The sequence below is a fragment of the Bufo gargarizans genome, chromosome 4, assembly GCF_014858855.1.
Source record: "Bufo gargarizans isolate SCDJY-AF-19 chromosome 4, ASM1485885v1, whole genome shotgun sequence".
NCBI lineage: Eukaryota > Metazoa > Chordata > Amphibia > Anura > Bufonidae > Bufo > Bufo gargarizans.
The window spans coordinates 289,645,815-289,789,993 of NC_058083.1; the positions used below are offsets into that span (position 1 = coordinate 289,645,815).

Consider the following 144,179-nt stretch of genomic DNA (forward strand, 5'->3'; position numbering starts at 1 on the left):
GCAACATTTTTCAAAAATTTTGCTGCAATTTGTGTAAAATCACTGCAAAATACTGTGGTTTGCCCCAATTTTTATTTTTTAAACTTGCTGGCGTGCCTGTCTGTGGATCCTGCAGCAGAAGAGCTGTGCAGCCCGTTCAGCAAGAAGCCAGGAAAACGGCTCTACCTGCTGGTCACTGAGAATGGTGCTCAGGCTGCACAGGTTGCATATGACTAACAGAAGCCATGATAGCCAGTCACAATAATCAGTCAGTAAATGGTTTGGGTAGATGCTCCTTATGTGGAACTAGCTTCTTTATTGATACAGAGGTTTCTTCGGTCTTTTGATTTTAGCATTCCATGGATTCATCTTCTGTTTATGGATCCTATGTATCTTGCTCAACAGGATTGTGTATTATGATTGACCTCCATACAGTGGAACACATGTTGTAGGTCTATGTACCGACACTACAGCCTCCGTTGTGTTAATGAGGCATGACTGCTTGTGATTTCTAGATACCTGGCTTTTGTCCAGCCCTACAGTAGATAACTACAATACTTTACTGACCAAATCTAGTACACCAAACACTGCTGATCAATAACCACAGAAACCTCATAAATACTTAACCAACACAATCCAGCTGTGTTATTGTATTAGTCAGAGCCTGGCCTCAGTGCACACATAATCCTCTGATATTGAAAAATGCTTGCTATACACAGATTTGTATACATTTTCTACAACTATCATTGAAGAACTTTGGGATGATTGCTTCTAAGTATGCTCATATGCTGTGTGTTCCAGCTGCAGGATTTCCATTTGGTTCAGCACTAATTGCCAGGCTGTAAAGGGTGCATTACACCTGCCGATAATGTTTTATTTTTTTGGGGGCAGATGATCGCTAACAAGTAACAATTTGTAGTAATACTGCCGCCAATTCCGTGATGAATGAGCAAATGCTCGTTCATCAGGCTATCCAAATCTTTTGATAGGTTAAAAAAAAAAAAAAAAAAATGTTTTCCGGTGGCAATGATTTAGTATAGGGAAGAGCGATGGTATAATGATGGTTCCTCTCTATACTGAGGAGGAGATTGCTGCATGTAATAGCAGTGGTCTCCTCCGCTAGCAAGCAGGCGATTGAGGGAAGGAACTCTTCCTTCCCGACAATCGCCTGTTAATCGGGCTGTGTAATACAGCCTTAAGACCTCTTTCAGACAGGCGTCACAAATTTGCTCTGGATGTGTCCCAGGAGCATTACGGGAAACCGATGCGAGTGCACACACAATTTCAGTCAGTTTTGATTGCGTTGCGTTGTTCAGTTTTTATCGCACGGGTGCAATGTGTGTTGCACGCGCGTGATAAAAAAAACTTTAATGTGGTACCCGAACCCAGACTTCTTCACTGAAGTTCGGGTTAGATGTTTCTGTAGATTTTATTATTTTCCCTTTATAACATGGTTATAAGGGAAAATAATAGCATTCTGTATTAAGAATGCTTACTAAAATGTTGATTGAGGGGTTAAAAAAATTAAATAAATTAACTCGCCTTATCCACTTGATCGTGCAGCCGGCATCATCATCTTTCAGGACCTGCAAAAGGAAGGATGTTTTGATGACGTAAGATTCTATCTTCATTCAGCAGAACCAGCGCTGACGTCCTTTTGCAGGTCCATGAAAGAAGACTATGCCGGCTGCGCAATCAAGTGGACAATGTGAGTTATTTTTATTTTCTTAAGCCCTCAATCGACATTTTACTAAGCATTCTGTATTAAGAATGCTATTATTCTCCCTTATAACAATGTTAGAAGGAAAAATACAGTGAATTTAATAGGGTCTGGGGTTGATCATCCCTAGCAACCATACGTGAAAATCACACCACATCTGCACTTGCTTGCGGATGCTTGCGATTTTACACGCAGCCTCATTCATTTCTATGGGGCCTGTGTTGCATGAAAAATGCAGAATATAGAACATTCTGCTATTTTCAGGCAACGCACAAGTCATTCAGTGCGGGTGCAATGCGTTCACCTCACGCATTGCACCCGTGTGAAAGGAGCCTAACTATACTTGACTTTGTTTCAAATGGTGGTACAGTCTGGCAATTAGCAGTAATCCGCATGTACATCCCATGGCCTTACCATACTGTGTATGGGCACCCTGACAGTGTAATAAAGTAGTATGAAGGAAAACGGAAGTAATGCTTACCTATAACACTATAGACAAAAAAAATAGCATTTTCCACCACTATGGCCACAATGAGATTGACCCTTGACCTCTGTAGGGGCAGGAACACACAGAGTTTAAAGAAGAAAGGAAAGAAGATCCCATTCTATTACAGGATCTCCGGCTGCCCTCCCTCGGCAGGGGATTAGGCTGGGCAGAAGCATCTGACTTATGCAGGGGCCTGCGGTTCTTCTCATACAGCAGACCTCCTTCCTCTGGGGGAAGCAGTCAGCTGCGCCAGACTCCTGTTCTAACAGGTGACCGGCGGGGGGAGCAGGTGTGGAGCATGAACGAGCCGACAGCCCGAGGCGCAGTCTGATTACGTAAGATGCTGGAATTTGAAAAAATCGCGGGACTTCACTCAGCACTTGCCTGCAGTTCACCGTGATGTCTGAGACAGCTACTCCCTGTCAGGAGGTCCCGGACCCCTCTCCAAGCGCCAGTACTGTGAGTCCCCTGCGGGGGGTTTTGAATGCTAGACTTCACTTTTCTGTAGACAAGCGTTCTAGCTCTATTAGCTAACTGGTTGTATACTTGATTGTGCCTTTGTTTCCAGGGCCCAAAAGACTCTAGATCAAAGTTAAAGATACTAAAATGTAATGCCTGCTCCAAGAAGCTCCCTGAAAATTATAAGAAAAGACTGTGCAAGTCTTGTCTCTTCTGAGATATGGAAGGAGGAACAACCAAATATTTTTTCTGAGATTAAATCCTTTATTCGGGATGAAATATAAATCCTCCTTAGCCTCTATATACGCTCCCAGTGGTCCCCTTCATCCACTAAAAAAACAAAAGATTTCTGTCCAGTCCTCCTCTGTCGCAGATGAGGCGGAGGAAATTTCGGTTTCCTCTAAACAGGTAATGGAAGAAGATCTTTTATGAGGGAGAGATCATAGAGGAGGATAAGAAGTATTTTTTTTCTCATCTGAACAAATGGAGGAACTATTACGATCCGTCAGATCCACTATGGGATTCGAGGACACACCTAAACCACGCACAGTACAGGACGAGCTGTTCGGGGGATTTGGATCAAAAAAAATCTATTGTTTTCCAGATAAATGATAAAATAAGAGAGATTATCTTGGAAGAGTGGCTAGACCCAGAGAGGAGACTGGGTGTCTCTAAGGAATTTAGAAACTGACTTTATTTTGACCAGTCTGAGTGTAAAATCTTTAATGAGACACCCAAGGTAGATATTCAGGTAGAGAAGGTAGTTAAAAGAACAGCGCTACCATTTTAGAACTCCTCCCAACTAAGTGACCCCATGGACCGTAAAGCTGACTGGTTATTAAAAAAAAGGCCTGGGAATCATCTATGTTCAGCGTAAAGGCTAACCTAGCTGCAACATCCATAACTAGGGCTATGTACATCTGGTTAAGGGAACTGGATGAACATTAAAAAAAAAAAAACTCAAGAGAAGAGATCAGAGATTCTATCCCTCTACTTAGATCCGCTACATCCTTTTTAGCGGACGCCTCCGCGGAAACTATTTGTTTCTCTGCTAAAGAGGGCGCGCTATCAAATGCCACCTGTAGGGCATTATGGATGAAAGACTGGTCAGGCAACAAAGCTTCAAAGGCTAAGTTGTGTTCTATCCTCTTCTCAGTAAGGTTTGTTTTTAGCCCTACATTAGACAAAATATTGGAGAAGGTTGCGGATAAGAAAAAAGGTTTTCCGGAGGATAGGGATCAAAAGAAGAAGCCCTTTCGGCAATTTCAGCCCCATCAGCGATCATATAGGGGAAAAGGTAAAGGGGGCAGATGGAGCTACCCCAAAAGGGGTAAGAGGTAGGGGTTTCATCCTTAACCCTCAAAACAGACAGTCTAGTAAACAATGACGCCAAAGTGGGAGGCAGACTGTTAGGTTTTCTATCTTCATGGAAGCAGATCACAACAAATCCCTGGGCGCTAAACATTATTGCACAGTGATACAGGATAGTATTCTCTTCAGTTCCCCCCAGAAGATTCCTAACCTAGTCTCAAGGCAGGTCTGATTTACCCAAGTTATGGAAAGGGGTTCAGGAACTTTTAAGCTCAGGCGTAATCCAAAGAGTCTCAGATCCAGAAAAAGGGGACTGTTTCTATTCAAACCTTTTCCTAGTAAAAAAGCCAGACCAGTCCTTTCGTACCATTATAAATCTAAAACTGCTAAACAGATCCATTCTGTACAGAAGATTCAAGATTGAATCCATCAGATACACAATCCGGCTCATTCCGAAAGGGGCATTCATGTCCTCAATAGATCTCAAAGATGCCTATTATCACATTCCCATCCATCATCTCTCACAGAAATTTCTACGTTTTACAATAAAAGATCCAAGAGGTACCCTACATCACTTCCAGTACATTGCACTTCCTTTCGGCATCTCTTCCGCTCCCAGAGTATTCACAAAACTAGTGGTTGAAATGGTCGCTTACCTTCGCAAGGAAAGTTTAATCATTATCCCCTACCTGGACAACTTCCTGATTATCGCCCAGTTTAAAACAACTAGCCCTGGAGGATCCGTGCGAAATTCCTTTCCAGAGGGATATGCTTGTCCAGGTCCCTCTAATTCAGAGGTCCCCAACCACCGGGCCCTGGAAGATTGTTTGCCGGGGCGTGGCCATACAGAGGAGGGGAGACGCCAGGGCAGGGGGGGAGGGCCCGTGGCCCCGCAAGTGCTTTTTTTCAGTGCGGCGGGCGGGCGGGCCCTCCCTATATTTTGAGTGTGCCTGCGCTGCATAACCTGTTGTAATCCCGTGACCTCCTGCGGCGGGTCTCGCGTCGCGGGATCACTGCTGGAATGACACGGCGGTGCGCCGCAGGCAGAGCCACGGGATCGCGCATCGAACTGAAGCCCGCCACAGCCTGCAAGTACGGGGGCAGATGGTCAGTGGCACTAATGTTTGAATTTAGAAAGTGGTGAGCCCGCACCGGCCATATGAGGGGAGGGCAGGGCAGGGCCAGCAAATAATGAGGGGCAAAAACTGAAATTATAGATAGATAGATAGAGAGAGAGAGAGAATGGGGGCTAAATGAAATATAGGTAGAGAGGGGCCTCTGACAAAACATTGGCAATTATAACTGGGTTATTATTGCCAAGGTTTTGTCAGTGGCCCCTCTACCTATATTTCATTTAGCCCCCATTCTCTATATATTTCCTTTTCATATTGCTCCCTCATTATTTGCTGCCCCTGCCCTAATATCATATCACATTATAATAACCGGCACTAATGTCTGAATTCGGAAAGGGGGGCCCACGCCGGCCATATGAGGGCAGGGGCAGCAAATAATGAGGGGGCAAAATGAAAATGAAATATATACAGAGAGGGGCAAAAAATGAAATATATAGGAGTGGGGGCAAAATGAAATATAGTGAGAAAGGGGGCGACCTGACAAAACCTTGGCAATAATAACCACGTCGGCCACATAAGGGGCACGGTGGTGCTCATGGTTATTATTGCCACAGGGGGGGGCAAATTTAAAGGTTGCCCTGGGGCCCATATTAATTCTAGTTACGCCACTGCGCCAGACGCATGCGTGCCCGACGCGCATATCACACACAGCGTGCGGCCGTACAACGGGTCGGAAAAAGAGTGTTCGTTCCTTCCAATTGTGATGCCGGCCAGCCACTGCCACCAATATGAAAGCTGAAAAGGGCTAGTGAGGGATGGTTAGCTCAGTGCAGCAGAGACCCTAGTCAGTTTTGAGCCACATTTTAATAATAAATGTAATAGTTATCTATTTTAACATGAACCTTGTGCTTTGTTATGCGCGTGAATCAGTCAGCGCCGACCATCACCCACTAAGCCCCACCCACCCCCGAAGCCCCGCCCAAGACCTAAGCCCGCACCCTGGGAAAATTGTCTGACATGAAACTGGTCCTTGGTGCAAAAAAGGTTGGGGACCACTGCTCTAATTCATCCAGATGTTCAAGTAAGGCCTCATGCACAGGACTGTTTGTCTCCTTGTCCGTTCCACCGATATTAGCGTTTTAGATGCGGACCCATTCATTTCTATGGAGTCGTTGAAAAAATGCGGATAGTACACTGTTTGCCACCCGCATCTGTGGTTCCAGTCCGTCAAAAAAAAAAAAAACTGTCTTATTCTTGTCCGTGGAAAACGGTTTGCAGACCCATTCAAGTCAATGGGACCGCTAAAAAAACGCAAAGGCACACAAGATTGTCGTCCGCGTCCATTTTATTCCTATCATTTGCATGGCAAACTTGTCTTAGACTTTTTTTTTTTTACCTTCCTTTATGTCTGGTGGTCCTCCAAAAATAAAGTTAGACACACGGAAACGGAACAACGGAACACCAACGAAACACAACGGTCGTGTGCATGAGGCCTTAGCGGTATGGATCCTGAAAGCAAAACATTAAGAAAGGGCCTTTCTGAAAAAGTGATCCTTACACTAAAGGCTAGTAGGAAGGTGTGAAAGTTTTGTTCCTGGCTCGGAGATAAGATGCCTTTATTGTCACTGTACAATACAATGTACAATACAATGAAATGTTGTTTGGAGCAATCCTAGATGCATGGACAGAGGAACAAGAACTGACATTTAAACTAAAGCATTACACTAGAAAAAAAACTAAAAACATTGCACTAGAAGGCATTACTATTCACAGTTCACAGCATAGATATAGCAAAAGCAAATTAGGAAGTGCTTATGAGTGTGTATATATATATATACACACACTGATTCAGACACCACTGCAGACAAGAGGTCATCATGGGTTCATGAATGCAGCAGTCACTTTCAGTCTGTGGTAGTTTCTATCCTAGGATGGGGCAATAATCTCTGAGCATTTAGGAGACTGATTGCTTTGGGGTAAAAGCTGTTCTTCAGCCTAGTGGTGCGGGCATGTAGGGCTCTAAGACGCCTACCAGAGGGTAGGGGAATGAAAAGGCTGTGGCCGGGGTGAGTTGGATCCCCGCAGATAATTTTTGCCCTGTTGCTGCATCGAGCAGTGAAGATGTCATCCAATGATGGTAACTGAGTACCAGTAATTCTGCCAGCCATTCTGATGATGCGCTTGTCCTCAGAAGGGCAGCCGGAGTACCACACTGTAATGCAGTAAGTGATAACAGATTCTATGGTACACCTGTAAAAATTGACTAGCAGCTGTTTTGGGAGTTGTGCTTTCTTCTGACTCCTCAAAAAATAAAGCCTCTGAAGGCCTTTTTTGGTAATTTCTGTTGTGTTTTTTATCCATGACAAGTGCTGACTAATATGAACTCTCAAGAATCTGAAACTTTGAACTATCTCCACGTTTCCACCATTAATGCTAATGGGATGGTATCCATTTTGTTTCTTCTTCCTAAAATCCAGAATTAGCTCCTTTGTTTTCTTGGTATTGAGTATGAGGTTCCATCTCTCTAGGTTCTCAACCTCTTTCCTATAGGCTGTTTCATCATTGTTGTAGATTAGGCCTATCACGGTCGTGTCATCTGCAAATTTTATAATGGTATTGTGAATAGGTTTACAGTCATTTGTGAAGAGGGAGTAAAGGAGAGGGCTCAACACACAGCCTTGCGGTACCCCAGTGTTTAGTGTTAAGGATGAAGAAAAGTGCTTACCCATGCGTACGATTTGTGGTCTTTTTGTAAGAAAATCCAGTATCCAGTTGCACAGGTGTGAGCTGAGACCCAAGTTGTTCAGTTTCGTTGCCAACTTGTTGGGAGGGATGGTGTTAAAGACCGAGCTGTAATCAATGAACAGCATCCGCACATAGCTGTTTCTCTGCTCCAGGTGTGACAGCACAGTGTGAAGGGTAAGTGAGACAGCATCCTCAGTTGACCTATGTGCTCTGTAACCATATTCGTCTCATATTAGATCCAGGTTTCTTGCTAAAGGTGGTCTCTTCCTTCCACTGAGACCAGGAGATATTCTTGCCTTCCATTCCCATTCACCAGGATGGGGAGATGGAAGACCAGATGAGTCTCTTAGATGTTAGAGAGATGGTTAGGCCTCCTGCACACGACAGTTTTTTTTCACGGTCCGCAAAAACGGGGTCCGTGATCCGTGACCGTTTTTTCGTCCGTGGGTCTTCCTTGATTTTTGGAGGATCCACGGACATGAAAAAAAAGTCGTTTTGGTGTCCGCCTGGCCGTGCGGAGCCAAACGGATCCGTCCTGAATTACAATGCAAGTCACGGGGACGGATCCGTTTGATGTTGACACAATATGGTGCCATTTCAAACGGATCCGTCCCCATTGACTTTCAATGTAAAGTCTGGAGTTCTTTTATACCATCGGATTGGAGTTTTCTCCAATCCGATGGTATATTTTAACTTGAAGCGTCCCCATCACCATGGGAACGCCTCTATGTTAGAATATACTGTCGGATATGAGCTACTTCGTGAACCTCAGATCCGACAGTATATTCTAACACAGAGGCGTTCCCATGGTGATGGGGACGCTTCAGGTTAGAATACACTGCAAACTTTGTACAAGACTGCCCCCTGCTGCCTGGCAGCACCCGATCTCTTACAGGGGGATATGATAGCACAATTAACCCCTTCAGGTGCGGCACCTAAAGGGGTTAATTGTACTATCATATTCCCCTGTAAGAGATCAGGGCTGCCAGCCAGCAGGGGGCAGACCCCCCCCCTCCCCAGTTTGAATATCGTTGGTGGCACAGTGTGCGCCCACCATCGCCCCCCCTCCCTCCCTCTATTGTAATAAATCGTTGGTGGCACAGTGTGCCCCCACCATCGCCCCCCCCCCTCCCTCTATTGTATTAAATCGTTGGTGGCACAGTGTGCCAACCACCATCGGCCCCCCTCCCTCTATTGTATTAAATCGTTGGTGGCACAGTGTGCCAACCACCATCGCCCCCCCCTCCCTCTATAGCAGTAACATTGGTGGCAGTGTGCGGTCTCCCATTCCCCCCCCCCCCCCCCATCATTGGTGGCAGCGGAGTTCCGATCGGAGTCCCAGTTTAATCGCTGGGGCTCCGATCGGTAACCATGGCAACCAGGACGCTACTGCAGCCCTGGTTGCCATGGTTACTTAGCAATAGTACAACAGTAGAAGATTCATACTTACCTGCTTGCTGCTGCGATGTCTGTGTCCGGCCGGGAGCTCCTCCTACTGGTAAGTGAAAGGTCTGTGCGGCGCATTGCTAAAGAACTGTCACTTACCAGTAGGAGGAGCTCCCGGCCGTTCACAGACATCGCAGCAGCAAGCAGGTAAGTATGAATCTTCTACTGTTGTACTATTGCTAAGTAACCATGGCAACCAGGGCTGCAGTAGCTTCCTGGTTGCCATGGTTACCGATCGGAGCCCCAGCGATTAAACTGGGACTCCGATCGGAACTCCGCTGCCACCAATGATGGGTGGGGGGGGGGGAATGGGAGACCGCACACTGCCACCAATGTTACTGCTATAGAGGGAGGGGGGGGCGATGGTGGTTGGCACACTGTGCCACCAACGATTTAATACAATAGAGGGAGGGAGGGGGGCCGATGGTGGTTGGCACACTGTGCCACCAACGATTTAATACAATAGAGGGAGGGAGGGGGGGGCGATGGTGGGGGCACACTGTGCCACCAACGATTTATTACAATAGAGGGAGGGAGGGGGGGCGATGGTGGGCGCACACTGTGCCACCAACGATATTCAAACTGGGGAGGGGGGGGCTGCCCCCTGCTGCCTGGCAGCCCTGATCTCTTACAGGGGAATATGATAGTACAATTAACCCCTTTAGGTGCCGCACAGAAAAAGCTTTTATGCAGACGGATCTTCGGATCCGTCTGTATGAAAGCAACCTACGGCCACGGATCACGGATGCCAATCTTGTGTGCATCCGTGTTCTTTCACGGACCCATTGACTTGAATGGGTCCGTGAACCGTTGTCCGTCAAAAAAATAGGACAGGTCATATTTTTTTGACGGACAGGATACACGGATCACGGCCTCGGCTGCAAAACGGTGCATTTTCCGATTTTTCCACGGACCCATTGAAAGTCAATGGGTCCGCGAAAAAAAACGTCACAACGGCCACGGGTGCACACAACGGTCGTGTGCAGGAGGCCTTATTCAGTATCTGGAGGTCAGCAGAGAATTCAGGAAGGATAATAACTTGCTGGTCCAATACTCAGGTAGGAATAAGGGGAAGAAACTTACTAAGTCATCCTTAGCCAGAAGGATTAGATCCACTATTGAATGCTGTTATTCCATCCCAAAAAAGTCCTGTCTGGGGGTAGTTAGAGTTCATTCTACTAGAGCCGCCTCCTCCTCTTGGGCAGAAAAAGGTGGAGTTCCCCTAGTTCAGATCTGTAGGGCTGCAACTTGGTCTAGTGTAAACTTCATTTGACACTATCGCCTTAGTTTGCCTGATTCTGCAGAAATCCAGTTTGGCCGGAAGGTTCTACAGGCGATATCCCACCCAGGTTAGTTATTTGATAGTTCTCATTGTGGCCATCATGGTGGATGAGGTAGAAAAAATGCAATTAGTCTTACCGATAATTCAGTTTCCTTGAATCCACCATGACGGCCCATACTAACCCCATCCCAAAAAAATTATAATAATCTATATAAAAAAATAAAAAAAAAAGAGAGGAAGAGGGTAATGGAAGAACCCTTTTATTCGGGGGTATGAAGTAATATCCTATTTTTCTGTTCACCTACCTTGGTAATTTCTTAAACACTGAGGAGGTGGAGGAGTGGGGGGAATTTAAACTCTGTGTGTTCCTGCCCCTACAGAGGTCAAGGGTCAATCTCATTGTGGCTGTCATGGTGGATTCAAGGAAACAGAATTACCGGTAAGAATAATTACGGTTTTTTAGAATGTCACCAGTAAGGCTAAGCACACACCTGATTTTATATCTTGCATGAGACGAATATATCTCTGTCCTAAAAATATATACTGTGATGTACCCATAGACTTCTAATGTGCAGACTTATTTCAAAAATTTCTTCTTTTGGCAGGTTTACTTTTTTGTCTGCTGAAAAGCTTAGGCTGATATATGTTGTTATGAAACCAAACTGTTAAAAAGGGAATCTGTCATATTGAACTGTGGGCATGTTATAGAGCAGGAGAGTTGCACAAACTGATATATAGTTTTGTAGAAAAAGACTAAGGATTGTATTCTATTCATTTAAATCTCTGCTCTTTCTATACTTGGGCGTCCAGTGGGTAGTCCTATCAGTGATTGACAGATTTCTGTATGAGCCATCAATCACTGATAATCTTCCCCATTGGACTCCTAATCATAGACTTGAGCGGGCAATTTAATCAATGGCAAGTTATGCAAAGTCGTTTTATACCAAACTATACATTGGGAAAGTCTTCAGTTCCTTTCACTTTAAAAAAAAATTTTTTTTAACATAGTGGCTTTGTGCTAAAATATAAAAAATGTAAAGTTTTTCCCCCCATCATTCTACACTCAATAACCCATAATGAGAAAGTGAAAACATAATGTTCAAAATCTTTGCTAATTTATCAGAAAGGAAAAACTAACCTATTGCATTGGCGTAAGTATTCAGACCCTTTACTTTTATAAGCACCTTAGGCAGGTTCAAGTCCGGGCCACTAAAACACATTCAAAGTTGTCCCTAAGGCTACTTTCACACTAGTGTTTCTATTTTCCGGTATTGAGATCCATCATAGGGTTTCAATACCGGAAAAAAAGCTTCTGTTTTGTCAATGGGGACAAAACGTAACTGAACAGAATGGAATGCTCCAAAAAAGCCTTCCGTTCTCATACCGGACGGAGAGAAAACCGCAGCATGCTGCGGTTTTCTTTCAGTCATGGGATGCGGAGTAATGTGGATCAGTCATGACCCACCATGCAAGTCAGCAGGGACGGATTAGTTTAATTCTCACACAATAGAAAACGGATCAGTCCTCCATTTACTTTCAATGGAGTTCATGACTGATTAGTGTTGGGTATGTTAAAGATAATATAACGGATGCAGATGGTTGTATTATCAGTAATGGAAGTGTTTTTGCTGAGCCCTGCCAGATCCAGCAAAAACACTAGTGTGAAAGTAGCCTCAGGGCCCTTTCACACCTGCGTTATAGTCTTCCGGCATAGAGTTCCGTCGTCGGGGCTCTATGCCGGAAGAATACTGATCAGGATTATCCTAATGCATTCTGAATGGACAGTCCGTCCTTCAGGATGTCTTCCGTTCCGGAACGGAACGTTTTTTGGCCGCAGCAAATAGCGCAGCATGCTGCGCTTTTTGCCCCGGCCAAAAATCCGGAACACTTGCCGCAAGGCCGGATCCGGAATGAATGCCCATTGAAAGGCATTGATCCGGATCCGGCCTTAAGCTAAACGTCGTTTCGGCGCATTGCCGGATGCGACGTTTAGCTTTTTCTCAATGGTTACCATGGCTGCCGGGACGCTAAAGTCCTGGCAGCCATGGTAAACTGTAGTGGGGAGCAGCATACTTACCATCCGTGCGGCTCCCGGGGCGCTCCAGAGTGACGTCAGGGCGCCCCAGGCGCATGGATGACGTGATCGCATGGATCACATGATCCATGCGCATGGGGCGCTCTGACGTCATTCTGGAGCGCCCCGGGAGCCGCACGGACGGTAAGTATGCTGCTCCCCGCTCCCCACTACTACTATGGCAACCAGGACTTTAATAGCGTCCTGGCTGCCATAGTAACACTGAAAGCATTTTGAAGACGGTTCCGTCTTCAAATGCTTTCAGTACACTTGCGTTTTTCCGGATCCGGCGTGTAATTCCGGCAAGCGGAGTACACGCCGGATCCGGACAACGCAAGTGTGAAAGAGGCCTTAGGGTACTTTCAAACTAACATTTTCTTTTCCGGCATAGAGTTCCATCCTAGGGGCTCAATACCGGGATAAAAACTGATCAGTTTTATCCTAATGCATTCTGAATGGAGAGCAATCTGTTCAGTATGCATCAGGATGTCTTCAGTTCAGTCACTGTACGGTTTTTGGACGGAGAAAATACCACAGCATGCTGCATTTTCTCCGTCCAAAATTCCAGAACACTTGCCGGAATGCTGGATTTGGCATTATTTTACATTGAAATGCATCGAGGCCGGATCCAGCCCTAAGTGTTTTGGGAAAATGGATCCTGTTTTGCGGTCGGTGCATGCGCAGACCTTTAAAAATTTGAAAAAGATAAATACCGTATCTGTTTTTCTGGAGGACAATCGGAGAGACGTATCCGGTATTGCAATACATTTGTGATCCGGATCGGTCTACAAATGGTATCCGTTTGAATACTGCCTGCAGGAATCCAGCGACGCTAGTGTGAAAGTACCCTAAGCCACATCTGTGTTTTCTTGGCTTTGTGCTTAGGGTCACCATCCACATTCTTGTTTAAAATTGAACTTTCAGCCTAGTCCAAGGTCCAGAGCACTCTGCATCAGGTTTTCATTCAAAATATCTCTGTACTTTGCTCCATTGAGATTTCCCTCAACCCTGACCATTCTCCCTGTCTAGACTGGCTTTCATTTGTCTTTTACCGAGTAGAGGCTTCTTTTGGGTCACTCTGCCGTAAAGCCCAGATTGGTGGAAACTTCTGAAGTTTCTCCCATCTGCACACAGGATCTTTGGAGCTCAGCCAGTGTCATCAATTGGTTCTTGGTCACCTCTCTTGCCAAGACTTCTCCCCTGGTTGGTTGGTTGGTTAGTTTGGTGGGGAAGCCAGCTCTAGGAAAAGTCCTGGTTGTTCCAAACCTCTTCCATTTAAGAATTATGGAGGCCACTATATTCTTAGGAAATTTTAGTGCATAATATAGTGTTTTGTTCCCTTCTCCAATGTCTCTCAGCTCTACTGGCAGTTCTTTCCTCCTATGAGCTTGGTTTTTGCTCTGCATTGTAAGCTGTGAGACCTCATGGAGACAGGGCTAAGTCTTCCTAAATCACGTCCAATCAGATGTGACTGCCAGGTGGACTCAATCAAGGTGTAGAAACATCTCAAAGATGGTGAAGAGAAACAGGAGGCCCCAGAGTTAAATGTCATTGCATTATTACAGCAAAGGGTCTGAATGTTTATGTCCTTTTTAATAAATATAAAAAAATCTAAAATTGTTTTCACTTTCTCATTTAATTTTAGCACAAGGCATCGACATTAAATGTGGATGCCTAAAAAAGGAAGGGTCTGAAAACTTTGAGTGCATTGTATATCAATCTTTAACTTGCACTGTAACATGCCTGCAGATTTATTTCACTGCATTTTCAGTGTGATAGGTTCTCTTTAAGTCCAAAGACGTACTAATTGTATTTGTTTGCATCCCTTTACGGAGGGTAAAAAAAAATATAAAAAAATTGGTATAATCTAAGAGTATTTCCAAAAATGTAGAACATAATTCTGTAAAATACATAAATATTTTAAACAACTGAAATTGGATTTGCTGTTAAAGACTACACAAATTATTGATTTCATTTCTCCTTCGGGTCCATATTTATACAGGTTGTTTAAAATTGCATTGAACAGACTGAATTAAATTGTGTAAGGTACTATTTTTATAGAGCCTGCAGGGGGCAGCACAGATCTAACCGAGGCATTAGCTAGAAGCAGAGAACATTGAATGTGCTTTCATTATCTATGGTGATATTCTGTTAGATTAACCAATGTTCTTGAGAATGCAGTAACCAGTGCTACAAATGACATTTCAGTGGTTCTCTATTTTATACCATTTTGTTGGAAGAATCCATACAAATTATACAGACTACAAAGTGTCCCGTCTCCAAGAATACCAGTGAGATCAGCTGCAGTCTGTGGCCAAAAACAACAGCAAGTTCGGATGTGCTAGATCAGGGATCAGCAATCTTTGGCACTCCAGCTGCTGTGAAACTACAACTCCCAGCATGCACACCTATTCAGCTGTCCTTGTAACTCTCATAGAAGTGAAAAGAGGATTCTGGGAGTTGTAGTTTCAGAACAGCTGGAGTGCCAGACGTTGATGATCCCTGTGTTAGATCCTCGATTGGTGAGGGACTTTGAAAAGCTCTACTAATTTGCCCTATCGATTTGGGATTTCCCTCTATGGGCTGTCTTAGGTCTCTTTCAGACGGGCGTTGCGGGAACATGCACGATTTTTCCGCACAAGTGCAAAATAATGTAATGCTTTTTGCACTCGCGTGAGAAAAATCGGCATGTTTGGTACCCAAACCAGAACTTCTTCACAGAAGTTCGGGCTTGGGATCGGTGTTCTGTAGATTGTATTATTTTCCCTTATAGCATGGTTAAAAGGGAAAATAATAGCATTCTGAATACAGAATGCATAGTAAAATAGCGCTGGAGGGGTTAAATTTTTTTTAAATTTAACTTACCTTAATCCACTTGATCGCGCAGCCGGCATCTCTTCTGGCTTCTCTCTTTGCTTTGTGCAGGAACAGGACCTGTGGTGATGTCACTCCGGTCATCACATGGTCCATCACCATGGTAAAAGATCATGTGATGGCCCATACGATGACCAGAGTGACGTCACCACAGGTCCTGTTCCTGCACAAAGCAAAGAAAGAAGCCAGAGGAGATGCCGGCTGCGCGATCAAGTGGATTAAGGTGAGTTAAATTATTATTATTATTTTTTTAACCCCTCCAGCGCTATTTTACTATGCATTCAGAATGCTATTATTTTCCCTTATAACCATGTTATAAGTGAAAATAATAACGATCGGATCTCCATCCCGATCGTCTCCTAGCAACCGGTGTGAAAATCGCACCGCATCCGCACTTGCTTGCGATTTTCACGCAACCCCATTCATTTCTATGGGGCCTGCGTTACATGAAAAACGCACACAATATAGAGCATGCTGCGATTTTCACGCAAAGCACAAGTGATGCGTGAAAATCACTGCTCATGTGAACAGCCCCATAGAAATGAATGGGTCCGGATTCAGTGCGGGTGCAATGTGTTCAACTCACGTATTGCATCTGTGCGGAATACTCGCCTGTGTGAAAGGGGCCTTAGAGTCTGCAATTTTGGCAGACTTGCATTACAGGTATATCAATTCATGTGAATGGTTGTCTTGTAAAATCAGCCACTTTCTGGGCAGGTTATCTTCTTTCTGATGACAAAACCCCTTTAAGGATGGTGTCGCACACAATGTTTTGTGGCAGTTTTGATACAGTTGTTTTTTTTTAAAATCAAAGTGGGTTTGAAAGGAATGAGGAATGTTGGAACAAATTCTGGCTTCGACTCAAGCAACTGCTTAAAAACTTGCCACAAAAATGTTTTTGCAGAACAGAATGGCCGGCCCCTAATAGAACATTCCTAGCCTTGTCGGCCGTTCCGCAAAAATGACAATGTGAACATGGAATGCAGACAGTCATTTCAGTTTTTTTGCGGCTCCAAAAAAATATATAAAACGGAATGGACACGGAAGAAAAATACATTTGTGTGCATTAGCCCTTAAATACAGGATTTCTTATTAAGGCATTTTAAAATCCATTCTCTAAAGCAGAACACTGATTTTTAAAATTAAGATTTGGAAACCTTGGCATTTATGTTTTGTCTACCTTTTAAATTATTTTTTTTAATCGACAGCTACTAGCTAAAAGCAAAATATTTTTATAAAATATACTATTCAGAGAGATTTGAAATTCTACATCTGCCAAAACCTGGAGCATCATTTTACCAGCAGGAAGAGTTTTAAAATTCTTCATTTAAAATAGCCAATTCTCTGGCAAATACAAGTTAGCTGATGAGCATTATCGAGAACATTGTGCAGCGTAGACGTTGCTCATTTCACAAAATGCAAGTCCTTATGCCTCACTTCCTTCATCAAGAGTCATATTGAGAACAAGTTTAATTCTGTGCAGGTCCGATATCTTTGTGTCATGTCCACCTGGTATTTACCCAGCTCAGTATATAGCAACTGCTTGCATTGAAAATCTCTTTTTTAAGGAACATTTGCGGTTTAGAGACGTCCTTGTATGTATGAAAAAGTCTAAAGTTCTTGTACTCAAGCTCTTTGAATAAGCTATACCAGTATCTGACAACACTGCTGTCATTTCCACCGACTTCAAACCCAGGCCAGTGGAGATGGATCTCCAAAACAAGTTGTCCGATCTGCTCAACAATGCCCTCTAGGATAATATTTTCCAAGATCTTCCACTCTGCGCTTTCCATGTCTGCTTTAAGGACATCAATCTGAAAGTAAATGTACAATAGGAAGGTAAGTCAATTTGAGTATACCTGCAATCATAGCTAATAGAACACAAGGCATATAGTAAAATAAATGAAATCTAGTTTTATTCTAAACATAGATTTTTTTTTATATTTCTTTTGTTCAAGAATGGTGGGGGGCAAATAAGGTATCAGCCAGCTCTATTTTGTCTGACATGACCTGATAGAGACTTTGTTATAATCAATTGGCCATGTCTGGTGATCAAACAATATCTGCATTGCATTTTCCTTTATAGAGAAGGGGTGGCAAAACACCTAAAAACAGCAAGAGCTTCAGAATGTTGCATTTGTGAAAAGCAGCAAGAAAGATTAAAAAACATAAAAACACCTAATTAACAAAAATGGAGCTAAAAAGTGTTCTATGGTTCATATTTCCCAAATACCTTTTGCTAACATTTGGAGATTTTACTGCTAAAAACACTGAAAAAAATGCAGATGTATCTATCTACTTATGGCATAGCCACAGATCAGATTGAATCAAGAGGTAAATATGCTGCACATTTTAAGCACATGGATTTGCTGGAGGAAAAACCACAGCATATTACTGTACCAGCATGGCAAAATCTCATCCATGCACTGCAGAACAAATCTGCATTTGGAAACTGATTTGCGCTGTGGATCTTAATTCTGCAGCATGTCAATTCATGCTGCCGATTTCCACTTCGGAATTCACCCCTTGCAATTAAGGCGGTAAAATCTGCAGCAAAATACAAAACAAATCCACATGTAAGTCATGCAGATTTTACAGTGGATACACGGCTGAAATTTCCATCTGGCATGTGAGATGGTTTCACAGCGAGATATGTGGTGACAGATTCCATTTAAGGAATGGAATCTGTCACCACGTAGCTCGCTGTGAAACCATCTCACATGCCAGATGAGCACTTGTCAATACATTTTAGTCCTATTTCTATCGGTAGCCCTACTAATTAGCCCGTGGGTGCAACATGGGTGGTGCCATTGCACCTTGCTGCACCCGAAGGTTCAGCTCCTTTTCCTTCCTGGCCACGCCACCACCATTTTGAGTGACAGGCCCAGGCAGAGTAGATGTACTCATGTCTGGCCCTGAAGTCTCCCAGTCTTGCGATTGCACATTTGCAACTGTTAGGCGCAGTATGGAATCCATCAGATGCCGAGCAGCTGTGCTGTACTGCGTGTGTGCAGAACATTGAAGCCAACGAGCAATCGGGAGACTTCAGGACCATCACATATCTGGTCACTGCTGTACCGTACCACATGAGAAAATCACACTGTGTGAATAAAGCCTTAGGCTACTTTCACACTGGCGTTTCTGGGTCCGCTTGTGAGATCCGTTTCAGGGCTCTCACAAGCGGCCCAAAACGGATCAGTGTAACCCCAATGCATTCTGAATGGATAAGGATCCGTTCAGAATGCATCAGTTTGCCTCCGTTCAGCCTCCATTCCGCTCTGGAGGCGGACACCAAAACGCTGCTTGCAGCATTTTGGTGTCCGCCTGGTGATGCAGAGCCAAACGGATCCATCCTGACTTACAATGTAAGTCAATGGGGACGGATCCGTTTTCACTGACACAATATGGTGCAATTGAAAACGGATCCGCCTCCCATTGACTTTCAGTGCAAGTCAAAACGGATCCGTTTGCATTATCATTTTTTTTTTTTTTTGTTCATGGTAATGCAAATGGATCCGTTCTGAACGGATACAATCGTTTGCATTATAGGTGCGGATCAGTCTGTGCAGATACCAGACGGATCCGCACCTAACGCAGGTGTGAAAGTAGCCTTACACTGTACATAATTAGAGTAAGTTATTTAGGTGTGGACCTACACTTTGTTAGGTTTCAGGCTGTCTTTATGCCAAGTAATGGCTATGTTATGATTAATTTGACTCAATGGATGCTGGCAATTTTTTTTGTTTTAGAAATAATAGTGGAACATGCTGCTCAGTATCATGTTATATAATAATGTAAATAGACTTGCTGCACCCCGAATATGATTAATTACAGGCAGTCGCCATTTTTTATTTTTTTTATCTACCATATAAATGTATAGTATATGAATACTTATAATTTATTCTTAGCCAGATATGCCAAATATTATTTTTTAAATGTGTTCTTAACATGCTTTTTAAGTAAACGTTATAGGAAAAATGTATTTTTCAATTTAGTTTCTATTGTGCACTTTGGTCAAGCTATTCAATTTCAGGTTTATAATTTGTTCTGAGGATATATGGACAATGCTTTATGAACTCCTGCCTCACCACACTTTACATGTCAAGGTAAGAATCCGATAACTATAGCTTAAAGGTTTCGCCCTGTGGGCAGGGCTGATGCGTAAAGTCTACAAATAGCTGTATAGATTCACAATTGTAAGACAAAGCTAAATACAAACCAAGTAATCAAACTTTTCTAGGACTTCAGTTGCACAGTCGCAGCCTGAGGCAGGTCATGTATACAGCATGATATGGCTGCTGTGCAACTTTTTCCTGCTTGAGTTGCACATCTATAGAAAATTATAGTAAAAGTCCCTTAAAGAGGACCTTTCATGGAATTTTTTTTGTTTAAGTACCTTTACTTGGGGGATACCCTCCACTGATGCTGCTGTTCTTGTTCTTCTTTTCAAATACCTCTCGAGTGCCTTGATGTAGCCCCCTGCAGTTTTTGCACCCAGTATGTTAATACTGAACATCGGTACATGGAGGAGACGCCAGGGTCTCCTTTTCCCTGGGTGTGCTCCGATGCTCTCCCTTGCCCTGCGCTGTAGTATCACACAGGACAAAGGCTTTTTTGTTTACATTTTTATACTGCTAGGCGGAGGATTCCACCCGGCAGTGTTCCTGGTGACATCACCGGCGCGGATAGGCGGGCTTTAGTGCTGCCTTAGCCGCTTTACAGGCTAGGGCCGCGCTAAAGCCCGCCCATTAGTGCCAGTGACGTCACCAGATCTCTCTCTAGAAAAAGCTCTTGCCCAAGGGAGAGCATTGGAACATGAAATGCTCCAATGCACATGTCAGAGGGGCTGACTGGGGAAGATGGGGATATATCCGGGTTCACCTTTAAGTGCCAAGGATGCAACACCTTTATATCTTTATGTAACAGATAGACACAAACATCTGGTGTAAACCAGAGCCCTGCTGAACTAATGAGCAGCAAAAACCCAAAAATAGTGCTACAGTTGGGTGTCTCTGGTTTGGCCGATATTGGACAATGGCTTTTTTACCGGAATACTTGGTAATATGATGATATTGATGAACTTTATGTTCTGTGATAACGAATTAATATGCGATTCATACATGCCATTATATGCTAAATGGAAACTAGTACACACACTGCTTGAAAATGGCTCTAGACTGGGAGCTGAAATGTCGCTCTGTGACATGAATGGGTGAAAGGGGGTTTTCCAGGCTCCTGATATTGACTACCTATCCTCAGCATAAGTCAATAATATCCAATCAGTGAGAGTCCCGCACCCCTACCAATCATCTGTTCCATGCAGCTCCCGGCGCTGGAACTAGCACTGTGAATGGAATAGGAAACACAGCTCTATTTAAAGTCTAGTGGCCTTCCTAGGTTTCTGCAATTTTAACTTTTTAAGCCAGAAGAAAAATAATTATGGTTTAAGTTTGAACAAAAGTATAACGCTGCAATGCTGTGCACTATTCTTGCAGGCTTCAGCACGAGCGTGACCATAGCCGTAGTCTCTCTGGTTGTATTTCTCTGATTGCTCCATGTCTGACGTGTCAGATCTTTTGTTTCTGTAACCTGAATTGTATCACTCCAAACTTTCAATGTGATAAAGAGAATTTATTATTCTATATATGCTCTGCAGTTATTATCAGCAGATGGTATTAATTACCTACATCTTCTGCAGATTCCAGTTTGGCTCCTGAAACTCATTACTCCTGATAGACAGTAAACTCTGGCCAATTGCACAATCTTAATTGAAACCGGCACTGTTAATTCTGCAAACTTAGTATTAATTACCATACTGTGTAATAAAAACAAACGTCATACACCCTCTATAAAACGTGAAAGTACAATCTTAGCCCTGGGTTACAGTGTAATAAGAGTTCTCATTTCTAAGTACGACATACAATTACTCTAATGAAAAGGGTTCTCTTAGCCGTTTTGCATGGTCAAAACTGCTAACAGGGCTAGGAAGCAGATGAGCAGAACAAACTTCCAAACAACATTTATTCTGCCAGGCGCTGCCCCTGTTTGTGCCCAGGAGGTGGAGCTTCACTCTGAAGTGCTTTCTGCATTGCGCTACTTTACAGCCCCTTCTCTCTGCGGACTGACAGCTGTAGAATCCAACCAGAGAAGAGCACAGCAGAATAAAAGTAAATATTCACACTACTCCTGACAAAAAGCTCCATAAAATATTGTCTTGCTCTCAATATACCCTACCTTGTGCTGTCAGCAGGTTTGCATGGTCAAAACTGCTGACCTTTAAAAAAACAAAAAAAAAAACGCAGCAGCAAGTATTAATTTAGAAAAAAGTAAAAATACATTCAGAATTTTATGTTATATTTAGCCACACAAATAATTAAATTCTGTTCTTAACTATGTTATGTGCCTCCAATTATTAAAGGGACTGATCCTCTTATAATATTAATTTAATCTGTCTGGCAAAACAGAACACGTTTTAAATTGTACTTGTACATACTTGTTATGGTGTCCCGAGTGTTATTTTGAATCCCTCACAGAACATCGGCCTGCTATGTCCATTGCTGGTGGTAGTCTTGAGCGAATCGAGCTTCGGATCATAGATCCAAAGTCGATTCATTCAAAAACTTCGGTTTTAATGCTGTGTCCATACAGCATTAAAATGTATTGGTTCCTTGGAGTCAAACACCTTCTCGGCCGAAGTGGTGCGAGACTTCGATGAATGAGTATGGTATTCCTATCTGTATATTGAATAAAATTTTAAAATAAGAATCCGAAGTGGGCTTTGGTACAGAGGTACCAGACAATACCAAAGCCGACTTCGGATTCCTATTTTAAGATGTTTTTCAATACGCAGATAGGAATACAGTAGGAATTCACCGAAGTCTCGCGCAGAGACAAAGTTTAGCTCCATGGAGCCAATACATTTTAATGCTGTACAAAAACGGCATTAAAACCTAAGATTCGCTGAAGACTAGCTGGTGGTCACACATGTTCAACAGCTTGATATGCTGGGTGTACAGGGCGCCATAACCACGTTCGGTGTAGACATCCATTGTTCACTGCAGACACAGTCTCAACAGGGCCTTAAAGAGGACCTGTCTCCACTCCTGACGTGTGTTTAGGTAAATAATTGTATTCCACATAGAAGGACAATTCTGGAGCATCTATTCTTTTAACTGTATTTTCTTCTCTTATTGCTGCTAGAAGTTAACAGATAAGGTACAAGATGTTACTAGATGGGGTTGTGTTCCTGCATAGTCTCACATTGTCAATTGACAGCTGGCAGTGGCAGACTGTGCAGGGACACCACCTCAACTGTTTACTCCCATCTGTACCTTTATCCACAAACGTCTAGCAGGAATAAGAGAAGAATGGCACAAAATAAAGTCATAAGAATGCTCTGGAATGGTTGTTACAGGATAAATGCAGCTGGTTAGTTACCCAAACAGACATGTCAGGAGAGTTGACAGGTCCTCTTTAAGGCCTTTTAAATAAGACCTCTGTTAAAGGGTTTTCCTAGACTTGTATACCGTATCTGACCGGTGGGGATCCAACACCCAGGAACCCAGCTGATCATCTTCACACCTACTCACTTACACCTCCTTCAATTCATTCATTCCATCGCCATCCCCATCCACTTTTCCTTTCCCTTCATTCATCTCCTTTTTCCCCCCATGCCTAGTTCCCACAGTCCCTCCATCACGAGCGGCCTCATTGTCGTCCCCACCTAGGTAAACCAGCTGCAGCTCCCGGCCACTTAGCGCATAGACAGCGCGCACACACACAGCATTAGGCAATGACAGCTCTGACTCAGGCCCCGCCCCCGCTATAGAAGGCGCGCTCCCACACACACATGGGAAGCCGCGCCACCTGCAGCAGCATGGATCCCACAGGTATGTAATAATGTATCTTTTTAGTTTCCATCACCACAATATAGTATGTTATACAATCATCCACTCCTCCCACATTATTATATTATTACATTATTGATTTCCCATTAGCAGCTCTACATAACCTCATTGTTCTGTCATTCCAAAATATGTTTTGTCATGCTGCCTGCTTTTAATTGCTCCACAGCTCTGTGATCAGCCACAATATCTACACCAGCTCGGACCCCAAAGGTAATAACATTCCCTGTTCTACCTTCTTTCTTCTTGCCTACCCCCTCATCCTCAATCTAGGATACCGGCACACTATACCTACTACACAGTTACGAGTATGCTCCATTCCTATATTACCCCACTATATCGAATTCGCCTCCCTAACCCCCATCTCAGTTGGTGTGTCTTATAAATCACAGCCCGGACCATCTCTAACCTCCCATCTACAGTGGTCCTCCCTTTGACCTTACAAATAGTTCACGTCAACCTCTTTTCCATTTCACATATATTCTAAACGCAAGCCTATATGATCAGTTATTCCACATTCCAAATGCATAAATTATCCCTTTCCTCCCACCATTCCCCTATGTGCTTTCAACCATGTATTATTATGACTACCATCTTATTATTATTAATATTATTATAATATTTTATTTTTATAATTTTTTTTATTTATTTTGCTACTTGAATCATTTTTCGCCCCTCTAATCAAACATCTGAAATACTGAAATTACTTTCCTGTGTGACTACAATCATGTATCACTATTATAATTATCATGTATCACTATTACTACTATTATCATCATCATTAAAACTATTATCATTTTCGCCACTTAAATTATGTCGTTCCTTTTTACTCCCACCATTTTTCTGTGTGTTTTTACTCATGTATTATTATTTCTTATTTTTCGCCCTATAAGACGTACCTAGGTTCTTGAGGAGGAAAATAAGAAAAAAAAAAATTTGAACCAAAAGGTGTGCTTTTGTTGGGTATTGAACTAATAGTGGTCTATGGGTGGCACTGTTATGGGGGAATCTGTGGGTGGCACTGTTATGGGGGATCATTGTGGGGGCATCTGTGGATGACACATATATAGCATCTCATCTTATGTGGCATCCACAGATCCCCCATAACAGTGTCCCTGTGTAGTGGATGGGGGCCGGCATCTGTTTCTGTAATGGCAGCGGGGCCCGGTGCCTGCTTCATTCATAAAGTGGTCGGAGCAGGCGCGTGATTTAGTGAGCTACGCTACGAGCGCCCACCCGACTGCCAAGAAGTTAGTAGTAAGTAGTACAGCGCTAGATTTAAGATGATTGGAATACTTTAACAATACCCACAAGTTAGATATGATTACTGTATACTACAGTGAGCGGGGCCCGGTGTAGTAGAATACAGTGACTGCTCCGGACCCCGCTGCCATTACAGAAACAGATGCCGGACCACAGCCCCTCCTCCCTCTCAGCCTATTCACTGGACGGTCGCAGCATTCGCCCCCATAAGACGCACTGCTCTTTTTCCCCCACTTTTGCGAAAAATACGGTACTTCTCTACTGTAAGAATAAAGGTCAATGCATGCAGTGCGTCACGTTACCGCAAAACGAACACGTTAAGTGACCATGAAGAAGCATGCTTTTCACATGCTTCACTATATGGCACGCAACGCACAGTTAAGTAGCGGCAATACTTATACTTTCCATTGTGTTGTGTTCCGCTGTTACAGGGAACGCAACGCCCATGGTTAACCTAGCCTCTCACTGATAACTGATTAAGTAAATATGTTTTTTGCAGGACTAGAGACACTTGTATAACTGAAGGCAATGGGTAGTCAATAGTTCAAGACTGAAGCTGTTAACCATTTGAAAAACTGCTATCATTCAGCTAAGGCTATAAAAACTTGTAAACTCAGATTGTTAGCTTAAACTTTAAACATGACTATGGGATTCTACTAGGGAAATCATGTTTTACAATAAATGTCCCTTCCTGGATCCTCCCACTGCCCTATCTTCAGCAGAAGATCAGCACACAAAGCAGAAGGCAGCAGCTTCTGCCCAACTACCTCTCTCTGCTAGAAGAGCTTTGAACATTGTGTTTGTCTTTTGTGTAAACTGTTCAATACAGTAGACTGTTGGCTTTCTAGCCAGTAGTTCTGTGGTAATGACATGTATGTTGCCTTGCTTTCCTTCAAGGAATGTATAAAATACATTTGCATATTAAATACAGAGGAGTCGGGGAGTCGGAGTCGGAAGTACCAAAAACTAAGGAGTTGGAGTCGGACCATTTATCTACCGACTCCACAGCCCTGGTTTATATAGCTTAGTACATCAATTCTGTATACACAGATATTATTGTATGAAACTGAAAGCTGTATACTTTGAATTGTCAAATTTTCACTGTATGTAGAGTAGATGAACAGTGCAGAACTGGCAGAGAAGGCATTGACAATACCGCATTTTCATTTCCGTTAGTACCTTGGCTAATTAAATAGCTTCAGGCAACTCAGTTTCTGTGCAAACAAAACCAGTCCCTAAAATGTTTTTGACCACCTATGAATCATTCTGTTCTTTGTTAAACCTTGAAATTCCTGACATCTTCGGTTTTGGGATGGGTTAATTGCCCAATTACCAAACAGTCTTGTGCATGAATTGGTAATGTTTGTACATGTAACCACTCACTGCAGATGTAACAAAGAATGACTAAACTTACAAACTAATAAGAGGCGACTGCTCCAGCAGTGCCACAGGCTGAATGCCCCCATGCCATGAGGCATTACGGCAATAATTCAGGCAAAAGGAGACCCGACCAAGTTTTGAGTGCATATACTGTACATACTTTTCAGTAGGCCAACATCTCTGTATTCAAAATGATTTTTATGTGGTCTTATCAAATTATAATTTCCTGAGATAATGACTTTTGGGATTTCATTAGCTATAAGCCATAATCATCAACATTAAAAGAACTAAACGCTTAAAATAGACCATTCTGTGTGTAAAGAATATATAGTTCACTTTTTGAACTGAATTACTGAAATTAACTTTTTGATGATATTCTAATTTATTAAGATGTAACTGTACATTTCTTTGTTTGCCATGGCTGCTTTTCAGTAACAGTCCAGACTATAGCGGTGGCGGAGTTTCGGCTGCAGCGCACTGCGAGAGACAGCCGGACTAAAAGTACTACACTTTTAGTCCGGCTGCCTCTCGCCGTACGCTACCATGCAGCCTCTGGAACTCCTCCCCACCCCCATTTTAGTCAATGGGGACGAAGTGGCATTCCGGGGGCACACGTGAACTAGCGGCAGGACGGATCTGACAGGCTGTTCACCCGCCAGAACAGCCTGCCGGACTCCCCTGCTGCTAGTGTGAAACTAGCCTTAATTATATATTTTAGATGCCTGAAAACAGACAGATTTCATAATTAGTATACGTGAACCCATATTAACAATCCCAGGAAGATGACAATGTGTTTTGTTAAAAAGGTTCAGTATAATCGGATATTTATTCATTTAACTCTCTTATGCTTAGGAGTTCAGTGGGCAGTCCTATTCAGCGGTTGACAGCTTTCCCTGTATGTACTGTACACTGACATGGAGAAGGTTATCAACCGGACCGCTCCACTGGACTGCTAAGCCCAGAATGAGCAGGGATTTAAAAAAAAAACGATCCCCCCCCCCCCCCCCATAAAACTATTTATCAATCTGCTCAGCTCATGCTCTAAAACATGCTGTCTGCAGGTTGCACTACAAGTAACAGATTAGCTTTAGGCTACCTGCACATGGGTGTGGGCTGCCTTGCAGAAATTATGCACAAGTTTCAGAATTTGCAGATTTCTGTGAGTTCTGCATCAGAAACCACATGTGTTACTTGCTGTTTTGGGTGCAGATTTGATGCGGTTTTGGCACAGATCTCTCTCCCTTGCATTTCGAAGAGTGAAATCCGCACAAAGAATTGACATGCTGTGGATTTCCCATGGAACAAAATCTACGTGGAAAAAAATGGCGTAATCCACATCATGTGCAGGTAGCCTCAAGGTGTCTATGGATGTGCATGGAGAAAACACAACCTATAAATCAGAATGAATGAAAACAACATTTCTTCAACTTCTTAGGTTGTAAACTGTGATATGTTATTACACCAAGTTATGTTTTAAATGTTTCAATAAATCTGATTCATAAAAGGAAGAGTAATAATCAATATGTGTGCCTTACCTTCCAATGTCCAAACTCATTCAGAATGGCCTTCAGCTTCTTAGTATTACTATGTAATCTATGTGGAGCTATGGCTGGTTTGGGATCTCTCCAATCAACAGACAGACGATGATGCCTGAACCGCTCTGCTTCACGGATGTAAGCAGATGGGATGCTTGGATCAAACCGATGGACTTCACACCCTCCAGAAGCCATGTTAAATTCAAATATGTTGTCATCTTTACCTAATCTGAAAATAGTTCAGATTATTGTATCATTATTACTACTGAAACACAATACACATACTGAAATATTACAGTGCAAATCTTTCCTCTGTGGTAAAATGGCAACATTTCCATGAAACCAGTGTGTGAGCGTAGCATAAAACACCCAGCCTGTATTATTTAAAGCATTTCTTCAGTTCCATATTTAAAATAAACCTTAAAGGGGCTGTCCACGTTTTACCAACCCCCTCCCCTATCCCATCTGAGGCAGTAGTATATGATGAAAAATCCATTGTTACCTGCTCACAGCTGCCCAATGCTCCTATGCTTTCTTCACTTCTCTTACTGCTTTATACCACTTCATACACATGTTTTGTCTGGTGTTTTTAGCACCCTTAAGGAGATGTCAAAATTCACAAAAAACAAAAACAAAACAAAAAAAACACTGCAAAAGCTTCAAGATGCTGCATTTTTGCTACAGACCCAAGAAAGAGCACCTAATTAACAAAAACAAGTAGCAAAAAATGTTGTGTGTCCTGTGTTTCATATTTTCCATAGGATTTCAGGTTACATCTGGAGCTGGCGTTTCTACCAGAAAAAAAACGCAACAAAGAATGTGCAAAAAATGCCACCAAAAATGCAAAACTGCAGAAAGGACCATTTTTGTGAGGAAGGATAAACACAGCAATTCTGGGATTTTTTTGTTTTGTTACAGTGTTCATCATATGGGTTAAATAATGTGATAACTTTATGGTTCAGGTCTTTACTAATGTGGCAATACCAGTTATTTGCAGTTTTTTTAAACAGTTTATCTTTAACATAATAAAGCAGGAAAGGAGTATTTTTAATATTTTATTAAACAGTTTTTTTTAAATTTCTTTAGTCTCATGCTTGATTGCTTCTATATACAGCAATACTTCTGCACTGCAGTATGATATACCTGTCAGGATAAGGCCTCATGCAGACGACTGTGGTGTGCATCCGCGGCCGTTGTTCTGTTTTTTTCCGCGGACCCATTGACTTTTAATGGGTCCGTGGAAAAATAGGAAAATGCTACGTTTGGCATCCGTGTCTGTGATCAGTGTTTCCAGTCCGTGAAAAAAATAGGACCTGCCCTATTTTTTTCACTGACAACAGTTCACGGACCCATTCAAGTGAATGGGTCCGTGAAAAATCACAGCTGCACACAAGATTGTCATCCGTGTCCGTTTTTTCCTATCATTTCAAAGGCAAACTTGACTTAGATTTGTTTTTCATTTTTTATGTCTGTGGATCCTCCAAAAATCAAGGAAGACCCACGGAAGTAAAAACGGACACGGATCACGGAACAACGGAAACAGTTTTTGCGGACCGCAAAAAAAAACGTCCGTGTGCATGAGGCCTAAGGATGACAGGCATCTTATTCTATTAATTTTATTGCGTGTGTGTGTTGGGGTGGGTTTGATACGGTGAGAGAGTACCCTCCCTCTCTAAACCACGTGCATGCCACAATCAACTGTTGAGCGATGATACCAGTAGTACAACATGTGACTGTTGATTGATTGCATTTTTTAAACAAAGACCAGGGAGATCGCAGTAAAGGGCTGTGTTGGTCTGGTTGGAAATTTGGATTGAAGAGGCAAGTCCTTTTTTTTTTTATAACACTTGCTGTTTTTCCCAATGGTCAGATAACCCTTTACATAAAGACACTAGATACACGGGAAGTATATGGGTTTTGAAATCAGTCAGTCTGTTCTGGTGGAAGAACAGACTGCTGGAGTTCACTGTATCTGGCGTACACTGCCGGATTCCCATTCACTGTAAGGCCTCTTTCACACGGGCATTGTGGGAAAAAGGTGCGGGTGCGTTGCAGGAACATGCGCGATTTTTCTGGTGCGAGTGCAAAACATTGCAATGCGTTTTGCACGTGCGTGAGAAAAATCGGCATGTTTGGTACCCAAACCCGAACTTCTTCACGGACGTTCAGGTTTGGGATCGGGGTTCTGTAGATTGTATTATTTTCCCTTATAACATGGCTATAAGGGAAAATAATAGCATTCTGAATACAGAATGCATAGTACAATAGCGCTGGAGGAGATTAAAAAAAATATATATATATTTTTTTTAACTCACCTTAATCCACTTGCTCGTGCAGCCGGCATCTCTTCTGTCTCTTTCTTTGCTGATTGCAGTCAAAGGACCTGTGGTGAAGGCACTCCTGTCATCACATGGTCCATCACATGATCTTTTACCATGGTGATGGATCATGTGATAACCGGAGTGACGTCACCACAGGTCCTTTGACTGCAATCAGCAAAGAAAGAGACAGAAGAGATGCCGGCTGCGCGAGTAAGTGGATTAAGGCGAGTTTAAAAAAAAATTAATTAATTTTTATTTATTTTTTAACCCCTCCAGCGCTATTGTACTATGCATTCTGTATTCAGAATTCTATTATTTACCCTTATAACGATGTTATAAGGGAAAATAATAAAATGATCGGGTCTCCATCCCGATAGTCTCCTAGCAACCGTGCGTGAAAATCGCACCGCATCTGCACTTGCTTGCGGATGCTTGCGATTTTCACGCAGCCCAATTCAATTCTATGGGGCCTGCGTTGCGTGGAAAACGCACAATACAGAACATGCTGCGACTTTCACGCAACGCACAAGTGATGAGTGAAAATCACCGCTGGTGTGCACAGCCCCATAGAAATGAATGGGTCCAGATTCAGTGCGGGTGCAATGCGTTCACATCATGCATTGCACCCGCGAGGAATACTCGCCCGTGTGAAAGGGGCCTAATGGGATCCGGCTGCTAGTCGGCATATATCCCGGCTTTTGGCCAGAAAAAAAGATGCTGCGTGTATGCTGGATACAGTGAATTCCAGCAGTCTCTTCTTCCGCCGGAACAAACTGCCAGAGTTCAAAGTGCAATTGTGAACCCAGCCTAACATACAAGGAGCATAGCTATCAAACAGCTATTTATCTAGTGCAGATTAGGAAGCAAGAGAGTTATACAAAGCTCTAATAACACGTTTCCAATAATCTGAGAAATGTGAAGTGTAAACTGTGACTGGAGTTGCTATGGAGTGGAGCCAAGTGACACAACATCTCTCGTCTGTGCATTACCCCTTCAGATAACCCATGTCATGCACAGAAACATTTTCAGTACTTGGTTCTATTGTCATGGTGCCTTTTTTTCAAACTGTTCCCTTAAATACTGAGATTTCTTTTGAAAGCCATGGACCATTAGTGGTCAGAAGAGCCGTGAATCTCAACAGAGAATAATGACTGTGCTCTAGGGAGAAAACATTACTCACAATCTAATTACCCTATCTTACACAATATGGATAATATAATGTGTTAGTATGTTTAAAAGTGACGTAAGAAACAAGAGGAGAACTTACAAACTCCATGTGAATGGTGACCTTACCGAGGAGCCCAGTATTGCAAGGTAAGGATCAGTTCAACAAAAAACAAAACTGGGGTCATTTTAGGGGGGGGGGGGGGGGGCTTACACAAAGATTTTGGCCGCAACTGGGGTCATGCAACCAAGGATTGCTGTGTAGCACTGCAGCCATTGAACTGAATGGGTGCTGTGTCACTGCTGCTTCGCTGCTACCCCCACTCTTTTTTGCAACACCCTACCCCCCAAAAAAATATATTAAAAAAACCTGTTAATTTTTTTAATATATATTTATGGCATTGTAGATGCTGTTGTGTATCTATTGACACAGCTTTATGGGGGGATTATAAGGCCAAAACAGCACACAGTTAGGGAGTAAAGGTGGCCATATATAGTCTTAAGTTGACCAAAACAGACAATTTCAACCAAAACAAATGTTCACAGGAGTAGGCCGTGTTTAACATTTTCGTCTGTCAGAAGAACGACCTTTCTTTGAAAGAACGTTCCTAGAAAGATGTTTCATCCTTCACCCAATTTTACTGAACATATACGGAACGTTTGAATAACTGTAAGGCCAGTATGGACTAAAATATGTATGGCCGGGTCTGCGAAAAGAAAGTTCACCAGATAATTGTTAATGGCATTGTGTTCTAATGTGCGTGGCAACCTTTAAAGTGTAACGGTCATATTATTTTATTTGCTAGTTTATTAGAGCTAGGCATGTGTACATGATTTAGTCTGTCAAGGATTGCCAAAAGATCTGTAATTATCTTATAACAACAGCTTTCATCAATTACTCCTGTACCTTTCCACTGGACCATTAAAAGAACATTTCTATGGCTTGTCTGTCTTCCCTTTAGTATGAACAGAAGACCGTGAGGAGGCATGTCTCTCAGTATTCCAATCTGACTGGCTGCCAGGAAGCTGCTGGCTACAGCAAGTGTGTATGGGAAGTGAGGGAAGGCAGTTTTGCTCTTCAGAGAACTGACAGAGGAGCCAAGAACTGACAAAGGAGCCATCTTGAGAAGATCCTCATATTCTAGGGTTCAAAACAGCTGTAACTAAAAGGAAAAGAGCTCAAGGAAAACCGTGGTATGTGAAGAAACTAAAGATTGCTTTATGCATAATGCTGCAGCAGCAGTAACATATGAGACAATAGATTTTTTTTTATATATGAAAACATGACAGTTACACTTTAAGCTAAGGATAGTAACCCCGGGACATAGCCTTTACTTCGAGACTCCGTTTCAGTTGTGTTTTCCACCCTGCTCACAGCTTGCTGCCGCAGTTAACAATTTGGTCTATTATTATTATTAATCTATGGCCAGTTTTATGTGGCTACAGATACATTTAGGCTGCGTTCCCACATTCAGATCTGTGACCTCACACTGTGCGCGTCGGATCACAGCACAGCCGCAGCAGGAAGAAGACAGAGCGCGCAGGAGTTGAGGAGCGGCGGCGTCCAGGAGCAGGAGAGGTAAGTTTTTTTTGTTTGTTTTTTTGGAGGCTCATAAATGGCACTGGGGCTCATAATGGAGGTTCACAAATGGCATGGGGGCTCATAATGGGGGTTCATAATGGGGGCTGAAAATGGCATTGGGGGGCTGATCTGAGGTATGGGAGGCTGATCTGAGGTCTGATTAAGGGTCTTATTAACATTGGGGGTCTGATTGGGGCTGTCAGATGAGGTCCGATTAACATTGGGTGTCTGATTGCTGGTCTGATCTGAGATCTAATGAAAAAAAAATATCTTATTGTCCTCCTCTAAAACGTAGGTGCGTCTTATTGCGAAAAATACGGAATCTGCCCATTATATTCTCTCTCCCTTTATGACTGACTCCCCTTCAAAAACGTTTCAGTTGTGTTTTCCACCCTGCTCACAGCTTGCTGCCGCAGTTAACAATTTGGTCTATTATTATTATTAATCTATGGCCAGTTTTATGTGGCTACAGATACATTTAGGCTGCGTTCCCACATTCAGATCTGTGACCTCACACTGTGCGCGTCGGATCACAGCACAGCCGCAGCAGGAAGAAGACAGAGCGCGCAGGAGTTGAGGAGCGGCGGCGTCCAGGAGCAGGAGAGGTAAGTTTTTTTTGTTTGTTTTTTTGGAGGCTCATAAATGGCACTGGGGCTCATAATGGAGGTTCACAAATGGCATGGGGGCTCATAATGGGGGTTCATAATGGGGGCTGAAAATGGCATTGGGGGGCTGATCTGAGGTATGGGAGGCTGATCTGAGGTCTGATTAAGGGTCTTATTAACATTGGGGGTCTGATTGGGGCTGTCAGATGAGGTCCGATTAACATTGGGTGTCTGATTGCTGGTCTGATCTGAGATCTAATGAAAAAAAAATATCTTATTGTCCTCCTCTAAAACGTAGGTGCGTCTTATTGCGAAAAATACGGAATCTGCCCATTATATTCTCTCTCCCTTTATGACTGACTCCCCTTCAAAAACTGCATAAGAAAACCTTGAACTTGGAAACCAAGGCTTACCATCTATTTGTAGTCGATAATTTATGTTTAGTCAATATTTTGTACTTAGTAAATTGAGTGTGAGCAATAGCAATAGGCAGAATAAATATATATTTTTGGCCTGATACATCTTTACAAAAAGATTATGCCAAATCTTAGACTGCCAACAGTGCTGCCAAACGTCTAGAAGGATAAGATGCAGCCCACAGGGAGTTAAAAGGTCACAGAACTGCAAGTCTGAAGAAACATAGCATCAACATTCCCCGTCTTCTGCTGCTTGAAGGATTCCTGAGTCTGCCCTTTAGTTCACAGACATAGTAATGGCTCCACACATAGCACACTCATTATCAAGAGGGGCATGCAATGTCAGAATTCTCTAACACTGTGTGCTATAGGAGAACATTACAAAGATTATATGGGAACACACGGCACATCTGAAATTCAATACACTACAAGTCTAATAGACTTTCAGGCACCAAGGAGAGAAGACATACATGGATTTTCGCTCTTCTCTATTTTTCCATACACACCTCTATGCCCGCAGTGTAGAATACAGATAACAGCAATGCAAGTGACATGTGACTGATCAGGAGGTGACAACAGGCTGCTGCTGGGGCTATCTGGATCCGACACAGCCCTGTCAATGACAATATCCCCAGTATATCAAAAGGCAGTTTGCAAAGACAAATGCAGAAAGGTTACCTACTGAAAAGAAAGATAATTGCTGAGACTGCAGCAAAAATTTAGGACGGTATTTGGCTTTCACAATCAAAAGGAAATTGACATCCTGAATATAATGTACCATATGTGATATACTGTATATTCCTGCATATAAAAGACTACTTTTTAACACATGAAAATCTTCTCAAAAGTCGGGGGTCGTCTTATACGCCGGGTGTCGTCTCATATGCCGGTATACAGCGTGCTGAAACTTACTTCCTAGCAAGACTGGAGAAGCTGTCCTTCTCCAGCTTCAGGGACAGGCGCCCTCTAGCTGAGCCACCGTGTGCTGCATCCCGGCCAGCCGCTCCTGAAGCAGCCCCTCTTCCTGCTCTCAGTGGTTTTCTCATGCCGGCAGTATCACATTGCGTACTACCGCTCAGATCGTCTTGAAGACAGGGAGGGCTGGGCAGGCAGGGAGAGCCCATGTAGTGGGGAAGTGTCCATTTTTGCATTTATGAGGTGTGTATAGACAGCCGATATGAGACCCCTGGGACCCTGTGTGGACAATACTCCAATCAATGGATATTTGGATATCTGTCTAGTGCCCCTTCCAAACTGTGCAGAAAGGGCATGTCTAATTTGGAGATACCTAAAGAACATGTGTCTTGGGATCGCAAATTTATCCTGGAGTTGAGAAAAGGACCTCAAAGATCCCCCCTCATAGATGTCCCCCAGGGTCGGGACCCCATGGTCCCTCCACACCGCTACTCCATGTCGCTCCAGGTGCTGAAACATAGGGTTCTCCCACAAGAGTATTGCATCCGGCAGGTCCCTATAGGCTTTGAGTTTAGCTGCTTCCCAGACCTGATGGGCTAATTTATGTAATTGGAGGGTCCTGCCAGGGAACAAACCAATATTCTCCAGCACCGGCCACAACAAGTGGATCTGTAAAAAATCTGTAACCTTTACCCCTGAGGAAGCCGTATTGCTCCGGCGATACGCGTTGGGTGCTTTCTCATCTTTTCAGGTCCACTGAACCAGCTGCTCATGTAGTTTTGGCTCTTTTATTGTGACCCCATTTAGGTCTGTCTGCATGCTTAGAGGTCTTACCCTATGTTATATTTGCTTTGTACTCCACATTGAATCTTTATATGCTGGTGTATAACACTTTTGCCTATGGTGGGACAACTCAGTGGACCTGTATGTGCTGGTTACATATTATTTACTGCATACCGCACTTTGTTCTAAATTGTATACAATTTTTTAATGTGTCTGTTGGTGTGTCTAATAAACTTTATATATTTTTGATACTGATTTATTGTCGGATGTGCATTTATAGGGTGGTTCTGGTGACACTCTCTTGGGTCAATATTGTTTTAGGGCTCAGTGTTCAAGGTACAGTACAGACCAAAAGTGTGGACACACCTTCTCATTCAAAGAGTTTTCTTTATTTTCATGACTATGAAAATTGTAGATTCACACTGAAGGCATCAAAACTATGAATTAGCACATGTGGAATTATATACATAACAAAAATGTGTGAAACAACTGAAAATATGTCATATTCTAGGTTCTTCAAAGTAGCCACCCTTTGCTTTGATTACTGCTTTGCACACTCTTGGCATTCTCTTGATGAGCTTTAAGAGGTAGTCACCTGAAATGGTCTTCCAACAGTCTTGAAGGAGTTCCCAGAGATGCTTAGCACTTGTTGGCCCTTCACTCTGCGGTCCAGCTCACCCCAAACCATTTCGATTGGGTTCAGGTCCGGTGACTGTGGAGGCCAGGTCATCTGGCGCAGCACCCCATCACTCTCCTTCATGGTCAAATAGCCCTTACACAGCCTGGAGGTGTGTTTGGGGTCATTGTCCTGTTGAAAAATAAAGTTGGATGGTCCAACTAGACGCAAACCGGATAAAATAGCATGCCGCTGCAAGATGCTGTGGTAGCCATGCTGGTTCAGTATGCCTTCAATTTTGAATAAATCCCCAACAGTGTCACCAGCAAAGCACCATCACACCTCCTCCTCCATGCTTCACGGTGGGAACCAGGCATGTAGAGTCCATCCGTTCACCTTTTCTGCGTCGCACAAAGACACGGTGGTTGGAACCAAAGATCTCAAATTTGGACTCATCAGACCAAAGCAAAGATTTCCACTGGTCTAAGGTCCATTCCTTGTGTTCTTTAGCCCAAACAAGTCTCTTCTGCTTGTTGCCGGTCCTTAGCAGTGGTTTCCTAGCAGATATTCTACCATGAAGGGCTGATTCACACAGTCTCCTCTTAACAGTTGCTCTAGAGATGTGTCTGCTGCTAGAACTCTGTGTGGCATTGACCTGGTCTCTAATCTGAGCTGCTGTTAACCTGCAATTTCTGAGGCTGGTGACTCGGATGAACTTATCCTCCGCAGCAGAGGTGACTCTTGGTCTTCCTTTCCTGGGGCGGTCCGCATATGAGCCAGTTTCTTTGTAGCGCTTGATGGTTTTTGCGACTGCACTTTGGGACACTTTCAAAGTTTTCCCAATTTTTCGGACTGACTGACCTTCATTTCTTAAAGTTATGATGGCCACTCGTTTTTCTTTACTTTTGCTTTTTTCTTGCCATAATACAAATTCTAACAGTCTATTTAGTAGGACTATCAGCTGTGTATCCACCTGACTTCTCCACAACACAACTGATGGTCCCAACCCCATTTATAAGGCAAGAAATCCCACTTATTAAACCTGACAGGGCACACCTGTGAAGTAAAAACCATTTCAGGTGACTACCTCTTGAAGCTCATCAAGAGAATGCCAATAGTGTGCAAAGCTGTCATGGATGGTGTACAGGAAACAAGACAAGGCAAAATGAATATATGACTCACTGGATCCAAAACTAAGGAACAAAAGGGAGATCCCTGCATAAGACCTGGCACTCTCCCTGACTGCTCAGCCTATGCGAAAATCCCAATGGTGGATGATCGCATATCCTCGTACCTCGACTATATACCACCTGAACACCCTACAATAGTGAGGGGACACGACCACCGGCTCCCTACACTAGACACGGAGGGAGTCAGGGTCACCTGGGATCCAGCAAACAGAAAATCACAAATAAATGTACAGCACTTATCTTATAGAAGACTGGAAAATAGGATCAGCATGCACGCACACTCCAGGAAGTTGTATAAGCCGCACACTAATGCATTATGGGGAGGAATTTAAAGGGATGCAATCAGTCCAACTACATGACAGCTGAGAGAGGCTAACGAGATGAGGAACTGAAATTCAAAACAAAGAAAACTCAAGGAGGAGGTTCTGAAAGGCTTCTGTCAGAGCTTCTCAGCTGTCTGGTTGTGACAAAAGCAGTAATCAAAGCAAAAAGGTGGCTACTTTGAAGAACCTAGAATATCACAAATTTTCAGTTGTTTCACACTTTTTTGTTATGTTATATAATTCCACATGTGTTAATTCATAGTTTTGATGCCTTCAGTGTGAATCTACAATTTCCATAGTCATGAAAAAAAAGAAAACTCTTTGAATGAGAAGGTGTGTCCAAACTTTTGGTCTGTACTGTATATGCCAAGGAAGGATCTCTGGTTATCACGATACCAAGATATTTAAACCGGTCTACAACTGGGAGGTTACAGTATATCGTGGGCCAATCCGCTGGTTTAAGGGGCATCAGAGATGACTTGGACCAGTTAATATGTAGTCCGGAAAAACGGCCAAAGGTTTCCATTAGCTCAATTGCTCTGGGCAGCAATTGATCTACCCTATCTATAAAAACTATCAGGTCATCGGCATATAAGCCGACCCTGTCCTCCCTACCTCCTAAGGATACTCCCCTATAGACCTCATCCCGCCTCAGTCTAAGGGCTAAGTGCTCTATTGCCAGTGCAAATAGGAGGGGCGACAGGGGACATGTCTGGTTCCCCTGCCGAGGTTAAACTGACCTGAATGAGAACCATTCACTAGAATATTCGCCCTAGGTTGCCTATAAAGCATCTGTACCCATTGGGCAAATACTGTGCCAAAGCCAAAGCAGTTTAATACTTCCAATAAATATGGCCACTCTACTGAGTCGAAGGCTTTGGCCGTATCTAAGGAGGCCAAGCCCCACGGCTTGTCCAGGGCTCCACCTACCTGCGTAATAACCTGCGCTCTCCTAATGTTAGTGGAAGTAGACCTCCCCGGTATAAATCCAGACTGATCCGGGTGTACAACAGACGCTATGACCTTATTCAATATATTGGCGATTATTTTCGTGAGCACTTTATAGTCAACGTTCAACAGAGAGATGGGTCTGTACGACCCACACTCCAAGGGATCCTTATCTGGTTTTAGTATCACCACTATGGTGGCATCATAGAAAGAGTCTGGCAATCTCTGCTGTACTTTTGCCGATTGTAGCATTTTTTCCATTCTAGGGGCCAGGATGTCAATGTATCTGGTGTACACCTCAATCGGAATACCGTCAGGGCCGGGTGCCTTTCCAGCCGTGAGTCCTCTCATAGCTACCTGAATTTCTTCTAATGTGAAGTCACTCTCTAACATTGCCCTATCTTCATCGCTCAGACGGGGATATGTCACCTCCTGCAGGTACGACCTCAGCTCTTGGGTAGAATAGTGTACCACTGAACTATACAGTTCCTGGTAGAATTCCTGGAATCTAGATAGGATGCCCGGCAATGTCTCTATTATCCCTTCATCCGTCTCTCTAATACGTATAACCGGGGGCACCGAGGCGTTGTTTCGGGCAATATGGGTGAGTAACTTGCCTGCCTGTCCTCCCATCTCAAAGGATTGCTGCTTGAGGAAAAATAGTTTGCGATCACTCTTCTCCTGTAAGTAATTCATATACTGCCTACCCCTAAGGAGCCATTCCAACCTGTTGGGTTCAGTGAGATCTCTAGTGAAGTTACTCTCAGCTTCTCTACATGAGTTTTGGAGCGCCTCTTCTCTACAGTGGGCCTCTCTTTTGATAAATGCTATGGATGATTTAATGCATCCCCTCAGGTAGGCTTTTAGCATTTCCCATAGTAACAGCTCGTCTGTTGTGTCACCCTGGATCTCATAAAACATACGTAATTGATCCGGGATCCGATCATTGGGCTCCATGAGGGTAAGCCAAAAGGGATGTATACGCATTTTGTTTCCTCTTGCTCCCTCCCCCAGCACAGGTCTGGAGCAGGTAAGTGAGGGCAAGTCCAGGTGTCCGGACAAAACAATAGAGATGATTCAGCGTCCTGGTCTGCTCACTATCCATTCATCAGCCTCTCGCTGGTCACTGAAGAATATGGATTTCCCGCCGTCCATCACCCGGAGTCGAGCAGGATATGCCATCGAGTACTGGTTGTTTAGCTCTCAGAGCTTCCTCTTGACGGCAACAAAGGTGGATCTCTTCTTCTGTAATTCCGCTGAGAAGTTGGGGAAGAGTGATATCCTCGAATTGTTATATGATATGCCCAGTGCGGATCTGGCCAGGTTTAGTAGCAAATCCCTATCTTTCCAGTTTAAAAGTCTGGAAAGAAGGGGTCTGGGAGGGGCACCTGGTGGTGGAGGTCTCGACGGCACTCTGTGCGCCCTTTCCATGGCGTATGTCGCCGAAAACGTGGCCTCTGGGAACGTGGTCTTGAACCATTTTTCCAGGAAGGTCGCTGGATCTGAGCCTTCCGTCCACTCTGGAAAGCCTAGGATTCGCACATTGTTGCATCTGGACCTGTTTTCCAGATCGTCACATTTCTGCTGCCACAGTTGCACCTTCTTTTCCAGGTCTGACAATTTGAACTGCATTTTCTATATTTGATAAGGTATACCCCATTGTTTGCCAAGTCTTCTGTGCTGCTCACACAGAGGTCATGTCCATAAAATGGCTGCTGATGGGGTAGGGAAGGGGGGTCATGTGACCAGGCAAATCACCTCCATGTGATGAAATATACTTAATCTTCCATCTGTAGTTGTACTGTTGGGAGTTTACTGCAGCGTGTTTGACTTGAGGAGTGCTAAGTGATGTGTCTGTCACAATACCCTCCATCAGCCGCTCCATCTTATGTCTGATGCCAAAATAGTTGCAGGGAGAGAGCTACCACAGAAAAGACAGCCCCTCTGAGCTGTGAAAGTGAGAAAGATATGGCAGAAAGGACACACACCCCTGAGCTGCCAGACTGAAATAAATCTAGCAAAACAATGAAAGGGGAGATCTCTGGATCCATGTGAGGTTCAGGGCTGGTTCTAGTTGTTAAAAAGAGAATGGCATGTACTATAGCAGTGATGGCTAACCTCCGGCACTCCAGCTGTGGTAAAACTACAACTCCCAAGATGCACATGTGCGTGGTTGTTCTCAGAACTCCACAAAAATGAATGGAGCATGCTGGGGAGTTGTAGTTTCACCACAGCTGGAGTGCCGGAGGTTAGCCATCACTGTACTATAGGATGCCTTTATATTTTACATTAAAGAGGATCTGTCACCAGGATCAACCCTATTAAACCAGACATACTGCCTGGTAGGGCTCACGATGCGAATGAAAACCATACCTTTTTTTGTCTGTATGCTAAAAAGCTGCAGAGATATCTGTTTTTATTCATATGCATGAGAAGTTCAAACACCAGGGTTCAGGGCTGAATCCTTTGAGCACTGCCTTGTAACACCCCCTGTGCTCTGCATATTCCCCCATCCCCTTGATTGACAGGGCTAGACATGCTGAGGGCAGAGCTGTCTCCTAAAACATGTACACATTATTTACACTATGTACTATAGCTTCACCACACTGCGATCTGCTCAAAAAGATAATCTACATATTACTGCAGAAGCACAATACAGGGAGTGCAGAATTATTGGGCAAATGAGTATTTTGACCACATCATCCTCTTTATGCATGTTGTCTTACTCCAAGCTGTATAGGCTCGAAAGCCTACTACCAATTAAGCATATTAGGTGATGTGCATCTCTGTAATGAGAAGGGGTGTGGTCTAATGACATCAACACCCTATATCAGGTGTGCATAATTATTAGGCAACTTCCATTCCTTTGGCAAAATGGGTCAAAAGAAGGACTTGACAGGCTCAGAAAAGTCAAAAATAGTGAGATATCTTGCAGAGGGATGCAGCACTCTTAAAATTGCAAAGCTTCTGAAGCGTGATCATCGAACAATCAAGCGTTTCATTCAAAATAGTCAACAGGGTCGCAAGAAGCGTGTGGAAAAACCAAGGCGCAAAATAACTGCCCATGAACTGAGAAAAGTCAAGCGTGCAGCTGCCAAGATGCCACTTGCCACCAGTTTGGCCATATTTCAGAGCTGCAACATCACTGGAGTGCCCAAAAGCACAAGGTGTGCAATACTCAGAGACATGGCCAAGGTAAGAAAGGCTGAAAGACGACAACCACTGAACAAGACACACAAGCTGAAACGTCAAGACTGGGCCAAGAAATATCTCAAGACTGATTTTTCTAAGGTTTTATGGACTGATGAAATGAGAGTGAGTCTTGATGGGCCAGATGGATGGGTCCGTGGCTGGATTGGTAAAGGGCAGAGAGCTCCAGTCCGACTCAGACGCCAGCAAGGTGGAGGTGGAGTACTGGTTTGGGTTGGTATCATCAAAGATGAGCTTGTGGGGCCTTTTCGGGTTGAGGATGGAGTCAAGCTCAACTCCCAGTCCTACTGCCAGTTTCTGGAAGACACCTTCTTCAAGCAGTGGTACAGGAAGAAGTCTGCATCCTTCAAGAAAAACATGATTTTCATGCAGGACAATGCTCCATCACACGCGTCCAAGTACTCCACAGCGTGGCTGGCAAGAAAGGGTATAAAAGAAGAAAATCTAATGACATGGCCTCCTTGTTCACCTGATCTGAACCCCATTGAAAACCTGTGGTCCATCATCAAATGTGAGATTTACAAGGAGGGAAAACAGTACACCTCTCTGAACAGTGTCTGGGAGGCTGTGGTTGCTGCTGCACGCAATGTTGATGGTGAACAGATCAAAACACTGGCAGAATCCATGGATGGCAGGCTTTTGAGTGTCCTTGCAAAGAAAGGTGGCTATATTGGTCACTGATTTGTTTTTGAATGTCAGAAATGTATATTTGTGAATGTTGAGATGTTATATTGGTTTCACTGGTAAAAATAAATAATTGAAATGGGTATATATTTGTTTTTTGTTAAGTTGCCTAATAATTATGCACAGTAATAGTCACCTGCACACACAGATATCCCCCTAAAATAGCTAAAACTAATAACAAACTAAAAACTACTTCCAAAAATATTCAGATTTGATATTAATGAGTTTTTTGGGTTCATTGAGAACATGGTTGTTGTTCAATAATAAAATTAATCCTCAAAAATACAACTTGCCTAATAATTCTGCACTCCCTGTATAGGATTATAAAGACATTAGTAATATGTGTTAGCTTTCTGAGCATAGAAAAAACACCCATCTCTATGTGATAATGCTATAGCTTGTAAGTGCTTAGTTTTATATATAGAAATCCGAATTCAAGTCCCAGGAGAAACTTACATAAACTTTTTTTTCTGTTAGTTTTGTATCTCTCTCATTCAACCCGTCATAAAAGGCTATATTATAATTAATATATAATAATCATAAAAGGCCTTACTACATTGGGAATAGTGTTTTTTTTCCCCCTTAGAAACCCAAAACCTATTACTGGTTTCTTCATAGGCACAACATATGATTATCAAGAAACCAGCAATATTTATTAGCTTTTTAAGACTAAAAACATTATTCTCAATATAAGGGCATAGACTTTTATCATCGGTTAAATGTTGAAGAAAAAAATATCTGAAAAAAAAAAACCTTCAAGTTTCTCCCAAGATTCAAACCTGGGATCTCTACTTGTAAAACCAAGCACTTACCCCCAAACCATAGGATTACCACATAGAGATAAATGTTTTTTCTAAGCTTATAAAGCCGACACATATTACTGGTGTCTTTCTAATCATACATTGTGCCTGTGAATAAAGCAGTAATATGTAGATTAGCTTTCTGAGCAAATGTCAAGGTGGTGAAGCTATAGTACATAGTATATATGATATTTGATGCTAGGACACAGCTCTGCCATCAGCATGTCTAGGCCTGTCAATCAATGGCAGTGTGCAGAGCACAGGGGGTTTTTACATAGCAGTGCCCAAAGAAATCAGCCCCACCTCTGGTGCTCGAACTTCTCATTTGCATACGAATTAAAAAGCAGATATCTCTGCAGCTCTTTAGCATACCGACAAAAAAATGGGTATTGTTTTAATCAGCATGATGACCACTAGCAGGCAGTATGCCTGGTTTAATATGGTTGATCCTGGTGACAGAGCTGCTTTAATTAATGGGATAAAATCATAGTCAACAAAAACATAATCCTAAAGTTATAGTTAGATTTAGATATTTGTGAACTAAATGTACATATCTTACCCTAAAGAGTAGACACGACATTGCTTACTTCTGATCTGGTGTGCTAAACTAAATTTGTTATCCAGGCAGACTGTCCAGGGCTTCAGATTGTCTACTTTCTTATCTGTCACTCCATTGGCCACCAAGCCAGAACACGTAATCTATGGAGAGAGAATATCACCCCTGTCATTCTTTCCCAATTTTAGGTATTTCATGATAGACTATATTTTGTACAAAATCTATAATTGATGTTGCATATGATCCTGCAGATAATCTTGTGTTGGGAGCACATTTGAAATATTATTTTGCACCATACTCTATATTAGTTGTGAATTCCGCTTCCATCATGCATCAGGATAAACCACAGGATGGACTACAAGGTGAAGGATTTCACATTTCATATGTGACTGGAGCTGATCGTCAAGGAGTCAATCCTAGAACTAAGTGGTTTACTACAGAACGTCTTCTCTGTTTACCTGAGCTTTTGTGATATAGTGTAGGAATCGTCTTGCTTCTTCTTCAAGTGAACGTGAGGGACCAGCCCAGGGTTGTAGGTCAATATGCCAGCGTACAGGCTGAAAGGAATGAAAAATGTTAATTATCTGTGGAGATTTACATTTGTAGAGTAGCATGCTACTCTGTTTTGCGGTCCATACATTGGCACCTAATAGAACAGTAATGTAGACAATAATAGGATATGTTCTATTTTTTTGTGGAACGGCTATGCAGACATACAGACACAGAATGCACATTGAGTCATTGCCGTTTTTTGCAGACCCATTAAAGCAGGCATGCTCAACCTGCGGCCCTCCAGCTGTTGCAAAACTACAACTCCCAGCATTCTTGCCTACAGCTACAGCTATCAACCTACAGCAGGGCATTGTGGGAGTTGTAGTTTTGCAACAGCTGGAGGGCCGCAAGTTGATCATCCCTGCAATAAAGTGAATGATTGCTCATACTGGCTGCAAAAAACAAACACAACAAAAACCATTTGTGTGTATGAGCCCTAAGGCCTCATGCATTCATTCATTTGTATTTTACAGCCCACAAAACTGTGGATCCACAAAATACGGATAGCGGCTGTGTGCATGCCGCATTTTTCGTAGGCTTAATAGTTGAAATGCCTATACTTGTCTGTAACATGGACAAGAATAGGACAATGTTCTATCATTTGCAGGATGGACACAAGGAGGTGGACAGGACACAGATGACATCCATTTGCTGTCCGCACAATTTGCAGCCCCATAGAGTCTATGTCTGAACCACTAAAAATGCAGAGATACGGTCTTCTGCATTGACCTATCAGCAAGGAAATGTGCACCAGTACACACGAACATCTGCAATGCTGAGAACATACTCCACATATAAAATAATCTCATCTATTTATATCGTAAAGGGGCTCTCCACCATTAGTCCCGGTTAGAATGAAGGTGCCACAGTGAATTTAATGTCATGCGAAGGCAAAGCGTCTGATATGAAAGTAATATTTCTTTCTGACCAACACCTTTAAATTTATTTAATGATATAAGGCAGCCATAAATCACATCTGCAGATCTTCTTTACAGAGTCGTCATTGAAAGCGTCAAATATATTCCATTATATAAATCAGTCTGTTACATGTTCAAGCTAAAAGCCTCATGTCATCTTTTGTTCGAGATTTTGGACAAGAAATATATTTTAGCATATTACATCAATACTAAGTACATTTGTATCATCACAATACACCTCTTTCATTTAAAAAGGTTTAATATTTCATGAGGCCAAAATTTGATATCATACATAAACATATAGGGGGTCATTTATTAAACAGAAATATGCCTATTAGTTACTAAATTGCTCAACTAATACCTCAAGGTACAATGGCCTCAGGATACAAGATTTTTAATATTGTATTTTGAAACTAGACTCAACATATAATGCCTCAGATCCAACCAATCAACAGTGGCATAACATGGGCTGCCAGCACCCGGGGCAAGCCAATTATTGCGCCCCCCCACCCCCCAACACACACATCTTTTTACAGATAATGTAGTAGATGTTAACTGCAGTCCTATGTAACACATGTAACACAGTAATAACTCTCTGAGTACAGATAATCTAGTACATGGATGGGAGGCCCTAGAATTCAGAACACACACATCACCATGCCCTCCTGCACCACGTCATCTTGCGAGATCCGACGCAGGAGGTCACATTGAGGTAATCACGATCTCCTGCGCCATTCTACTGTCTCATACACTTCAGGGCTAGTGGCCTGAGGCCTATGAAGAATAACAGAGGGCCTTATGCTTCAATCACTCTTATTTTACTGCCTGGCGCCTCCTGCAATTTGGCGCTCAGGGCAATGGCCACCTTGCCCCCCATCCGCACCATGACGCTACGCCACTGCCAATCACCAGTATTGGATATATTGTAGCTCTTCTTTACAGTACAGTGCGGTACTACATGTCCTGTACTACTTTTTGTCTGTGTCAGGATGAGCTGCTCCTTTGGATACCAGGTGAGGACACTTCCATTTTATTTTTCTGGTACACTGTGTACTACACCTTAAAGAAGTTAGGCCTTGTTCACATCTCAGTTAAGGAGATCCAGGAGACTATTCCGGCACAGAGCAGCCTGCCAGATCTAGTAGGAGCTGCTGGATTCTCTACTTCATCACCGGGTCCCCACTGACTGTGATGAGGTCCAGGGGTGATCCGGTCACTTTCCTGCATACATGTCAGGTTTCAGCTGAACAAAAAACGTTTCATGCAATGTTTACAGGGCATTTGCACCGGATCAGGAAGCTGGATCTCTTTTTTTATTTTTTTATTATCTGTTATATAAAAAACATATACAATATCAGACCACCCAAAGGTCCATATTACAATAATCAACAATATATTAACATTTTAAACACCTCAGCCCTGGTTCAACCATTTCTTCCATATTTTTTCAGTTCTTTCAGCTCTATCACTATATCTCTCGGTCACCCGTTCCAATTCAATCAGATTAAACACTGCTTCCTGCCACTGTCCCACTGTGGGGGGGGGGATCTTTATTTATCCATTTCTGGAGTATGAGCAGTCTAGCCTGGAGTAGTACTTTACTTAACACTGATTGTATCTCTTTCTTTAGTTTAAGATGTTCAATAGCCCCCAAAATACAAACTACGGGATCTTCCAAAACTTAACTTAACGCAGATGTGAACAAGTCCTCATAGAAAGGGTGTTCACCCGCCGGAGCAGCCTGCCGGAGTCCCTTGCTGCTAGTGTAAAACTAGCCTTAGCTATCTGCTTATTGTTTTTAAATATTCACTTTCTCTTATCTTGGGGTGACACTTGGGTCTTTGGAACCAACTGCCAGTTTTCCATAAAGTTATGTTACAGTACAATGGTTTCAGCTTACAATGGACATCCTTGAACCAATTAATATTATAACTTAAGGGACCATTGTAATTGGTTTTGGTGAGCTTAAAGGGAATTATGAAAATGTCATTATGAAAATGCAGTGCAATCTGCAGCATGGTATACAACATGGGGGAACTGATCAGATTACTGTATAGTTTGATAGGAAAAGATTCAGTAAAACTGAACGGGGCTGAATCCTTGGAGCACTGCTTTTGTAACACCCCTGTTCTCTGCACACTCGCCCTCCTCTTGATTGTCAGGGCTAGACATGAGCATGCTGAGGGCAGAGCTGTGTCCTAACATTTACATATCATATACAATACTTACTATAGCCTTACTGTGTTAAGAATAAAAGTTTGCTGTGCTTAGAAAGCCTATATGTATTACTGGTTTATTCACAGGCACAATTTATGATTATAAAGAAACTAGGTATTCACTTTCTATGTATAGAAAACCACTCTTCTCAATATAAGGGCTCATGCACACGACCGTATGTATTTTGCGGTCTGCAAAAAACAGATCTTGAAAAAATACGGATGACATCCGTGTGCATTTCGTATTTTGCGGAACAGAACAGCTGGCCCTTCATAGAACAGTATTATCCTTGTCTGTAATGCGGACAATAATAGGACATGTTCTATTTTTTTGCGGAACGGAAATATGGAAACAGAATGCACGCAGAGTAACTTAATTTTTTTTTTTTTTTTGCGGACCATTGAAGTGAGTGGTTCTGCATACGGTCCGCAAAAAAATAAATACAAAATACATGGAATGGACACGGAAAGAAAATACATTCGTGTAAATGAGCCCTAAGGTTGTAGCCTGGAGGTAAGCGGTCAGCCTTCTGTAGATGTCCCAGGTTCAAATCCCCGGAGGGAAGATTTTCTCCCTCATTTAACCCATAATAAAAGACTATAGCCATATTATATTGAGAATAGAGTATTTTTATGCTTATGTCTTTTGTTCATTAGGTGACACTGTTTTTCTAAAAACTCTACATATTGTAGCTCTTGGCATTTCTGCAGGAGGTTTCCTAGTGGTAAGACATACTGCTTGCAAAAAATACCAGAAAAAAAACCTGTTAAAAATTCAGGTGACAAACAAAAAAACATGTAGTTATTCATGTCTTTACTGGTAAAAGAAAAAAGAGAAAAGCCATTTGTTTGTGAGGATCCTTTAGGAGTTTGACCATCTATGACCAGCTTTACATACATACACACACTGTATGTGTGTATATATATATATTATATATATATTTTTTTTATATAAACCTGCACTTTTGGAAAGACAGGCTGACAATCTAATGTGCTTAGGGCTTCCTGACTCTCCTCTGACAGATTGTGTTGGGGAGAAAAAGATCTCATGTAAAAAAAATGTCCACAACGAGTAGGTAAACGTTGAAGAGAACACAACATTTGTACAAGTGCTGCGTTCTCTACATACAGTTGATCACATGGGGGGCTGGACAGGGGCGGATTGGCAATAGACCTTACAGGGAAATTCCCCAGTGGCCAATGCCCAGGGGGCTGCCTGAGCCCTCCTCACGGCCGTTCAGTGGAAGTTTTTGGGGATGTATTTTGTGATGGACTGTGATATTTGGTTCTGTTGGGGTGGTATAATGTGGGGACACTTTTTGTATTTTTTCTGGGGCCACTTTAGGTTCCCAGTCCACCCCTGGTTCTGGGAGTCAGAACCCCATCAATCAGATATTGACGACCTATGCGGAGGATAGGTCATCAGTATCAGAAAACTGGGCAGCACCTTTAACAGTTAGCAATTGATAGCCTAATGAATATCTTTTATATCAAGTAGCTCCAAGGCAGCTGTGTTTATAAGGACATTTTACATTTCCACGTATTTACTTTCACCTTTTTAGTTAGTACCTACTACATAGTTATGCATTAACATGCACATTCCACGGTTACTTTAATGAAAGGAGTCTGCGCAATCATTTCTACTGCAAATGCCATACTGCAGTCCTCCCCTTTCTCTTTGCAAACTAGAACACAAGTAAATTGGCAAATGTTCAAACCAAACAACTACAAATTTCTCATACTCTGGTTATGTCTGAAGCCAAGCCATTTATTAATGTCCTATAAGATTACCACGAGAGGAATGAAAGCTCTGTCACAGTTTACATAAATTAACCACACAAACTATAATACAATATCATCTATACCAGTGTTTCCCAAGCAGTGTGCCTCCAGCTGTTGCAAAACTACAACTCCCAGCATGCCCGCACAGCCAAAGGCTGTCCAGGCATGCTGGGAGTTGTAGTTTTGCAACAGCTGGAGGCACACTACTTGGGAAACACTGATCTATACACACATACTGCACAGTCGAGTCACATTTTATGACCACCAGTTAATATCTAAAGTAAGCACTGTGTGCAGCATGGATGACAGCTAGATGGGCTGGGAGTGACTCCGTGAAGTCCTGGTAGGTTGTCACAGATATCTGGAGCCATGCTAACTGCAGTGCATCCCACAGCTGCTAGTAGGTGCATGGGGTAGGACCCATAGATCGAACAAAACGATCGAGGTAGTCCCACAGATGCTCAATTGGGTTCAAATAGTACTTGGAAGTCTTGGTCATGCTCTTTCAACCAAAATACATTTTTGGGAGTTTTGACAACTGTTCACATGGTGCTGTGCTGTGCGGTGGCAATTGTCGCTGTGCTGCTGTTCTAGTGGGTTGTGGGGGCACAGTGCTAGGTTTGGCATTGTGAAGCAGCAAGGGTGCTGGGTCCCGCCACCTGCCAGGTCAGCGCCGCAGTGTCAGTGCCAAATTTAGAGTAGGTCCCACTCAGAGGCAACCTTGGCGTGGTGAGTGGGCTTATGCGTTTTGATAAAAATGTACACTAATGCCTCAGTCAGCATGTAGCATAGGAGGTGGTACACGTGCGCTAAGTAGCGCTGTTTTCTGCTAAGTAGCAGTGATTAGATCAAAGCATAGTATGTGGATGTGCGATCCAGTTTTTATTTTTTGCATATGTTTTTAGGAGTGTGGCATGTCGCATTGATTTGCTGGAAGATCTCATCCACCCCAGGGAAGACAATCAGCATATATGGGTGTACATGATCTGCAAGGATGGATTCCTACCCAAATTGCTTGAGAGTGCCTTCAACATGAATGAGTGGGCCCATAGAATGCCACAAAAATATTCCCCAAACCATAAAACTGCCACCACCAACTTGCGTTCTTCCAGCAATGGTTGCAGGGTGTCCTCTATTGTTTCTCGACTGACATGCCAACGTCCATCCATTCAATGAAGTAGAAAACATGACACATTGGAAAAGGCAATCCTTTGCCAATCAGCAGATGTCCAGTTCCGATAATGCCATGAAAATGTAAGCCTTTTCTGCCAATGTAACAGAACCATCCGTCACTGCATCACTGGGCTTTGGAGCCCTGTACACAGTAGGGTTTGTTTAACTGTTGTTTTAGACTAGCAAACACCAGATGTCTGGTAACTCTCTGGTTTATTTTGGCAGTGAGCTGCTCCGCTGTAATGTTTCGCTCTGCTCAACAGTATGCCTGGTTTAATAGGGTTGATCATGCTGACAGGTGCTTTTTAAACTGATCCTGAGTTACAACCTTTATTGTAGTCCACAGCCTCATTTTACAACTCTGTGGGCTTCAAAGCGCAATTCTCTTGTATTTTAGGATCTCTGGCATTTTAGAGGGGCCCTAAAGTGTGAGAAGAAGTCTGGAATCCAAATGTCTAAACTAAAAATGCCCTCCTAAAAGGAATTTGGGGCCCTTTGCGCATGTAGGCTGCAAAAAAGTGCCACACATGTGGTATCGCCGTACTTAGGAGAGCTGTGCGCTGCGATTGGCCGGCGCTGCAGCAAGGGACACGCCTCATACAAAAAAAATCAGTCCAGTACAACAGACGGAGCTGCAGACACCGGAGCCTATACTGGGCGAACGGAGTGGCGCCCAGACATACTAGCAAGTGCAGCGCCGCTCTGCCCACAGATATAGTTAGTTTTTAGTTTGTAAACTAGTGAAAGGTCCTCTTTAAGGACTATAAAAAAGAAGTATAAAATCATAATCAAGGTGCTAAAATTTCTTACTAGCAACTAAAGAAACCAATTTAAAACCACCTCCTGAGGCCATAAAAAATTGCAGCAGATTTGGACAGCACTAATTATGGCTGTCAGCAGTTCCTCTGCAATGAGTCAGTGAACCGTGTCTGCAGACACACCTGGCATGTGGTAAAGAAACGTGTGCTCCACTTGGCACATGTTCTTACATCATCTTCACTGGTTGGCAAGCCTGCCAGTGCCTGTGTTACTTCAATAGCTTTTACATGTTTGAGTATTGTTTTGTAGACTTAAACTTGACTCAATTGTACTAACAAGCACTATACAGATCCACTTTCCAGTAAATTAAGTTTTATCCAAATAAATACACAAATCATTTACCAGTTTTAGGGTAGATCGGCATATGGCAATAACACTGCAGATTTGCTGGAGCAAATCTTCATGTGTTGAATCCATATGGGGTTTTTCAATCCACAGCATTTCAATTTATGCTGAAGGTTGAAAGCATTGGAAGACCTGGTGTGATCCCATCAGCATTTACCAGCAATTTTTGCGGCTGAATTTTTAATCCAGATTTTTGTGTGAACCCACCTTCAAACTATAAAATCAATTTGATATATTGTCAGATTGTGGCTACCTTCTCTTCAACTCTGCTTATAGTCTCTCAGCATTTTGACCATATGAAACTGCTGACAGCACTAGGTAGGAGTTGGATAGAGCAGTACAAACATAACTTCTGTGGATGTCTTCTCATCAGGAGTTGTGTGAACATGAAGTGCTTTTCTAATCAGGAGTTGTGTGAATATGAAGTTTTATTCTGCCACTTTTTGGTCTTGCAAGTGTCCACAGCGGGTCATCACTGTGAAATGCTTTCTGTATTGAGCTGCGGCACAGCTCGCCCCCTCTGCTCCGTTTGACAGCAGCAGGGATCTCCTGGTTGAATGCTATCTGTCACTAAGAGGGGGCTGTGAACCAGCTTAATGCAGGGACCACTCACAGTGAAGCTATGGTCACACTAGCGGTAGTTTTTGGAACTTTTTTTTAAATTAAATTTTCATAAAATGATCATAAGAATGATATGGAAGTCATTAGTTTTAATGGATCTGATCTGGAGAATGGACTAAACATCTGACACAGCAGGTCTAGGGGGCTATTAGATGCTGATGTATAGCATAGGAGTTTGTTCTTTCCACTAACAATCTAGGTATTGGCAATATAATTTCTAATTAATACGGATTTACCGTATACCGGTATGTCCAGAAGTCATAGTATATTAGTAATTCCCATCCCACCCCCACCACAGACAACATCGCATGGTCTATGAAGTAGAATTGTTTCACTGGCTCTGACAGACTCTCCGCATATTAACTCAACCATGACCTTCAAATGTGAGGACTACTCTGTAAATAATGTACAAAGCAAGCAAACTCTTAAAAAGACTTTAGGACGTTCATTCTTCCTCTTGTGTATCTAAATGGATGACAACTTAGCATGTCACGCCAAGAACTTCCTCGGTAGAAGACACACTTGCTAAGCTTGCTGGCAATTGTCATTATAGTCTTTTATCATATAATTTATGTATCATTATAACATAGCGCCTGCAGATGCTTTAACTTGGCAAATGTGCATAAAGAAAGAATTTATGGCAAACAGACATGACCAAACCATGACCAGAAAGTAATGGACGGAACGTGTGCAATCCTGCCTGATTGTTCACACCAGGAATGAAAGTATATTATATGCATAATACATTTATACATTATACGTTCATACATTATATATAGCTGCCTTTTGGTTCATACTAGCCTAGCACCTGGAGTATAGGGGCATGTTCAGACACAAGGAACATGCTAATTTTGCCAGTACAAAGGGTGAAATCTATAGTAACCCTACATAATGCCACAACACAACAAATCGGCAGCATGCAGTGAAATCATGAAACGTGGACAGGATGTTCAAAAGCCCGTCCACGTGTATTGTACTGTACATTATTGAAGAACTTTGTCACTTTCAAATCTTTCCTCTGCAGTGTGGCACCCTGGCCACCCATTTAGCACTTCACCCCCTTCTTTCTCAGGACTGTAGTGGGCCCTGCGGTCAACCCCACTGATCATAACTAGCATATCGTAATATAGACTGATGGGAAAACCCCTTTAATAGGGATTACTCAACAGATCAAGTGAACATCATGTCCCCCTATATTATTTATTTTAATTTATTTTACTAAATTTCTTAACACCAGCCAATACTTTAGTGACAACAATTAATGATGGATGTACATGGTTTATTGCTTGATTTATTTCATTAAAAAAAATAAAAATTATAACAAAATCTGTGAAATAAATAAAAATAAATAATTTAAGGGGACATAATCTTCACTTGATCCTTCTCATCTAAGGACTTCCAATTAGCTTAATAGAGTGTTATACATGGGTGAGGTAAACTATATGAGATTTGTTAGACCTTGGCCAAAGGCTGTCGTCAAAAGATATATGGATCGGATAGGTTGGATTTTATCTATCCGATCCTATTGTCTTTTAATGGCACTAAAGGGTCTGAAAGTGGTATATCTACTCCAACTTGAAATAAAGCTGGATATAAACATAAGATAGCTCATAGCTGTATGGCCAATGTACAGGTATTACTATAGCGTGAGGCCTACAATTCTATACTCCCTCAGCCAAAGCCGATCAGGAGGACACAGAGGAACAACACATCAGGACTCAGTCAATCAGGATGCCAGGCAGGGATTGTACATCAGAACAGCCAATCAGGTGGACAAAGAGGAAATACGTATTAAGAATCAGCCAATCAGGAGGCAAGGGAGGGATTACACATCAGAACGCAGTCAATCAGGAGGACAGGACTACACATTGGGACCCAATACTAGACACTGGCTCTGTGATATATGTTTGTGCTATTCAATTTGCTAATGTTCTGGTATCACTGTATATGTGCAGAGAGGTGTATGGAGCCATCGTTTCTCATTGAGCATGAGATAAGATGATTGGGACAGACAATAACCCCAACCAAATTTACAACACAAGATTCTGCATATTTTTCTAGCACTTTCCAGCAAATCTGATCGAGATGTAATTGAAACTGCACACTTTCATTTTCTTAAGCAGCCAAGCTGATTAGTGATTGATAAACATTGTCCGGGACGTTTTGCGAATGCGCATTCATGAACAAATGTTCGCGAACCGTGTGTTCGCGGCAGGCCCAATTCACTTTAATGGCAGGAGAACCTGAAAAAGCATTCACCTGACAGAAAAGAACAAGCGATTATGTGGCTGGAGGTACATTAGGCGGTCACTGAATAAAAATTTTACTGTAGGCCAGTGGAGTACAGGCCCCAAAAATTAGGCAGTCATCTGCAGTGGCGACTCTAGGAACAATACAGGTCCTTCTAAAAAAAAATAGCATATTGTGATAAAGTTCATTATTTTCTGTAATGTACTGATAAACATTAGACTTTCATATATTTTAGATTCATTACACACCAACTGAAGTAGTTCAAGCCTTTTATTGTTTTAATATTGATGATTTTGGCATACAGCTCATGAAAACCCAAAATTCCTATATAAAAAAATTAGCATATCATGAAAAGGTTCTCCAAACCAGCTATTAACCTAATCATCTGAATCAACTAATTAACTCTAAACACCTGCAAAAGATTCCTGAGGCTTTTAAAAACTCCCAGCCTGGTTCATTACTCAAAACCGCAATCATGGGTAAGACTGCCGACCTGACTGCTGTCCAGAAGGCCATCATTGACACCCTCAAGCAAGAGGGTAAGACACAGAAAGAAATTTCTGAACGAATAGGCTGTTCCCAGAGTGCTGTATCAAGGCACCTCAGTGGGAAGTCTGTGGGAAGGAAAAAGTGTGGCAGAAAACGCTGCACAAGAGGTGACCGGACCCTGAGGAAGATTGTGGAGAAGGACCGATTCCAGACCTTGGGGGGACCTGCGGAAGCAGTGGACTGAGTCTGGAGTAGAAACATCCAGAGCCACCGTGTACAGGCGTGTGCAGGAAATGGGCTACAGGTGCCGCATTCCCCAGGTCAAGCCACTTTTGAACCAGAAACAGCGGCAGAAGTGCCTGACCTGGGCTACAGAGAAGCAGCACTGGACTGTTGCTCAGTGGTCCAAAGTACTTTTTTCGGATGAAAGCAAATTTTGCATGTCATTCGGAAATCAAGGTGCCAGAGTCTGGAGGAAGACTGGGGAGAGGGAAATGCCAAAATGCCTGAAGTCCAGTGTCAAGTACCCACAGTCAGTGATGGTCTGGGGTGCCATGTCAGCTGCTGGTGTTGGTCCACTGTGTTATATCAAGGGCAGGGTCAATGCAGCTAGCCATCAGGAGATTTTGGAGCACTTCATGCTTCCATCTGCTGAAAAGCTTTATGGAGATGAAGATTTCATTTTTCAGCACGACCTGGCACCTGCTCACAGTGCCAAAACCACTGGTAAATGGTTTACTGACCATGGTATTACTGTGCTCAATTGGCCTGCCAACTCTCCTGACCTGAACCCCATAGAGAATCTGTGGGATATTTGGAAGAGAAAGTTGAGAGACGCAAGACCCAACACTCTGGATGAGCTTAAGGCCGCTATCGAAGCATCCTGGGCCTCCATAACACCTCAGCAGTGCCACAGGCTGATTGCCTCCATGCCACGCCGCATTGAAGCAGTAATTTCTGCAAAAGGATTCCCGGCCAAGTATTGAGTGCATAACTGAACATAATTATTTGAAGGTTGACTTTTTTTGTATTAAAAACACTTTTCTTTTATTGGTCGGATAAAATATGCTAATTTTTTTAGATAGGAATTTTGGGTTTTCATGAGCTGTATGCCAAAATCATCAATATTAAAACAATAAAAGGCTTGAACTACTTCAGTTGTGTGTAATGAATCTAAAATATATCAAAGTCTAATGTTTATCAGTACATTACAGAAAATAATGAACTTTCTCACAATATGCTATTTTTTTTTAGAAGGACCTGTATATAGGGGGGGGGGGGGGGGGGGGCCACATAAGATACCACAGTCAAAAATAGGGGGGCACTAATAATTTTCACCACTTAATCATACTGCTGAAAAAACTAAATAAGTATATATAAATAAGATTACAAAATACGAGAATATTGCGGTATGCAGGGATACCTTTTTATTGTACTAACCTAATACTTAAAAGACAAGCATTCAAGAGTTTAAAACCTGAGAAAGAGAGAAACACTCTCGAAAACTTTTCTTTATAGTTTAAAGCAGTTTCAGCAAACACCAGGGCTGTGTAAATAATCCCAAATGATAAACATGTCACTAAAGAAGACCAATGAACACACGCTCACAGGCTTATTCACAAAAGGGTGAAGAGTCTGGAGAAGGGAACAATCTAGGACAACATACCTGAATAGGAAAGTGAGCTAAATTAGAGAATTTTTTTCAAATTAGCTATGTTGTCCAATATTGTTCACCCGTTGGGCAGTACTTTCAGTTTGGCAAAGGGGAATCAGCAGGGGATGAGGAACACGGGGGTGCAAGGAATAACCTAAAGGGGATAGCAATCAGCAGCATGTGGAGCAGGAGAGGAGACAGTAATGGGGCACTGCGGGCGAACGGAGCGGCGCCCAGGACTAATGGTGAGTGCTGAGACATCGCTGGGCGCCGCTCTGTGTGGCCTGATAGTGAAAGTCTGGAGTCCCATATAGTCAGTCTTTAACACAATACTGGAGGCGGGTGCCGGCAGCAGAATCGCATTGCCGGCACCCTGCCCCTGACAGGGAGCTGCGATCAGAGGCAGTTAACCCCTCAGGTGCGGAACCTAAGGGGTTAACTGCCGCTGATCTGCCAGTACCTGCCTCCTGTATAAAGGGATAATTATCATTGGTGGTGCAGTGTGCCCCCCCCCCCTCAACCCCCCATCCCATTAAAATCATTGGTGGCACAGTGCACCGGCCCCTCTCAACCCCCCAGTATTAAAATCATTGGTGGCAGTGGCCACAGGGACCTCTCCCCTCATTGGTGGTGCAGTGGCAGCTTCTGATCGGAGCCCCAGCTGTGTAAGCCTGGGGCTCCGATCGGTTACCATGGCAGCCAGGACGCTACAGAAGCCCTGGTTGCCATGGTAACATCCCTGATGCTGTGTGCACAAAGCACAGAGCAGCAGGGACAGTGTGAAGTCCTATTCACCCTGATAGAGCTCTATCAGGCTGAATAGGACAAGGGATGAAAGATCCCAGGTTCTAGCCCCTAAGGGGGGAAATAGTGTAAATCACCCCCTTTTCCCAATTTCACATAAATATATAAATAATAAACATATTACATATCGCCACGTCAGAAAAGTCCAAACTATTGAAATATAAAAAAAAAATCTAGGTGGTGAACGCCGGAACAGAAAAAATAAAAATAAAAACTGCGCGATTCGCCATTTTTAAAAATGCGGAATGCACGTGGCTTTTTTGGTTTATTTTTTTTCGCATGGTATCGAGTATCACAATACTTTTTCATGGTATCGAAACCGAATCAAAAATTTGGTATCGCAACAACTCTACAGCAGAATGCAGCATCTCTCACAGCAAGGCCTGGAAATTCAGCATTCTGACAGCCCTGTAAAGCTGGTAATATGTCCGCCATTTTGTGTTTGTACTGGGGGTCCAAGTACGTTGCCACCCAGTACTGGTCCTTGCCCTTTATGCTTTTTATACGGGGGTCCCTCTTCAAACACTGGAGCATGAAGGCCCCCCCATTTGCACTAAATTGGAAGAGGTGGAGCACTCTTGCTCCTCCTCATCGCCCAGGAGAATGTCGTCCTCTGTCTCCTCCCCCCAGCCATGGACAACACCAGGGATTGAACATTTGGGCCACGGAAGCCTGACTTCTGCCAGATGAAAGCGACAATGGCACGGTGGAAGGTTGAGTGGAGGACAAATGGGAGGAGAGAGGAGAAGGAGAATAGGCAGGACGTGGAGCGCCGGGAGTGTGGCTTTGTGGGTTCTGACGGCATTGCTCCCACAGGGCTCTGTGATGGGAGGCCAGGTGCCTTCTTAAGGCGGTCGTTCCTAGGTCAGTGTTGGGTTTACCGCGACTTATGCGTTGACAGCACAGGCTGCAGATGGCAACACTATTGTCAGCAGCTGACACGTTAAAAAAAGGCCCACAGTGCGGAGCTATGTGACGGCGTCCTGGGAAAGCAAGATGTGACCGTGCATGGTGCATGGCTCGCTCCAGATAAATTTGCAGTCTGCTTTTTGCCTCCTGTGCACTGCGAGTTCTGCCTGCTTCTCCTCCTCCTTCTCCTCCCCTATCTGCTGCTCAGTCTCTCCCTCTGAACTCCCCTCCTCTTCCTCTCTTGTGGGCACCCACGTGACGTCCATCGACACGTCATCATCATCACCTTCACCACCACTGACATTAGAGATCTTGGATTAGGCAGAAAAAGCGGGGACCACACTCCTTGGCCTGGTCTGGTTACCATCATCAGACCACTGGGTGGCGGCCGTTGCTACCTCCTCATCCGACGTCAAGAATGGCTGCGTATCGGTAAGGTGTGGGAATGATGGGAAAATAACTCCTCTGACTCGAGTGGAGGGGGCTATGGTGGTGGTGGTGTCTTTGGTGGTGCACAAAGCAGAGAGTGAGGAGGGTGCAGATACAGAAGATGAGAAGGATGCAGAAGCGGAAGGCTGAATGGGCCACTCAACCAACTCTGGTGCATCCTTTGATGTAATTGCACGCACCTTCTCCAACTTCCCACTTAGGCTCCGGCCTGGTGCACCTGCCCGACCCCTACCACCCCTGCCGAATGGCCTGCCTCTTCCTCTGCCTGTCATTTTCAAAATGACCCTGTGCCAAAGTCCCTAGAGAAGAGCAGTATTTGTGGAATCAGGTATATCGCAGGCTTCAATCAGTATTTTGTGGAAGCAGGTGTATCGCAGGCCTCAATCAATATTTTGCGAAACTTGGTATATAGAACCCCTTAATCAATATTTGGTGGAAGCAGGTATATCGCACCTCTCAATCTGTATTTGGTGGAAGCAGGTGTATCGCAAGCCTCAATCAATATTTTGTGGAATCAGGTATATAGAACCCATTAATCAATATTTGGTGGAAGCAGGTGTATCGCACCCCTCAATCTGTATTTTGTGGAAGGAGGTATATCAAACCCCTTAATCAGTATTTTGCGGAAGCAGGTATATCACAGGCCTCAATCAATATTTGGTGGAAGCAGGTATATCAAACCTATTAATCAGTATTTTGCGGAAGCAGGTATATCACAGGCCTCAATCAATATTTGGTGGAAGCAGGTATATCAAACCTCTTAATCAGTATTTTGTGGAAGCAGGCATATATAACCCCTTAAAGCAATATTTTACGGAAGCAGGTATATATAACCCCTGCTTTACCGCTTAGTACCGGAGGACCAGGAAGCGGTAAAGGCTCTATACTCACTGCTTCCTGGTACTCAGCTGTCGGATGTGAAGGCTGCACACAGCGCCAGGGCGCTCTGTGAACTCACGCTGTGCGCGCCAGTTCACAGCACAGCCGACAGCAGGAAGAAGAGGATCGCGCTGGAGGAGAGGAGCAGCGGCGCCCAGAAGAAGGAAAGGTAAGTGGTTTATTTATTTTGTGATCTGAGCCTGGGGGCTGACCACATATTTGGCTGCGGGCTGACCACATATTTGGCTGCGGGCTGATTAGAAGCATGGAGGACTGGTATGAGGCATGGGGGTCTGATCTGATATCTTATTGGGGTCTTATTAACATTGAGGGTCTGATTGGTGGTCTGAACTGAAAAATATTTTTTTCTTATTGTCTAAGGCTACATGCACACGACCGTATGTGTTTTGCGGTCCGCAAACAAAACGTACAGCGTTCCGTATGGCATCCTTTTTTTTGCGGATCCATTGTACTAATGCCTATCCTTGTCCGCAAACTAGAAAAAAATAGGACATGCGCTATTTTTTTTTGCGGAGGAATGGACATACTGATGCGGACAGCACACGATGTGCTGTCCGCGTTTTTTGCGGACCCATTGAAATGAACGGGTCCGTATCCTATCCGCAAAAAAAACGGTTCGGACACGGAAACAAAATACAGTCGTGTGCATGAGGCCTTACTCTAAAACCTAGGTGCGTCTTATGGGGCGAAAAATATGGTATATAGTATTTTGTGGAAGCAGGTATATCAAACCCCTTAATCAATATTTTGTGGAAGCAGGTATATTGCACCCCTCAAATCAGTTTTTTGGGGGGCAACAGGTATATCACACCCGTTGCAAATAGTTGTTCCAATAGCAATTGTCCCTCTATATACCTGCGGTATCGCAGCAGAACCGCACACAACTGCTGCACAATACAAATGCACTATAATATACTTTCTATGTTAGAAAGTATATTATAAGTATATCACACCCCTCAGTATATCACACCTATATCATTCCTTAAAAGGACTTTTGTGGCCCTATCAGCTAACGTTTGGTGTCCCTAATAGTCTGTCCCTGCTCCACACTGGCAAAACACAGAATGTAAAATGGCTGCCAGATCAGGCTCTGTTATAGGGTGGGGGTGTGTCCATGTGCTGAAACGTCTCAATTGGCTTTCCTGTCCCACCTGATGTGTGTGTCATGGGTCAATGTTCGGCGCAATGCAAAAGAATATGGCGCCGGCGGACATTCACATGTTCGGCGAATCGTGAACATGCAAAGTTCGCCGTGAAAAGACTGCCGGGCGAACCACAAGGCCATCTCTAAAGCTGATGCCATTCTGATAATTAGTGGGGGTGTCAGCAGTTGGACTCCCTTTCAGTCATTAGGTCAAAAATGTTTCTGACTGGAAAACTATTTTAAAGAGATCATATGGAAGAGGGTATTGTGTAAAGGAGACACTGATGGTCCTCCAATATTATATTCCTATATAGCAATAATATATTAAATTTTATTTGCCCATTTTTACCATTTCTCCATGTGGATAGCAAAGATAGATGTCAGATGAACATGTTAGCCAGCAGGGGTATAGCTATAGTGGAATAGTTATGCAATGACACTATATAGATATGTACAGTATATACATGTAGGAAACAGACAGAGCAGCTGCTGGGCCTGGTCTGAAACAGCGTTGCTGAAAGAAGCCAGTCAAGTTCTAGTTACGCCACTGAATACCAGCTACATTTTTAGATAAAATATAAATTATCCTACGATAAGGAATATTACCTATAGCTGCTTTTAAAGGGACATGTCCAACATTTTTATCATATTTTAAGCCCTTAGTGGCCAGCTTGTTTCGTTCTTAGTGACCAAGATATAACATTTTTTGACTGTCACATTCCAAGGGCTAACAATATTTCATGCTTTATAATACACACCAGATAAGACGCATCCCAGGTTTTAGAGGATGAAAATAAGAAGAAAAATGTTTTTCATCAGACCTCAAATCAGACACCCATATAAGATGCTCTGATTAGATCCCCATATCAGACCCCAATATCAGGACATCACATCAGACTTTTGAGGGATAAGTTGTAGTTTTTAATACACCATTTTGGGGTACACAACTTGAATAATGTTTATTCAGTCTTTCTGGGGCAATGGAAAAAAAGCCAGCAATACTGCAATTGACTTTTTTCACTTTGTTGCATAAATAAAATTATAACTTTACTCTATGGGACAGTATGATTAGAAAGATACCAAATATATGTAAATATATATATATTTTTTTTATAGATTCCTTTTTTTCCTGTTTTTGCATCACGGCATCCCAAGACCCAAAACATTTTTCTTTTTCTTTCTAAGAAACTGTGTGAGGGCTTGAAAAAAATGAGTGGGTGGTTTTCTGAGCATTATTTTTTGATGTCACTCCACATGTTGTACTTCCTGTCCTGGCTCTTTTTCTCTCGTTTCGACTTTTAGCACAGCTTAAAGGTGGATTTAGACGGTCAGATTATTGGGCCGATTATCAGGAACAAAACATTCCTACCAATGTTCATTCCCGACAATCTGCTTGTGTAAAGGTGCCAATCACCTGATGAACAAGTGAAACGCTCATTCTTCGGGTGATCCTGCCGTTCATGCAGGCCCCACCAATTATTGTTTCTAGGCAACAGATTGTGTGGTCTAAATAGCGATCTTCTACCCAGAAACATTGCAGCTGTATGAGGACGAGTAATTGCAATAGCAATCTCTCGTCCTCATACTGTGAAGGCGGTCACTGCATGTAAATGCAATGCCTTACCCCCACTGAGTGTGCTGCCGACCATCGGGAAGGAACGCTTCCTTCCGATTAATCTGCTGCTCAGTGCATGTAAACCTTAACTCTCTCACTCAGGCCATCACTGCGACCAGAGAAAGAAGCGGGTGAGTTCTATTAAGAGAACAATACAGCTGTCATTCTTCTATCCCAATTCTATACCCAATATTACGAGGATAACCTTGCAGATAACATCTTCCCCTCACTAATGACATAGAGGGTCTTATCATTTGTGTCGATTGCTACAGAAGGACAATATTTTGTAGTTAATTTTCAATGCCATTGTATTAACGAAAACGAAAAATAAAAGGGCTAAAAATTTGAAAGGTTTTCTATGAATACTGAGTCTCTAATAGAAGTGTCCCTTTAAAACAAGGACCAACAGTTCATTCTGAGAAACAGTTTCCCAAGGTTACTTAAAGCAGACTATTTGTATGCATGACATTCAGTATACACGCTACGCTCCAGACTTCTTTCCTATCGCTCCCTGTTTAGCTCACATCTGTTTAGAAACTGTACATGGTAAAATTTTTATAAACTTCTACAGGCCAGATGTATGCAAAAAAAAAATCTTCTTTTGGCACACGCCTAACTGACTTATACTGAAAATGTACTGTATTTACCTATTTAATTCCCAGGATATAGAAAGAAAACAATGTGTACATTTTTTTTAATAAGGGCAAATGACTAGATGTTTCAACTAATAAAGGTGTTCAGTTACATACATCTGCAGTATACAGAGGTGGAAAAAGTCAAATTTATGAATGCTTACCATATTTTCTATGACTATAAAATGCACTCCCCCCCCCCCTTGCCCAAAAAAAGGGGGAAAAGTGGCAGTGCATCTTATAGTCTGGATGTTAATGACTGATCTGAGGCTGAGTGGGCCTGGGGGGCTCTGATCTGAGGCTGACAGGGTCTGATCTGAGTCTGATGGGGGCTGGTGGTGCGATAGGGGCTGATCTGAGGCTGATGGAGGCTAGGGGGACTGATCTGTGGCCAATGTAGGCTGGGGGGTCTGATCTGTGGCCAATGTAGGCTGGGGGGTCTGATCTGAAGTTAATGGAGGCTGGGGGGTCTGAGAGGAAAATAAAAATAAAGTAATCAAAGTTATTTAATAGACTATACAATACAAAAAAAAAAACTACAATTAATCCTGCAAAGGCAAAAAATTATTTAGAAGGAAAAAATGCAAGAGTTATGACTCCTAGAACATGAAGGGGGAAAAGGTTACTGGCCCTTAAGCCTAAAATTAGGCCACTAAGGCTACTTTCACACTAGCGTTTTTCTTTTCCAGCGTAGAGTTCCGTCCTAGGGGCTCTATACCAGAAAAGAACTGATCAGGCATATCCCCATGCATTATGAATGGAGAGAAATCTGTTCAGGATGCATGACAGGTTCAGTCTTTTTGACTGATCAGGCAAAAGATAAAACCGCAGCATGCTACGGTTTTATCTCCGGCCAAAAAAACTGAAGACTTGCCTGAATGCCGGATCCAGCATTGTTTTCCATAATCCGTCCTTCCGGTCTGCGCATGAGCAGACTGAAAAAAAAAGGTGAAAAAAAATAAATGCCGGATCCGTTTTGCCGGATGACACGGGAAAGACGGATCCGGCATTTCAATGCATTTTTCAGGCTGATCAGGATCCTGATCTGTCTTACAAATGCCATCAGTTGGCATACGTTTTGCCGGATCAGGCAGGCAGTTCCAGCGAGTGTGAAAGTAGCCTAAGAAGTTAAAATTGCAATTGTGTCCCCCGAGTTGTGCGCCAACAAGATTTACTGCAGACACATATCAAAAAATATTTTTGGGAGGGTTTTTCCAATTTTAATGTGACTGTTAGGAGGTTAAATGGTTTTTCCAGGCTACTGAAACTGAGGACCTAGGCTGAGGATATAATAGAGAATTGCGGCACACAGCCTCTTTCGTCTGCAGTTTATGACATTTATTAGTGTTAAATCACATGGGATTTATGATCCAGTTACATTTCAGAAGAAAAGTAGTCACATTCGCTAGATTTGGCAACCGAACGTTTTGGCCTATCAAGGCCTTCCTCAGAGGTCTATTATCTTAGTATGGCTTCTTGTGTTGAATGGCGCTGGATCACAGCCTATTTGGCTACAACTCACAAGTCCTTGCTGGCACTGGTAATACCTCTATAACATTGAACTATCCTGATGATATGTCATCGACATCGGGGGCCGGGAAAACCCCCTTTTTTACACACAGATGCACTTATTTCATTTGCTATAATAGAAAAGTCTATTGATTAATATTCACTAAAACGATGTGGTGTATATATAGAGACATAGCATAGGCTGTGAAGTGGAAAATATACATAGAAGCAAAAGGAGCACATATAAAACCAGACAGCATTCCTGAAGTGATTATTGGAGGCTGTGTGCGTGGTGCCTGCAGGAAGGACATTACAAAGGTCATGTATGTGCGTACTAAGGGTTTGTAGGATCACAGTGAGAAAATATCTGACTTTAGGCATAGTGAACAAAATGTTTATGACTTTTGTATAGAATTCTAATTTAACAGGGTTATTCAGGATTTTTTTATTATTATTTTTCTGCCATCAGGACCTGTGAAGAAATTCATTCACCTGCTCCTAGAAACTCTGTTTCGGCTCCCAGGCCTGTTTAATTGTTTCCGCTCCCCATCTGTCAAACTACTACATGGACAAGGTGAGGAATGGCCTCAGGGGTGATGTGTCCCCAAGGGCACACAACCCAGCAGTGATGTGGCACCTGATGACATCATTGTTGAAGCAGTGTTTGTGGCGCCATCTGTACATGAAGTTGACATACAGGAAATGAAAGCCCATTGCAGAGTATCTGTCTACAGAAATGCATGGGTATATGTATCGGCAGCATTTGTAGGACAAAGTAACTTGGGCATTATGAAGGTCTTGAGCAAGTTCTTCCGACCCACCCAGGAGACATAGGGGATTTGGAGAGATTTCAATAGGTTTGAATATCCCGTATCAGTGGTGGATAGTTGATATGGAAGATGCTCGTGAAGTCCAAGGGGATCTTACTCCCCAGGGAGGTGAGGTGCGAAGTTTGCCACTTAGATGGGGTAGCTGATCGCAGTTTAGACACTACCGAGGCTGGAGCTGTTATATTAAGTGCCTCCGATTTAGTGAAGTTTATTTTGAAATTGGAGAGAGTTCGAAAGGTCTTGAAGAGATCTAGCAGGGGAGGAAAAGCAAGTGAAGGATTAGTAGATCATCAAACAAGTAGATCATCTGCAAAGACAGCTGTATGGTAAGCGAGTAATTGACAAGGTAAATAAAGTCCCTGTATTTGAGGATGTTCTCTAATGGCTTGTAATAGCGTCTCCATCAGTGATGGCCAGTTCGCATGCGGACATATGCGGGCTGCGATCTTTTTTCACAAGTCCGGCGAGGCACAGGTAAGCCCTTACCTGTGCCTGTGCGCGAGCCGGTCTGAAAACAAGTGCGGTCAGCGGGAGCAGGCAGTTCCAAGAACAGCCACCGGGGGCCTTTATCGGGCTGTTCTCGGAACTACCTGCTCCCGGTTTGTTTTCAGACCGGCTTGTGGCACATGCAAGGGCTTACCTGTGCCTCGCCGGACTTGTGAAAAAAGATGGCAGCCGCATATGTTCACGGGCGAACAATGCGAACTGGCTATCACTGGTCTCCATTACCAGGACAAAAAGGCTGGGGGACAGGTGGCATCCCTGTCTAGTCCTATTTTTAATATGAAATGCAGAAGAGAGGTTACCATTCACTGTGACTCTTGCACTAGGAGATCTATATAGTGACATTATGGCATTGAAAAAGATCCTTTTGCATAAAAACCCAGCTGACTTTGTCAAAGGAGTTTTCTGCGTCGACGAAGCAATGACTGTTTAGACGCCCCAGCATATCAAATGGCATTAAGAATTCTACACGAGTTATGGTTTCCCTCTCTTCCTGGGACAAACCCTGCTTGCTCGGGATGAACAAGTTTGAGCAAAAGAGAGCTCAGTCTAGGAGAAAGAAGTTTCGCCCAAATTTTGACATCAACAGTTAAGAGCGATATGGGTCTGTAACTCCCACATTGCTCTGGATCTTTCCCCTCTTTGGGTAGTATAGTAACCACTGCTTCTAGAACCTGAGGATGTACAGTACAGACCAAAAGTTCGGACACACCTTCTCATTCAAAGAGTTTTCTTTATTTTCATGACTATGAAAATTGTAGATTCACACTGAAGGCATCAAAACTATGAATTAACACATTTGGAATTATATACATGACAAAAAAGTGTGAAACAACTGAAAATATGTCATATTCTAGGTTCTTCAAAGTAGCCACCTTTTGCTTTGATTACTGCTTTGCACACTCTTGGCATTCTCTTGATGATCTTCAAGAGGTAGTCACCTGAAATGGTTTTCACTTCACAGGTGTGCCCTGTCAGGTTTAATAAGTGGGATTTCTTGCCTTATAAATGGGGTTGGGACCATAGTCCTACTGAATAGACTGTTAGAATTTTTATTATGGCAAGAAAAAAGCAGCTAAGTAAAGAAAAACGAGTGGCCATCATTACTTTAAGAAATGAAGGTCAGTCAGTCCGAAAAATTGGGAAAACTTTGAAAGTGTCCCCAAGTGCAGTCACAAAAACCATCAAGCGCTACAAAGAAACTGGCTCACATGCGGACCACGAGTCACCTCTGCTGCGGAGGATAAGTTCATCCGAGTCACTAGCCTCAGAAATTGCAGGTTAACAGCAGCTCAGATTAGAGACCAGGTCAATGCCACACAGAGTTCTCGCAGCAGACACATCTCTAGAACAACTGTTAAGAGGAGACTGTGTGAATCAGGCCTTCATGGTAGAATATCTGCTAGGAAACCACTGCTAAGGACAGGCAACAAGCAGAAGAGACTTGTTTGGGCTAAAGAACACAAGGAATGGACATTAGACCAGTGGAAATCTGTGCTTTGGGCTGATCAGTCAAAATTTGAGATCTTTGGTTCCAACCACCGTGTCTTTGTGCGACGCAGAAAAGGTGGATGGACTCTACATGCCTGGTTCCCACCGTGAAGCATGGAGGAGGAGGTGTGATGGTGCTTTGCTGGTGACACTGTTGGGGATTTATTCAAAATTGAAGGCATACTGAACCAGCATGGCTACCACAGCATCTTGCAGCGGCATGCTTTTCCATCCGGTTTGCGTTTAGTTGGACCATCATTTATTTTTCAACAGTACAATGACCCCAAACACACCTCCAGGCTATTTGAACATGAAGGAGAGTGATGGGGTGCTGCGCCAGATGACCTGGCCTCCACAGTCACCGGACCTGAACCCAATCGAGATGGTTTGGGGTGAGCTGGACCGCAGAGTGAAGGCAAAAGGGCCAACAAGTGCTAAGCATCTCTGGGAACTCCTTCAAAACTGTTGGAAGACCATTTCAGGTGACTAACTCTTGAAGCTCATCAAGAGAATGCCAAGAGTGTACAAAGCAGTAATCAAAGCAAAAAGGTGGCTACTTTGAAGAACCTAGAATATGACATATTTTCAGTTGTTTCACACTTTTTTGTTATGTATATAATTCCACATGTGTTAATTCATAGTTTTCACACTGAAGGCATCAATCTACAATTTTTATAGTCATGAAAATAAAGAACAACTCTTTGAATGAGAAGGTGTGTCCAAACTTTTGGTCTGTACTGTAGGGCGGCACCTGACATTAGAGACCTACACCATTCTGTGATCTGAGGGAGAAGAGTGGGCAAGAATTTCCTATAATAGCCCACTGGGAACCCATCTGGACCCGGGCTTTTGCCTAAGGGTATTGACTTTATGACCTTGGCAACCTCCTCTTCTGTGACCGGTTGAAGCAAAAGTGAATGGTCTTGAGGGGTGATTGTCCTAAGAAACAGGGGATCTAGTAAGCCATCAATGGTCTCACAAGAATCCTGTTCCATTGGATCTCTCTCATCCCTCAAGCCATAAAGCTGGGCGTAGAATTCCTGAAAAGCTGCTGCAATATCAGTGGTTTTCGTAACCCTACAACCCTGAGCTTGCCTAATTGACTGTATGAAGGTGGCGTCCTGACGCTGCTTCAGGAGGCGAGACACAAGTTTTGTGCCCTTGTCTCCGTCTGCATAAAATCTAAATTTAGAATATTGGTAAGACTTGGCTGATTGTGTATTGAGCAAGTCTCTCAATTGCCTTCTCATATGACTCAGCTCCTAATGTGTCTGCAAAACTTTAGACCTCTTGTGGAGAGCTTCAATTGTTGCCATCTGAGAAAGCAGAGAATTCTGTAGCTTTTGCCTTTCTTTTTTCAATTTACTTCCCAGGGAAATCAGTTTCCCTCTCATTACAGCATTATGAGTCTCCTGTTATGGTAGAAGTGTCCCCGGGCGGGTTCTCTTAGCTTCTGTTGCATTGCCTGCAAGTCTACCTCCCTATCCAGCAATGTCTCATTCAGGCGCCAGGACCATGTTCTAGCTGGCATATTTCGCAAGCATAAGGATAAATTCACTGGTGTATGATCGGATATAGTGATCGGCTCTATACTGGCCAAGTGCGATAAGTCAACGTGCCATTCTGAAACAAAAATGTAATCCAGTCTCTGAAATATGTTGTGCATATTAGAGAAAAATGTATAGTCTTTTGTGGTTGGGTATAGGAGTTGCCATGTATTGGTTAAGCAAGCATCCTTTAATGTTCTGTGTATTCTCCCTAGAGATACCTGAGAGTGTATGGAAGTAACGGAGGAGGTGTCAAGAGTGGGTGAAAGGGCAATGTAATGTCACCTCCCACTATACATATACCTTCCGCGAACTGATGTAGATTAGCCAGTGTAGTCTTGAGACATTGTTGTTGGCCTCTGTTGGGTGCATATAGACTTGCAAGCATAACAACATCCACTCCTATTGCGTTTCCTGAAAAAAGCATATCTGTTTTGGATTTACGTAATAGGCAACATAACTGAGATTTCTTTTGCGGTGTGTTCATGCCTCTCACATTGTAAGTGGTACATTTAATCTGAGCCATTTAGAACAGTCATCTGAACATCTTAATGCAAATGGTCCAGAGACGCGACGCATGAAGGAGGGAGGGTGGATAGGACGAGGGAAGGTGGGGGAGTATAGAAGAGAAATTAATTTGGAACAAAATAAAAATCTATATATAGTAAATACAAGGATGTGTGGTGGTATAATGAACCTCCTGTGCAATGCAGTTTTCATTAGCATAAGAAGTACTATGAGCTCCATCACACCACCTGCTAGCAAAATTACCCGTCTAAATGAAGGGGGTGACAGGTGAATATGAGTTCTAACAAACATGTAAGCCTGCCATAAGAACTCACAGGGCCTGTGTCATTACAAGTAAACTAAATTGAGGTAGTTGCTCAACATGGAAATAACAGGTAGTACTAAAGGTTGAACATAGCAAATCACAAAACTACAACTATTAGACTAAGCAATTCTAGTAAAAGGCACTTGGTAGAATCATGGTAGAGGAAGGTCCATAGGCAAATTATAGCATCCGTCCATCACGTAAAGGGTCAAATGGCTGATAGCATGTTGGTAGACGTCCTCTTATGCAGCTAAAAGATAAGCACTCTAATGCCGGTATACATTACCGCTCCTTGAGCTGCTTGAATAAACCACGGTTGGACCATCAGTTCAAGTGGTGGCCACAGATAGCCAGGATGGGATGTCCAGGGGAGGAATTTGTAGTAGAGACCACGCTGCAGGAAGATCTGTTGGTGCCCTAATAGTGAACAGTTTCCCGCTTTTGGGGAACGTAAGGCCGAAGGGAGAAAGCCACCTAAAAGCTACATGGTTGGCCTTAAAGGTGGTCTGTAAGTGGACGTAGCGAATGTTCTTTCGGCGACTGCGATTTACCTGGTCTTCGATTAGGGCAAATGCTGTATTAAGAGAGGCCATTTGTGTGGCGCAGCTCTTTCCCAACATGACATTATAAGATATTATGGCCTCCTGGTTTGTCTCTAGGGCTTCCACTATATGCCCGAGCTGTTTGAGGTCACCTTTTATCTCCTCCAGTTCTCTCATAAAAAGAGACAAAGCTTGTTTTTGAGAACCGCTGAGAGACTTGACGGTCCCGCTGCGGACCGGTCTTGCAGGTTCCCTTTTATCTCTGGCCTTGTCTTTACCTATCTTCACCATCTTGGAGTGAGAAGAGCAGTGTATATAGCAATAACACAGGCCTGTGATGTCGGAGTGCTCTAACAAGCGTCCATCACGCTGTCCAGTCAGGCTCCGCCCCCCAGGAAGGAACTTTTTTAAGCAGATCCATTCATATACTGTACTTTTCACCAATACTTACATGTATGAGCCACACCATGAACTAGATATTATTAGCTGCCTCTGTGTGCTGTATGGGGAGGTTAAAGAGGACCTGTCACCACAAAATGCAGTGCTATCTGCATGCGACATGTTATAGAGCAGGATGAGCTGAGCCGATTGATATATGGTTTTCTTAGCAAAGATTTAGTAAACCTTGTAATTTACACTGCATTCAGAAGTCTTCAGACACTCACTTTTTTTCACATTTTGATACAGTATGTTGCGGCCTTGTGCTAAAATAATAAGAAATTCAAGTCTTCTTGGGTATGATGCAACAAGGTTTGAACACCTGGATTTGGACATTTTCTGGGATTCTTCTCTGCAGATCCTCTCAAGCTCTGTCAGATTGAATGGAGACCATCAGTGGGAGGCCATTTTCAGGTATCTCCAGAGAGATCATTCGGTTCTTGGTCACCTCTCTTACCAAGGTCCTTCTCCCCCCAATTACTTTGTTTGGTGGGGTGGCAAGCTGCAGGAAGAGTCCTGGTTGTTCCAAACCTCTTCCATTTAAAGGGAACCTGTCACCGGGATTTTGTGTATAGAGCTGATGACATGGGTTGCTAGATTGCCACTAGCACATCTGCAATATCCCATAGCTCTGTGTGCTTTTATTGTGTAAAAAAAAAAAAAGATTTGATACACATGCAAATTAACCTGAGATGAGTCCTGTCCCTGACTCATCTCACGTACAGGACTCATCTCAGGTTAATTTGCATGTGTATCAAATCGTTTTTTTTTTTACACAATAAAAGCACACAGAGCTATGGGGACTGGGTATTGTGGATGTGCTAGTGGCCATCTAGCAACCCATGTCCTCAGCGCTATACATAAAAACCCAGTGACAGGTTCCCTTTAAGAATTATTAAGGCCACTGTGCTCATTCAGTACCCTTTTCCAGATTTGTTCCTCCACACAATCCTGTCTCTGGGATCTACAGATAGTTATTTAATCCTCATGGCTTTCTTTTTGCTCCGATATGGATTGTCAGCGCTGAGACCTTATACAGGGAGTGCAGAATTATTAGGCAAGTTGTATTTTTGAGGATTAATTTTATTATTGAACAACAACCATGTTCTCAATGAACCCAAAAAAACTCATTAATATCAAAGCTGAATATTTTTGGAAGTAGTTTTTAGTTTGTTTTAGTTTTAGGGGGATATCTGTGTGTGCAGGTGACTATTACTGTGCATAATTATTAGGCAACTTAACAAAAAACAAATATATACCCATTTCAATTATTTATTTTTACCAGTGAAACCAATATAACATCTCAACATTCACAAATATACATTTCTGACATTCAAAAACAAAACAAAAACAAATCAGTGACCAATATAGCCACCTTTCTTTGCAAGGACACTCAAAAGCCTGCCATCCATAGATTCTGTCAGTGTTTTGATCTGTTCACCATCAACATTGCGTGCAGCAGCAACCACAGCCTCCCAGACACTGTTCAGAGAGGTGTACTGTTTTCCCTCCTTGTAAATCTCACATTTGATGATGGACCACAGGTTCTCAATGGGGTTCAGATCAGGTGAACAAGGAGGCCATGTCATTAGATTTTCTTCTTTTATACCCTTTCTTGCCAGCCACGCTGTGGAGTACTTGGACGTGTGTGATGGAGCATTGTCCTGCATGAAAATCATGTTTTTCTTGAAGGATGCAGACTTCTTCCTGTACCACTGCTTGAAGAAGGTGTCTTCCAGAAACTGGCAGTAGGACTGGGAGTTGAGCTTGACTCCATCCTCAACCCAAAAAGGCCCCACAAGCTCATCTTTGATGATACCAGCCCAAACCAGTACTCCACCTCCACCTTGCTGGCGTCTGAGTCGGACTGGAGCTCTCTGCCCTTTACCAATCCAGCCACGGGCCCATCCATCTGGCCCATCAAGACTCACTCTCATTTCATCAGTCCATAAAACCTTAGAAAAATCAGTCTTGAGATATTTCTTGTCCCAGTCTTGACGTTTCAGCTTGTGTGTCTTGTTCAGTGGTGGTCGTCTTCCAGCCTTTCTTACCTTGGCCATGTCTCTGAGTATTGCACACCTTGTGCTTTTGGGCACTCTAGTGATGTTGCAGCTCTGAAATATGGCCAAACTGGTGGCAAGTGGCATCTTGGCAGCTGCACGCTTGACTTTTCTCAGTTCATGGGCAGTTATTTTGCGCCTTGGTTTTTCCACACGCTTCTTGCGACCCTGTTGACTATTTTGAATGAAACGCTTGATTGTTCGATGATCACGCTTCAGAAGCTTTGCAATTTTAAGAGTGCTGCATCCCTCTGCAAGATATCTCACTATTTTTGACTTTTCTGAGCCTGTCAAGTCCTTCTTTTGACCCATTTTGCCAAAGGAAAGTTGCCTAATAATTATGCACACCTGATATAGGGTGTTGATGTCATTAGACCACACCCCTTCTCATAACAGAGATGCACATCACCTAATATGCTTAATTGGTAGTAGGTTTTCGAGCCTATACAGCTTGGAGTAAGACAACATGCATAAAGAGGATGATGTGGTCAAAATACTCATTTGCCTAATAATTCTGCACTCCCTGTATAGACAGGGATGTGTATTTCCAAATCATGTCCAATCAACTGAATTTACCACAGGTGGACTCCAATCAAGGTACAGAGACATCTCAAAGATGATCAAGAGAAATGGAAAGCCCACAGAGCTAAATTTCAAGTGTTAAAACAATAGGTGTGACTACCAATTTGCAAAAATTTCTAAAATTCACTTTTCACTTTCTCATTATGGGGTATTGAGTACAGAATGATTGAGATAAAACTTGAATTTTTTGGAATTTGATGTCACAGACCAACATAAAGTAGCAATTATACGTGAAGTGAAAAGAAAAGAATACATGGTTTTCAAAATATTAAATAAATAAAAATCTGGAAAGTGTCGCGTGAATTTGTATTCAACCCCTGGAGTCAATACTCTGTAGGACCACCTTCCGATGCAATTACAATTGCAAATCTTTTGGTGTATGCAACTGCCTGCTTTGCACATCTAGATGCTGATATTTTTGCCCATTCTTCTTTGCAAAATAGCTCAAGCTCAGTCAGATTGGATGGAGAGCGCCTATGAACAGCAATCTTCAAGTCTTGCCACAGATTCTCAATGGGATTTAGGTCTGGACTTTGACTGGGCCATTCTAACACATGAATATGCTTTGATCTAAACCATTCCATTATAACTCTGGTATGTGTCAGGTTGTTGTCCTGCTGGAAGGTGAACGTCCACCCCAGTCTCAAGTCTTTTGCAGCCTCTACCAGGTTTTCCTGTATTTAGCGCCATAAATGTTTTCATCCACTCTGACCAGCATCTCTGTCCCTGCTGAAGAAAAAGCATCCCCACAGCATGATGTTGCCACCACCAAGTTTCACGGTGGGGATGGTGTGTTTAGGGTGATGTGCAGTGTTAGTTTTCCACCACACATAGCGTTTTGCATCTTCTTGCAACTCTTCCATAAAAGGCCAGATTTGTGGAGTACATGACTAATAGTCTCCCACCTGAACTATGGATCTCTGCAACTCCTCTAGTGACCATGGGCCTCTTGGCTGCTCCTTCAATTAGTTCTCCATTTGCCTGGGATGTCAGTTTAGATAGATGGCCGTGTCTTGGTAGATTTATAGACAAAACAACTGAAGGGAAAATGCCCCAAGAACAAGCAGGAACTGAAGACAGTTGCAGTAGAGGCCTAGCAGGGCATCACCAGGGATGAATCCCAGCATCTGGTGAGGTCTATGCGTTCTAGACTTCAGGCTTTAATTGACTGCAAAGGATTTGCAACCAAGTATTAAAAAGTGAAAGTTTGATTTATGATTATTATTATTTCTCATTACTTTTGGTCCCTTAATAAGTGGGAGGCACATATGCAAACTGTTGTAATTCCCTCAAATTAAAGCTGACAGTCTGCAGTTAAAGCACATCCTGTTCGTTTCATTTCAAATCCATTGTGGTGGTGTATAGAGCCAACAATGTTACAATTGTGTTGATGTCCCAATATTTATGGACCTGACTGTAATTATGCCATATTCCTTCCATTTTCAGATGATGGATTGAACAGTGCTCCTTGAGATGTTCAGAGTTTAAGATATCTTTTTGTAACCTAACCCTTCTTTACACTTCTCCACAACTTTATCCGTGACCTGTCTGATGTGTTCCTTGGTTTTCATGATGCTGTTTGATCACTCAAGTTCCCTGAGGCCTTCATAGAACAGCTGTAGTTATACTGAGAATAAATCACATGCAGGCAGGCTCCACTTACTAATTAGGTGACTTCTGATGGCAATTGGTCCCACTGGATTTTAATTTAGGGGTATCAGAGTACAGGGGGCTGAATACAAATGCATGCTACACTTTTCAGGTTTTTATTTATAATTTTTTTTTGAAAATGTATCATTTTCTTTTCACTTCACACATACTTGCTACTTTGTGTTGATCTATCACATAAAATCCCAATACAATACATTTAAGTTTGTGGGTGTAACGTGAATTTTTTGGGGAAAAGTCCAAGGGTGGGAATACTATTTCAAGGCTCTGTATATCTGTTTTCAGACCATCCATTTGAAAAGCTCCCAATAGAGGAAAGAGGTGCTATAAGTGACTGACAGCTATCTTTGTATACACACACAGGTAAAGCTGTCAGTCACTGGTGACACCTCCCCTGTGTACTGAGAACTGTTCACAGGGTGATCGTCTGCTCAGCTACTCCTGCTCTATAATTTGCTGACTGTGTAAGGCCCCGCTAGGGGGCATTACCACCTTTTTGCATCCCCGCTATCACTTATGGTTGATCTTGAGGCATCACATGCATTTATTACCATGTCCTGCAACTTGTGTGTCTTTATTTCTATGCAAAGGTTATGTTGGCTGGGCGAGCCTGCAGGAGTTAGTTGAGAGTACCCCTTTCAAGGGGAAGGCTGTGTCCCAGCCAGCAGAGCACTGTCTGCTCTGCTGGGCTCAGAGGCCTAAGCTGAATGCCTCCAAAGCCAGGAAGAAAGATCCCCTGGATAAAGATAAAGTCAGACCAAGAGAGAAGTTGCAGCAGAAAGCAAAAGGAAAAGTTTCTATTTAAATCAGCCAACACAGCAAAACCAAAGGAGTACAGATGTAGCAGAGTTGAATGTGTTTGCATGCCAGAAGTTAAGCCAAAATCTGCTGATAACCAAAATAAAGTTTGGAAGATTGTTCCTTGACGAAAGTTTATTCAAGTAAAGCTGGTAACTACTTCAATACCAGTCTGGACTCAATTTATTCTGCAAATCCCTCAACTATTAACCCTATTATCACTGCTTCGGACGACCACGCTTGGGGTTTCCAGATATCCAGGTAGGACCACGACAAGTGCTAAGCCGCATTTAAAGGGACACTATAGGCAACTCTTACACCACTCTGGCATTCCTACACCTGGGTCCCACCATCACCCGGCCGGGTGTATTGCGGATCCTCAATTTGCTGATCCGCAACACACAACAGACGTGTGAATGGACCCTTAAAGCCTCATTCACACGTCAGTGTTTCGGTCAGTGATTTCCATCAGTTATTATGAGCCAAAACCAGGATTGGAGCCTCCACAGACATAAGGTACAAGGGAAAGATCTGCACCTGTTCTGTGTTTAGAGCCGCACCTGGTTTTGGCTCAAAATCACTGATGGAAATCACTGACCGAACACTGATGTGTGAATGAGGCTTTAGGGTCCATTCACACATCCGTTGTGTGTTGTGGCACACTTCAGTTATTTGGTCAGTCAATTCCATCAGTTAGTGTGAGCCAAAACCAGGTGCGGGTCAAAAAACACTGAATAGGTGAATATCTTTCCATTATACCTGATCTCTAAATAGGCTTCACTACTGATTTTAGCTCTTAATAACTGATGGAAATAACTGCTAAAATAACTGAAGTGAACTCAGCCTAAGGGCTTGTTCACACGACTGTGTGCAGCCCGTGCTCGTGCTGTGGACCGCAAATTGCGGACCGCAATGCACGTGCACCGACCGCGGGCCAGCCGCCTGCGGATCGCGGACCCATTCACTTGAAGGTGGCAGGTCTTCTTTAAGGTTTTCAGCTACTTTTCTGCTTCGTCAATTGTTTGTATACCAGCTGAAAAAAATCTGGCTATGTGAGAGCATTTGTCATACTTGCAAATGTAAACTAAGAAGAGTTCCCAAAATAATGTGGCTTTTCATTTTTAAATAATGTACTAATGCTTATATATAAAGCCACAAAAACAACCGGAGCGGAGACGTCTCCTCCACATGTTTCACGTTATATCTTCTACAAGCTCCTAGAAGGTTTGGCAGAGGACAAGACCAGATAAGAATATAGCATCTCCATACGGAATGTGATTAATGAACTGCCAAAGTATAGAGGAAGATAGCAAGTGCTGCCCTGCAGCTCATCACCCTTCCGCTCTCCATTTCTGATAAAGATCTGATTGCTGTGTTCAAAGGGGTTATCCCTCATTTCTATGCAATGAAAACAGCATTTTAACTGAAGTATTACTGCAATATCCATAATAGAAATATTGTTCATTTTTTATGTGCATTAATAGTAATAATAATAATAATCTTTATTTATATAGCGGCAACATATTCCACAGCGCTTTACATTTTCCTCTCTGGCAGCGCCCCCTGCTGTTTATTTTTCTGGTCCACCTTCTCCTGTATTCAGTGCTTGCCTGACATGCTCAGTTGCATCCCTGCTCCCCTCAGCGTTGGCACTAATGATCTTATAGAGAACTGGCTGAGACACGTTTCACTAATTCGTCCCTACTTCAGATCTCTCTCTAGACAGTGGAGAAGGAAGTTGGGGCTATATGTAAGGGGTTATTTTCCATGTAGGGGAAGAAGGGGTTAACAAGAGCCATTTGCAATGCATCCTGGGAGATGCAGGTGCTTGATGAGCTGCTGCCCGCCCACAGAAAGTCAAGCAAGTCTTCTGGGTGAATATAAAACAGTTGTAAATTTGTAGGATAAGGCTACTTTCGCACTAGCGTTTTAGTTTTCAGGTATTGAGATCCGCAATTTGTGGAACGGAAGGCCCATTGTAGAAATGCCTATTCTTGTCCGCAAAATGGACAAGAATAGGACATGTTATACTTTTATTGCGAGGCCACGGAACAGTGCAACGGATGCGGACAGCACACGGAGTGCTGTCCGCATCTTTTGCAGGCTTGCAGCCCCATTGAAGTGAATGGGTCCGCAAAAACGGCGGCTCGGATGCGGACCAAAACAACGGTCATGTGCATGAGGCCTAACATAAGATTGAAGAGCAGGGTGCAAGGGGATGTTAAACTGACCATACACATTGGCCCACATGTACTATGGTGTTGCACCACTTTCTTGGCATCGTTTGTGGCAAAATTCTGGCACACCTCATTTTAAAAACATTTATTATACAAATGTACCAAAAGGAGTGACTTTTCCCTTGTTTTAACCTAGAATGTAGGCGCTCCCAGCTTATGTCTACATTTATCTTGTTCTGGTGGTGCAGATTAGACCGATTCAGAGCTGGTCTAAAGCGTTCATTGGACAGATATTTGCCAAATTGAGACACGTTTCCGGGAAATAAACTCAGTAAACTAATAGGTGATACAAACTAGATTAGATAGTCTAAAGCTGCACCAGATTTATCATCCAGCATTATGATATACTTGGCAAATTTTCTGATTGTCTACATTTACTCTACAAATTAGCTAGGATTAATAGATGTGGGCCACTATGTATATACCATGCGTACGGCGGCCTTACTACTCTCCCCTGATAGCAGATGTTTGGGGGGGGGGGGGGAATCAGGCTATTGGATTTCAAATTCCTGACCCTTTTGTTCGCAGGGAGATAAGCCCCCCACCAGAGGAGTCAGGCAGCAGCATGTGTATGGTGGGATTTGGAGAGATCTCCGTCGACCTAATAAATGTTTGGCTAACAGTTCTCTCACACGTATGACCTGATGTATGTCAGCCGAATCCACTGATATTGGTAGGACAGCTAGCCATCGAATTCATATGCGATAACCTTCCCCCCAAAGGCAGATTTCAGGGAAGATATAGTAAAGATCAGGCAGTTGAATTCTTGGGGGAAACAAGCTGCTGCCAGAGGTGTCTGGCAGCAATTTTCACCCTCATCAGGACACATGCATGCTCAGCCCTGCCGAGCTTGCATGCATACGGAGGGGTCGGGGACGATAGCTGTTGACTATACAGTGTTTGGCTGACATCTATCTAATATGCATGCCAACTTTATTCTCTTCTGACAAGTTGATGAGCCTGTCAGTGCCATTCCTGTGACGCTTTTCCGGTACTCCTGCTGCTGTTTTCATGCCTATCCACTCGCTGCCCAACGGGACCCCAACGGTCGTGTGAACGAGCCCTAAGGCTTGTTTCACATTTGTGTTGCCGGATCGGGCATAGCCATCCAGCCCCATTAACTATATTGTGGTCTGACGGAGATCGAACCAAAACCTGGCAAAAATGCCAAGAATTGGTTGGACAAACGATGGAACAGCCTGCGAGAAGGCTGCACCAGCAGTGTGAAACAAGCCTAAGAACGGTGAGGTGCCGAAGCCAGGCACATCGCTGTACACGCCACTTCTCTCTGACTGGAAAAACATACGTAAGCAGCCTCCAGACACAGAAATGCACATTTGTGACCAGAATGGTTGGGGCCCACATAGAATGGCATCACAGGTTGTATGTGGCCCCCGGGCGCAGGTTGTGCACCACTGCTTTATAGGGATATTTTCAATATATTTTATGTCACAGCAAGCTAACATTACACGTACACCACTTGTTTTTTCATGAAGGGAAACCGGGGTGGACTGTCCTGACCTCTAATGTGCAGTCAGTGTAGGTTTCATTCATATCTGCATTGAAGACGGTGTTAGGAGCCTTCATCATAGATAACATTCAAGATGACTGACACCGCGATGAAAACCCGACAGCACCCTTATAGTCAGTGGGGTCTATCGGGTGCTGCTGGTTGCCCATTACGTGATGGATCTGGGTTTTACTTACATTATGTTTTTCTGTTGCTAGGAGGGAACAGAACTAAATGCCTGACCCAGAGGTGAATAAAGGCTATCAACGTGTACATATATTCTGGGAAATGATCATTTCTGATGTATTGGCATAATCGCCAATACATAATTAACTAAAATATATATATATATATATATATATATATATATCTATATACACACACACACATATATACACACACACACACACACACACAGGCAGTATAAAGTGAAATAAAATAAAGTTAAAAAAGTTTTTAAAAAAAACACCACATTGCAGCTCCTTGTCCCATCCCCCGCCACCATAACCCATCTATCAAAATGATCCTTATGGAAAGGGGAAATATATATAACTAGAAAAGGTACAATTTCTGGGGAAATTGTGTGATGTGTTCTTGCCTCCACCAGTAGCTTACAACTGGAGTGGGTAGAGTAACTGGGTGCAGTGTAGACTCCGCCCACTTTTATACATTTTGACCTTTGTCTTACACTGACCCACCCTGCCGAGTTTGGGTGCTGTGGCTTAAATACTGTGAGAATGACAGCTGTTTAAAGGTTTCTTATTGAAGTCAATAGGGAAAATCTGATTGGTTGTTTGTGGCTCCGCCCACTTTTTAGCATCCCCAAAATGAGATATACATTGGCACAGTCCTCCAGTGACCAACTGTGCCAAGTTTCGGGAACCCTGCCATTAACAGTCTAAGAGCAGCGGCAGTTTGAATTTTTCCCATTTAAACAAATGGCTGAAATTTGATTGGCCGTTGTAGACCCCGCCCACTTTTTAATTTTTTTTGACCCCAGTCACCCAATGACCTACGGTGCCTAGTTTGGGTATTCTGGCTTAAATACTGTGAGAATGACAGCAATTTAAAAGTTTCTCATTGAAGTCAATAGGGAAAATCTGATTGGTGGTTTGTAGCTCCGCCCACTTTTTAATGTCCCCCAAAATGTGACAGAAATTTTCAGGTTGACCCCATGACTAAGTGACCCAAGTTTGGTGACTTTAGTTTAAAATCTGTGCGACTGGGAGAGATTTGAAAATTGTCCCTGTCAAAGTCAATGGGAAAAACGTGGCTTTTGGGGGCCCTGTCCCAGGGGCCCGGAGGGTGGGATCGGGTAACAAAGCAAAAGCAAGGTACTCGGGTGGGTGCCGACCAAGTCTGCAAAGTCTGGAATTTGTACTCCTAAAAATGTGGGAGGAGTAGCAATTTGAAGTTCTCATTAAAGTCAATGGGGAGATTTTGATTGGTTCTGTATGGCCCCGCCCACTTTTTGGGGTCCCCGAAATGTGCCCAAAATTTTCGGGTTGACTCCATGACTAAGTGACCCAAGTTTGGTGACTTTAGCGTCAAAGCCTGGCGAGTGGGAGCGATTTGAAAATTTACCCTGTCAAAGTCTATGGGAAAAAAGGGGGCTTCCGGGGCCCGCCACGGGGGCCCCGGGGGTGGGATCGCTCCACAAAGTAATAGCAATCCGATCGGGTACAATCTGCACGTTTTGGTAAATTTTTGTCTATGTAGTGTAAAAACTGTGGGAGGAGTTAGGGTGGCAAATTTGGCTATAATAATAATAATAATAACTAGAAAAGGTACAATTTCTGGGGAAATTGTGTGATGTGTTCTTGCCTCCACCAGTAGCTTACAACTGGAGTGGGCGGAGTAACTGGGTGGAGTGTAGACTCCGCCCACTTTTATAAATTTTGACCTTTGTCTCACACTGACCCACCCTGCCGAGTTTGGGTGCTGTGAGAATGACAGCTGTTTAAAGGTTTCTTATTGAAGTCAATAGGGAAAATCTGATTGGTTGTTTGTGGCTCCGCCCACTTTTTAGCATCCCCAAAATGAGATATACATTGGCACAGTCCTCCAGTGACCAACTGTGCCAAGTTTCGGGAACCCTGCCATTAACAGTCTAAGAGCAGCGGCAGTTTGAATTTTTCCCATTTAAACAAATGGCTGAAATTTGATTGGCCGTTGTAGACCCCGCCCACTTTTTAATTTTTTTTGACCCCAGTCACCCAATGACCTACGGTGCCTAGTTTGGGTATTCTGGCTTAAATACTGTGAGAATGACAGCAATTTAAAAGTTTCTCATTGAAGTCAATAGGGAAAATCTGATTGGTGGTTTGTAGCTCCGCCCACTTTTTAATGTCCCCCAAAATGTGACAGAAATTTTCAGGTTGACCCCATGACTAAGTGACCCAAGTTTGGTGACTTTAGTTTAAAATCTGTGCGACTGGGAGAGATTTGAAAATTGTCCCTGTCAAAGTCAATGGGAAAAACGTGGATTTTGGGGGCCCTGTCCCAGGGGCCCGGAGGGTGGGATCGGGTAACAAAGCACAAGCAAGGTACTCGGGTGGGTGCCGACCAAGTCTGCAAAGTTTGGAATTTGTACTCCTAAAAATGTGGGAGAAGTAGCAATTTGAAGGTCTCATTAAAGTCAATGGGGAAATTTTGATTGGTTCTGTGTGGCCCCGCCCACTTTTTGGGGTCCCCGAAATGTGCCCAAAATTTTCGGGTTGACTCCATGACTAAGTGACCCAAGTTTGGTGACTTTAGCGTCAAAGCCTGGCGAGTGGGAGCGATTTGAAAATTTACCGTGTCAAAGTCTATGGGAAAAAAGGGGGCTTCCGGGGCCCGCCACGGGGGCCCCGGGGGTGGGATCGCTCCACAAAGTAATAGCAATCCGATCGGGAACAATCTGCACGTTTTGGTAAATTTTTGTCTATGTAGTGTAAAAACTGTGGGAGGAGTTAGGGTGGCAAATTTGGCTATAATAAGAATAATAAGAATAATATATATGTGAGATAACATTATGTGGTCTTGCTATGCAAGAACACATAATAATAATATATATGTGAGATAATAGTATGTGGTCTTGCTATGCAAGAACACATAATTATTATTTATTTTTTTCATCTGTATGTTGTGCTATTAACAAAAGCAAATAAAAAAAACATGCAAAAAACATTTTTTTTTTTCATTTTTTGGGTTAAAAAGTAAAACAAAAAATATTAAAATAAATATGACAAAAATAAAGCTACACGTATGATCAAAAAAGGCACACAGATGTTTTTTTTCTCCTGGTCCATTACACATTACACCTGTTTATGCTATCAGAACCTGGGCTCACAGCAGGATCCTCTGGGACTCTGGTGGACCAGTCAAACCCTACATAACCAAAGGGGGGGGGGGGAGAGAAGGGGGAAAGTATGGACTGAAAAAAATGCACCTGGCCAGGAAGAGGGGTAAATGGGCCAGTCTTTAAGAGGTTAAAATAACATAAAATAAATAAATAAAAAAACAGTAATACTTATATCAATTTCGGAGACAACTGAGCGCCAACCAAAATGGATGTCATTACAGTTGCCACAGGTAGTCACCCAGCTTTCCTAATCTCCTGAAGGGCAAACATACCCAGTTATCTGGATTCATCACAGCTCCCTTATTACTGTATAAGTGGCCATATTGTCCTCTGCTGTGGGTGCAGTAATGGTGGCCACATTGATTGGCACCCAGCTTTCCCAGTAACAGATAGACCTGTAAGCAGCTTGACAGAAGCAGACAACCTGCCCCTATACAGTAAGTGCCAGTAGGAACATTGGGGGGCACTGACCTGCAGAGTGTCCCTCCTGCGCACACCGGTGGTCCTCCCCGGGCTTGCACCCTTGCCGCTCCTTCTCACATAGATCACCTGCCTCTTGCTGGGCACCTCCTCCAGTCTCCGGTTGTACACCTCTGCCCCCGGCTCCTTGGGTGGCACTCTGACAAGCAGCCCGGGCTGGGGTAACGCTTTGCGCTTGAGCTCGGCGGAGAAGTGAGTGCAGAGCAGGGCGGCCAGGCTCAGGGCGAGGAGGCGCAGGGTGCAGGCTCTCCAGCGCATCCTCCGAGCACCCCGCTGGAGGAGGATTACAGCATGGAGCGAGCTTGCCGGGTGTGGACTGTGTGAGGGGAAAGTCCACAATGTGGGGAGGGGGGACGGAGGAGACGGGCGAGCTCCTTCCTCAGCCTCTCCCCGCCCTGCACTCGGCACAAGCCATACGCCTCACTCCTCTCTGACCCCAGGGAGGCTCGGAGGGACTTCTGGAGCTACAGTCCCAACACTGGACCCAAGTCTCTTCAACTGTGCCCCTGAAATGCCCTTTGTGGAAGTAATCTAAAGTGCCCAGCATTGCTACCTAAATGCCTCCTGCATACCCAGGTTGCCATGCTACCTAAATGCCTCCTGCATACCCAGGTTGCCATGCTACCTAAATGCCTCCTGCATACCCAGGTTGCCATGCTACCTAAATGCCTCCTGCATACCCAGGTTGCCATGCTACCTAAATGCCTCCTGCATACCCAGGTTGCCATGCTACCTAAATGCCTCCTGCATACCCAGGTTGCCATGCTACCTAAATGCCTCCTGCATACCCAGGTTGCCATGCTACCTAAATGCCTCCTGCATACCCAGGTTGCCATGCTACCTAAATGCCTCCTGCATACCCAGGTTGCCATGCTACCTAAATGCCTCCTGCATACCCAGGTTGCCAAGCAGAACTTATCCTAAAGTCATGAACAGCCAACATTTTTTATGACAAATTGGAAAACCATAATGGATGATAAAGATTAGTATAAGCATACCTCCCAATATTTGAAAATCACAAAGAGGGACAATATGAGCGGCGCGCATCTCGGCAATTGTTTTCATACTAGGCGCCTAAAGCATAAATACTGATCAGTTAGGTGAGTATGGCTAGGGCTACACGACCACGTGTCGCGCCGCACATAGGGCACAACTACACTGCAACATGTGTCGCACAACAATTTTTATAATTATAGTCTGGTGTCGCTATGGATGGATTTTTTGCTACTGTCGTGCCGCAGTCGCAGCATGTCGCAGTGCGACACCATAGCCTATCATTATAAAAATTGTCACGCGACATATGTCGTCATGTAGCCCTAGCCTATAAGTTCCTTTATTTTTTCACATGTGGAGCCCCTGGGACAATTTTATTTCTTGTATTTCAATATCTATTTAAATATTAGCACATAACTCATTAGATTATAGATATTTTAAGGTCCAAATTGCACAAAATAATGAAGTCGCGGTCTAATAAACAGGTAGAAACCATACAGATAGTTTAGTAAGGAGCAATTTAGTACATTTATTAATGCATTAATTCCCCAGGTCAAAAAGAGGGACATTTAAAAAGAGGGACATGGGTCAAAAGATGGACTGTCCCTCCAAAAGAGGGACACTTGAGAGGCATGTATAGGGGTTATGCACACGGCCGTTGTGCGGCAGTTCCGTGTATTGGGGATCGCAATTTGCAGTCCCAATGCACGGGCATCATCTGTGTGGCGACCAGGAAGGATTGAGAACCATTCAACTTCAATGGGTCCGTGATCTGTCTGCACCATAAAAATGACATAATCGCGCTCACCACGTGGTGAGCGTGGTGAGGTCAGCGCAGGTCCTGCTGAATGAAGATAGAATCTTACGTCAAAGGTCCTTTGGCAGGTCCTGAAAGAAGAAGACGATGCCGGCTGCGCAAACAAGTGGATTAGGCGAGTTAATTTTTTAACCCCTCATGCCACATTTTAGTAAGCATTCTGTTATAAGAGAAAATAATACAGAGAATTGACTTTAATGGGGTTGCTCATCCCTATCATCTCCTAGCAACCATGCATGAAAATCGCACCGCATCCGCACTTTACACATCCCCATTCATCTCTATAGGGCCTGCATTGCGTGAAAAACGCTGAATATACACAAGTGATGCGTGAAAATCAACGCTCATCTGAACAGCCCCATTGAAGTAAATGGGTCCGGATTCAGTGCGGATGCAATGCGTTCACCTCACACATTGCACCTGGACGGAATTCTCGCCCCTGGGTCTTGGAGGGCCTTCATACGCAACAGATTTTGTTGCAGAATATTTCTGAGACTGAACATCAGTTCCATTCATCTGAATGAAGTGGTTTTGCTGGAAGCACATGGATTTCTGTAAGCCTCATTTAAATGAAGGCAACTGATTTTCAGTCTCAGAAATTCCCTTCCAAACTAATGTAGACTCTATAAAGAAATACAGGCCACCAGTCATACCCACTAAATCAGAGATGCCCAACCTACGGCCTTCCAGCTGTTGTAAAACTACAACTCTCAGCATGCCCTGCTGTAGGCTGATAGCCTTTAACTGTCCTGGCATGCTGGGAGTTATAGTTTTGCAACAGCTGGAGGGCCGCAGGTTGGGCATTCCTGCACTAAACCATTGGCTCCTCAAGATGTACGGATTACTTGTAATTGGGTTAGGCTGGTTTCACACAGAGAGGGTCATTTATTAAGGGACTTGCGACTATTTTAGTGGAAAAATTGTCGCAAGTCCCTTTTTTAACCGGCTGTGCAGCAATATTTAGTCACACGGCCAGTTTCACGCCGTGTTCAGCAGCTGGGCAGGGCAGGAGCAAAAATGTTAGCTAAAAATTACACTAGCCAGGGGCTGCTCCCTAAATACAGATCCAAGACCCCCTAAATAATACAGGCCACAGGCAAGACCTTTGAAATGAATACAGACCACACCCACCAGGGGCATTGCTAGGTTAAAACATTTGGGGCCTGGGCCCCTGATGTTTTGTCCCAGGCCCCGAATGTCCTGCCTGCCTGCTAGATACAACTGTATTGCCTTCCTCAGGACGGCAATACAATTAAATCTAATGCCCTGCAAGAGCATGTGATCAGTGCTAAATGCAGTGGCTGAAAAGGACCTGCGATGATGTCACCATCATGTGACCAGTGCTGGAGAGGACGGCTCAGCAGTGAAGAGAAGTCCTGGGAAGAAGCTGTTGTGAGGTCTGCTACATGAGGAGAGGTAAGTGAAGGGGGAGATTACTCAGTGTGAGAGGCAGAGCAATGTTGGGAGTTGTAGTTATTTAACTGCGACTGTATGTTAGGGAAGAAGGGAGGGAAGTTATTTACATGGGACAGTGGGGTCGAGTGATGTTATTTACATGGGACTGAAAGTTGAGGGAGTGATGTTATTTACATGGGAATGCATGTTGGAGGTGGCTGGGGCAGGGTGATGTTATTTACATGGGACTATATGTTGAAGGCGGCTGTGGGAAGCAGTGATATTTACATGGGACTGAATGTTGAAAGGTAATGTGATTTACATGGGACTGCATATTGGAGGTGGTTGGGGAGTGGGTGATTTTATTTACATGGGACTGTATGCTGAAAGTGACTGGGGGAGGAAGTGATGTTATTTACATGGGACTGAATATTGAGGGTTATTTATATTTACATGGTACTGTATGTTGAAGGCAGCTGGGGAGGGGGTAATGTTATTTACGTGGGGCTGTATATTGAGGGGGCAGGAGAGATAGTGTGATGTTATTTAGATGGGACTGTATTTTAGAGGGGGGCTGTAGATAGAAAGGGATGTTATTTACATGGGACTGTATATTGGAGGGGGCTCGAGAGATAGTATTTACATGGCACTCTATGGCGGAGAAGGGAAATAATGTTATTTACATGGGACTGTATGGTGGAGGGGCTGAGGAATCATAATTTTTGAGGACAGTAAATTAAGGAATATAACTACAGGGGGTACTGCAGGGGGAATTATAAATACTGGGAGGGCTTCAGGGCGAGCATTATAACAGTAGGGGGCGATATAAATACTGGGGCACTTCAGGGTGAGAATTATAACAGTAGGGGGCATTATATATCCAGGAGACATTAGGCGTTCTTATTACTACTGGGGGCTCTATAGGAGGGACTTATAGATCCACATTATTTCTACTAAGAGCACTATGGGGGGCCTTATTACTACTGAGGGGTTAGTATGGTGGAGGGGCTGAGGAATCATAATTTTTGAGGACAGTAAATTAAGGAATATAACTACAGGGGGTACTGCAGGGGGCATTACAAATACTGGGAGGGCTTCAGGGCGAGCATTATAACAGTAGGGGGCGATATAAATACTGGGGCACTTCAGGGTGAGAATTATAACAGTAGGGGGCATTATATATACTGGGGGCACTGTGGGGACTTATAGATCCACATTATTTCTACTAAGAGCACTATGGGGGGCCTTATTACTACTGAGGGGTTAGTAGATAGCTTTATTACCACTGGGGGGCAGTGTGGGTGCAAATTACTTAATGTGGGGCAGTGTGGGGTGCAAATCATCTAATGTGAGGCAGTGTGGGGGGCATATTACTTAATGTGGGGCACTGTAGGGGGCAGTATTACTAATGAGGGCATTCTAGAAGGGAATTACTATTGGTGGGACTATGAGGAGTACTATTACTATGGGGGGCACTCATTTTTCTTTAGGATAGTATTTGGGGGTACAGAAAAATGAGGAAGCTAAGAAGTCTGTGTGTCACACTCTGTAGAGACGAGGCGGGGCTGAGAGAAGTTGTCCGGATGGAATGGAGAAGAAGATCTACATCAGAGGAGACGTCACCTGGGAGGCACTGGATGTGAGAGGTACGTGCTGCTGTATAGCTATAGCGGGCTTAGGGGTCGGTTGGTCGACTTAGAGAATTGGGCCATATGCATTGGGGCTTGGGCCCCGGATCTTTTGAGACCCTAGCAACGCCCGTGCCACACACCACAAAAATGCTATACCAGATGAGCCTGTGATTTTATGTGGAGGTGAATACAGTCTGCTGAAAGAAAAAAAATATGGAAAACACTGGAAAATGTGCAGAAATGATATATAGAAATGTCTTTTGAAGGGATAGTGGATTTTTTTATTTTATTTAAATCTCCTCTGTCAAAATTATTCCTAACTATATATAAGCCCTGAATACTAAAGACCTTGAACCTGCATGAAAAAAAAAAAATTGTTTGCACAATGAATCTTTTAGTGCTCAAGGCAAGCCATAAGAAATGCCATAAACCTATGATAGCTGTGGCTTACAACTTTCAGGAGAATGGGACAGCATCTTGAGGTTGGTTGCACACATAGGGCTTTCTGTTTCCGTATTTTCTTAATTGGAGCTAAGAATGCAGCAGCCAGATGTTACATATTGGCCAAAGGACAATATCCACCGCCCTACAAACACTGTTTTTTTTGTAGTGGCATTCTTAGACAGTTTCTAGCTTTTTTTTTGTCCATTGTTTTTTATTTTTAAACCACAGCGTGGAATTTTTTCAGGCGTTTTCCCATACATTTCGTTATAAGAAGAGGAAGTCTGAAAAAACTAAAATGTGTGACAAAAAATGGCAACTCAACAAAACTCTTCACTTTCATGACAGTTTTTTTTACAAGCAAAAAAAAAAAAAAAGCCCCCAAGGCTGCACCCTAAGGCCTCTCAGATGGCTAGCACATGGAAGAGTTTTAAAATGGACCGCGTTTGAATAAATGAGTCTTGTGGGAAAAACTGACACATATAGAAGATGCTGCAATTTTCTCAACATGGATTGACTGTCTGCAGAACATTGCCAGAATTAGGACAACAACTGGAGTCTACAAGTGCCGCTGGTCTGCCCCATGGGAATGCAGCAGTGCTACGTCCACCACTCCACCACTTAATTTCTGTGGGACTCCCATAGAAGTAAATTGAGTGGGGAATACAGCACCGCTGCATTCCGATGGGGCAGTTCAGCGGCACTTGCGGACTCCACTTCTCATGATAGCTCAGACTCCCAACTATCGGATCCCAAGCAATTCTGTAGATAGGGAATAAGTGTTATTAGTGGCACAAACCCACTTATTATCACTTATCCATTTAAGCCATATGAAATGTTGTTGTTTTATTTGATTAAACCCATCGTTTCAGTAGCTCAGGCACTTGTTAAGGTATACCTGGAATCCCATTACCTACAATATACAGGAGTGAAAATCACATTAGGTGTGCTAGTGCAAAGTCCAGTCATAAGAAGGTTACTACTGCATTGTAACTATATGCTACAAAGATATGATTGGAATGTGTGGTATTGGAGTACAACCACAACACTCTGGGAAGATGAGGAGTCACAATGGAATCTGGAACAATGGCTCCCCCCTACCCATCTCCTCTGTGCTGACCTGTAGGGAATGCTATTAGACTTTAATACTATTTCATGCTGTCTGGTCAGTGGTGACAATATGCCTGCGGCTTTGGAGAGATTGAATTTCTTACTATTTTGTAAAATACCAGCATAGCTTATCTCCTGGTGGTGTGTTTCTAGAATTCAGAAATAATTTGTATAAAGATTCTAGATGCTAATAAAATGTATTGCTAAACAAAACTGCTAAGATAAAGAGTCATTGATGCAGAAAATTATATGACCAAGGCATTACCAGATGAAAAGCACCTGCAGTGTTACTATATAAAGGTCAAGCATCTTCAAAAGACCAGTGTGCCCTTCATTTAAGTACACAACAATGATAACATTACTCCCGGGACCTTCTATTAATGAACAAATCCATTAGGTCTAACTAGGACTTTTACTGAAAGAATTTCACCTGTTGGAAGAGCAGATTCCAGGCTTCCCTCTGCTAACAAAAGCCCCATTCACCAGTCTCATTTCTAAAGCTGACACTGAACTGTATCTGAAAACAAATCACTTTGGAGCTCTGCTTTTCATTTTCCAATCCAATCCCTTTCCTAAGGAGCTACTGATTTACGAAGCTGACAATAGTGACTGGCAAAGACTGGTCCTGTGCATTCCTCAATAAAACTCATAGGCCCACATTTACTATTGTGACTGCGCCTGAATTAGCAGTGTAATTTGCGTCAACATTTGGCACAATTTGGAGTATCTTGGTTTAGACATATTTGTAAAGCAATAAGGCTAGTTTTATATTAGCGTTCACATATCCGGCAGAGAACAACCTGTCTGAGCTGTATGGATTCGTCATTGCCGGACGCTGGCTGAATGCCTGCCGATCCTTTTAACCAGACTCTGACTGGCCCACTGGGGAGGCAGGGATTCCTCGATAGGCCCCCAGTCTCCCTCACCCGGAGATAAGACGGAGGAGTATTTCTCTTGTTTCTCAGGAGAGATAATTATTGTACCCACTAGGTGGCAGTATTGCACAGTGATGCAGCCTCCTACTGGTGTAAATTGTACAGGAGGCCCCGCAGTATCTTCTAAACTTCCCAGGCTGCTGGCAGAGAAGGAGGAGAGAACATATCTGGCCATCCTCCTGCCCTCCCTGCTGTCAGAAAACTGTGGCTGCTGGAGAGTAGAACTCTGCGGTGCTGGGCTGATTTCTCAGGTGTGTGACAGTAGTGAGCTGTAGGAGACTGTAAGGGGGAAATAGGGGATTTGTTTATAGTAGACTCAGATCTGTGTATGTGTGCTGCTCTCTGCAGAGTTCAGAGTGGCATTGGGGGAATGCACCCTCATTAGTGCCACAGCTCCAGATGCCCCCCAATTTTCCCACTCTAAATACACCCCTAATATTGCCTCTTCTCCATTTGCACCCCTAATACCTCTGCTCCAGGATCACCACTATTACTCTGCCTCAGGCGACCCTAATGCCTCTGCTTTAGGTGCACCTCCATAAATGCCCCAGCTCCAGATGCCGCCACTCCAAATGCACCGCTAATATTGCCTCCAGCTTCCCCTGCTCTAGGATCTTCTGTTTCAGTTATAACCCTCCGTTTGTGCCCTTTGCTCACGTTTCTCCTCTAGCACCTTTGCTTGGGCTTTATTAAAGGTTATGACCTGCAAAGGGGGTTGGACTTTTGACTGAAAACTTCTGCACAGTGTGTCCCATTCTCCAGTATTGACACGTATGGTTTACATGGCGGTAGTGATGATATTCAGTATTTACAGGCATCACTGCTGCCATGTAAAGAGATACTGGTGGTGGAGGATTTAAAGGGGTTTTCCAGGTTTCCAAGTTATCCTCTCCACACCATAGGGCATAACTATATGATTAGTGGCGTCCGTTTCTGCGACCCCCACTGATCCCAGGAACGGGTCCTGTCCCCCCTTTTTGATGGTGTGCCAGGCCACACATATGCCCTGCTGCTCCATTCATTCTCTTTGGGACCACTGGAATTAGCCAGCTCTGTACTCTGCCATTTCCGGAGACCCCATAGAGAATGGATGGAGAGGCAGGGCATATGCTCGACCTTCCACTCAATCCAGAAGGGGGATCAGTGGGGGCTCCAGCATTCAGACCCCCACGGATCACTTAGTTATCCCCGATCCTGTGGATAGAGGATAACTAGAAAAGTGGACATAGGTCCTTTAACAGACGAGCATTTCTATTTTAGTTTGTCACATATTTTGGGCCAGATTTGTAATTTTTATTTTCTTTACTTTTTTTTTTACACCCAAAGGAAACCTTTAAGGATAGGGAATGTGAAAAGATCCAACAGCTATGACACAACAGGTGATAAGTGTCTGATTGATGGGGGTCTGACTGCTGGGATCCCCATGATCAAGGGAACGTGGTCTTAAGACCCTTGTGTACATAGATTGGCGGTAATGTAATTGAATGTCTCAGGACCCTTTTTTTCATGATCAGTGGGTGTTCCAGCAGTCAGACCCCAGCAATCTGATATTTATTATTATCTATCCTGGAGATAGGCAATAGGTCATTCTGGTAGACCTTTTTAAATATACTGTAGATTATGTACAATATGAGGAGGTTAAGATTTGGTATACAAACCGGATTCCAAAAAAGTTGGGACACTAAACAAATTGTGAATAAAAACTGAATGCAATGATGTGGAGATGGCAAATGTCAATATTTTATTTGTAATAGAACGTAGATGACAGATCAAACGTTTAATCCGAGTAAATGTATCATTTTAAAGGAAAAATACGTTGATTCAAATTTTCACGGTGTCAACAAATCAAAGTAGCAATAAGAGGCTGGAAAAAGTAAATTTGAGCATAACAAAGAGCTGGAAGACCAATTAACACTAATTAGGTCAATTGGCAACATGATTGGGTATAAAAAGAGCTTCTCAGAGTGGCAGTGTCTCTCAGAAGCCAAGATGGGTAGAGGATCACCAATTCCCACAATGTTGCGCAGAAAGATAGTGGAGCAATATCAGAAAGGTGTTACCCAGCGAAAAATTGCAAAGACTTTGCATCTATCATCATCAACTGTGCATAACATCATCTGAAGATTCAGAGAATCTGGAACAATCTCTGTGCGTAAGGGTCAAAGCCATAAAACCATACTGGATGCCCGTGATCTCCGGGCTCTTAAACGACACTGCACCACAAACAGGAATGCTACTGTAAAGGAAATCACAGAATGGGCTCAGGAATACTTCCAGAAACCATTGTCAGTGAACACAATCCACCGTGCCATCCGCTGTTGCCAGCTGAAACTCTACAGTGCAAAGAAGAAGCCATTTCTAAGCAAGATCCACAAGCTCAGGCGTTTTCACTGGGCCAGGGATCATTTAAAATGGAGTGTGGAAAAATGGAAGACTGTTCTGTGGTCAGACGAGTCATGATTCGAAGTTCTTTTTGGAAATCTGGGACGCCATGTCATCCAGACCAAAGAGGACAAGGCCAACCCAAGTTGTTATCAACGCTCAGTTCAGAAGCCTGCATCTCTGATGGTATGGGGTTGCATGAGTGCGTGTGGCATGGGCAGCTTGCATGTCTGGAAAGGCGCCATCAATGCAGAAAAATATATTCAGGTTCTAGAACAAAATATGCTCCCATCCAGACGTCATCTCTTTCAGGGAAGACCCTGCATTTTTCAACAAGATAATGCCAGACCACATTCTGCATCAATCACAACATCATGGCTGCGTAGGAGAAGGATCCGGGTACTGAAATGGCCAGTCTGCAGTCCAGATCTTTCACTTATAGAGAACATTTGGCGCATCATAAAGAGGAAGGTGCAACAAAGAAGGCCCCAGGCGATTGAACAGTTAGAGGCCTGTATTAGACAAGAATGGGAGAGCATTCCTATTTCTAAACTTGAGAAACTGGTCTCCTCGGTCTCCAGACGTCTGTTGAGTGTTGTAAGAAGAAGGGGAGATGCCACACAGTGGTGAAAATGGCCTTGTCCCAACTTTTTGGGGATTTGTTGACACCATGAAATTCTGATTCAACATATTTTTCCCTTAAAATGGTACATTTTCTCAGTTTAAACTTTTGTTCCGTGATTTATGTTCTATTCTGAATAAAATATTGGAAGTTGGCACCTCCACATCATTGCATTCAGTTTTTATTCACGATTTGTATAGTGTCCCAACTTTTTTGGAATCCGGTTTGTATTTCATGCCAGACATTTATGCTTAAAGGGGGTTAAAGGGTTTTTCTCACTTCAGTAAATGGCATTTATCATGCAGCTAATACAAGGCACTTACTAATGTATTGTGATACTCCATATTGCCTCCTTTCCATCACATTATACACAGCACATATCCGTGGTTATTACCACCGTGTAATCCAGCAGTGGTGGCTGTGCTTACACAGTTCCTTGTTTGATATAAGCCCGGTCCGCTAACGGGATTATATAGGGTGAGAAACCAACCTGCAGTAACGTATAACTATGCCGAAACATGGACGTGGGGATTCGTGATCGAGATACAAGGACAGCACAAGATTAAATTATATATTTAATTGCTTAAAGGGAACCTGTCACCTCTACTATGCTACCCTCACTGAGCGTTTCTAAATGTTCATTGTGTTACCCTAAACATATAAATTACACTTTTAATTTCATTTGCAGATGAATTCAATAAGTATTATGCATTTTTGTTCTTCCCGCCTTCCATGCAAATTAACATAAAAGAGTCATATCTTACTTGTGTGACCAGAGAAGTCATATTTTCAAGCTCTGACTCATCTCAGGCTAATTTGCATATGTATCAAATCGTTTTTTTTTTTACACAATAAAAGCACACAGAGCTATGGGGACTGGGTATTGCGGATGTGCTAGTGGCCATCTAGCAACCCATGTCCTCAGCTCTATACCCAAAATCCAGGTGACAGGTTCCCTTTAACACCTTAAGGACCCGGCTCATTTTCACCTTTTCACCTTTTCACCTTAAGGACCAGGCCATTTTTTTGCAAATCTGACCAGTGTCACTTTAAGTGGTGATAACTTTAAAACGCTTTAACTTATCCAGGCCATTCTGAGATTGTTTTTTCGGCACATATTGTACTTCATGACACTGGTAAAATGAAGTTAAAAAAAAATATTTTTATTTATAAAAAAATAACAAATTTACCAAAAATTTGTAAAAAAGTTTCAATTTCTCTACTTTTATAATACATAGTAATACCTCCAAACATATTTATTACTTTACATTCCCCATATGTCTACTTCATGTTTGCATCATTTTGGGAATGATATTTTATATTTTGGGGATGTTACAAGGCTTAGAAGTTTGGAAGCAAATCTTGAAATTGTTCTCATCTTTTCAAAAACCCAATTTTTAGGGACCAGTTCAGGTCTGAAGTCACTTTGTGAGGCTTATATAATAGAAACCACCCAAAAATGACACCATTCTAGAAACTACACCCCTCAAGGTATTCAAAACTGATTTTACAAACTTTTTTTAACCCTTTAGGTGTTCCACAAGAATTAATGGAAAATACAGATACAATTTCAAAATGTCACTTTTTTGGCATATTTTCCATTTTAATAATTTTTTTTCCAGTTACAAAGCAAGGGTTAACAGCCAAACAAAACTCATTATTTATGGCCCTGATTCTGTAGTTTACAGAAACACCCCATATGTGGTCGTAAACCACTGTACGGGCACACGGTAGGACACAGAAGGAAAGGAATGCCATACGGTTTTGGAAAGGCAGATTTTGAGAGTTTTCTTTGGACACCATGTCCCATTTGAAGCCCCCCTGATGCACCCCTAGAGTAGAAACTCCATAAAAGTGACTCCATCTAAGAAACTACACCCCTCAAGTTATTAAAAACTGATTTTACAAACGTCGTTAACCCTTTAGGTGTTCCACAAGAGTTATTGGCAAATAGAGATGACATTTCTGAATTTAAATTTTTGGGCAAATTTTCCATTTTACAATTTTTTTTTCCCAGTTACAAAGCAAGGGTTAACAGCCAAACTAAACTCATTATTTATGGCCCTGATTCTGTAGTTTACAGAAAGACCCCATATGTGGTCGTAAACCGCTGTACGGGCACACGGCAGGGCGCAGAAGGAAAGGAATGCCATACGGTTTTTGGAAGGCAGATTTTGCTAGACAGTTTTGTTGGACACCATGTCCCATTTAAAGCCCCCCTGATGCACCCCTAGAGTAAAAACTCCAAAAAAGTGACCCCATTTTAGAAACTACGGGATAGGGTGGAAGTTTTGTTGGTACTAGTTTAGGGTACATATGATTTTTGGTTGCTCTATATTACACTTTTTGTGAGGCAAGGTAACAAGAAATAGCTTTTTTGGCACCGTTTTTTTTGTTATTTACAACATTCATCTGACAGGTTAGATCATGTGGTATTTTTATAGAGCAGGTTGTCACGGACGGGGCGATACCTAATATGTATACATTTTTTTTATTTCTGAAAGTTTTACACAATGATTTCATTTTTGAAACAAAAACAATATGTTTTAGTGTCTCCATAGTCTGAGAGCCATAGTTTTTTCAGTTTTTGGGCGAATATCTAAAGTAGGGTCTCATTTTTTGAGACAAAAAAAAAACCATGTTATAGTGTCCCCATAGTTTTTTTTATTTTTTGGGCCATTGTCTCATGTAGGGCTCATTTTTTGCGGGATGAGGTGATGGTTTGATTGGTACTGTTTCGGAGTACATCGACTCTTTTGATCACTTTTATTACCTTTTTTGGGAAGTAAGGTGGGCAAAATTTAAATTTCCTGATAGTTTAAATTTTTTTATTTTTATAGCGTTCACCGTGCAGGGAAAGTAACATGACTGTTTTATAGATCAGGTCGTTACGGATGCGGCGATACCTAATATGTGTAGTGTATTTTATTTTTTTAATTTTTATTCAGTGATAAATGTGTTTTTATTATCTTTACTTTTTTTTTTTTAACTTTTTTTGGACCCAGACCCACTTGGTTCTTGAAGATCCAGTGGGTCTGATGTCTGTATAATACAGTACAGTACAATATATATTGTACTGTACTGTATTTTACTTACACTGAACAGATCTATGCTTTTAGCATAGATCTGTTCAGCACCATGGACAGCAGGAAGCCTGAGAAGGCGTCCTATTGCCATGGGAACCTTCCCCGTCTGCCACAACTGAGCAGACGGGGAAGGGGAAGGAGGGGAGCTCCCTCCCTCTGTTCCCCCATCCATCTGGGGGCTGCAAAGGCACAGCAGCCCCCCGATGGCAGAGGGGATGAGCTCCTTGACTTAACCCTTTCCATACCGCGGTCCGTACGGACCGCTGTATGGAAAGGGTGAAACGGCTGACATCGCAGCGATGTCAGCCGTTTATACCAGAGTGTCAGCAATGTGCTGACACTCTGGTACCACTGACCACTAATGAAAATTCAGCGGGAGGCGGGAGGGGGATCGCGATCCCGTCTGCCGCACCGCTCGCCTCCCGCAACTGTCAGCCGCAGCCCGCACCGCCCACAAACCGCCCCCCTGCACCCCGCCGACATAAATGCATTCAGGGGTGAGGGGGGGGGGGTTAAAAAAATTTGACACTGGCCATTTTTACGTTTCTGATCCCTGCGGTCCCGAGCAGAAACTACATAAAGCGCTGCAAACCGCAGGTCTGAATTGACCTGCGGTTTGCAGCGATCGTCGATATGGGGGGGGGGGGGGGTCACAGGACCCCCCTCGGCATTGACCCTGGGTGCCTGGCTGTGTGTAACAGCTGGCACTCAGCGCTGTCACCATGTCTACAGACATGGTGACAGTTTAATGCCAGGACGAGTATACTCATCCTAGTGCGCTAAGTACCGTTGCTCCAGGACGAGTATACTCGTCCAAGGTCCTGAAAGGGGTTAAGGGCGCACTAGACAATACACAATATACACAGAGAATATATACAGTGGTTGGATGTGCAAATACAGGTGGTATGATACAACAGAGTTAAACAGAGCAAGGGTCATGTCACGGATGTTGTAGGGGAGAACACCAAAGGGAAACAAGAAGGAAGGGAAAAGACACTAGGCCTCACCGCTAGGGAAGGAAAAGGGTGACCACCTATAAAACCCTGCTCCTGGCCCTAACTCCTATCCGTATGGGCACCTCTCGATGGTAGAAATGCCCATACACAGGAACCTAGAAAACCCTGGTGGCCCTCAGTTGCCCTAATAGTAATGGCAGAGACAACCAGCTCATTCCCTGGTGAAGGAACCAGCGTCTCGCTGAGGCCTAGTAAACAACAAAGGTGGGGGGGGGGGAGGGAATACAAAACAACAAGCGGAACACTTAACTTCTGAGGCTGATGGATGATGGACGAACAGGACTTCACCACGAACCACACTCCAGCTCTTCCAAAAACCAAATGAAGCTATCCAGAGCAAGGAGTGATGGGTAAAGTCAGACTAAATAGGGGGAGGTGAAGGTCACATGATCCACACCTGAACACGGGGTGTGGACATACCAGCAACACACAAAGTGAAACCAAAAGAGGCTGTCAGATAACTAATATGCAGATATTCTTTCAGACCTTCTCAAACCTGTCACCGACATGACAGGTCAGTTATCAGATGGATGAGTAGTCCTTTTGGTTGTGATGATTTCTGGGTTGCTCTAGTGCCTGGCTGTAGTCACATGGGGGCAGTGATGTCAGCAGTTTGTCCACGGTCCCTCCTCAGTTGCCCTAATAGTAATGACCGGGCAGAGACAACCCGCTCCTTCCCTGGTGAAGGAACCAGCGTCTCGCTGAGGCCTAGTAAACAACAAAGGTGAGGGGGAATACAAAACACAACAAGCGGAACACTTAACTTTTGAGGCTAATGGATGATGGATGAACGGGACTTCACCACGAACCACACTCCAGCTCTTCCAAAAACCAAATGAAGCTATCCAGAGCAAGGAGTGATGGGTAAAGTCAGACTAAATAGGGGGAGGTGAAGGTCACATGATCCACACCTGAACAGGGGGTGTGGACATACCAGCAACACACAAAGTGAAACCAAAAGAGGCTGTCAGATAACTAATGTGCAGATATTCTTTCAGACCTTCTCAAACCTGTCACCGGCATGACAGGTCAGTTATCAGATGGATGAGTAGTCCTTCTGGTTGTGATGATTTCTGGGTTGCTCTAATGCCTGGCTGTAATCACATGGGGGCACTGATGTCAGCAGTTTGTCCACGGTCCCTCCAAACACGTTACTCAAGGTGACCCCCTTCAGAGAAAGACGCCGGCATGGGCTTTTTCACCTGTAATCGGTCTCTCCCCTCCCTCCCTCTGGGAGGAGTCCACCCCCATTCCTTGTCCTGGCAGCCAAAAGACCCACCAAACCCATTTGGGCCCATAGCTCCAGACCAGAAGGTCCCAGGGAAATGGTTCTGGGACCAACGGATCCACCTGGGTTCCAGCTATAGGTGGAGACCAAACATGGCTCTGTTATTAGGTTTCTGCTGGGAGATCTCTGTATCTCCCCTTCCTGGCATCCAACCACCAAACTACGACCAGAGGCATGTCCGTCTGGGCCCCTGTTTTGCAGTTATATAACTGGTTTATGCCTGTGACGGACGGCCAATCAATAATTCCTTATGGACTTCCGGTTCCGTGATGTCTGATGGATTTGAATGATCTGGTTAATAGCTGCGACCCCCCTACAGTTTTTTTTCCCTGTAGGATGAGTTGGCCTCCGTGCTGGCTGAGTGAGGTATGAATTTGTACACATGTGGCCTGCTTGAAGCCAGGACCCCTGCAGAGTTTACTCCCACTGCTATCTGACAGCAAATGGCTGGAATTATATCATGGCTGGCATTAGATCATAATTCCATATTCCTCACCCACACAATAGGGAAAGGTTGGAAGTGCTCATAGGCCAATACCTTTACCTGTGTGCAAGCACAGCCACCGCTGCTGAATTGCAGAGTGGTCAAAACCATGGCTACGTGCTGTGTATAATGTGATGGAAAAGAGTCAATATGGACAATTACAATACATTAGTAAGTACCTTGTATTAGCTTTCTCTACATGTTAAATGCCAATTGCTGAACCCCTTTTCCACTTTAAGTGTGCTACACTTAATAGGGTTAGGCATAAATGTCTTGGCGTGTGCATTGTGTGTTCCCTATGTGTGATTGGTGTGTGCTATATATGATCTATATATCAGTGGTGTATGTGCAGTATGTGACATATGCATCAGTGGCATGTGAGCCATGTATAAGTTTCTTGTTTGTGCCACATCTGTCCAATGAGTGATTGGTGTGCACTGCATGTGTCTTGTTTCTGACTGACTTAAGTTCAGGATATCCATATATGTGTAAATTCTGCCACATGTATGTTTGTGCATTTTGCTGTGAATGTCTGCCATCATAGTTCATCTTTAATATTTCTGTTATCACTGTAAGTGCTCATGAACGCGACCGTTGGATGTTTTGCTGTCTGCAAATTTCAGATCCGCAAAACATGGATACCGGGTGTGTGCATTCCACATTATGCGGAACAGAACAGCCAGCCTCTAATAGAACAGTCCTATCCTTGTCTGTAATGCCGACAATAATAGGACATATTCTATCATTTTGCAGAACGGCGATTCGGACATATAGACATGGAATGCACACAGTCTTTTTTTTTATTTCTTTTTTTGCGGCCCCATTGAAGTCAAGGGAACGGTACAGACATGGGAAAAAAATAAGTTAGTATGCAGGAGCTCTAAGGTGGGCTACCAGAATCAGTTACACTGGTGGGCCCTAAGTACCCCAGTCCGACACTCTCTTTAACCCCTTAAGGACCGAGGACGTACCGGTACGCCCTATTTCCCGAGTCCTTAAGGACCGAGGACGTACCGGTACGTCCTGACTTAAAATCTGCATTCCGGCGCCGCGGGGGTTAATCGGAACGGGACGCCGGCTGAAATCATTCAGCCGGCATCCCGTAACAATGCAGGGGGGGGTCATTTGACCCCCCCGTGTCGGCGATCGCAGCAAACCGCAGGTCAATTCAGACCTGCGGTTTGCTGCGCTTTTTGCAGTTTCTGATCCCCGCGGTCCCTGACCGCGGGGATCAGAAACTTCAGAGTGCCTAAAATCAATATTGCGCACCCCCCCCTGCACCCCTGCATGATTTGATGGCGGCGGGTGGTGCAGGGGGGGTGTCGCAGGCAGTGGGGGCGTTGCGGGAGGCGGGCGGTGCGGCAGGCGGGATCGCGATCCCCCGCCCGCCTCCCATTGCATAATCGTTGGCGTCTAGTGGGTTATACCAGGGTGCCAGCACATTGCTGGCACCCTGGTATAAACGGCTGACATCGGTGATGCGATGTCAGCCGTTTAACCCTTTCCATGCAGCGGTCCGTACGGACCGCTGTATGGAAAAGGTTAACAGCGCAAGGAGCTCCCTCCCTCTCCGATCGGGGGGCTGCTGTGCCTTTGCAGCCCCCCGATGGGAGAGGGAGAGAGCCCCCAGAGAGCCCCCCGAAGCCCCGTCCTCACCCTTCCCCGTCTGCGAAGTTGTGACAGACGGGGAAGGTTCCCATGGCAACAGGACGCCTGCTCAGGCGTCCTGCTGTCCATGGTGCTGAACAGATCTGTGCTGAAAGCATAGATCTGTTCAGTGTAAGTAAAATACAGTGCAGAAACCTATATAGTTTCTGTACTGTATTCTACAGACATCAGACCCACTGGATCTTCAAGAACCAAGTGGGTCTGGGTCCAATTTTTTTTTAAAAAAGTGAAAAAAGTTAAGATAAAATAAAAAAACATTTATCACTGAATAAAAATAAAAATAAAAAAATACACTACACATATTAGGTATCGCCGCGTCCGTAACGACCTGATCTATAAAACGGTCATGTTACTTTCCCCGCACGGTGAACGCCATAAAAATAAAAAAATAAAAACTATGAGAAAATTGAAATTTTGCCCACCTTACTTCCCAAAGAAGGTAATAAAAGTGATCAAAAAAGTCGCATGTACGCCAAAATAGTACCAATAAAACCGTCATCTCATCCCGCAAAAAATGAGACCCTACTCAAGATAATCGCCCAAAAACTGAAAAAACTATGGCTCTTAGACTATGGAAACACTAAAACATGATTTTTTTTGTTTCAAAAATAAAATAATTGTGTAAAACTTTTATAAATAAAAATAAAGTATACATATTAGGTATCGCCGCGTCCGTATCGACCGGCTCTATAAAATTATCACATGACCTAACCCCTCAGATGAGCACCGTAAAAAAAATATAAAAAAAAAAGTGTAAAAAAAGCAATTTTTTGCCATCTTACGTCACAAAAAGTGTAATAGCAAGCGATCAAAAAGTCATATGCACCCCAAAATAGTGCCAATCAAACCGTCATCTCATCCCGCAAAAAATTAGACCCTACTCAAGATAATCGCCCAAAAACTGTAAAAACTATGGCTCTTAGACTATGGAGACACTAAACAATTTTTTGGTTTTAAAAATGAAGTTATTGTATAAAACTTACATAAATAAAAAAAATTGTATACATATTAGGTATCGCCGCGTCCGTGACAACCTGCTCTATAAAATTACCACATGATCTAACCTGTCAGATGAATGTTGTAAATAACAAAAAAAAAAACGTGCCAAAAAAGCTATTTCTTGTTACCTTGCCTGCACAAAAAGTGTAATATAGAGCAACCAAAAATCATATGTACCCTAAACTAGTACCAACAATACTGCCACCCTATTCCGTACTTTCTAAAATGGGGTCACTTTTTTGAGTTTCTACTCTAGGGGTGCATCAGGGGGGCTTCAAATGGGACATGGTGTCAAAAAAACTGTCCAGCAAAATCTGCCTTCCAAAAACCGTATGGCATTCCTTTCCTTCTGTGCCCTGCCGTGTGCCCGTACAGCAGTTTACGACCACATATGGGGTGTTTCTGTAAACTACAGAATCAGGGCCATAAATAATGAGTTTTGTTTGGCTGTTAACCCTTGCTTTGTAACTGGAAAAAAAATATTAAAATGGAAAATCTGCCAAAAAAGTGAAATTTTGAAATTGTATCTCTATTTTCCATTAAATCTTGTGCAACACCTAAAGGGTTGACAAAGTTTGTAAAATCAGTTTTGAATACCTTGAGGGGTGTAGTTTCTTAGATGGGGTCACTTTTTTGGAGTTTCTACTCTAGGGGTGCATCAGGGGGGCTTCAAATGGGACATGGTGTAAAAAAAACTGTCCAGCAAAATCTGCCTTCCAAAAGCCGTATGGCATTCCTTTCCTTCTGTGCCCTGCCGTGTGCCCGTACAGCAGTTTACGACCACATATGGGGTGTTTCTGTAAACTACAGAATCAGGGCCATAAATAATGAGTTTTGTTTGGCTGTTAACCCTTGCTTTGTAACTGGAAAAAAAATATTAAAATGGAAAATCTGCCAAAAAAGTGAAATTTTGAAATTGTATCTCTATTTTCCATTAAATCTTGTGCAACACCTAAAGGGTTGACAAAGTTTGTAAAATCAGTTTTGAATACCTTGAGGGGTGTAGTTTCTTAGATGGGGTCACTTTTTTGGAGTTTCTACTCTAGGGGTGCATCAGGGGGGCTTCAAATGGGACATGGTGTAAAAAAAACTGTCCAGCAAAATCTGCCTTCCAAAAGCCGTATGGCATTCCTTTCCTTCTGCGCCCTACTGTGTGCCCGTACAGCAATTTACGACCACATATGGGGTGTTTCTGTAAACTACAGAATCAGGGCCATAAATAATGAGTTTTGTTTGGCTGTTAACCCTTGCTTTGTAACTGGAAAAAAAATATTAAAATGGAAAATCTGCCAAAAAAGTGAAATTTTGAAATTGTATCTCTATTTTCCATTAAATCTTGTGCAACACCTAAAGGGTTGACAAAGTTTGTAAAATCAGTTTTGAATACCTTGAGGGGTGTAGTTTCTTAGATGGGGTCACTTTTTTGGAGTTTCTACTCTAGGGGTGCATCAGGGGGGCTTCAAATGGGACATGGTGTCAAAAAAACTGTCCAGCAAAATCTGGCTTCCAAAAACCATACGGCGCACCTTTCACTCTACGCCCCGCTGTGTGGCCGTACAGTAGTTTACGGCCACATTTGGGGTGTTTCTGTAAACAGCAGAGTCAGGGCAATAAAGATACAGTCTTGTTTGGCTGTTAACCCTTGCTTTGTTAGTGGAAAAAATGGGTTAAAATGGAAAATTAGGCAAAAAAATGAAATTCTCAAATTTCATCCCAATTTGCCAATAACTCTTGTGCAACACCTAAAGGGTTAACGAAGTTTGTAAAATCAGTTTTGAATACCTTGAGGGGTGTAGTTTCTTAGATGGGGTCACTTTTTTGGAGTTTCTACTCTAGGGGTGCATCAGGGGGGCTTCAAATGGGACATGGTGTAAAAAAAACTGTCCAGCAAAATCTGCCTTCCAAAAGCCGTATGGCATTCCTTTCCTTCTGCGCCCTACTGTGTGCCCGTACAGCAATTTACGACCACATATGGGGTGTTTCTGTAAACTACAGAATCAGGGCCATAAATAATGAGTTTTGTTTGGCTGTTAACCCTTGCTTTGTAACTGGAAAAAAAATATTAAAATGGAAAATCTGCCAAAAAAGTGAAATTTTGAAATTGTATCTCTATTTTCCATTAAATCTTGTGCAACACCTAAAGGGTTGACAAAGTTTGTAAAATCAGTTTTGAATACCTTGAGGGGTGTAGTTTCTTAGATGGGGTCACTTTTTTGGAGTTTCTACTCTAGGGGTGCATCAGGGGGGCTTCAAATGGGACATGGTGTCAAAAAAACTGTCCAGCAAAATCTGCCTTCCAAAAGCCGTATGGCATTCCTTTCCTTCTGCGCCCTACTGTGTGCCCGTACAGCAATTTACGACCACATATGGGGTGTTTCTGTAAACTACAGAATCAGGGCCATAAATAATGAGTTTTGTTTGGCTGTTAACCCTTGCTTTGTAACTGGAAAAAAAATATTAAAATGGAAAATCTGCCAAAAAAGTGAAATTTTGAAATTGTATCTCTATTTTCCATTAAATCTTGTGCAACACCTAAAGGGTTGACAAAGTTTGTAAAATCAGTTTTGAATACCTTGAGGGGTGTAGTTTCTTAGATGGGGTCACTTTTTTGGAGTTTCTACTCTAGGGGTGCATCAGGGGGGCTTCAAATGGGACATGGTGTCAAAAAAACTGTCCAGCAAAATCTGGCTTCCAAAAACCATACGGCGCACCTTTCACTCTACGCCCCGCTGTGTGGCCGTACAGTAGTTTACGGCCACATTTGGGGTGTTTCTGTAAACAGCAGAGTCAGGGCAATAAAGATACAGTCTTGTTTGGCTGTTAACCCTTGCTTTGTTAGTGGAAAAAATGGGTTAAAATGGAAAATTAGGCAAAAAAATGAAATTCTCAAATTTCATCCCAATTTGCCAATAACTCTTGTGCAACACCTAAAGGGTTAACGAAGTTTGTAAAATCAGTTTTGAATACCTTGAGGGGTATAGTTTCTTAGATGGGGTCACTTTATGGAGTTTCTACTCTAGGGGTGCATCAGGGGGCTTCAAATGGGACATGGTGTCAAAAAAACTGTCCAGCAAAATCTGGCTTCCAAAAACCATACGGCGCACCTTTCACTCTACGCCCCGCTGTGTGGCCGTACAGTAGTTTACGGACACATATTGGGTGTTTCTGTAAACAGCAGAGTCAGGGCAATAAAGATACAGTCTTGTTTGGCTGTTAACCCTTGCTTTGTTAGTGGAAAAAATGGGTTAAAATGGAAAATTAGGCAAAAAAATGAAATTCTCAAATTTCATCCCAATTTGCCAATAACTCTTGTGCAACACCTAAAGGGTTAACGGAGTTTGTAAAATCAGTTTTGAATACCTTGAGGGGTGTAGTTTATAGAATGGGGTCATTTTTGGGCGGTTTCTATTATGTAAGCCTCGCAAAGTGACTTCAGAGCTGTAGTGGTCCCTAAAAATTGGGTTTTTGTAAATTTCTGAAAAATTTCAAGATTTGCTTCTAAACTTCTAAGCCTTGTAACATCCCCAAAAAATAAAATATCATTCCCAAAATAATTCAAACATGAAGTAGACATATGGGGAATGTTAAGTCATCACAATTTTTGGGGGTATTACTATGTATTACAGAAGTAGAGAAACTGAAACTTTGAAATTTGCTAATTTTTCAAAATTTTTGGTAAATTAGGTATTTTATTATGCAAAAAAATTTATTTTTTTGACTTTATTTTACCAGTGTCATGAAGTACAATATGTGACGAAAAAACAATCTCAGAATGGCCTGGATAAGTCAAAGCGTTTTAAAGTTATCAGCACTTAAAGTGACACTGGTCAGATTTGCAAAAAATGGCCTGGTCCTTAAGGTGAAAATGAGCCCGGTCCTTAAGGGGTTAACTATAATGGAGACCTTCAGAAATCCGTCCGCAACCCGGCAAATATGCAGAGAATCGTCAGGACAAATACCGTTGTGCACAGGATCTGCTGTATCTCTGAACGCTAGTGTCAAACTATTGTATCTATTGTGTTAGTGCATTATTTTCAGTGATTTTTCTTTTATAAATGTAGCATGTACATCTGCATATTTATTTATCACATCGTGCAGGATGTTTTTCAGTGATTTTTGCTCAGTCTGTAGTATATGCTTGAAGGCGTGGCACCTTTAAGTCTGAATGCGCTCCTGTTTCACCTTGGGAGTGACATTCTTGTACCCCGCCTATCACACAGGCGGCCTTGATTAGATTAGGTGGTACATATAGCTGTGCGTGTTCTTCCTCTCTTTGGATGCTTGACTGCACAGAGGTAACTGTGCAGGGTTTGCTCTCCTGAATGTACATGCCCAACGGTATAGAGATAGGTTTAGAGTGGGTCTTGCCTGACTGAGACCACCTTGGCGCTGGTAGGCAGACACAGATGTGTTTTGAAAAACCTATATATAGCCCTAACAAAATTAAGGGCTCCCCCCTAATGAGAATATATATAACCGATTAGAAGGAGTGAGATAAGTATAATACAATTAGTTCAAATAATACTACAATAGTCCAAAAATCACATAATTTATTTGAAAATCACAAAAAAGACACATGATCAGCACTGGTCACAAATAGAACAATAGACACAGGTTACAATACACATTAAAAACCAAGGGGACCGATGGTGAGCTGCCGATATATATATATAGATATAAAGTGCAAGTGCATAAATATAACCAATTGGTCATCAATTAGAGGACATATAATATCCACAAACTATAGCTAATAAATACCACAATAATATCCACATGCATGTATATCAGAATTTGCCACAAAGTTGGTGTGAGAATATACATCACATTTGTCAAAACTGAGACAGTAGAGATAATTGGGGTTAAATACAGCACATGATAGAAAATATACTGACCAATTGATATGAATATATTGTGTAGCAACACCACCGGTCCACTCCCCAACGCACATTTCGCGTACAGCTTTTTCAAGGGGTTCTGGTTGGCAGAAGGAAAGGCTATCCTAAATAGGTCAGGTGGATGCATTTCATTGGTTCTTGGACCTGTATTTAATTACGTTCCCCAGGCTCACCTGAGTATTATCGCATGGCGGTCGTTAGCAGCGCCCGGCCCCCCACACAGGCCACCACACATCCGGCGACGCCGTGCCAGTCCGGAGGAAGGCAGTCACGCATTTCCTGCGCGACACACGTCACTCCGGAGCGACCGGCGGCACACAAGCACGGCGCATGCGCAGATTGCCGGACACGCCACAGCCGCCATGTTGAGTGAGGGCACATGGATGGATCATAATAACATGTATAACAAAGTCAACTCAATTTACATGGTATGGTGGTAATTTACACATATGAACATCATACATAGATCTTACAATGCAAAACACAGTTTTTGCTATACAGGCATGAATATATATATTCTAACAGCCTAAGTCAGAGGTTCGTCAGTCATCAGAAGAGAATATATATATATACATACATGAAACCTCTCCTCATTTATATAAAGTTGACTCTAATGTATATACATATATGTATATGTTTATAAAGTGCAGGAACCTGAAGTGCAATTGCACTATACAGATGCCATGCACTTCATAGGAGTAGTAGTCATGCACATCGAATTGCGCAGGATATTATATGTCCTCTAATTGATGACCAATTGGTTATATTTATGCACTTGCACTTTATATCTAGATATATATATCGGCAGCTCACCATCGGTCCCCTTGGTTTTTAATGTATATTGTAACCTGTGTCTATTGTTCTATTTGTGACCAGTGCTGATCATGTGTCTTTTTTGTGATTTTCAAATAAATTATGTGATTTTTGGACTATTGTAGTATTATTTGAACTAATTGTATTATACTTATCTCACTCCTTCTAATCGGTTATACAGATGTGTTTTGATCAAAATATATTGGCTGAGTGTCTCAGATTGTATCCTATCAGAATGAGGGCTTAGTCTGTATATTATATTTGCATGTACTGTGTAGCGCATTATTTTCATTATTCTTCTTTTATAAATGTAGCCATGTACATCCGCATATTTATCACATTGCGCAGGATGTTTTTTTTTTATCATTTTCAGTGATTTTTGCCCAGTGTCAAACTAGCCTAACTCAAAAAGAATAATCACAGTAAGGCTACAACCACACGGTCAGGTTTCTTCATGCCGTTTTGGAAGACAAAACCAGGAGTCAGTTCAAAAAGGGATTTCTGGTTTCAGCTCACACATGGATGCAGCACATAGAAACATAGAATGTGTCGGCAGATAAGACCCATTTGGCCCATCTAGTCTGCCCAATATACTGAATACTATGAATAGCCCTTAGCCCTATCTTATATGAAGGATGGCCTTATGCCTATCCCATGCATGCTTAAACTCCTCCACTGTATTTGCAGCTACCACTTCTGCAGAAGGCTATTCCATGCATCCACTACTCTCTCAGTAAAGTGATACTTCCTGATAAAATAGGAAAAAAGGTTTCTGGAGACAATGGAGGTCCTCTTAGCTCTTATTTATTGGTAAATTTATAAAACCGACACAGTCACTGGATCCACGGCATGGTCGCTGACGCGTTTCGGGTATGTACCCTTAGTCGTAGCACCATGCTAAGTGTGACCCCACATTATAAAGGATTTGGAGTGCACCTCATCAGAAAATCCTGGGAGGAGCATCCAATCTCATAGGCTGCCACAACAAAGGCACACCTCTTGGTTTGGTTCGTCAATTACACATACAATTGGAAACACACTGTGAGGATATACCTGGGTCAAATTAACCCCACAATCGCCGAATTGTGTGCTTTTGCAAGAGTAAAACCGCACAGTGTGAATACTTGTTCATTTAACTCATAAAAATTAATAATACAAACAACCAAAATAACGGTCTTACAACCTGAAGTATGTTACAATCGATTAAGATTCGGCAAATAGTGTAGAAGTTTCATACTGAGTCTATATAATAGAAACGAGGCAAGCTTGTATGAATGCATTTGGTTGCAAGGATAAATAGATGTAACAGTGTTCATTGTAGACTAACATATCCTGTATTACAAGGCTGATAGATCTATATGCAAAAGGTATGAAAGAGAAACTAAATGAATATGTATAAATACAGTCTCTCTAGCACAATTTTCATCTGAACAAATTAATACTAAAATTAATAATAGTAAATCCTGTTGCACAAGACCAAACCGCACCGTGCAATCACTGTCCTAAGCAGTGTTCGGCTGATACGCATAAACCTATCACGCATTGTAGATTCCACTCCTTACCTGCTGGAAAGGGGAAAGGATTTTTGTGCGCATGAATCAGACCCTCGTATTGAACCACTGGCAAGTACCTGTATCCTCTTTATGTGTATAATCCATAGCTCAGTTATAAATATACATCAGTTCTTTTCGCAAGTTGAGGCCTGCTGGAATCCTGGACCCAAGTCTGAAGATCCAGTAGGCCTCCCGGAGAAGAATCTTTTTACGGTGGTCGCCTCCCCTTTTGGGTGCCAAAACTTTTTCAATGGCAAAAGCTTGAAAAAACGACACTCTACGGGCATGTTTTTGGATGAAGTGCCTCGCTATATTTGAGATGTTGAGAATATTAGGGTTGCTAATATAGTTCAAATGTTCGAGGATCCGACTCTTAAATTTACGGACTGTGCTGCCTATGTACATCAGATCACAATCAGTGCATCTGATGGCATAGACTACACCCTCCGTATTGCAGTTGATATAACTGCGGATAGGAAATTTGTCGGTATGTGTAGAATTTTCAAATGTCTGAGTAGGTACAATGTAATTGCACGTCTTGCAGCGGTTGCCTCCACATTTAGTGAAGCCCTGGTAGCACAACCACCTGGATTTGACATCTTGTCTTGTACCACTGGCAGTATAAAGAGACGGTGATAATGAGCAGGACAGAGTGGTTGCTCTTCTGGAGACAATTCTGCAACCAGATTTCAATGCTTGATATAAGATGTTGTCCTCAAACAATATTGGTAAACATTTTTTAATAGATGAACTGATTGCATTGAATTCTCTGCTATAAGACAGAGATAAGGTAGGAATACTGTCCTGCTCACCATCACCGCAAACTCCTACACCGCCAGGAGAAGCCCTCCTACTTCTTCTATGCTTAGACTTGCCAAATAACATTTCCTCTCTATCTTTAAGTGAAGCAATTGTTCTCCCCCTTTTGATCATCCAGGTTGGATAGTTTCTTTCTTTTAGTCTTTGAGCTACCTTTTCAAACTCATCATCTAGTTGATCCCTATCACTACAGTTTCTTGCTGTACGCATAAATTCCCCCACGGGGATTGCTCTGATGGTATGCATTGGATGGTGGCTTTTTGCATTTAGAATTGAATTACCGGACACTTCTTTTCTGTATGTGATGGTGTGCACTATTTCCCCCGGACACCCGCGGAGCGTCAAATCCAGAAAACTGATATGGGACTCATGTGCGGAACAAATGAATCACAAGTTGTAATCATTATTGTTTAGGTATGCCTGGAGGTCCGGGACGGCAGACACATCGCCCGCCCACACCATAAGTATGTCGTCGATGTAACTGCCGTACCAGACCAAACCAGGTCCAAACGGGTTGTCCAGACCGTAAATGTACCTCTCTTCCCAATATGACATGGTCAGATTGGCCAAAGACGGTGAGAACTTAGCCCCCATTGAGACTCCGCGGGTCTGCAGGTAGTGCACACCATCGAACACAAAGTAATTGTGGGTCAGCAAAAATTTGGTGACTTCACAAATAAAATCTATATAACCGGAGCTGAAGCCAGTATATCGATGAAGGTGGAATTCCAGTGCCAGTAGAGCAACCCCGTGGGGAATAGAGGGATAGAGAGAGACCACATCTGCTGTGATCCACCTATAATTGTCCGTCCACACAAATTTGTACATAACTCGCAATACATCTGAAGTATCTTTCAAAAACCCTGGAGTGCGCCTGACCAGTGGCTGGAGAATGTTATCCAGCCAACTGCCCAGGCGCTCAGTCAGGGAGCCTATACCTGAGACTATAGGACGTAGAGGGGGCGGGTGGACGCCCTTGTGGATTTTAGGTAGGGCGTGCATGATAGGGGTGACGGATTTGAAAATTCTACACATACCGACAAATTTCCTATCCGCAGTTATATCAACTGCAATACGGAGGGTGTAGTCTATGCCATCAGATACACTGATTGTGATCTGATGTACATAGGCAGCACAGTCCGTAAATTTAAGAGTCGGATCCTCGAACATTTGAACTATATTAGCAACCCTAATATTCTCAACATCTCAAATATAGCGAGGCACTTCATCCAAAAACATGCCCGTAGAGTGTCGTTTTTTCAAGCTTTTGCCATTGAAAAAGTTTTGGCACCCAAAAGGGGAGGCGACCACCGTAAAAAGATTCTTCTCCGGGAGGCCTACTGGATCTTCAGACTTGGGTCCAGGATTCCAGCAGGCCTCAACTTGCGAAAAGAACTGATGTATATTTATAACTGAGCTATGGATTATACACATAAAGAGGATACAGGTACTTGCCAGTGGTTCAATACGAGGGTCTGATTCATGCGCACAAAAATCCTTTCCCCTTTCCAGCAGGTAAGGGGTGGAATCTACAATGCGTGATAGGTTTATGCGTATCAGCCAAACACTGCTTAGGACAGTGATTGCACGGTGCGGTTTGGTCTTGTGCAACAGGATTTACTATTATTAATTTTAGTATTAATTTGTTCAGATGAAAATTGTGCTAGAGAGACTGTATTTATACATATTCATTTAGTTTCTCTTTCATACCTTTTGCGTATAGATCTATCAGCCTTGTAATACAGGATATGTTAGTCTACAATGAACACTGTTACATCTATTTATCCTTGCAACCAAATGCATTCATACAAGCTTGCCTCGTTTCTATTATATAGACTCAGTATGAAACTTCTACACTATTTGCCGAATCTTAATCGATTGTAACATACTTCAGGTTGTAAGACCGTTATTTTGGTTGTTTGTATTATTAATTTTTATGAGTTAAATGAACAAGTATTCACACTGTGCGGTTTTACTCTTGCAAAAGCACACAATTCGGCGATTGTGGGGTTAATTTGACCCAGGTATATCCTCACAGTGTGTTTCCAATTGTATGTGTAATTGACGAACCAAACCAAGAGGTGTGCCTTTGTTGTGGCAGCCTATGAGATTGGATGCTCCTCCCAGGATTTTCTGACGAGGTGCACTCCAAATCCTTTATAATGTGGGGTCACACTTAGCATGGTGCTACGACTAAGGGTACATACCCGAAACGCGTCAGCGACCATGCCGTGGATCCAGTGACTGTGTCGGTTTTATAAATTTACCAATAAAGAAGAGCTAAGAGGACCTCCATTGTCTCCAGAAACCTTTTTTCCTATTTTGTCTGCTGCCTGCTACGGGAACACTCCCCTAGGGCCTCTGGAGCCGGGTTTATACACCGCACCAGGAAGGTGAGCTGGATATAAAGTTTTCTCTATTTACTCAAGTGTTGATTTCCGTGCTACACCTGTGGTTACCCGATGAGATGACATTACCTCTGGCTCTTTAAATTCAATTTTCTATTACGGACTGTCACTGTTTCTTCACGTGCACATCTTTTATAATGGCCTTTTCCATCTTGCCTGACCGGCAATCGAAGGCAGATTCGGTATTTTCTGTGGAGGATCCGACTGGCACTGGTGATGTTAATATCAAAAGCATAATGCTGAATTTGGAACGGTTATTGAATCAGGAGACCCGTGTTTGGTGGGATTGCACCACTCTTATAAAATATAAAGAAAAAAACATGATTCCACGGGGTCTAAGAATCAAGAAAGTACCCACCACTGTGTTTTCGGATGATTTCGTACATAAATGGAACAATATTCTGTCTGACTGTTCGATTGAATTGATGAAACTAATCATAGACTTTGAAAATGTAAAATTATCAACTCTACAACAAGAGATTCAATCTGCTAGAGAGTCTCTAGCCAAATACAGCAACAGCAAGGATTTCATCGCAATGGACGAAGATTTAAAGTCATCCATCATGAAACTAGAAGACACTATAATGGACTATAAACATTCCAAATATCAACGTGATCTATATGACTACACCCATAATCAGGTTTACGAATGGGGAAGGAGGGACAATGTTTATTCAACACCCAAATCCATCCTAAAACCTCAACATAACCGCAAACATAAGAGATTACCAAAAAGGGTGTCCAGATGTCTCCGCACTCCACCCTGCGTCTGATAAGGTCAGCAATTTTGCTTCTTATTATAAAAAGACAAAAATTGTAAAAGATAAGGAAGATATGATAAGTGCCTCAAAAAATGCAGGGCCAGGGGGGGACGGAGACACCGGCCAGCGGCATCAAAGATCGACTCGGTTGCAGATGAAACAAAAGTGAATAGTAATCAGCTAGGTGTTGTAAACTTATCCAGTGTTGCCCTGAGTAATGATCAGATTAATGTACTTTCACTTGGTCTTAACTTTGCACCAACCTGTCATTTTGATATGTTCTCCACACTACTTGATATAAATAAATTTGTACGCAATATTACTGTATCCCGACATTTTCATGACATTCCATCTTCGTCTGATCCCCCTCAAGACAGCATACAATTTTATGAGGACAATTTGTATAAAGATCTCCTGTTCAAGGAACAGGTAGCCTTATGTTGTCTAGAGGGCCTTCAGGATGAACAGGGAACTAGAGATTTGCCCAAACCGGCCAGTAAATTTTGTACCCGCAATACTAAGTTCTATCCCGTTATGTCACGTACGGGCAGTATGGATGTGTTCCAGGAGGTCCTGGAGAAAGAATTGAGGAATATTGAATCAGATATTAATAAAACTAGTAATTTTAATAACCTCAATGCATCCCAAGCCCTGGCTCTTCAGCAATTACAACAATGTGACACTATAGTAATCAAAATGGCGGACAAGGGGGGGGCGGTGGTCGTTATGGATAGGGCAACTTATGGTCAGCAATTACGGGAAATGCTGGGGGACACTTCCACATATAGGAAATTAGTGCGAGATCCGCTACAAGAATATACGGGTACCTATGTTTCACTGCTATCAAAGGGGAAGGAGTGTGGTGCCTTCGGTGACAGTGAATATAGATACCTGAATGTGGAAGTGCCCGTCACCCCTATCATGCACGCCCTACCTAAAATCCACAAGGGCGTCCACCCGCCCCCTCTACGTCCTATAGTCTCAGGTATAGGCTCCCTGACTGAGCGCCTGGGCAGTTGGCTGGATAACATTCTCCAGCCACTGGTCAGGCGCACTCCAGGGTTTTTGAAAGATACTTCAGATGTATTGCGAGTTATGTACAAATTTGTGTGGACGGACAATTATAGGTGGATCACAGCAGATGTGGTCTCTCTCTATCCCTCTATTCCCCACGGGGTTGCTCTACTGGCACTGGAATTCCACCTTAATCGATATACTGGCTTCAGCTCCGGTTATATAGATTTTATTTGTGAAGTCACTAAATTTTTGCTGACCCACAATTACTTTGTGTTTGATGGTGTGCACTACCTGCAGACCCGCGGAGTCTCAATGGGGGCTAAGTTCTCACCGTCTTTGGCCAATCTGACCATGTCATATTGGGAAGAGAGGTACATTTACGGTCTGGACAACCCGTTTGGACCTGGTTTGGTCTGGTACGGCAGATACATCGACGACATACTTATGGTGTGGGCGGGCGATGTGTCTGCCGTCCCGGACCTCCAGGCATACCTAAACAATAATGATTACAACTTGTGATTCATTTGTTCCGCACATGAGTCCCATATCAGTTTTCTGGATTTGACGCTCCGCGGGTGTCCGGGGGAAATAGTGCACACCATCACATACAGAAAAGAAGTGTCCGGTAATTCAATTCTAAATGCAAAAAGCCACCATCCAATGCATACCATCAGAGCAATCCCCGTGGGGGAATTTATGCGTACAGCAAGAAACTGTAGTGATAGGGATCAACTAGATGATGAGTTTGAAAAGGTAGCTCAAAGACTAAAAGAAAGAAACTATCCAACCTGGATGATCAAAAGGGGGAGAACAATTGCTTCACTTAAAGATAGAGAGGAAATGTTATTTGGCAAGTCTAAGCATAGAAGAAGTAGGAGGGCTTCTCCTGGCGGTGTAGGAGTTTGCGGTGATGGTGAGCAGGACAGTATTCCTACCTTATCTCTGTCTTATAGCAGAGAATTCAATGCAATCAGTTCATCTATTAAAAAATGTTTACCAATATTGTTTGAGGACAACATCTTATATCAAGCATTGAAATCTGGTTGCAGAATTGTCTCCAGAAGAGCAACCACTCTGTCCTGCTCATTATCACCGTCTCTTTATACTGCCAGTAGCATTAGACAAGATGTCAAATCCAGGTGGTTGTGCTACCAGGGCTTCACTAAATGTGGAGGCAACCGCTGCAAGACGTGCAATTACGTTGTACCTACTCAGACATTTGAAAATTCTACACATACCGACAAATTTCCTATCCGCAGTTATATCAACTGCAATACGGAGGGTGTAGTCTATGCCATCAGATGCACTGATTGTGATCTGATGTACATAGGCAGCACAGTCCATAAATTTAAGAGTCGGATCCTCGAACATTTAAACTATATTAGCAACCCTAATATTCTCAACATCTCAAATATAGCGAGGCACTTTATCCAAAAACATGCCCGTAGAGTGTCGTTTTTTCAAGCTTTTGCCATTGAAAAAGTTTTGGCACCCAAAAGGGGAGGCGACCACCGTAAAAAGATTCTTCTCCGGGAGGCCTACTGGATCTTCAGACTTGGGTCCAGGATTCCAGCAGGCCTCAACTTGCGAAAAGAACTGATGTATATTTATAACTGAGCTATGGATTATACACATAAAGAGGATACAGGTACTTGCCAGTGGTTCAATACGAGGGTCTGATTCATGCGCACAAAAATCCTTTCCCCTTTCCAGCAGGTAAGGGGTGGAATCTACAATGCGTGATAGGTTTATGCGTATCAGCCGAACACTGCTTAGGACAGTGATTGCACGGTGCGGTTTGGTCTTGTGCAACAGGATTTACTATTATTAATTTTAGTATTAATTTGTTCAGATGAAAATTGTGCTAGAGAGACTGTATTTATACATATTCATTTAGTTTCTCTTTCATACTTTTTGCATATACAGACGTGGACAAAATTGTTGGTACCCTTTGGTCAATGAAAGAAAAAGTCACAATGGTCACAGAAATAACTTTAATCTGACAAAAGTAATAATAAATTAAAATTCTATAAATGTTAACCAATGAAAGTCAGACATTGTTTTTCAACCATGCTTCAACAGAATTATGTAAAAAAATAAACTCATGAAACAGGCATGGACAAAAATGATGGTACCCCTAGAAAACACAGAACATAATGTGACCAAAGGGACATGTTAATTCAAGGTGTGTCCACTAATTAGCATCACAGGTGTCTACAACCTTGTAATCAGCCATTGGGCCTATATATATGGCTCCAGGTAATCACTGTGTTGTTTGGTGATATGGTGTGTACCACACTCGACATGGACCAGAGGAAGCAAAGGAAAGAGCTGTCTCAAGAGATCAGAAAGAAAATTATAGACAAGCATGTTAAAGGTAAAGGCTATAAGACCATCTCCAAGCAACTAGATGTTCCTGTGAGTACAGTTGCACATATTATTCATAAGTTTAAGATCCATGGGACTGTAGCCAACCTCCCTGGACGTGGCCGCAGGAGGAAAATTGATGACAAATCTAAGAGACGGATAATCCGAATGGTAACAAAAGAGCCTAGAAAGACTTCTAAAGAGATTCAAGGTGAACTTCATGCTCAAGGAACATCAGTGTCAGATCGCACCATCCGTCGTTGTTTGAGCCAAAGTGGACTACATGGGAGACGACCAAGGAGGACACCATTGTTGAAAACGAATCATAAAAAAGCAAGACTGGAATATGCCAAACTACATGTTGACAAGCCACAAAGCTTCTGGGAGAATGTCCTGTGGACAGATGAGACAAAAATCGAAGTTTTTGCCAAGGCACATCAGCTGTATGTTCACAGACGAAAAAATGAAGCATATCAAGAAAAGAACACTGTCCCTACTGTGAAACATGGAGGAGGCTCTGTTATGTTCTGGGGCTGCTTTGCTGCGTCTGGCACAGGGTGTCTTGAATCTGTGCAGGGTACAATGAAATCTCAAGACTATCAAGGAATTCTAGAGAGAAATGTACTAGCCAGTGTCAGAAAGCTTGGTCTCAGTCGCAGGTCATGGGTCTTGCAACAGGACAATGACCCAAAACACACCGCTAAAAACACCCAAGAATGGCTAAGAGGAAAAAATTGGACTATTCTAAAGTGGCCTTCTATGAGCCCTGACCTCAATCCTATTGAGCATCTTTGGAAGGAGCTGAAACATGCAGTCTGGAAAAGGCACCCTTCAAACCGGACACAACTGGAGCAGTTTGCTCATGAGGAGTGGGCCAAAATACCTGCTGAGAGGTGCAGATGTCTCATTGACAGTTACAGGAAGCGTTTGATTGCAGTGATTGCCTCAAAAGGTTGCGCAACAAAATATTAAGTTAGGGGTACCATCATTTTTGTCCATGCCTGTTTCATGAGTTTATTTTTTTACATAATTCTGTTGAAGCATGGTTGAAAAACAATGTCTGACTTTCATTGGTTAACATTTATAGAATTTTAATTTATTATTACTTTTGTCAGATTAAAGTTATTTCTGTGACCATTGTGACTTTTTCTTTCATTGACCAAAGGGTACCAACAATTTTGTCCACGTCTGTAGATCTATCAGCCTTGTAATACAGGATATGTTAGTCTACAATGAACACTGTTACATCTATTTATCCTTGCAACCAAATGCATTCATACAAGCTTGCCTCGTTTCTATTATATAGACTCAGTATGAAACTTCTACACTATTTGCCGAATCTTAATCGATTGTAACATACTTCAGGTTGTAAGACCGTTATTTTGGTTGTTTGTATTATTAATTTTTATGAGTTAAATGAACAAGTATTCACACTGTGCGGTTTTACTCTTGCAAAAGCACACAATTCGGCGATTGTGGGGTTAATTTGACCCAGGTATATCCTCACAGTGTGTTTCCAATTGTATGTGTAATTGACGAACCAAACCAAGAGGTGTGCCTTTGTTGTGGCAGCTTATGAGATTGGATGCTCCTCCCAGGATTTTCTGACGAGGTGCACTCCAAATCCTTTATAATGTGGGGTCACACTTAGCATGGTGCTACGACTAAGGGTACATACCCGAAATGCGTCAGCGACCATGCCGTGGATCCAGTGACTGTGTCGGTTTTATAAATTTACCAATAAAGAAGAGCTAAGAGGACCTCCATTGTCTCCAGAAACCTTTTTTCCTATTTTGTCTGCTGCCTGCTACGGGAACACTCCCCTAGGGCCTCTGGAGCCGGGTTTATACACCGCACCAGGAAGGTGAGCTGGATATAAAGTTTTCTCTGATACTTCCTGATATTACTTTTAAACCTTTGCCCCTCTAATTTAAAACTATGTCCTCTTGTAGCAGTTTTTTTCTTTTAAATATTCTCTCCTCTTTTACCTTGTTGATTCCCTTTAGGCTACTTTCACACTAGCGTTCTGCTGTCCGCTGGTGAGCTCCGTTTGAAGGAGCTCACGAGCGGAGCAGAACGCTTCCGTCCAGCCCTGATGCAGTCTGAATGGATGCAGATCCGCTCAGACTGCATCAGTCTGGCGGCGTTCAGCCTCCGCTCCGCTCGCCTCCGCACGGCCAGGCGGACAGCGTTCAGCTGTCCGCCTGGCCGTGCGGAGGCGTGCGGATCCGTTCAGACTTACAATGTAAGTCAATGGGAACGGATCCGCTTGAAGATGACACCATATGGCTCAATCTTCAAGCGGATCCGTCCCCCATTGACTTTACATTAAAAGTCTGAACGGATCCGCTCAGGCTACTTTCGCACTTAGAAATTTTTCTAAGTTATTAATGCAGACGGATCCGTACTGAACGGAGCCTCCGTCTGCATTAATATGATCGGATCCGTTCAGAACGGATCCGATCAAACGCAAGTGTGAAAGTAGCCTTATGTATTTAAAGGCGCAGCTTCCAAATGTCCATAACACTGTAATTTGAACGCAAGCGCAAATAGCCACCCACAGGCCATAGCACTAAATGCGCAACTTTCAAAATTACTGGCCCTGGGAATGTTGCCATTTAGGCTTGTGGACACTGAGGCCTTCCGCAGCCTGATGTAGGCGGCCATTCCTCGGTACTGAGTCCCCAGCTGCCACTATTTTTCACGGCGTGCCGTGCCCACCTTACACCAGCATGTGTCCCAGAACATCACCCGTGCCCCGACCAACGCAGTTACTGGGAAGGTCCACTTAACCACGGACACCTGGACAAGTGCTGGTGGCCAGGGACGCTACATTTTCCTGACCGCACACTGGGCGAATGTTCTGGAGGCCGGGAGTGAGTCGTACCCTGGGATGGCACAGGTGCTACCTATTCCCAGGATTGCGGGCCCTACATCCATCAGGGTCTCCGCCAGCAGCTATATTACTGGCTCCAACCCCCACTTCTCCTCCTCCGCCGCCTCCTCCTCCTAGCTGGAAGCAGTGTAGCACTGCCAGGGCCGGCGCTACCATAAGGCAGGCGCGCCTTGCGCAGGGCGGCAAGAATGGATGAATGCTTTTTTTTTTTTTTTTTGACTTGACTTACTCATTTGAACCTGCCGCTCCCGCCCCACGTGTGTCGGCCGGCGGCAGCCGCGGCGCTCGTCTGTCTAGTCTACAGTAGTCAGGGACTCTCAGGGCAAGTTAGACATATCACCCGGCCCCCCCAGCCTGTGTGTGCGGCGGGCGGCTGTGTGCTGGCTGGGCCGCCCGGCCGGACTCGTAGTCAGGGCAACATAGATAGCAGCAGCAGCTGAGCTAGGAGTAGGCAGGCAGAGCTAGTTGATCACAGTCTCACAGATGAATGATAGATATTCTTCATTCATTGGCTCAGTCAGCAGTGCGCCGCTCTGGCTGCCACTACTAGTGACTGACAACTCAAGTCACCTGACCTGCACAGGGGGGCGTAGACTAGACAGTCACACACAGGCAGCTCAGCCTCGCTCTAATCAGATTAATCTGATAATTCTGATTCAATTTCTTGGCGGGCGCGGGCTGCGGCTGCCGTCTGCTATATGTGTCCACACAGAGATCCAGAGGTACACGGTGCAGCTCCTTGGCACAGAGGATGCCCTCTTTGTGACCAGCAGCATCATGGGAAATCTAATCTCAGGTAAGTGTCAGTGAACTCTCCTGCTCTTTGTATAAATCTCCATTGCAAAAGTATTGCCCCCACCTTGGGATAATACGCAGCATCAGCAGCAGCGCACACAAATGGGGATTAAATAAAAAGCACAGGTTCTGCTAAGTTCTTCGCCATTACCAAAATCTCTGCTTGCTATCAATGAATGGTGCCACTGCACCCAGCGGCTGTAAACCCATCCTGTCCATCTGACACAGGAGCATAGCTCATAGCGGTACATCACAGCATTTTTTGCACGTCAAATTAATGCTGAAATGCAAAGTGTTTTGTTTTTTTTGTAAATTGTAAAACTTTCCTTCATGCGTGAAAGTGCTGGTCAACGGCATCGCAATCAAGATCATTAACCTAAAACCTGAAGGGGCAGAGCGCTCTGAAGAACACCAGGGCATGGTATAAGTTGCAGAAGGGTTGAGAAGTTGTATGAAGGTGCAGTACACTAGTTTACGCTCATGTCTCTCTCCATAGTCATGGTTCACTGCTGGGTCAGAGGATCTGGGGTCCTGGTTAGGGATGAATCTCACATCCTCTTCTATGAACAAGGCAGTGTAGCGCATGTACCGTAAGTCATCAGATATTACAAGTTTTCTAATGTTATACTGCCATCTGGTGGCCGCAGCTTGTAACAGCACAGGTTTTTTATAATGCCTGCAGAGTTTGACATCAGATGCATGGAGCAGTCCTGGTCTTGCACACACAGCTTAATGTACATAAACTGCTTTCCTTAAAGGGGTTGTGCACTCATTTCAAGACCTCTCAGACTGGCGGAACCCATGTTAGTGATCTTACTTGCCTGATTCCCTGCTTGTCTCAGGTCTTCCATGTAAACGTCCTGTTTGGGCCGTTGCTCTCCTTGCAGGGCCGGTGCTACCATAAGACAGACCAAGTGGTCGCCTTAGAGCGCACCCTGGGGGAGGGTGGAAAAATGTGACATGGAGGGGGAGAAATGTGACATGGGGGTCTGATGGCTGGGGGATGATGTCTGACATGGGGTTCTGATCTGAGGTCTGATTAAGCAGAGAGAAGATACCAAGACCACAGAGGGGAGGGGGGGGGGGGGGGGCGCCAAAATGTAGCTTCGCTTGTGTTGGCAAAAATCCTTGCACCGGCCCTGAGCACTGCTGTGGGAAAGCATCAACAGGCCAAGTTGATCTGTTTAGGTGACAAACAGCACAGCACCGCAGAGCTGTGGCAGGGTATAAGGGACCAAACCGAGCTGTGGCTCTTGTCACTCAACCTACAACGAAGCATGGTTGTGTCTGACAATGGCCGTAACTTGGTGGCGGCTTTGGAGCTCGGCAACCTGACACACATACCATGCCTAGCCCACGTCTTAAAGGGAGTCTTTCACCTAATCTGAGCATTTTAGACCGCTCAGATCAGATTATAGACTCTTTGACCCTTATTACACTTAGTACCTTTGTTTTCTGTGTCCCTCGTCCAGATCATGAAACAAAACACTTTTTAAATGTATGCAAATCAGCTTCTGAAGGTGCCCAGGGGCGGCGTTACTGGGGGATGTGCCCAGAAAAACACACCTTTTTCAGCCCTCTGGCCTGCCCTTCTGTCCTATTATTATCTCCTCCTCTGCCTCCAACCGGTGGACGTCACGAGTGGCAAGCGAAGTCAGGCTGGGAACTGGCGCCGGCCGGCTGTCTTTAGTTGGCCGGCGCATGCGCAATATGAAAAGCTGTTCCTCTGCCAATAATAGGCAGAGCAGTGCACAGGTGCGGGCCAGTTCCCAGCCTTACTTCTTCTCTTGCCGCTCGTGACGTCCGCCGGTTGGAGGCAGAGGAGGTACTTGTTGAGAGATTGCTCCAAAATTTTCCATCTTACAACGTTGGCGGCAGAGGCCGTACTTCCTTAGGCAACCGAAAAAGGGAGACAAGGGGAACACGCAGCAGTTCCAACAAAGGCAGGGCAACACTCTCCAAGGCATGTAACACTTTCATGACACCCCGCCAGCAACCTCACCCTGAAGTGCGGCCAAAAGTTTTGGAAGATGGTGAAAGAATACATAGCAGACGGTGTCATCGTCCTAAATGATCCCTCAGTGCCTTACAACTACTGGGTGTCCAAGCTGGACACGTGGCACAAACTTGCGCTCTATGCCTTGGAGGTGCTGGCCTGCCCTGCCGCCAGCGTTTTGTCTGAGTGTGTATTTAGTGCTGCTGGTGGCATTATAACAGATAAGAGTATCTGCTTGTCCACTGGCAATGCTGATAAAAATGAACAAGGCCTGGATTGCCCCTGACATCTCAACTCTACTAGAGGACAGCTGAGCTGATGATGAACATAAAGGCAATTTCAATCTATCATTTATAATGTACTCAATCTACTGTAGTGTATTCCCATGCACCTTTTCCACCACAAAAAAAGAGTATATGGTTGAATATTCTCCTCTTCCTCATCCAGATTGCATATATTCCCTCAACTCAAATTTTTTTATAGGGTCAGCTCACCAGCAGGCCCTCGCCCCTAATATTTTAGAGGGTCAGCTCAGCAGCAGGCCCTCGCCCCTAATGTTTTAGAGGGTCAGTTCAGCAGCAGGCCCTCACTCCTAATGTTTTAGAGGGTCAGCTCAGCAGCAGGCCCTCGCCCCTAATGTTTTAGAGGGTCAGTTCAGCAACAGGCCCTCGCCAATAATGTTTTAGAGGTTCAGCTTAGCACCAGGCCCTCGCTCCGAATGTTTTAGAGGGTCAGCTCAGCAGCAGGCCCTCACTCGTAATGTTTTAGAGGGTGAGTTCAGCAGCAGGCCCTCGCCCCTAATGTTTTAGAGGGTCAGTTCAGCAGCAGGCCCTCGCCCCTAATGTTTTAGAGGGTCAGCTCAGCATCAGGCCATCACATATAATGTTTTACAGGGTCAGCTCACCAGCAGGCCATCGCCTCTAATGTTTTAGAGGGTCAGCTCAGCAGCAGGCCCTCGAATATAATGCTTTATCGGGTCAGCTCACCTGCAGGCCCGCAACTCAAATCTTTTACAGGGTCAGCTCACCTGCAGGCCCAAACCTAAAATCTTTTACAGGGTCAGCTCACCTGCAGGCCCGCAACTCAATGTGAATGAGCCCCTCCTTTATGTGATATACAGGTTGTATTGGAGTGCCTCTTCCTTGTAATTTTTGGCAGCACTTGCACTTTATATACAAGTAAATATCCAGGAAATAATGTCTTCAATAAATTTGAAGCAGCATGGTGATAAAAATGAGTGGCAAAGTGACATGGTGTGGAGATGGCAGCATGAGGAGGCCACATAGTGGCACAATGACTGAGTCTGGATAAAAGACTGAGGCCACAGATTGTTTCCATCTACATCTTTCTAAACAATCTGTGGAGCTGTATCATGGTCACCTGCAGATTATTGCAGCCATTAAAATCAAGTTGGGTTTGTCGGTTCCACCTCATCTCACCAGCAAGCCCGCACCTAAATTATTTTACTAGGTCAGCTCACCTGCAGGCCATGCAACTCAAATCTTTTACTGGGTCAGCTCACATACAGGCCCGTAACTTAAATCTTTTAAGGGGTCAGCTCACATGCAGGCCCTCACATAGAACTTTCTAGAGGGTCAGTTCAGCTGCTGTAATGACCGGTGTCACGCACAGGGAGGAAAACAGGGAAAGCCCTGCCTAAGGGAGAGGGAAAGGTGGTGACCCCTAACTCACCTTGCGGCTGGCACCGGACTGCCCTGACGTCCCTAGACGGGTTCCTCACCCGTGCGGCGATCACGTGCCTAAACCCTGGCTTTCCCTGAAATGAGCCCTAGATAGTGAACGGGCCTGTGGGATCGCTAGTCCTCACCACTGCACTAAGAGGGAAACACCAGGGAGAGGACAGACAAACACAGACAAACACAAACACCCAGGTGGACGACAACAACTGTCCACAAAGGTCCAACAGGGATCCGGAGGGTAGCGTTCTGAATCAACAGTCAGAGAACGCAGCAACACAGCTCCAGTGGGTCAGGATAGATGTCCAGGCAGGAAGCTCTATCTCTGGCAACCAGAGAAGTGTGAGAGGGGAATATAAGGAGGTTTGGGAGTGCTGGACAAGGAACAGCTGAGGAGAAGGAGCTACGGATCCCTGAGTGAGCCAAAAGGGTTTGCAAAGCAAACTCAGAAAGCTACCATAAGGAAAACAGCCCTATCTTAAATAGAGCGTGCAGCCAACCTCTGCGACTTCCTGACCCCGGGTATAACGGAGTCAGGAGTGGTTCTCGATACCCTCGTGACAGCTGCAGGCCATTACATAAAATGTTTTACAGGGTCAGCTCACCCGCAGGCACTAGCATATAATATTTTACAGGGTCAGCTCACCAGCAGGACCAAACCTAAAATCTTTTACAGGATCAGCTCACCTGCAGGCCCGCTACTCATGCTGCCTTGCTTTAAAAGTAGTAGCCATACTTATCAGGCTCCCTCACCCAAATCGAACAATGATTCCCTGTTACCGGTGGTCACCATGTTAGGCGCAAAAAGAACATCAAAAGTTGATAGGGAAGATATCCAAATGGATCGTGGACGTCACGGACACGTGCGATCAGGCAGAAGTTATCTAGAGTCAACAAAGCGGCAGCAGGGCCTCTCCTGTATATTGTTTCCTCATCCAAAATACCGCAGTGACATTCCCTGTAGTTTTTTATTACTCATTCCAATAACAGGGCATCTTAAGAGTCCTGTATTGTTATTTATCGTCACTTCCTCCCTGAGTCGGGAGTGGGAAATTGCCGTGCGCCTGCTGCCTTCCTTCGATTTTTGAACTTTAATAACTTGACCCACCCTCTCCACCCAATCAGATTTCAGCCATTGACCTCCTTTGGATGTGGTATCCCTTTCTCAAGCTTCCTCTCCGACATGGAACCCTGATTCCCCGTTACCCGTGATCACCATGGTAAGCGCAGAAAAGAACATCGAAAGTTGATAGGGCAGACATCCAAATGGATTGTCGCCTTCACAGGAACATGTAATCGCCCAGAGGTTATCTAGAGTCACCAATGCAGCAGCAGGCCCTCGCCCCTAAGGTTTTCGAGGGTCAGTGTAACAAAGGGTGTTTTGGAGTGCTGGTTCCTTGTAATTTTTGGCAGCCCTTTCACTTAGTGCATAGGCTTTATGAGTGTAGGAGTCCCATTACCTGAACAATTGTACCACAATGTGAATGAGGCCCTCCTTTATGTGATATACAGGCTGTTTTGGAGACCCTCTTGCTTGTAATTTTCTGCAGCACTTGCACTTCATATACAATTGAATATATAGGAAAGAATGTTTACTAACAATTTTTCCTGTAAAATTGTTTTTTTTGGGGGGGGGGGGGGGGGGGGGGGGGTTGTGTGTATTTTTGTCAGTCTGTAAAAGTGGACAACATGGTTCCCAGCAGTGACCTGGGAGTCTAAGATGCATCCAGACATCGTCCCCATGGTGTTCCCGATCCATTTCGGTGGTCTTTCTGTCACTTTCTGACCTTTTCCAATGGACCAGGCACCCTCCCCTCTTCAGAGCAGGGGATGCCTGGTTGTCTCCCATTGACTTCCATTATACTCGGGTGCTTGGCCGAGCACACGAATATAGCAATGTCTTCGGGCCGAACACCCGAATACTTTGGTGCTCGATCATCACTACACCAGACTTAAAAAAATGGTCACCACTGTCCTCACCTTTCCTTGATAGTTTAATTCCACTCCAGGCTTTAGATGAGGCAATATGTTACCAAGCAGCTCCATTTTCCTCAGCACTGGCGGGACAAGGGAACCATTAGTTCTCTGACCTGCCATTCGGCACTTATTTTGTGCTGCAGGTGAGTGCTGCTGCAAAGTTATGCAGATGCCGGTCTGCCTCATGGTCTGTTTCCCCCTAAATTGTGCATCATACTATAACCAAATTCACCTGTCCCTGGTCCCAAGATGTCATGCAGGTCTGGCCTCTTGTGGCTAGGCATGCATTTCCAGAACATCCGGCACACCACCTACATCACAAAAAAAAAACACTGAACGGCGAGGCAGCTAACCAGTAGTTCCTAGACCCTCCAGTTGGAGCTTTTATTGTAATATTGGTGGTATCTGCGACGTTCCACAGATGCAGGCCAGAAGATGCCAGACCTGCATGACATCTTGGGACGGGGGACCAGGTGAGTATGGTTGTAGCATGACACACACTATAAGGGGGCACAGAGCATCAGGCACTATAGGGGCACAGAGGAAGAGGTACTATAGAAAGTGGTCACAGATCCTGTTACTATATAAAGGAGGCACAGAATCTAGCACCATATTAATGGGCCACAGACTAAGAGGTACTATATAAAGGGGGCATAGATCCTGGCACCATATTAAGGGGACACAGAGCAAGAGGTGCAATATATAGGGGGTCACATATCCTGACACTATGTAAAGAAGGCACAGATCCTGGCACTATATATGAGGGCACAGAACCTGGCACTATATACAGTTGGCACAATGTATGTGGCACAATATTCAGCGGGCACAGAGCATGAGGCTATATATACGGTACATGGGGCACAGAGTATGGAACACTATCTATAGGGGTCACTACCATTAAGGGTGTTGTGTGTGGTGCTTTATTTTCAGGGGGCATAGTATGTGACATAGGGGCATAGTGTATGTTGCTATTATATATTTAGGGCACATAGTGTAGCAAGAGTAGTATAAGGTGTAAATGTGTTAGTAAATCAAGAAACTGAAGACATCTTTTGCCAAATTCTGCAGAGACAAGTCATGGCAGGGAGAATTCATTATGGTGGTCTGAGCTGGATGAAGAGAAAGGAAAGAAAATAACTCCAGAAGAGTCATCATCTGTAAGTCACTAAATGTAAATGTTTATTTAGCCACTAAAACCTATATGATCAGTGTTGTAGTCACTCATATGGTGTACAATGTGATGATGGGTGGTAGCATTCTCTTTTGTGAAATTACAACTCCCAGCATACCTTTACACCTGTTCAGGCCATACTGGGATCTGAAGTTTCACACTTTACATACCTATATGGCAAGCGCTAACCTGACTATGTAAAATGATATCTTTGTTGAGCTGGTGCTATATACAGTGGGGAAAATAAGTATTTGATACACTGGCAATTTTGCACTTAAACTGTGAGAGACCGAATCTTAAAAAAAAAAAAAAATCCAGAAAATTACGCTGTATGATTTTTAAATAATTAATTTGCATTTTATTGCATGAAATATGTATTTAATCAATCAACCAGCAAGAATTCTGTCTTAGTTTCTCTTCAAGAAGTCAGGGCAGGGAGAATTCATTATGGTGGTCTGAGCTGGATAAAGAGAACGCATTGGGGCATGTGAAGCATGGGGTGGAAACATCATACTTTGGGGGTGCTTTTCTGCAAAGGGGACAGGACAACTGCACTGTATTAAAGGGAGGATGGATGGGGACATGTATTGCAAGAGTTTGGCCAACAGCCTCCTTCCCTCAGTAAGAGCATTGAAGATGGGTCATGGCTGGGTCTTCTAGCATGACAATAACCCAAAACACACAGCAAGGGCAACTAAGGAGTGGCTCCTTAAGATGCATTTCAAGGTCCTGGAGTGGCCTAGCTAGTCTCCAGACCAGAACACAATTGAAAATCTTTGGAAGGAGCTAAAACTCAATGTAGCCCAGCGACAGCCCTGAAACCTGAAAGATCTGGAGAAGATCTGTATGGAGGAGTGGGACAAAATCCCTGTTACAGTGTGTGCAAACTTGGTCAAGAACTACAGGGAACGTCTGACCTCTGTAACTGCCGAAAGAGAAGACGTCATCGGCGCAGGCGCACTGAGGGAGTGCTGAGGAGGCGAGCCTCCTTCTCTTAGAGCGCCTGCGCCGAATGAAGACAGGCGCAGGATTTTAGAAATGCTGACAGGGCCAGCCGGAGGAGGAGATCGCTGCTGGCCCTGTCAATCAACAAGAGGAGGGGGTGGTTTTTTGCGGCGGCTACCAGCAAGTAGATGCCCTACTTGCTGGTAGTGAAGCGATTTGCATATTTTAAAAGATCGTTTTTTAATGAAAAGAAGCCACAGACAAAGGTAAGATCCCTATATAGGGAATAGTCGTTAAATAACGATTTTAACAACCCCCCCCCCCAAAAAAAAATGGGTTTTGGGGGTGACAGTAGCACTTTAACCCCTGCTTTGCTACTGGGAAAAGTGGATTAAAATGGAAAATCGGCCAAAAAAGTGAAATTATGAAATTTTCCATTCATTTTTGTGGAACACCTAAAGGGTAAACAAAGTTTGTAAAATCAGTTTTTTAATACCTTGAGGGTGTAGTTTCCAAAATGGGGTCATTTTTGTGTGGTTTCTAATTTACAAGCCTCACAAAGTGACTTCAGACCTGAACTGGTCCTTAAAAAGTGGGTTTGGGATTTGCTTCTAAATTTCTAAGCCTTCTAACATCCTTAAAAAATAAAATGGCATTCACAAAATGATCCAAACATGAAGTAGACATATGGGAAATGTAAAGTAATAACTATAATATGAGGTATCACTATCTGTTTTAAAAGCAGAGAAATAGTCATTTGGAAATTTGCGGATTTTTCAAAATGTTTGGTAAATTTGGTATTTTTTTATAAATAAAAATGAAATATTTTGATTCAAATTTACCACTGTCATGAAGTACAATATGTGACAAGAAAACAATCTCAGAATGGCTTGGATAAGTAAAAGCGTTTTGAAGTTATCACTACATAAAGTGACACATGTCAGATTTGCAAAAATTAGTCTGGTCCTTAAGGTGAAAAATGGCCCGGTCCTTAAGGAGTTAAAGGGGTTGTCCTCTTTTTACTACTGATGACCTATCCTCAGAATAGGTAATCAACATCAGATCGGCCGGGGTCCTCCGGCACCCGCAACGATCAGCTGTTGGGAGCTGCTTTCTCTGTTCTGTTCACCTGCTCGCCGTAGCATTTGCAGTGATGAGCAGTTAAACAGAGCAGAGAAGGCAGCGCTCATACAAAAAAAATAAAAAGCGGACAACCCCTTTAAAGACATACAGGGTAATACAGTGCCAAATACCTCTTACATCCAGAGACTTCTCTTCTCTGATGTAGATATTCTTTTTTCTCGTCTTCTCCTGTTAGACCAGACCAGACCACCATGGTTACTTCTTTCAGCCACGCCTCCTCTCTGCAGAGTTTAACAAACAGACATCTTATTTTCCTACTTTTCCATCATCCTCCCACCTTCTCAAGACCTCATCCTGCCACCCCCCAATACTATGGCCACTGTGCCCCCCAATACTTTCCTGCAGAAACAGTCCCCCTGAAAATACTGGTACCACACAGATAGTGCGTCAGTACAAACACATACTTTTATATTGTGACCTAGTACAAAAAAATCCCCCCTTCCTTTCATATCAGACCCCCATATAAAACCCTAAATGAGATCCTCCCATCTCAGACCAAACCCCCTTTAGACCTCTATGTCAGACCCCATATAAGACCCCAGTTTTAGACCTTAGATCAGACCCCCCATTAGACCTCCATGTAAGACCCCGACCCAATATCAGACCACAGATAAGACCCCCATTAGACCTCCAGACTCCCATATAAGACCCCCATTAGACCTTCAGACCCCCATATCAGACCTCCAGACCAGATCTCCAGACCCACATATCAGACCTCCAGACCCCCATTAGACCTCCAGACTCCCACTAGACCTCCAGACCCCAATATCTGACCCCCATTAGACCTCCAGACCCCCATATCTGACCCCGATTAGACCTCCAGACCCCCAATCAGACCCCCATTAGACCTCTCCAGACCCCCAGTCAGACCTCCATACCCCCCAGTAAGATATCCAGACCCCCCAGTCAGACCTCCAGACTCCCCCCATAGACCACTCCAGACCCCGTTAGACCTCTCTAGACCCGGTTAGTGTCACGACCATGGTCATGGACGTGACTCCTGTAACCGCATGCAGTTGCCTGCGGTCTTGGTTTTGTTGTCAATAACAGGTGAGGGCTAAAGTATGTTGCCTCACCTGTGGTTGCCGCTGGCAACATTGTTTATGTGGCAGCAGAGCAGCCTGAGCGGTGCTAGGCAGCTTGCTGCAATAGGTATGCGGTTGCACCTGGCAACCTGTCTTTGTTAGGTGTGCCTTTTATGTGTTTGGTGTGCACGAGGTTTAGGTGTGTGCACTGTGACATTTCCCTTCACTGGTGGCTGCCCGTGGCAACGTGTTCTATATTGTACATGTGGTGGCAGTGTCTCGGCCTTTTGGCTGACTCCCAGGACATGGTTGCCACGCATGTCGTTGCCAGCGGTAACAGCTCCAGTGTGTATGTGTGCACATTCCCTGTTTGGTGTGCACAGGGTTTGGGTTGTGTGCACTTCCCCTTTAAGTTGATGTCTTCCCTTCCCTGGTGTTGGAAGGGTTAACTTCCTTCCTAGTGTGTGTGTGCACTGGGTGTGTCTGATTGTGGATGTGACTACGTGGGCTATTTAACCTCAGTTGAGACCTGAGTTCTGAGGGGTACTCCAGCCTTGTAGTAAGCTGGAGGCACTCCCCTGGTCCCATATACCATCTGCCAGCGAGGGCCACCCTTGTGGTCATAAATTGTGATACACGATGTTATGAGGATGTGTTTGTGTGTTATGCTTATTTATTGCAGCGTATGGTTTCCTGGCTTCCTGTGTGCTGTGTGTGCTCTGTCTCTTGTGTCCTTGTGGACAGCAGCACTTATACTTGGGTTCCAGGCTCTGTGTCTGTGGCAGGTAAGTGTGGTACTAGTTGCACTTACCTGCCATTGCCATATGACTGTTTTCTGTTCCCCTTTCTTTATAGCTTGGCCACATTAGATTCCTGTTTCTCCGCGTCCAGGAGGAACAGGTTGTCTACCCAGCTCCTAGTCCAGGGCCACCCTGAGGGCTAGCAGGGACTATTAGGTTCCGGTGTATGAGCCCTCCTACCATCAGGGTTGGCTCATACGGTTAGGAGTTAGGGTCAGATTAGGGACGCAATAGGAGGTGACCTGCTCCCTATTTCTGTTGTTCTGGCTGAGTATCCATTAACATCTTCTGGCACCGCACGGCTGAGGGTTTTTCCCCATCCTCAGCCATGACAGTTAGACCTCTTTAGACCCCGATTAGATCTCCATATCAGAACTCAGATCCCACTGTAAATAAAGTAACTTACCTCTCCTGCTGCCACCATCCCTGTCCTGGCTGTCTTCTTTTCTCAGGGTCCGCACTGCAGTCACCTGACCTCCTGCAGCGTCAGGTCAGAGTGCAGGCAGTCAGGAGACAGCAGCGTGGGACCTGAGAAGAGTTAGCAGGAGGAGGGGTAAGTACTGTACAGTGCTCACAGCACTTCTCTGCCCCTCCTCCTGCAGACTAGTGAGCGCTTCTATTATGGAAGCGCTCACTAGTATTCCCTTTTTAAGATGCACTGCATTTTTAAAAGGGAAAAGTACAGTACCACTGGCTTCCTATAGTTACGCTAGTGGTCACAGGGATATATAATAGTTCATCTGCTGGTTAATTGGGTCGGTGAGACCTACCTATTTTTTGTGGTAAAAAAAACTGTACTTGCCACCGTCACAGGGAAATATAACTGTTAGGGCTTGTTCACAAGAACATGCCGTGTTTTGCGGTCGTCAAATTGCGGATCCCCAAAAAAGGGATGCCGCCCTTGTGCCTTCCGCAATTTGCGGAACGGACAGCCCTTTATAGAAATGCCTATTCTTGTCTGCAAAACGGACAGGAATAGGACATGATCTATAATTTTTGCGGGGCCACGGAACGGAGCAACGGATGCGGACAGCACATGGAGTGCTATCCGCATCTTTTGTGGCCCCATTAAAGTGAATGGGTCCGCACCCGATGCGCAAAAAATGCAGCTCGGATGCGGAACTAAACCACTGTCATGTGAATGAGCCCTTAATCAGCCTGTTAATTAGGTTGGTGAGAATTACCTATTTTTGTTTTAAAAAAAAACTGTACTTTCCTCCGTCAAGGGCCGGTGCAAGGTTTTTTGCCAACATAAGCGAAGCTACATTTTGCCAACCCCCCCTTCCCCCTCGCAGCTCACTTGGCCCTGGTCCCGTCTGCAGCAGCTGGCTTCTCCTCTGTGTGGTCCTGGTATCTTCGCTCTGCTTCAATCGCTGGTTTGAGGACCGTATTTTTCGCCCTTTAAGACGCACCAGCCCATAAGACGCACCTAGGTTTTAGAGGAGGATAATAAGATTTTTTTTTTTCATTGCACCTCAGGTTAGACCAGCAATCAGACCCCCAATGTTAATCAGACCTCATGAAGCGCTTCATTAGTATTCGCCCCATAAGACCCAGGGGTGAAAATTCTTGGTATTTAAAAAAAAAAAAAAAAAAAAAGTTACATTTTTTCCACCCCCCCTTCGTCTCTGCGCCCTAAGGCTGCCGCTTGGTCTGCCTTATTATAGCGCCGGCTCTGCCTCCGTCACAGGCATATATAATAGTTAATCAGCGGGTTAATTGGATCGGTGAGACCTACCTATTTTTTGTGTTTAAAAAACTGTACTTGCCAGCGTCACAGGGAAATTTCATAGTTAATCAGCCTGTTAATTAGGTCGGTGAGACTTACCTATTTTTTGTGTTTAAAAAAACTGTACTTACCGAATAAATCGGATCGGTTAAACGTACCTTGTTTTTTGTGTTTAAAAAAAACAGTACTTGCCCCAGTCACAGGGAAATATAATATTTAATCAGCCTGTTAATTGGGTCGGTTAGACCTACCTATTTTTTGTGCTTCAAACAACTGCACTTGCCATCGTCACAGGGAAATATAATAGTTAATTAGCCTGTTAATTGGGTCGATGAGACCTACATATTTTTTTTTGTGCTAAACACCTCTTTTGCATCCTTGACACAGATATAAAATTGTTCGTCTGTCAGCCAATTTTGTGGGTGACTGGAACAAAATGAGGAGAGCATCAACTAGAAGATATGGCCGTGGTCGTGGGGCTGCTGGTGTTGGCGGTGGTGGAGCTCCTGCAGCATGATCGATCTGTGCCAGCTACGCACCCAAATTAACCACTTCAACCCCGCTAGCTAAAACCCCCTTCATGACCAGGCCACTTTTTACACTTCTGCACTACACTACTTTCACCGTTTATTGCTCGGTCATGCAACTTACCACCCAAATGAATTTTACCTCCTTTTCTTCTCACTAATAGAGCTTTCATTTGGTGGTATTTCATTGCTGCTGACATTTTTACTTTTTTTGTTATTAATCGAAATTGAACGATTTTTTTGCAAAAAATGACATTTTTCACTTTCAGCTGTAAAATTTTGCAAAAAAACCGACATGCATATATAAATTTTTCGCTAAATTTATTGTTCTACATGTCTTTGATAAAAAAAAATGTTTGGGAAAAAAAATAATGGTTTGGGTAAAAGTTATGGCGTTTACAAACTATGGTACAAAAATGTGAATTTCCGCTTTTTGAAGCAGCTCTGACTTTCTGAGCACCTGTCATGTTTCCTGAGGTTCTACAATGCCCAAACAGTAGAAAAACCCCACAAATGACCCCATTTCGGAAAGTAGACACCCTAAGGTATTCGCTGATGGGCATAGTGAGTTCATAGAACTTTTTATTTTTTGTCACAAGTTAGCGGAAAATGATGATTTTTATTTTAAATTTTTTTTTCTTACAAAGTCTCATATTCCACTAACTTGCGACAAAAAAATAAAAAATTCTAGGAACTCGCCGTGCCCCTCACAGAATACCTTGGGGTGTCTTCTTTCCAAAATGGGGTCACTTGTGGCGTAGTTATACTGCCCTGGCAATTTAGGGGCCCAAATGTGTGAGAAGTACCTTGCAATCAAAATGTGTAAAAAATGGCCTGCGAAATCCGAAAGGTGCACTTTGGAATATGTGCCCCTTTGCCCACCTTGGCTGCAAAAAAGTGTCACACATCTGGTATTGCAGTACTCAAGAGAAGTTGGGGAATGTGTTTTGGGGTGTCATTTTACATATACCCATGCTGGGTGAGAGAAATATCTTGGCAAAAGACAACTTTTCCCATTTTTTTATACAAAGTTGGCATTTGACCAAGATATTTTTCTCACCCAGCATGGGTATATGTAAAATGACACCCCAAAACACATTCCCCAACTTCTCCTGAGTACGGCGATACCAGATGTGTGACACTTTTTTGCAGCAAAGGTGCCCAAATTCCTTTTAGGAGGGCATTTTTAGACATTTGGATCCCAGACTTCTTCTCACACTTTCGGGCCCCTAAAAAGCCAGGGCAGTATAAATACCCCACATGTGACCCCACTTTGGAAAGAAGACACCCCAAGGTATTCAATGAGGGGCCTGGCGAGTTCATAGAATTTTATTTTTTTGCATAAGTTAGCGGAAATTGATTTATTTTTTTGTTTTTTTTCTCACAAAGTCTCACTTTCCGCTAACTTAGGACAAAAATTTCAATCTTTCATGGACTCAATATGCCCCTCACGGAATACCTTGGGGTGTCTTCTTTCCGAAATGGGGTCACATGTGGGGTATTTATACTGCCCTGGCTTTTTAGGGGCCCTAAAGCGTGAGAAGAAGTCTGGAATATAAATGTCTAAAAATGTTTACGCATTTGGATTCCGTGAGGGGTATGGTGAGTTCATGTGAGATTTTATTTTTTGACACAAGTTAGTGGAATATGAGCGCCTTAATTAGGTGGTACATATGGCTGTGCTTGCTCCTCCTCCCATTGGTTGCTTGATGCACATGGAGGTTACTAGGAGCAGCACACCATATGTGCGGGGTCTGCGCTCCTGAACATAGAAGCCCAACGGCTTAGGTAGGTTTAGCGTAGGACCCGCCTGACCTGAGACCACCTTGACGCTTGGTGGCGGGCTTAGATGTGTTTTGATCAAAATATATCGACTAAGTGTCTCAGACATTATCATATCAGGGTGAGGACTTAGTCCATATATAGTGCTTGCATCTGCTTTAATAAGTGCATTATTATCTTGTTTCTGTGGTTTTCTTCAATAATATGGCCAGGGACATCCGCAAATTTGTATCATATTGTGCAGGATGTTTTTATCTTAGTTTTTTCTGTGATTTTTTTGAATATGAGACTTAGTAAGAAAAAACAAGCAAAAAAATATATATATTTCCGCTAACTTGGGCCAAAAAAATGTCTGAATGGAGCCTTACAGGGGGGGGTGATCAATGACAGGGGGGTGATCAATGACAGGGGGGTGATCAATGACAGGGGGGTGATCACCCATATAGACTCCCTGATCACCCCCCTGTCATTGATCACCCCCCTGGTAAGGCTCCATTCAGACATCCGTATGATTTTTACGGATCCATGGATACATGGATCGGATCCGCAAAACACATGCGGACGTCTGAATGGAGCCTTACAGGGGGGTGATCAATGACAGGGGGTGATCAGGGAGTGTATATGGGTGATCACCCCCCTGTCATTGATCACCCCCCTGGTAAGGCTCCATTCAGACGTCTGTATGATTTTTACGGATCCATGGATACATGGATCGGATCCGCAAAACACATGCGGACGTCTGAATGGAGCCTTACAGGGGGGTGATTAATGACAGGGGGGTGATCAATGATAGGGGGTGATCAGGGAATCTATATGGGTGATCACCCGCCTGTCATTGATCAACCCCCTGGTAAGGCTCCATTCAGACATCCGTATGATTTTTACGGATCCATGGATACATGGATCGGATCCGCAAAACACATGCGGACGTCTGAATGGAGCCTTACAGGGGGTGATCAATGACAGGGGGTGATCAGGGAGTGTATATGGGTGATCACCCCCCTGTCATTGATCACCCCCCTGGTAAGGCTCCATTCAGACGTCTGTATGATTTTTACGGATCCATGGATACATGGATCGGATCCGCAAAACACATGCGGACGTCTGAATGGAACCTTACAGGGGGGTGATCAATGACAGGGGGTGATCAGGGAGTGTATATGGGTGATCATCCCCCTGTCATTGATCACCCCCCTGGTAAGGCTCCATTCAGACGTCCGTATGATTTTTACGGATCCATGGATACATGGATCGGATCCGCAAAACACATGCGGACGTCTGAATGGAGCCTTACAGGGGGGTGATTAATGACAGGGGGGTGATCAATGACAGGGGGTGATCAGGGAATCTATATGGGTGATCACCCGCCTGTCATTGATCACCCCCCTGTAAGGCTCCATTCAGACGTCCGTATGTGTTTTGCGGATCCGATCCATGTATCCGTGGATCCGTAAAAATCATACGGACGTCTGGATGGAGCCTTACCAGGGGGGTGATCAATGACAGGGGGGTGATCAATGACAGGGGGTGATCAGGGAATCTATATGGGTGATCACCCGCCTGTCATTGATCACCCCCCTGTAAGGCTCCATTCAGACGTCCGTATGTGTTTTGCGGATCCGATCCATGTATCCGTGGATCCGTAAAAATCATACGGACGTCTGGATGGAGCCTTACCAGGGGGGTGATCAATGACAGGGGGGTGATCAATGACAGGGGGTGATCAGGGAATCTATATGGGTGATCACCCGCCTGTCATTGATCACCCCCCTGTAAGGCTCCATTCAGACGTCCGTATGTGTTTTGCGGATCCGATCCATGTATCCGTGGATCCGTAAAAATCATACGGACGTCTGGATGGAGCCTTACCAGGGGGGTGATCAATGACAGGGGGGTGATCAATGACGGGGGGGGTGATCAGGGAGTCTATATGGGTGATCACCCGCCTGTCATTGATCACCCCCCTGTAAGGCTCCATTCAGACGTCCGCATGTGTTTTGCGGATCCGATCCATGTGTCCATGGATCCGTAAAAATCATACGGACGTCTGAATGGAGCCTTACAGGGGGGTGATCAATGACAGGGGGTGATCAGGGAATCTATATGGGTGATCACCCGCCTGTCATTGATCACCCCCCTGTAAGGCTCCATTCAGACGTCCGTATGTGTTTTGCGGATCCGATCCATGTATCCGTGGATCCGTAAAAATCATACGGACGTCTGGATGGAGCCTTACCAGGGGGGTGATCAATGACAGGGGGGTGATCAATGACAGGGGGGTGATCAGGGAGTTTATATGGGGTGATCATGGGTGATCAGGGGTTCATAAGGGGTTAATAAGTGACCGGGGGGGGGGGGGTGTAGTGTAGTGTGGTGTTTGGTGCGACTTTACTGAGCTACCTGTGTCCTCTGGTGGTCGATCCAAACAAATGGGACCACCAGAGGACCAGGTAGCAGGTATATTAGACGCTGTTATCAAAACAGCGTCTAATATACCTGTTAGGGGTTAAAAAAAATCACATCTCCAGCCTGCCAGCGAGCGATCGCCGCTGGCAGGCTGGAGATCCACTCGCTTACCTTCTGCTCCTGTGAGCGCGCGCGCCTGCGTGCGCGTGTTCACAGGAAATCTCGGGTATCGCGAGATGACGCGCCGATGCGTCCAGGAGGAGTAAATCAACCACCTCCCGGACGCATCGGTGCGTTAGGCGGTCGGGAGGTGGTTAAACACCTTCCTCTGCTGCACGCAGGCAACATGACATTCTGCGTCATTTTATAGGCCCGAATACTGCTCTAAGAATGGTGATGCCAGTAGAGACGGTAGTAGATATGATTGCAGAGAGTGCCTCCAGTTCCTTCACATTGTCTTCCACCCGGTAAACTGCTGAAAGCGCAGAGTTGAAACCAACGGCCCACGGGCATCTGTCTTCCACCTCAACCCCTTGCACATCAGTCAAGCATTTTGAGCCCCAAGTCATGCAGCACTGACTTATGCTTTTTGATGACTCTGCTGGCGGGCCATCCACCTCGCCCTGCCCCAGAAGTGACAGAGATTGAGTGCACTGATGCCCATGTCTGAGGATGAGGACATGGGAGTCAACTACTGGGGCTTTCTGCAGTGTGCAAACCGGCCAGGAGGGCAGGGGTGAGGAGTGGGTGGAAGATGATGTGGCGGGTGGTGAGGTCCTAGACCTCACATGTCATCCAGGTCATGCCAGTGATGTGTGCAGTTTGGAGGAAGTGGTGGGGGTCACACAACGCCAGCCTCACAGCAAAAGAGGGAGCAGGGTGCAAAAGAAGAGTGGCCGTCCACCAGCCAGTGCACTTGCTACTGCCCAACACATCAAGAGACATAGAACACGAAAGCCAGCGCAAAGAAGTTCCCTGGCGTGGCAGTTCTTCAGGCAGTGTGCTGACGACAGGGCACGGGTGCTCTGCACACTGTGCAGTCAGAGCCTGAAGCAAGGTATAAATATTATAAACCTGAGCACCACCTGCATAATCTGGCATCTAATCGCAAAGCAGGAGCTGCTGTAGAGTAGACACCTCAAGAACCACAAAAGATCAGATGCTCCTCCTGCTCCCTCTTTTGCTGCGGTCTTGGCATCTTCCTCCCCCTCTGGAGCGACAGGGGCACCTAACACCCTGCAAACAGAGGATGTGGAAGCAACACCCCTGTCACCAAGCATCTCAACACTGTCCCATGGAAGCGTTCAGCTGTCCATCCCCCAAACACTGGAGAGAAAGAGGAAGTACCCCCCTACCCACCCACAAGTCCTAGGTCAAATCTTGTAGCAGCTTGGGGCCTAGCCAGTTTGATGCACATGCTTTGCCTGGCGTATGTGCTGAACTTGGTGGTGCAGAGTTTCCTGAAGAATTATCCTGATATGTCAGACCTGCTGCTGAAAATGAGGGCTGTCTGTGTGCACATTCAGCATTCTCACGCTGCTGCTGCTCGCCTGTCTGTGCTGCAGCGTAACTTTGGCCTTCCTGCTCACCGCCTCATATGCAACGTACCCACCTTGCACATGCTGGAGAGACTGTGCGAGCAGCAGCAGGCCATAGTGGAGTTTCAGCTGAAGCAAGCAAGGGTGAGTCGCTCTGTGGAACAGCACCATTTCACCACTGAGTGGGCCTCCATGTGGGACTTGTGTGATGTGTTGTGCTGCTTCAAGTACTCCACCAACATGGCCAGCGATGATGACGCTGTCATCAGCCTAACTATCCCACTTCTATGTCTCCTTGAAAAAACGTTTTTCTCTCCCTTATTGACCCTGAAATGTCCCTAGTAGCGGTGATGGACCAAATTTCCCGATATGGAGCACTCTCATATTACCACCTCAACTCCTCCAAAACACAATCCCTACCCATCCACATACCAGAGACCTTGGTGTCGGTCCTACGCACTACTTGGGTCTTAGATTGGCAATCTCAAAGTATCAAGTATCTACGTACCAACCTAACGCACTCTTCCTCCCTGTTGTATGCCTTAAACTATGACTCCCTCCTGCTTGCCACTTAAAAAGAACTCCATGATTTTACTAAACATGAAATACCGTGGATAGGTAGGATAGCAACATTTAAGATGTTCATTCTCCCTAAGTTTTTATACGTATACTGCACCTTGCCTGTAACGCTCCCAGAGAAATTCTTCATTCGGGCCCAGGCTCTACTTTCTAAGTTTATTTGGAAAGGGAAACGTCCCAGAGTTGCCCGCAACATCATCACCAGAGGTCAACATTTGGGGGGTTTAGCATTAGCGGATCTGAAATTGTATTATATTGCCACTCTGGTTTCTATGTTACAGGGTTGGGCACAGTCATCCACAGATTTACCTTGGGTCCATCTAGAACTCTCACAGGTCTCCCTGTACTCCCTAAAAGATTTGTTACGCTTACTATAAAGGTCTAAGCCCGACGGTGCTGGCATCCCTTAACGCATGGACCAAGTACCTCACCCTAGCTAATGCTGATACTTCTCCCTCCCAAGCCTCTTTACCCATGTCTCTCCTTCAGACTCTAATCCCGCACTCTGATTTGTCCCTGTGGGTTCATGGAGATATCCAGAAAGTTGGGGACATGTTTGACCAGGGTGTATTGAGGCCGTTCCAGTCGCTCTGTGAGCAATTTTCCCTCCCAGCGGCGGAATTCTATAAATATTTCCAGATCCGCCACCTGCTGCAGGGATTACAACCATCGGGGCTAAAAATGGATAACCTAGCTAAAATGTATATTTCTGGTAACCCAAAAGGTCTGAAGCCCCTTTATAACTCCATTCTCCAACCAACCCATTTTAAACGTTCTCACCCCATGACTAGTTGGGAAAAAGATTTGAACACGTCCTTCACTGACGTAGAATGGCTCAGTGCCCTCAGAGTGTGATGCACCAACATCTGAAATGTACATCCCATATAGAATCGGCGATAAAAACGGTCCCACGTTGGTATTACACAACATGTACACTTCTGTTTCTAATCATTGTTGGAGGGGATGCGGGAGTAAGGGAACCCTATTCCATATCTTATGCCCCATCATCCAGCCTTACTGGTCCGCATGCAGAGACCTGTTGGACCAGATTGTGCAGACTGAGATAGATTGGTCTCCACAATTGGTCCTTTTGTTAATTGGTGTCAACCTGGGCTTTGTTATGTATATTCTGTGGTGTTACAGCAAAATTGCTGTTGCTAAGGAGATTACTTACTCCTATGAGAAGATTCCCTCTATAGGTAATGGTGTATTTAGTCGCTGTCAACAAAATTGGTGCCACTGGTCGGCCTCCCCATACTGTTCCCTTCCTTAGGCCCTCACCAGGCCTTAGTGATCAGAGTTACTTACTCACTGATATTTTGTCTCAATCCACTTGTTTGCCACTTGGCTATATCTTTTAGGCAGCAATGTCTCTTTAGTGCCAGCTAATACTCCTCTTCTCCTGGCATGGTATTCATATTCCATTAGAATATACCCTCCAATTGCACCACTTTTGTTTTTTTCTTGTTGGTTACTATGTTACCTTCCTTATACCTGTGTTTCCCGGGTATGCCCGGCATGTTTCCTGTATGCTGCAAAACTTTAATAAAAAACTATTGAATCGAAAGACTACATGCTGCAGTTCCTGCGCAACGACCGCCGAGTTGCCCACATTCTAACTGGTGCTGATTACTGGGTGACCACCCTGCTGGAACCCCGCTAAAAGAACAATGTGCCGTCCTTACTTCTGTCACTGGAGCGTGAATGGAAGATGCGCGAGTACAAGCGAACGCTGGTAGAGGCGCTACTGATGGTGTTCCCACCTGAGAGCGGGGGCTCAGTGGAAGCACGAGGCAGAGATGGTGTTCATGACGGATCCGTGATGGCTATAGAAGACATAATACAACGGAGGTGGTTATATTATGGTAACGGAAGCATTTTTGCAGATCCATGACGGATCTGCAAAAAATGCTAATGTGAAAGTAGCCTTAGCAGGAGGTGTTTCAGCAACATGGTGGAACTGGCCTGTCCTACGGTAAGTGTATTGTCTGAACGTGTGTTTAGCACGGCAGGGGGTGATCACGAACAGGCACATCCGCCTGTCCACAGCCATTGTGGACAAGCTCACGTTCATTAAAATGAACCAGGCATGGATCCCACAGGACTTGTCCGTACCTTGGCCAGAGTAGAGAGTTATACTGGCCACACCCAGCCATTATTATACTCCAGTGCAGTTTGTGCCTTCTATTTGCTATTTCTCAATGTTTTTGGGCCTCTACAAACAAAACAAAAAAATGATGAGAAAAAAAAAAGGGTTGGTGACCTCCGCCTGCACCCCCACAGACGGACGTCATCCGCTTTTTTGCAGACCGCAAAACACATAAGGTTGTGTGTATGTAGCCTTATACAGGACCTTCTAAAAAAATTAGCATATTGTGATAAAGTTCATTATTTTTTGTAATGTACTGATAAACATTAGACTTTCATATATTTTAGATTCATTACACACCAACTGAAGTAGTTCAAGCCTTTCATTGTTTTAATATTGATGATTTTGGCATACAGCTCATGAAAACCCAAAATTCCTATCTAAAAAAATTAGCATATCATGAAAAGGTTCTCTAAACGAGCTATTAACCTAATCATCTGAATCAACTAATTAACTCTAAACACCTGCAAAAGATTCCTGAGGCTTTTAAAAACTCCCAGCCTGGTTCATTACTCAAAACCGCAATCATGGGTAGGACTGCCGACCTGACTGCTGCCTAGAAGGCCATCATTGACACCCTCAAGCAAGAGGGTAAGACACAGAAAGAAATTTCTGAACGAATAGGCTGTTCCCAGAGTGCTGTATCAAGGCACCTCAGTGGGAAGTCTGTGGGAAGGAAAAAGTGTGGCAGAAAACGCTGCAAAACGAGAAGAGGTGACCGGACCCTGAGGAAGATTGTGGAGAAGGACCGATTCCAGACCTTGGGGGACCTGCGGAAGCAGTGGACTGAGTCTGGAGCAGAAACATCCAGAGCCACCGTGTACAGGCGTGTGCAGGAAATGGGCTACAGGTGCCGCATTCCCCAGGTCAAGCCACTTTTGAACCAGAAACAGCGGCAGAAGCGCCTGACCTGGGCTACAGAGAAGCAGCACTGGACTGTTGCTCAGTGGTCCAAAGTACTTTTTTCGGATGAAAGCAAATTTTGCATGTCATTCGGAAATCAAGGTGCCAGAGTCTGGAGGAAGACTGGGGAGAGGGAAATGCCAAAATGCCTGAAGTCCAGTGTCAATTACCCACAGTCAGTGATGGTCTGGGGTGCCATGTCAGCTGCTGGTGTTGGTCCACTGTGTTTTATCAAGGGAAGGGTCAATGCAGCTAGCTATCAGGAGATTTTGGAGCACTTCATGCTTCCATCTGCTGAAAAGCTTTATGGAGATGAAGATTTCATTTTTCAGCACAACCTGGCACCTGCTCACTTTGCCAAAACCACTGGTAAATGGTTTACTGACCATGGTATTACTGTGCTCAATTGGCCTGCCAACTCTCCTGACCTGAACCCCATAGAGAATCTGTGAGATATTGGGAAGAGAAAGTTGAGAGATGCAAGACCCAACACTCTGGATGAGCTTAAGGCTGCTATCGAAGCATCCTGGGCCTCCATAACACCTCAGCAGTGCCACAGGCTGATTGCCTCCATGCCACGCCGCATTGAAGCAGTCATTTCTGCAAAAGGATTCCCGACCAAGTATTGAGTGCATAACTGAACATAATTATTTGAAGGTTGACTTTTTTTGTATTAAAAACACTTTTCTTTTATTGGTTGGATGAAATATGCTAATTTTTTTAGATAGGAAATTTGGGTTTTCATGAGCTGTATGCCAAAATCATCAACATTAAAACAATATAAGGCTTGAACTACTTCAGTTGTGTGTAATGAATCTAAAATATATGAAAGTCTAATGTTTATCAGTACATTACAGAAAATAATGAACTTTATCACAATATGCTAATTTTTTTAGAAGGACCTGTATTGGCAGAGTAGAGAAGTATACCAGGCCCACCATACCAGACCCATTGTTGTACTCCAGCCCAGTTTGTGCATTCTCTTTGCTATTTCCTAATGCTTTGGGGCTTCCAAAAAAAAAAAGTTGGTGACCTCCTCTGCCTCTTCCACCTGTACAGCCATGTCCCCCTCCTCCGCCTGCACTGCCACGTCTACCTGCTCCTCCACTAGGACCTCCGCCTCTATGCTCAAGATTATTATGTCTAAGGGTACTTTCACACTAGCGTAGGATTCCGGCAGGCAGGCAAACAGACACCGTCTCACAAATGTATTGCAATACCGAATCCGTCTCTCCGGTTGTCATCTGGAAAAACGGATCCGGTATTTATCTTTTTCACATTTTTAAAGGTCAAATTTTAAAGATCCGTTTTTCCGGAACACTTAGGGCCGGAT

At 43.8% G+C, this 144,179-nt stretch overlaps 1 protein-coding gene across 3 annotated transcripts; it reads right to left on the bottom strand.

Moving 5' to 3' along the window:
• Window positions 1–16,731: 16,731 nt before the first annotated feature.
• Window positions 16,732–83,712, bottom strand: METTL24 (methyltransferase like 24). 3 transcript variants are annotated; one of them, XM_044290589.1, is made up of 5 exons: window positions 83,280–83,712; window positions 44,104–44,202; window positions 43,649–43,788; window positions 27,533–27,761; window positions 16,732–17,264 (listed from the first exon to the last, which is right to left on the bottom strand). In XM_044290589.1, the coding sequence occupies exons 1-5, from the start codon at window positions 83,544–83,546 to the stop codon at window positions 16,950–16,952; spliced, it is 1,050 nt and encodes a 349-aa protein (XP_044146524.1). In that variant the 5' UTR covers window positions 83,547–83,712; the 3' UTR covers window positions 16,732–16,949. The 3 variants fall into 3 exon arrangements, with proteins under 3 accessions (XP_044146524.1, XP_044146526.1, XP_044146525.1); XM_044290591.1 differs by lacking the exon at window positions 43,649–43,788 and having other exon boundaries at window positions 83,280–83,315; XM_044290590.1 differs by lacking the exon at window positions 83,280–83,712 and having other exon boundaries at window positions 43,677–43,788; window positions 44,104–44,130.
• Between the last annotated feature and the right edge of the window lie 60,467 nt (window positions 83,713–144,179).

What these genes read in the sequence shown, in the direction of transcription:
- METTL24 (XM_044290589.1), bottom strand. Translation starts at nt 83,546, where the DNA reads ATGCGCTGGAGAGCCTGCACCCTGCGCCTCCTCGCCCTGAGCCTGGCC. An exon ending in GCAGGAGGGACACTCTGCAG is followed by an intron (nt 44,203 to 83,279) that starts GTCAGTGCCCCC and finishes CATTCCTTTCAG; the next exon opens with CCTGTACGCTGGCATATTGA. An exon ending in TGTCGTGTCTACTCTTTAGG is followed by an intron (nt 27,762 to 43,648) that starts GTAAGATATGTA and finishes AACTATTTTCAG; the next exon opens with ATTAGGTAAAGATGACAACA.